Source organism: Dermochelys coriacea, chromosome 8, assembly GCF_009764565.3.
Source record: "Dermochelys coriacea isolate rDerCor1 chromosome 8, rDerCor1.pri.v4, whole genome shotgun sequence".
NCBI lineage: Eukaryota > Metazoa > Chordata > Testudines > Dermochelyidae > Dermochelys > Dermochelys coriacea.
Genome location: NC_050075.1, coordinates 77,557,057 through 77,701,235, shown reverse-complemented (window position 1 = coordinate 77,701,235; position 144,179 = coordinate 77,557,057). Strand labels below are relative to the sequence as shown.

The following is a 144,179-nucleotide window of genomic DNA, read 5'->3' as shown; positions in this document are numbered from 1 at the left end:
TTTTCTTAGTTTTCTTATCTCCTCCTTGTTTCATGTTCCTGTATTTTGGCTTCTTTTTGAATTCTGTGATAATAGCGCTGAATATGGATGAAAAAATAACTTCATCTAAACTTAGAGTCATTCTGGGGAGAAATGTTTGGATGCCAAACCATGCCATGTATTTTTTCAGGTGCCATTGTGAATTGAGTATTTCAATACATGCTACTTCTCTACAAGCCAGTTTGCAAACACCTGCTGTACACAGGACACCTGACAAATACAAACTCAAGGGTAAGTCTCAAGAGTAAGTCCTCAAATACCAGAGTGATAGGTAAGGTTTAAGAACATGAGTAGAATAGAATACTTGGGGAATACATGAGTCCCTCCTCTTACTAGTTTCACTAGTGGGGATTCTGTCTCTAGCAAAGCCATATCGTACTCTCTTTATGAAATGGCTGCGGCAGCCAATAACCCTGAAATATGGTTTATGTTTTTTATCTCAGTAATCTGAAACCCATTTTAAAATATTGTTTGTCAGAGTTTAATGTTTGAGATGTACAATGAGCAAAGGAATGGGAGGAATATGGGAACAGAGGACTGAAATATGTCTAAGCATACAAAAAAATCTTCATATTGAAAAACAAACCATCAGTGCAGTTCTAGAAAGACAATGTTCCCCAACACATATAAGAAAAGTTTGGATAGTCTGGGAGAACTCCCTGAAAAGTAGAAAATCAATCTAGTAGTAGAAAGTAGAGGCATAAGAATCACTGTCAGGAAGTCTACATTTTCTTAAAACAGGACATCCTCATGATCCTCTTATTAGCCATACAAATGATTGGATGAATGTAATGAAATCAAATGTCTAAATCTGCAATGTTACTAAATTGGAAGAAACGACAAATTATTAGGAACACTAATCAGAAATGGAAGTCCTTTGATCTTTTGAAAACCTCAGTTAATAGTTACTTTTAAAATGTATTGTACCCAAATGATCGACAATAAAGAAAGATGTAGGTTTATCAAGCAGCAGCCAGGTGCTCCCAAGTGAATTTAGCATTCTCCAACCTCATGGGTAGTTTAGTGATCTATGATTTGCATGTACCACCTGAATGCCACCTCAACGGAGAATGAACGGGGAGCTCTGTGATTCTAAGATGTCAGTCTCTCTCTCAGGTGAGCCATCTTGAATTCTTTTTCTGGAAAAATGGCAGCATTACAGAGAGCATTTAGACTTCTCTTTCAAGTACCAGCTGCTATCACACTCTAGAAAGAATAAAGTTGTTCAGAATCACAGACTTCAGCATCCTCCTTTCAGCTGTATCACAGAATTGGAGAGGGATTAGTCCACATTAGATTTCACTGGCCTACACAGATAATCCTGGTGACATAGATCAGTGCTGGTGGATTGGTGTTTTTAGTTTAAATTAATCAATTTGGCCCTCACTAGGAGGTGTCACTGGAATCCACAGCAATTACCACCAAAGCTTTTGAAGCTATGTGGATAACTCATTAATATCCTTAATGCAACAAGGCAACTTTCCAAATTACACATTTTTCTGTTTTTAATGTAGTGCAAGCTGTCTAATGCTGACACCAGCTCTTAGAGTCGGGAAGGGAAGATGAAGCAGGTTTATTCTAACAAGAGATGTAGTAGTATAAATCAAGTATACAATTATTAACTGATTAGATAAAATGAACCAAAACAGGCTCTTCACAGTGACAAGGATCAAGAGTGTTACAAAGAGAGTTGAAAACGCAGAAAAAGGCTAGAAAACAAAATAAAACAAAAACAAAGAAAAAAAGGGGGTGCAGGTGGCAGAGGAAGAAAAAGAGAGCAGATTTACATAAAGAGTTGAACATGTGATGTTACCAAAAATACACACTAACAAATTAGTTCTTCAAGTGTGCTAGAATAGTGTTTGGCACAACTGGGGAGGTGGGGATAAGTGGCTTTTTGACACCTTTCTGTCCCCTCCTCCCCATTCTGGGAGGCTGCCGGGGCTTCTTTAACTTGGGACAACAGATAACATCTCCCAAGGACCAGCTACATCAGCTGGGATTACTAAAGAACATTATATTTCAGCCCCACACCTTCCTTCTCTGGATTGTCCTAGAACACCCCCTACATTGGTTGGGCTGGGTGGGATTCCCCAAGGATACGGCTGGTTACGCCAGTTAAAGAAGGGAATACTTATGTTTTGGCCTTAGGCAGCTTTAAGTTTTCATCACTCCTTGAAGTGGCATAGTGGGGATTTAGAAAGGGCTGAGGATCTGCCCTAGCGTGGCGAAAAACTGATCAGTTTGAGATTTAGCAATGGAGAGGTAGAAAACATGTCAGGAAAAAAAATAAAACAAATGGAATTTAAGGAAAATATGCAGGATGGACATGATGGGCCTAGAGTCCTTTCCTAGCTCTTACACTGTGGGCATTTAATTTGACAGAATGAGTAACAGGATCTTTTACAAATATTGTATTTTTCAATTTAGCTGAATTTCTCAACTCAATTATTTAGACTTAATTTTTAAAAATCTCTTTCCCTCTCTTGTGCTTTCCCTGGCACAACAAAGAAAATGCAGTTAACAACAAAGGAAGGACTAGATTCTTTAAAATATTATCCATCCTCATTTGTAATTCAGCTATTAAATGGACTTATGTCATTTGAGGAATTGTTCCAATTATCCTTTTTCTGAAAGTGGGAACACATAATGTGAACTAAAAATATATATGATTTTATGTATCAGAATTGTGTGAGCTGTCCTATGGAATCTCCTGTTCCTTTTCCATTCCACCCTCTCTGGAGTACTTTCACTGATAGGGTGTCAGTATGTTGTTTAACTGAAACTCTTCCAGACACTAGAACTGTGAACACAAGACTCCCTTTAAAAAACTGTCTAGTTTATAATTGCCTTTTCTTCTCTGTTTGTTTTTATACAAGGTTTCTTTTCCTTCTGCTTTCTACCTACTGAAGAGACTCAAGTATATAACCTCTAACAAGAGGTGCTTTTGAAAATCCAACTAGGCACCTATCTGCATCATTAAGCGCCTAAATACCTTTGAAAATCTGGCCAGTAGGAACATTTTAAAATGTTATCCCTAGCTTTTTGGCAGGTTAACTCAGTACAGAAAATGCAGAATTCTGTACCTTCACCTGCCATTTTAGTAACTATATATAAGTAACTTCCCTTCCGTATTGTCTCAGCATCTGAGGTGCACCATATTATCATTGCCTCGATCTTTGAGATAAAGTAATTTTTGATGATTCCCTTATCTGGAGTGAAAATGTTCAACAACATAAGGCTGTAGACATTCAGCAAGTCAAAGGGGGGAAAAACCACACACTGAACACAATAAATACTACCATAATCAGGGTAAAGTTGGAAATATGTGGGCTGTGGTTGTTGGAAAAGATTATAATATGTTAATTATTTGTGGGGGGGGGGCGGAATGGGGGACAGAGAGAGAGAGTGCATGAGAAGAAGAACACCAGTGCAAAAGTGCTACTCATTACCATAGAGCAGTGGTTCCCAAACTTGTTCCGCCGCTTGTGCAGGAAAGCCCCTGCTGGGCCAGGCTGGTTTGGTTATTTGTTGTGGCCGCAGGTTCGGCTGATTGCAGCTCCCACTGTCCACGGTTCGCTGCTCCAGGCCAATGAGAGCCACTGGAAGTGGTGGCCACTACGTCCCTCGGCCCAGCAGCTCCCATTGGCTTGGAGCAGTGAACTGCAGCCACTGGGAGCCACGATCGGCCAAACCTGCAGACGCGGCAGGTAAATAAACCGGCCCGGCCCTGCAGGGGCTTTCCCTGCACAAGCAGTGGAACAAGTTTGGGAACCACTGCCATAGAGTATAAATAGCAGTAGCTAAGAAAACAAAATCTGTAGAGACAAAGGTATGATACACAGGTGTATTGAAATGAAACAGAATGAAAAAAGGACTTTATTGGTGTTAGCTAAACAGAAAGCAATGTATTTGTGGACTTGTTTAAATACAGCTTGAGATGTTTCTTACTTTATTTATGAGCCTGGAGAGAGAAATTCATAGAGTTAAGAAAAGACTTGAGACATTGAGCCACATCTTCAGCTGATGTAAATCAGACTAACTCCATTGACTTCAGCAGAGCTAGGCTGATTTACACAAGCTGAAAATCTGACCCAAGAGAAGGGGAGCTCAGAGAAGTTCATTATGGAAGAACAAAAGGAGGAAATGTTGTGAATGATTGACATCAGCTCTATTGAGCTCTCAAAGGAACCCAAGGAAAGCTGTCATGTTCAAAAAAGCAACCGAAAATGTGCAAAAAGCAGGCAAATATAGCATGTTATACAATACCTCAGCTATCACAAACCACCAGAGTACAGGGCAATGCCAACACTGAGACCTATCCAGAAGCCTCCACTATGTATTTAATAAGTAACATGGTACCTGGAGTTTCATGTGTGACAAATGCTGTTTTGCTACACAATTTTGAACCAACATAAGGAGGCTACTAAAAAGTGAAAATGGTGATTTCTAATGATTCGTATCTGTTGTTTTGTATGGTTAAAGTATTACCTCAGAACTGCTGTCAAGTCCTGCTAGACCATATCTGAAGAACCAAGCTCAAGTTGCAGGCTATCCCAGAGTAACAATTGTCCTGCTATTATGATCAATTCAGGGTACTGACTGCTCTGTCATTGCTATGCTCAGAATCCCCAAGTTTGAAACGGATTTACCGATCTGACATGACTGATGTCTCAGAAAGGTTTTCCATTTGGCCAGCAAAGAAAGAGACCCCCTACTTGCAGAATAACATAATTCCATCCTGGGGGAGGAGAAGCATGGCAGCAGACAAGCCACTTTAATTAGTAGAGCTCATTGAAAACCTGATGGTGAGGGCAGGGAATGTGAACAAGTTAGCAAAATTTCTTTTCCTTGTTTTGTTGAAATCTTATTTTTGGCTCTGTTTTCCAACCAACTCTGATATTTACAGAGACAGGGAGAGGGAGATGTTCATTTATTTTTCCTTGAAGTTTTCATCCTCAGTCAAGGGCTGGCACACATGATTTAGTTTTTCTTTTTAAAGGGAAGCTTTTGTCAGACATACATGGCCCAGCTATGCAAGGTGCTAAGTGCTCTCATCACTTTGTTGGATCAAGCCTTCATTTGGGAGTTTTATGGAAGAAATGGACTCAAATTTATCTACAGCACATGTGGGTTTTCCATCCCTCTTTTTATCTCCCTTCAGCATCCTTCTCTTTGCCCAGCCTGCCAACCACCCCTTCTTCTCTCATTTTCCCCTCCCCATCAGCTTTCCAGTCTCTGTTCCCTTTTCTCTTCTCAAGCCCATCCCCCTAAGTAGGATAATCCCCAGATCTCTTCCTAGCCAGGACTGCTTGGTGATAATAGGAACATGTATAGAGTATGCTTTATTTTATACATACAGCATACAGTTTTAATAATAAGTGGAGGTGAATGATTTCAAGAGACACACCAGTGGATATGTGGGAGTCACCTCTAGTGAGAGAGATATGGTTAACACCTCTACCCTGCCTGTAGCCCCTAGACACTTCTCCATGGTATTGTTGTCGGACCCTCATCATGAACAGCACTCACGTTAAAGGATGAGATGACATTTCAAACAAGGCTTCATTATTCTACATGAGGTATTTTCAGGAATGAAATTAATACAGAGCTATTCAGTCTTTCACGTATTCAATCAAGACCAAAACCTACCATCAGGCAGATGGTAATAGGAAGGGATTCTTGAAAGAGCATCAGGGTAGGAGCTTTGGTTGAAGACAGCATTTCAACAGCCATATTTCAAAGTGTAATTAGAATTAAGTCCAGTGTTTGGAGAATGTAAGTGTAAAAAGAAAACTTGTATCGTCTATTATAGAAGCTTATTTCAAACTTTCCTAGCTCTCTGATACTGTATATCTCTGTGTATTAATTATGTAATAGTAGGCAAAATGTAAGGGGATAATGGCAACTATAAATGTAAGTTTAGAGTGGTCTTTCAGTCAGTATGTACAATGCTATACATCAATTAATTCCACAATCAAAATAAGAAATACTATTACCATTTCTCTTTCGTCTATCTTCATTTTCTAAGCAGTTCAGTTTAAAAAAATAGCATCGCTTCTTATTCATTGCTCTGGATTTCATATGTTAAATAAAGACAGACCAACCTTAAACCTTTTGATAAATATGATGCTGTGGTAACTGCAGCATTCACTTCATATCCCATTTCTCCAAGTTCCTGTCAGCCAGATGTCACTTGCAATGCAAACACTAGAAAAATATGAAATAATAATTTCATACATCATCTATGTGAGCACGAGCCAGTCAAACATTCAATACAAATTCAAACTGCTACTACACATAAAACAAATATCTTCCAAATAATATTTAAAATGATTGAAAGGCTTTTGATTTGGAAGTGTATTCTCTTAAGCTAAGTGGTCCCTGAGACCATCTAGAAAATTCAATTGTTTCATTTTAAAATGTTTTCTGCCCAAAATTATATCAAATCCTAATGTCTCAGTAGAAACACATGGAATTGGATTGCTGACTGGGCGCCTAATGTCAAAGAAAAATCTAATTTTCCAGTGGCATTTCCTCATACTGTCTCACCAAAATACAAAATTGATAAAATTTTAATGGATAATTTTCAGAAGCAGGACGTTAGCATTGTGCTGGGAACATACGCAGGAGAACTTAACAATGTAGCATCAGAGAGATGGTATAACAGAAGTCAGGTAGAATAAATACAAATATAAAATACAAGGTATACATTTTCTCTCTTTCTATTGCCAAATGGAACTAGAATTTAAAAGATAAATCTTATAATAAATAATAATAATAATTAATAGGAACATTTTCCCCCTCTCCCCTCCAATACTTATTTTTCTAAGTGATCTCATTTTTAAAAAGAGAAGTGCAATAGGTTATTTAAAAGGGCACATAGTTTATCTTTTCCTTGAGTGGCAAAAGCTTAAACTCAACCCTCCTCTCATTGATGTTGATGGTAAAAGTCACATTGTCTTCAACAAGTACTCGTTAAGCACCTTATAATGCCAAATATTTTTTGTTAGGTAGCCCCACAGTGAAATTTACAGTGGTAGAATGAGTAAAGTACCATCCCTCTGGATCTCATGATCAGGCAAGGCATTGAAAACACCACCACATTATAACAAGATGAAAAGGACCAAATTCATCCCACTGACAACCAAAAAAAATCACACCAGGGATGAATTTGCTCATTAACCATATTGTGTAATTACCCACTAATCATACAAAATATATGTATGGCAATTGTGTTATTTTAAATGTGTCCTTATCTGACTGGTTTTCCAATTTATAAGGTTGGTTCATTTATCATGTAAGACTTGAGATGTATTTAGAAAATACAGATAGACAACTGAAAATGCTATTTTATTAATCTCTGTAATTCACTTTGAATATACAATGAAAATATGACACACTGGGTCTGTCAGGAGACCATGACTGGCATAGCATTCAGGTGGAACTTTGTGTCATTAGAATAGGTAGGCTATGTAACTGGCTAACTGCCTAGCTGATTGCCTCTAAGCTAGATTTAAAGAAGAAGAGCAATCTTTATGGCCATCAAAACTAAACTTTCCCTCACTTAGATAAAGTCATTTTAAAATAAGTTTTAACAAAAATAATATTTAAAGGATATCTGGAAGGCAACAGAAAAGGAGGCTGCAGTAAAGATAAGAGGTGATGAGCGCTTGGATGAGAGTTTTAGTCCTGTGGGAAGAGAGGAAAGGCCAGATCTTAGAGATGTTATAGAGAAAGAATGTGTGGGGCCAGAGAGGAGGAGGAAAGGGTGCTTGAGTGACAGGAAGGGTAGTATTGTTGTGAACAGTGACAGAGAACATTGGGAGTGAGGATGATGTTGAAGGGTTGATGTTTTCAATTTTGGCAATGTTAAATTCAAGCTGGCAGCAAGAAGATGTCAGAGGAAACAGGCTAAGATTGGATCAAGACTGCTAGGTCAGCAGTAGATTTGCAATTCATCTACATACAATTGATAACTGTAGTCATGTGAGCAATGAAAGGGTGTAAAGGGAAAAGAGAAGGGGGAAAGGACCCCCTTCCCTCATCTCCAGGGGTTAGGAGAGAGGAGGAGGAGGGGTAACTAGAAAGATAAGAAGAGAACCTGGAAAGGATGAATTCACAAAAGCCCAGAAAGGACAAGACTCCAAAAAAGAAGGACAAAGAAGATGAGAACTCATTAAAGGCCATGATATTTGACCATGCTGAGGTCACTGAAGACCTTGGTGGGAGTGGTTGCAGTGGAGTTGAGAGGGCAGAAGCCCAGTTGGAGGGGATCAGGGATAAAATTGGAGGAGAAGAAAACCACGCAACAATTGTAAGTGACAAACTTGGTAAGTTTCGTGAAGGAAATAAAAAGATGAAGAAATAGTTGGAGAGACAGGTGATGTTGAGGGATGGCTTTTTAAGAAATCAGGAAACTAGGTCACGCTTTTATTAGGAAGGAAGGCACCAGAAGAAGGTGAGAAGTTAGGGAGGGAAATGGGAGGGCTGGGGATGGTGCTGCTGGGGCAGTTTGAGGGGATAGAGGAAGAGAACAGTTAGGGAAGATCAATGACATTGATGGGGGGAAAAGGTGTTGAGGGGAGTAACGAAGATCATTTGTGGAGAGATGATGGAGGTCATGGTGGACTGTGTTAATCTACTCTTTGGATAAGTCAGCAGAACTTCCCTTGTGAGGGTAGAGGAGGAGATAAGGAGGGGGTCCAAAGATGTGAACAGGCACCTGGGATTTGGGGAAATGAAAGGGGAAAAGTAATGCTGTTTGGCAAGGAATAAGACTAAACTGACGGAAGAGAATAATCTGTAGTAAAGTAACACATGGTCATGGAACTTTCAGCAGAGTAGAGAGAGGGAGAAAAATATAGATGTTAAAGCCACAGCTACAGATTGATGTGATGGACTTTGCAACAGGAAATGTTGCAAGGAGTCAAAGTGGCAGATAGTGGACTGGAGAGGTTTAGCAATAGAGAGTGTCAGAGAAGTCAAGGAACTTAATGCTTTGTTGGTTATATCTAGACAGACTGCAGAACAAGCCTTCAGCCTGGTTGAAAGACTCAGGCTAGCAAGGCATGCACTAGTGCGCTAAAAATAGCTGTGTAGACAGCACTTGTAGTTGCACTTCACTGATTACAGAAGGCCTGGGTGGAGGGGAGGGGAAGAACTGTGGTGGGAAAGGAAGAACTCAATGAAAGTGAGATCAGAGGAGCAGCAGCAGCAAAGTGGAGGGAAAGAGGAATGTAGATGTGACCAAACCCGTCACAGGGAAACTCCCTCAAGACTGTCACTAGATGTGCTGGGATACCCTGCTAGAGAAGGCTTCCCTCCATTCCTGTCTTGCTGAGCTAGACACTCCAGTCGGCCACAGCACAGACCAAGAGATTGGGCCACATCCCCCTGCAGTTTACAGAAACTAAGATTCACTTTGCCCAGGGGCTTCTCAGTTAACAAGGTCTTTCCCAGCACCCAGTATTCAGTCTTTCTGGGAGCCTACACCTCAAATGAATCTGTTTTACTCTGTATAAAGCAACAATGATCTATGTGTTCACAGTTCATGTCAATAATGTCACACTAGAGTTGCTATGTAATTAGACTTCATCCCAGGGTTACATGATCTGAGCCATTGGATTCTCATATAAAACAGGCTCTGCAAAATGTCCACCTAGAACTATAAAATTAACCGACGTTAGTATGGGTTCATGTTTCACTGTGATATGCAAACTTCAGCTTAGATTTTTAAACAGATTACAGAGTCAGGCTGGTCATATAGCTCTAGGCACCCTCTTGCCCTCAGCAGCAGCTTTTTTTACCCTTGGAAATTCCAGCTGTACTTCAGTCATCTTCTGGGGTGAAAGAACTCTGTCCTCACCACCCACCTCCATTCCAGAGATCAAGTGGATCATTTCCATAGGACTTGAAAGAGACACTGGTGACTGTTTTCCAATCTTGCAATGTCAAGAAAGCCACCCAGCCAGGCCACTTTTCCCCCTGCAGCATTTTCAACCCCCAAAATTAAAAAATCATGAATCAGGCCTCCCAAAAGCCCAAATGGAGATATATTGGTTTTTTGGTTGCTCTCCCTCTGCTCATCCTCAGTGTGTGTGTGTGACAATTCATGTTGCCAGCTCCCCAACATTTATTGGAGTGAGAAGATTTTGGCCCCTGTTCTTGTGGGCTGCCACACATTTGCCTGCCCCCCAGCTGTGCAGAAAGTGCTTTGAAGTTGTGGCTCAGGTTGGAAGTTGGACTCTGAAGCCTAGGGAGGGGGATGGACTTCAGAGCCTGAGCTCCAGCCTCTGCTGCAAATTTAAAGTGCTGTCTACACAGCTATTTTTAAAGTGTTAATGCATGCCTCGCTAACTTGAGTCTTTCAAGCAGGCTGGGAGGCTTTCTTCCGCAGGCAGTGTAGACAAAGTTTCCAGGGCATTAAGGTCCTTGACTTCTCTCTACATTCTCTATTACTAGACCCCTCCAGTCTACTATCTAGCACTTGAACCTCTTTCTACCTTTTCCTTAGCGTTGCAGGGAAGGAGGGAGGAGGAGAAGAGAGTCAGCTGACCATTGTTCACAGGAGGGGAGGAGGAAGAAATGAACAGGGCCTTCCAGTCTCTTTCTGCTCCCTGCCCCCTCTCCCCTCCTGTGAGAATGATGTTCTCTCTCTCTCTCTCTCTCTCTCACACACACACACACACACACACACACACACTTTTCCGCTTCTGAGGGGTGAGGATGTTATGATATGGATGTTAGGTAGGCAGGCAGGCAAGTGAAATGGCTGATTCTCCCCAAAACCTCCAGCTACACATAGAGCAACAGCATATGTAAAAGCTTGCACTCACACTGCCAGCAATACTATAGTAAGAACATTTTAATATTATTTTCCGGTAGCTTCCACCATGAGTGAAATGCTTTCCAAACACAGAGGAAGACACTGTCCCAGCACTACACAATGTACTCATTATAAAACTTATAATACAAACAAGTTGTGTGCCTTATGCAGCTGCCAACTATCCACCCACATGTTCTAGGGAGCAGTGTGTTGGAAACTGTGATAATGATGCTTAAATGTCCAGGTCCAGCAATGGGGATAGAGGTCTGCATGCAGAAATACACTGTACTGGGTTTCACAAGCTGGACACTCTGAACCATTGCAAGGACAAATGGTACTAGAAATGCTGTGCTGTAACATTTAATCTTGAAACTGTGCAGTTGGGTGCAGATTGGTCTTAGATGTTTGTCTCCTCTTTGCCTAAAAATTATTTAGAAGCAGCTCCATTCCTGAGACAAAGTACCTGCATCTTAATTAGCTACCATCTATACAGCACTTTGAAGACGTAAAACACTATGTAAGAGCTCAGTAATATTATCATCCTTTTCTATTTTTCTTCTCCAGTTGTTTAAGTGAATACAGTGCTTGTAAAAGTTGTTGGATTGACAGTCTTGGAGATTGAAGTTCTCTATTTATCTAAAGTGCAGCACACCTGCTGAGCCCAAGAGAGCTAAAATATAGAAAAGCTCCTCACCAAATTTGAAATGCATACTTCCTTTGTTTATAGTTATAACGCTAGGGTGCTAATACCATTGGACATTTTGCTGCACCCAATCATTTGTTCTAAATATGGCTCAAACTCTTACTTCAGTTGCTCATTTAAAAAAAAGAATTCTGCATGCATCACATCCAAGACCTCTTTCCAAACTTCAAAATCTTACCTCACAATGGAATATTGCTGGGGCACAATTAGAATCCATTATACTGGGATGCAGAGCAAACAGCATCCTTGCATTTACTTTGGACAATCATAGGGAAGTGCACTAGTTAAACAACTTGTATAGTTTTAGTACATACTACCATAAATGCATAGCTGCAGAAACACCATCCTATGCTGTCGCCCTGGTTTTGCTTTGAGAGACTTTCAGTAAAACTCAGGTAGTTATTAAGTTTCTGGAGAAGAAGACCATGAGTCAGTATTGAAACCATCTTCTAGGGAAGTACTCTGCTGTTGGAGGTGTGCTCTTTTGGGTAAGTCCTTAAAAGAGGTCCTGACAATTTATAATCACCAAAGATTCCATATCACATTTGGCAAGGGTGTGTTAACCCTCAATCACTTTTTCTTTGGGCAAATACATTCTGCCTAGCCTATCAAAAATCCCCCTGTTATTTCAATTAGATATGATCATCTTCACTTCTCTTAGGGTCCTGCAACCTGTAAATAGTTCTTTTGATTCACATGAGTGTTTATATGCTTGTATCTCGACAGTAGTGTGCTGCCCACACAGTGTAGGAAGTGAATAATTCCTCTAATTATGTAAATTGCATTAGAATGAAAGGTGATATATAACAATGCCATTAACATTTATTGTCTTAAATGCTAGAAAGTTTCTTTACTCATTTTGAAACTACAAAAAAGGGACAACACACCCCAGGACCTTTTACACAAATTACCCATAATACCTTCAGGACTCCAAGACTAGGGAGTTAAGGGAACTTTTCCCTTAGCATTCTGGTTATTTTCCAGCTCAGGAACTTTCTCAGAATTTCCTGTCAGGTCAAGCTGGTAGTTTATGATTTTCAGCCTATGAGCCGCTCTCTTTCTATTTCATCTTGACTAATGTCATTAGTCTTCTTTCATAAAAACCTGAACATTCGTTTTCTAATTTATCTAGATGGTATCCTGATGGCAGCTCCCTTGATTGAGACTTTGCCATTTGTCTGTCCCTCAGTTAATCATTTTCTGAAATGACTTTTACAGTAAAAGAGGATTAAATAAATTCCAACTACCTTAATATTTCTATAATTTCTGGGATTCTAGATGTTCATTGAGGACAGGTTCCCTGCAGATACTCCACTAAGTAGATCTTTCTTAGCTATAATAGTCAGCCTGTCAAGGTCTACATTTCCTTATTCAAATGACTTTTTTGTTCCAGTTTTCACCAGAAAGGTTAGTAGCGATTGGATATCTAACATAGTGAATGCCAGTGAAAATGAGATGGGATCAGAGGCTAAAAGAGGGAAAGAACAAGTTAAAAATTACTTAAACAAATTAGATGTCTTCAGGTGACCAGAGCCTGATGAAATACATTCTAGACTACTCAAGCAGCTAACTGAGGAGATATCTGAATCATTAGAGATTATCTTCGAAAAGTCATGGAAGACTGGTGAGATTCCAGAGGACTGGAAAAGGGCAAATATAGTGCCCATCTATAAACAGGGAAATAAGGACAACCCAAGGAATTACAGACCAGTCATCTTAACTTCAGTATCCAGAAAGATAATGGAGCAAATAATTAAGCAAATTTCAAAGACCTAGAAGATAATAAATGATAAGTAACAGTCAGCATGGATTTGTCAAGAACAAATGGTGTCAAACCAACCTAATAACTTTCTTGGACAAGGTAACAAGGCTTGTGGATGGGGGAAAGTGGTAGATGTGGTATATCTTGACTTTAGTATAATGCTTTTGAAACTGTCTTGCATGACCTCATAAACAAAATAGAAAATACAACCTAGATGGAGCTACTATATGGTGGGTGCATAACTGGTTGGAAGTCAAGCTGGAAGGGCATATCAAGTTGGGTCCCACAGGGATCAGTTCTGGGTCTGGTTCTGTTTGCTATCGTCATCAGTTATTTAGATAATGACAGAGAGTACACTTATAAAGTTTGTGGACAATACCAAGCTCGGAGAGGTTGCAAGTGCTTTGGAAGACAGAATTAAAATTCAAAACGATCTGGAAAAACTAGAGAAATGGTCTGAAGTAAACACGATGAAATTCAATAAGGACACTTTCAAAGTTCTCTACTTAGGAAGGAACAATCAGTTGTACACATACAAAGTGGGAAATGTCTGCCTAGGAAAGAGTCCTGCAGAAAGGGATCTCAGGGATAGGCAGCAAGTTATATGGGCCCGTGATGCCCGTGCTCCACAAATATTTAGGAACGTGGGCCTGGCTCCACCAAAGTTTGGGTCTACCCTGCTTTGGGGGGCCCCATGCTTCAGGGGGACGTGGGGTCCAGGGCGGTCTGGAGGGTTAGTGTGGGGTCTGGTGCCGGCAGCAGTGAGCAACCTGGCCCCAGTCTGCCCTGCTCTTCTCCACCCCGCTGGCTCCTGGCGTTGCTCAGGGAAGGAGCCAGAAAGAGTCAGGGCAGAGGCTTGAGGGAAGGGGTGGAGTGGGCATGGGGAGGAGGAGATGGAGCAGGGGTGGGCTGGGGCCAGGTTTCTCACTGCTGCTGGCACCGGGTCCCCTGCTAATCCCCCAGGCCACCCTGGACCCCGCAAGCCCCTGAAGCGTGGGGCCCCCCTTAAGCACGGGGCCCGGGGCCATTGCCCCGGTCCATCCTATGGATGGAACAGCTCTGCTTGGACCCATTCTGGTCACCACCAAAAATTATACAAACCTGGCGCCCATGATCTGGAGGTCATAGTGGATCAGAAGCTAAATATGAGTCAATAGTGTAACACTGTTGCAAAAAAAGCAAACATCATTCTGGGATGTATTAGCAGGAGTATTGTAGGCAAGACACGAGAAGTAATTCTTCCACTCTACTCCTCACTGATTAGGCCTCACCTGGAGTATTTAGTCCAGTTCGGGGTGCCACATTTCATAAGAGATGTAGACAAATTGGAGAAAGTCCAGAGAAGAGCAACAAAAATGATTAAAGGTTTGGAAAACTTGACCTATGAGGGAAGATTGAAAAAATTGGATTTGGTTAGTTTGGAGAAAAGAAGACAGAGGGGACATGATAACCATTTTCAAGTACATAAAAGTTGTTACAAGGAGAAGGGAGAAAAATTGTTCTCCTTAACCTCTGAGGATAGGACAAGAAGCAATGGGCTTAAATTGCAGCAAGGGCAGTTTAGGTTGGACATTAGGAAAAACTTCCTGTCAGGGTAGTTAAAGACTGGAATAAATTGTCTGGGGAGGTTGTGGAATCTCCATCACTGGAGATTTTTAAGAGCAAGTTAGACAAACATCTGTCAAGGATGATCTAGATAATACTTAGTCCAGCCATGAGTGCAGGGGACTGGACTAGATGACCTCTTGAGGTCCCTTCCATTCCTATGATTCTATGAAAGGGTCATCCAAGCCATTTGGTCATTCTATCACCTTCACTCACTTTGGTAGGTCATCAGTAAGCATTTACAGAATGTAGCACTGGGCCCCACAACCCTGTGTATTTTGGTAGGTGTCCTCCAGAGAGTCTGCCTTTGTCCACCAGGTTATACATTCCCAAAATATGCATTCAGAAGCATATCAACAACTCACTAATCTTCCTTTTCCTCTCTCCTTCTCAAAAGAGGGGGTTCTCTATTGTGCAATTCGCCTATACTCCAAAAGTCCTCTTTAGCAACTGTCCCTCCAAATATTGGTTTACTATAGTTTGAGGCATGTGAGGAGGATGAAGGAAGACTTCAGTTCAGTCAGAGGTGTGCACAAATTTTTGATTTAAAAAAAAAGGACTAAAGAGAGAGAGAGAGAGAGAGAGAGAGAGAAACATTGCCTTGTTGTGGAGTTAATTATAAATGAACATCCCTGCTCAGACAGACAAATGTACAGGCCATTTACAGGTAAGGAAAGAGGCTCTAAAAGAGGCTGGTTAGAGAAAGAAGTGGAGGTGGAGGGATATCCATTATGGTTGCATTTGTAGCATAGCATCCTGGTCTCTGATTTAGTATGGTGTAATATAGTATAATACAACACATATTTTCCCTCACACATCTAATTTAGTGTTTCCATATTATAGTATCTGAGTCCCTTCCACATCAAATAAATAGCAATAGTGAAGTTCCTATTTGGACTCAAGGAGCCTGGCTTTTCTCCCTTTTTAGGGTAAAAACTCTGCATGCAGTTTTTGCTACCAGTATTTGAATGCTTAATGTGGCTCCTTACAAAAGCATGACCCAAAGACAGGCACGATGCAGTATGCAGAAGCCAGACTTACCAATAGCCAACTGAAAAGACTTCCTCTTATAAGCCTTTAAAGTAAATTCCTCTAGTGTGACTTGCTTTTTTGCTACCTATAGTTTTGTAATTTAATGCAACCCTAAAGCATTTTAATCCTCTTTCTTCTACTTAGGTTTTCCTTTGGCAGGATTGTTTTCTGCACTGGTATTTTTCAGGCATTTTGAAGATAGCCTCCCACAGCTACAAAGTCAAGAGTACAAATTAATGGTAAGGTTTTCTTGCATCAACTCTGGGCAGTTGGAGCTCTAGTGACATTTCATGTGGAAGCTGTGCACTTGTGGCTAAGCCAGGAATGATTACTCAGCTTTGTCAAACACCACTGATTTTTATGAGAAATAGGCTTACAGCCTGCTAAATTCAAGGTATACCGTTATCCAATTTCAGGTAGTACTGTGCTTAAAACATATCCCTACTATTAGGTATAAAGCACTATAAGACTAAAATGTTCTGTACCTCAAATTTTCAAACAATCCAATACTCGGGATATATTATATAGATAGATATATTCTTGCTGTTCAATCTCTTAAAAATCAATCAATATTAATGTGTCTGCCTTAAATTTTTAAGGTCATTGTCTCCCTTCTGACATCTTTAACTACATCAACATCACATTATATCATTATAGATCCATGAAGCAATGTACTTTTACATTTTTCCAAGATAATGTCTCTTTTGTGTTTCAGTTTTTATCATAATATAAATCTTGAAATGTCATTTGCATATCTTTTGTTTAGAAAAGGAGACCCCTATTTAAGACTTTGTCATTTTAATAAATGGACGACTTTTTAGAGAAAATGCACCAAAATATTCCAATTTATTCTTCAACTGAAGTGGCTGCTGCATCAGTAAGTTCCCTTAACAAATCATTTGTTAACAATTATAGTCTGCCTTGCCTGCCTTCCTTGGGCTTACTTGACAATAGAGTTGCCATCTGGTGGGAAGTCCATTCATGGATTCAGAGGGGGTATTTATATAATTTTTATTTTAAAAGTGGCAGATCAGCTTTCTTTTCACCCTTTTCTTTACTCATTCTCTCTCTTCTCCTTTGTTCACCTTTCCTTCTACTTTAAAGTCATTGCTATACCTAAAATATTTCCTCATCTTTCTGAATACCCTTGCTTCACTGCCACTGCAACAGAAGATAGTTGGGTGAATTCTATTCCAATGTTAATGGTTGAAACAACCAAGCAGGTAGGAATGAGGGCACCTGTGCTGAGGAATAGACATGGGTGAATCAGAAGAATGAAGAGAATCAAAGAAGCTATGAAAGAAACAGAGTCAAGACAGTGAATTGAGATGGAGGTGCTAACAGCCCCATTCCTGGATATATGTATATTTCATCAACTTTCTCTAGAAATAAGGATCCTCCAGGGAAATCCAACAGCTAGCAATCTTATTGGATAGTGGCCTTTCAGAGAACTGCAGTGCTCACCCCCTGGTAAATTCAAGCAATTAAGCTCTTTACAAAAAACCCTCTTAGGCTTACTGCCCAGTAAACTCACAATGAAAAGCAACCTTAATAAATGTTATAAATCTCACCTCAGAGCCAACAGGAAATTCAAACTTTTGCATGTGTAGGAGCCAAGGAATTGCTGGGGGAAAAAAAAGAAAGGTAAATGTGTATACAAGAAGAGCATTGTGCCATGGCCTTCATCTGAACAGATACTATTTAAAAGCACAGAGTCCCATAGACGGGGCAGTTATTTTAAAGGATCCTCACAGTTGTCTCTTCTGGCTCATTTCTATTCATGTGACAGCAGAAATCTGTTTTCCTTGATAGTAGACAAGTCTATCTAGTGATAAGTTTGCTGGCAGGAAATATCCATGGTTACATTTTATTAAGCAATATTGTTGGAAAGTAGTTTTGAGTTTCAGTGTTTTAGACATAAAACTAAATTAAGACATGGCAACACATATCCCAGGGCTTGTAAAATGAAAAGATCAAAGAAAAGAAACCGTGGAGTATTTTTGATCAACACCGTGACAAGGGGTGTTAGTTTTAATAAACAGTCAGAATTTTAGGCCATTATGAACTATGAGATGCAGTCTCGGTTGTGTTTCTAATTTCCTTTCTTGCCTTTCTTGCTATTATATAAAGCTCTGTAGTGACGAAAAACATTTATTGAAAAAGGCTGAGAGAGCACCATTCCAGATTACATTACTTCATCTGCATGGAGCGTTCCCGTACCAATCAGAAATATTTCTCATTTCACCCTCTGTGGTACTGAGACACCAGGCACATTCTGACTTTGGGAAAAAATGTTGGAGACATTTGTTCCTGTATAAATTAATATAGATTTGTTATAGAATTAGTAGCTAAGTGGCTTTGGAATCTATTTTTTTATCACACATAGTGGCAAATACATAACATCTGGAGCTTCTTGGAGATTTTCACAATGGACTTGAGTGGATAAAGAAGCTGTACAACAATAGATATCTAGCTGGATATTTTGTGAGAACAGGTTTTCCTGCAAAATTTCTGGTAATGTATTTCCTTCTTCCAGCCAACCAGAAATACTCTAAAGTGCAGCCTCTTCCATAGTATCTCACTCTTCAGACTTCTGAAAATGCAGAGGTATCTGGAAATGAATAATAGAAAAAACACAGTTAAGTGAATAATTTAGACTTCATTAGAGGAGTGGTGTGTTTGGATCAGTCAGGGGGATATGTTCCTTCTCCCATTCCTAATTTCTGAAGAGTTTAAGGTGGGCAGGGAAGGGACAAAGGTGCTAGAAGGGGGCAAGGTGTCTCTTGCTGCCTCTTCGTAACTCTCAAAGAAAATGATGGGGGTTTGTGATTTAAGCACAAAGCTGGGAACCAGGAACAATTGTGTTCTAATTCTCACTGTGTCACAACTGACACTTTCTATGGCTCTGGGCAAATGACTATCTCACTGTCTCGGGTTTTTCCTAAAATAAATAATTAGTAGTAATAAAACACTTACTAATAGTATAATTAGTATTAATAATAATTACAGTAGCATCTGAAGACCGCAGTCAAGATCAGGGCTTCATTGTAATGGACACTGTCCAAACACAGATGAAGAGACAGAGTCTTTGCACAGATATACACAGACAGTGAACAAAGACAAGGCACAATCTCTCAGCTAATTGGACGCAGGCATAGATCTGTGCCGACACATAGCTTCATCAGCATGCAGTCTATCCCCACACTAACAGCTGCAGGATCAGGGCCACAGTTTATGAAAAAATAGTTTAAAAATTGAGATAAGAATGCCTAAGTAATGTTTTTAGCTAAATGACTAAATTTGAGATGGGGCACAGCTAGCGGCTGACATGTTTTGAAAAAAGGAACAATAGGAAACCACTAAAAATTCTTTGATTTTTCTCTGAGTGGGAGAAGGAGGCATCATCCCATCCCCTCTCATCTCATCATGGTTATTTCCCTGCTCATGTCTAGTCACAACAAGATCCGGTTGTGCTACATCTCCAAGCATACTAAATATTGCACACATGAGCAGTTCAGTTCAACATATTGTTTTCTTCCCTGTTACACATAGTAGAGATTTTTCATTTCAGAACCTAGTGGAATGATATTGTCAAATAATTATTCAATTGTTAAATATGGCTGGTACACCTATTCTCCCCGTCCCCCCACCAATTTCTTACGTTAGCCTGAAAGGTTATATATTGAAAAAATGGACTTGACCTGTTCAGAATGGATTACTTGGTTACATTACACTAGTCTATTTTCTGGATAAAATATGTTTGTCTTTCTCTCTTTACCCTTTCATCTTAGCTCTGAAGTCCTGATCTATTTATGCTACCATCTTCAGACCCATAATGACATGCCACATTCCTTGGGGAACTCTGTTGCCAATGTCTATCGAATATATTCAAAAAACAATTCCTCTGATTCTCTACCAAAACAAGCATAAAGGTGTATTCAAGCAGGGGTTATAAAAGCCCATCTTAAAATATGATGTATTTTCCCTCATCTTGCTGTAAGTACAAAAGTCACAAATTTTCCATACAAGTAACATCACAGCTAAAGAGGACATCGTGACAAAGTGAGAAGGGAGTGTCCTTAATGCTATAACAAACTGTTTCTGCAACAGAACTGCAGAGCGCACAAAAGCAAGGTACAAAGGCATGGATGTTCATTTGCAGGGAAAAATAATTTTTTAATCTAGTACCTGTGATCCTGTTACGTGTTCTGCCTGACAGGCTGTCACTGTAAGGAACTCAACACTATCCAGGCATAGAGATGGCCAAAAAGAGTTTTAGTACAAAAGGATTTTCTCTCTCCTTTTTTACATTAAGTACAAGAACTGCAAGTCACACCCTCACATACGTGCCCAGAGAGGTGTAGGAAGTATGTTTGTAAAATTGTTCCTCAGACTTGACATCTTGTTTAAAAGTATTCCAAAAAACTACAGAGGCCCATTTACACAGTCTCCTTTCTATTGCAGCACTACATTACTTGATGCCCAATACGAGCGAGGTGTGGAAGAAGTTCAGTATACAAAGCTTCATTCTCTTTAGTCCTACAGTTTGTGTGGTCATTTTCACAAGTGCAACGTCACTACAAGGTGGGTGTAAATCAATCATTTTGATTTGGTTTAGCACTCACTTTACACTAGTGTAAATGGTTACACAAGGTGCAATACAATAGACAATCAGGCCCACTATCTCAGGTGCATGATCTTTTCCTCCGTCCTATTCACAAACATTCGGCATAACATTCACGTTCTGCCTAAGAAAGTCTATCATTTAAATCTTCCTTGTAGACTAACCCAGAAATCTTTAAGTAAGCCCTACTATATTTTCCTACTAAGGAAGGGAAAGTAAGGGGATAGGGTGAGACATGAAAATGTATATCCATTTGAACTTGATTTTGGTGCATGGTGTAGGTTTTTGTTTTGTTTTGTTTTTGTCGTTTCATTCAAGGACATTTCATGTTCCAGACATTTATTTTTTTAAACCATATTCCTGTGAAATGTACATGTCCACATTACAAAAATAAATGTTTTCAATACAATCTGATTTGTGTCTCAAAGAAATGTTGAACTTTAAAATTTTGAAAATTTCAGTTGTGACCCAAAAAATTATTATGACATGAACCGTCTCATTTCTTAGAGGAATGCCAAGGAATTTCACAGGGTTTTTCCACTAATTCAGCCCATCTTCAAAACCTGAAAGTGACATGCAGACAACCTGGGTTTTATATTTAAACAAAAAAGTCATTTTGAATCTTATACACTTCTAATAGACATTAATGAACGAATGCCTCTGAGCTGCACCAGTCATTAAAATAGATATGAAAATACTTCATATTCTGCAGTTGTGTAACTCCATCTACCTTAAAACCTTGTGCTGCATCCTGAAGAGTTAAGCCAGTCAGACAGAGCATGACAGACAACTTGGTATTTCAACCCTGAAGCAGCACTGGAGGGTCAGGGCCTTTCACAGTTTAATAGTGGACAGAGCCATGGTAGTAGTGATCAGGGTCATGTGGTGGGTGAGGCAGCCACTCATACTGAAACAGCGGATGTCACAATAACAGCTGCAATATCAAAGACTTACTTTACTTTAGCTACAAAAAACACGCAGTGTGCAGCAGATACAAGGCTGCAGCATGTGACTCCTCTTCCTTTATCTCATGCTATGACTGTGTTAACCCCACACAGTTACAGAGTCAGAGCTGGAGTAACCAATCAGACCAATTATGCATACACATGGTTTGGTGTTTACCTTCAGGAATTCAACAGAAATGTTGTATTTGCGTATTATTAAAATTCTACTGCCCTGAATAAACCCCATGTTGAAAAAATAACTCAGTTACTAAAGAGTCCAAAGAATGAGGAGCAAAACAGCACTCAATCCACAGCAAGTGTATGTCACAATACAGAAGTACACTATTGGTTTTAAAGTAACCTTAAACTAGTTAGTATACACAAAGCCAGCTTGGTCAAAACACCACAACAGAGGTTTGAAATCTCAAGAGAGACGCCAGTTTCAGTCTTCAGGAAGCCTTCTCCATTCATAAGGAGCATAACTTTACATAAGTCATCAGAACAGGATGCAGTGTGTCACAGCTCCTGAAATGTAGCAAAAGATGCATTTTCAGAAAAAAGAATGATGTAACTAAAAACAAATTTTAAGTCTTCCAACTTAAAAAAGAATGAGTAGCAACACTTTTTTTTAATGTGTTCTGCCTCTACCTCCAGCACCCATTCATGTTAATGAGTGATATTCAGAGAATTTTTATGCAAATCATAGAATATCAGCATTGGAAGGGACCTCAGGAGGTCATCTAGTCCAACCCCCTACTCAAAGCAGGACCAATCCCCAATTTTTGCCCCAGATCCCTAAATGGCCCCCTCAAGGATTGAACTCATAACCCTGGGTTTAGCAGGCCAATGCCCAAACCACTGAGCTATCCCTCACCCCATCAAATCAATAAGAGGAACACACTCCTAAAAATTGTGGACGACAACTCTCATGGTGCATCGTAAGGAGATGTAACAGCTAATATCAGGCACTTGCGTTTTGGTACAGCACTTACTTTAGGAACTGGCACATGTCTAGCTGAAATACAATGTCACTTTACTTTATAGCTGACCTAGAATTTCATAATAATGGCTCCAACACAACCATAGTTTAATGAACCACTCAGGATTTATTTCATAACAGGATGTGTGTCCTATAGCTGTATAAAAGTTCTGGGAAGAAGTTTAAGCAGGGCCCCCAAAAGAGCAAGATCTTTATCTGTTTTCTCCTCAAAGTGTTCTCAGACACACTGAGATCTCAGCGTAGACCTGCTAGTATTTTATACATCTTTTTTTTAATCTTCCAAAAAGCCTTTAAAAAACAACAACACCTGAATAAAGGAATGAAGTAGTGCCAAACATCACAAGAAAGACTTAATAAATAGAGCTTGGGGGTCATAATGTGGCTTATATTTGCACGGAAATATATCACTGAACTTCAGTATATTCCTATTTGTTTACATTATAAATGTACTAAATGAGCTAATTATAGTGATCATAATTTACAATTAAAAACAATTAGAAATTTCAGAGGCTTTCAATATCTTTTCTTTAATCATTCATCCAGGCTCAAAAATACGCATTTTTAGATTAAAGCATTAAAGTTGCTAATTATATTCTCAGAACTAACAATTATTTCTTTACCCTTTTACTACCTTCTTCTGGCAACAAAAAAATGTCAGCACTGATTTAATTTTTTGTTGTTATAGGATTAAAAGGAGTTTCTAAAATGCAATTAAATGTGCCCTATAGCTATAGTAACTTTCCTATCAGCGTCCAAAACCTCTTCGCTAAAATAACAGTATAAAAAAATTTCAGACTTTCTAGATGTACTTGTTTTCCTTTTATAACACATTCCTTTGGTGATTATCTCCAATGACAACTCAACCATCTTAATGAGACTCTGTGCACATCTAGATCTTGGTGAAGGTAGTAGATTAATAGGAGGAAATGATAGTTAAAGAGGCTGTTAAGAATGCAAAACCCTGCACATGTCAAACACTGGTTCTTCATCTCTGGGAGCCTGGTTCAAGTTCAGCGTGATGCCCTAAGTGAAAAGTTCAATAGTCTCAAGTACATTCCCACTTGATATATCACAAAATCAATTATTTTATGGTGGTACATTTGGTAACCTATACTCAGACAGAATCAAGTTTTGTTCCCATTGGGGATTCACCAATTATCTACTCAGTGAATTATTCTCAGATAAAATAGAAACACCTGCTGTCAGCTGAAGGAGTTTCTCATTACAGTGCATATTGCTTTAGTAGTTGATCCCTTTTGGAAGATGTTGCTGTTGCATTTAGCCCATGCACCATTAACCTCTGTCACACAACCTCTGTCACATCATACCATCACGACAGAACACCAAAGGATGATTCAGTACCCAAAATTAGAGTGCTTAGGAAAAAAAATACTCATTGTATGTAACCAAAATCATGTCACAGAAAAATTGCAACAGGGCATTCATTCCATTGTAAATTCAGCAGTTCGCTATAGTTAACTGATTTCAGGTAATTCAATACAATAAGGAAAACAGTTTAATTTGCTTAGCTATGAACACCATTTTCTGAAAGTCAGGCCATCAATAATATGCTTGGCATACACCAAGAGAGCAGATACATCCCCACTGAAAGAAATTCTCAGTCACACCCTCAAATCTTTCTCTCATGTTAGTTATTTTGATATGCTTGTTACTGAAGTTAATGTATTTATGTTAAATACTTCAAATTGCCTACAATTTACCAATACCGAGAATTCACAGAAGCCAGTATCAGGTTAAAAATGTAAAGTCAGGTCATCGGATGGCTCAGGTATGAAATATGCAACCTTTTCTCTGTTTTATATTGTTCAAACCCAGCCTAAGTCACTATTCTCTAAAAGTTGTTACCATCTAATCACTCTTTGCTGGTCAAAGTGAAAAGGGTTTGATGGTTGTAGTCCAATTCCCAGTGGTCAGGTACCCACTTCAGAAAACCACTACCACCACATTTAACATTAACTGGTATCCTTTTGACAGGCTCAGTGGAGGGGCCAAGACCTAAATGGGCATGGACACTGCTGCTTGAGGTACATAAGCAGGGCTGTTTAGGAACACTGGTACTGCTGCTGATGCTCATACTGAACCAGTTCTATGAGCTATGATTACTTAAACAAAATGATTGTTCAAATAAAATATATTCCAGAATTTTTCTGTATTGGAGAATTAAAATGGAATTTCCAACTCATTCTCCTTAAAGATGAAAATGAAAGCATCCAGAGATGGACAATGAAAGTGATTAGGGGCACAGAGAGAAATCCGTAAGAGGAGAAATTTAAAAGACAAACTGCCTGGGGGGGGGGAGGAGAAATTAGATGTGATATGTATACAGGATAATGAATGATGTGGAGAGGTAGGTCAGGTACTCCTATTTACCCTCTCATATAACACAAAAACAAAGACATAATCAACAAAATTGAAAGGCAACACATTTTAAAATACAAGGAAATGCTTCATTTATCCTGGCTTTACCACTGATGGTCGGTGTGGTCTCCTTTCTCATCTGTAAAATGGAGATAATAATGTCACATTGCACTCCATAAGTTTGTGAAAATATGCTTTGAGTATAAATATGATGTAACTGGAATATGCTTCATGCAAAAGATCTCTTGTAACGTATCATTACAAAGCTGCTGATCTACTGAGTGTGTTCATCCTATTTGTTTGCATGTATTATTTCTATGTCTGGAGTTAGGAGAATAAGATATAAACTTGTGTTACCAATATAAACAAGTTAAGTGGAAGCAATTAAGAGTGCTTCAGAATCAGTGAACTGTGAATGGGGTTTTGTTTTTGTTTTTTTTTTACCATCAAGCCTGCCTATGTACGTGTCGGCCAACTCCTGGGTAATGAAGAATGAGGTCTTACAGTGACATGTGATCATGTCACCTGAAGTGGAATCCATCTTAAACCTGGTGCTTTTCCATTTAGGAGGAGGGGTGGGAACCCAGAGAGACAAAAGATTCCCGCCTTGTGCCAAAGATATAAAAGGGTGTGGAACAGAACAAAAGGCGCTGCCAGTCATGAGAAATCCCCTAGTTACCACCTGAGCTGGAACTAACAAGGACTGTACCAGGGGAAAGGATTGGGCCTAGACTAGCAAGGAGTTTAGTCTGTGAAAGAAGCTATTGGAACATCTCTGAGGATGAGATTTACCTGTATTCAGTTTCTTAATATATTAGGCTTAGACTTGTACATTTTTGTTTTATTTTGCTTGGTAACTTGGTTCTGCCTGTTATTACTTGAAACCACTTGAATCCTACTTTTTATACTTCATAAAATCACTTTTGTTTATTAACAAACCCAGAGTAAGTGATTAATACCTGGGGGAGTGAACAGCCGTGCATATCTCTCTATCAGTGTTATAGAGGGTGGACAATTCATGAATTTACCCTGTATATGCTTTATAGAGTAAAATGGATTTATTTGGGGTTTGGATCCCATTGGGAACTGGGTGTCTGGGTGCTGGAGATAGGTAACCTTCTGAATGGTTTTCAGTTAAAGCGTGCTGCTTTGGGGGTGTGGTTCAGACCTGGGTCTGTGCTGCAGCAGGCTAGCATGTCTGGCTCAACAAGGCAGGATTCTGGAGTCCCAAGTTGACAGGGGAAATGGGCTCAGAGGTAATTTCAGCATATCAAGTGACAGTCCCATGGGGGTCTCTCTGACCGAACCTGTCACAAATAATATTCTCATGTCCCAGCAAACGTGTGAGGATTAATGAATTTATGTTTGTGAGGCACTCAGATAATGTACTACAATGAGGAATGCCATAAGAAAGATCATGAAGAAATAAACAGGTCTGTGGTCATTGCAAGTTTTGGATAATGTGCTATTAATAAAGTAGAGGTACATTGAATAATGAGGATAAAAAGTAGCATGAATAGCTACCTGACTGTGTGAGTACAATCCATCCTGTTCAGTGAAGAAAGCAGGTGTCCTGTAGAAAAAATACTGTGATCATGTACTTAAATACTGTAACATAATCTATGAACATAATGTGTATGCACAAACGAGCTGAATTAAGATTATATGGGCCATCTTAATTCTTGCATCACCTAACTTTTGAGTACTTAACCTTGCAACCTAAATAACTTTCTTTTTATATAGGGTTTTTTTATGTAATTATAATCAGTTATTATATATACTGAAGAATTGGTTTTATGATGTCCAAAATAAATGTGAAATGCTTTCATTGTTTCTCTAGACACATGCAATAAGGTTTAATTTGTAGCCTTGGGTATTGTGAACATTTAGCCAATTTCTCATGGTAAAAATATAACTTTAGGAGCATTTCAGTGCTTCCATAAATGCTTCATTCCTGAAGTGAACTCTGGCAACAAGCCCCTCAAAGCTCATGCTTAGTTTACTGCTGCTTGCCAGGCAGACTCTTTCTTCATCATGACCAGGAACATGCCATTAGACCTGCAATGAAGAATGATGGGACAATTCAACATTTCACAGGCGCAGGACCTAATGTACCTGCTATAATTTAAGAAGGCCTCTGGATGGCCATCAGGCCAAAATCTAGATAGAAGGAATTTGAAGACTGAATAAATCTTCTAAAATAAAACAAAGGAGTAAATGTGCCAAAGTTGTATTACAGATTTTATTTAATGTGCAGTACTGAACAAAAAGGACATACAGCTTGTTACAAAGGCTGATTTTAAGAGTATCACACACAATACACTTGCCTCATAACAATCCATTGGGCATATATACTGATATGTAGATGGGTTAAAACATAAAACTTCAAGATGAAGTTCTGGATAATATTGCTGCATCATGATCTTCCCTGTAACACAATTTATGTTAATAGGTGTGAGGTGAGCCCAGGGATGAACTGATGTGTATGTCAGAGAAACTGAACCAGTAACAACAGAGGTTGGGCACTGAACACCAGAACAGAGTTCTATTGTTTGTGTTCAGCTATATAGCCGCACACTGCACCATTCAATTCCCGGCCACTGGCAGTACTGTTAAATGAAAGCATCTTACAGAGGGTGACCAGGAATTTTCTTGCCTTGTGAGATGTTTGGGTAAGGCGACCAGATTATCATCATGAAAAAATATGGAACGCTTGTCACGTCCCACTCAATGGGGATCCTGTTCCCTGGGCTCACCTGTTTCTGTTATCTCTTGCTTTGGTGAAGCCATCAGTCAGTTTCTGCTCCTGCCAGTCTGCTTAGTGATGGTACAAGCCACCAGACAGTGGGGGTGGTGGTCAGATAGTGGGGCCTTGGTATAGCTACCAGTCTATGCCTGGAAGTGTTGCTGCAGCTGATCTCCCCAAACAGCTGAGGAAAATGGCTTTTAGAGCCCACAGTGGCATCACTGAAGTGAGGGGAGCTGCTGAAATAAATATAGAGTACTTGTCTCATTTTAAGGGTCTAAAATACAGGATAGACTGTGGACAAATGGGACTGTTGTGGAAAAAGCCATATATTTAATCACTTTAAGTTTGAATTAAGAGACTTCTGAACTTAAAAGTGAAACAGAATTTTTTGTTATTTTCACGTGCTTTCTTCTTGGAGACTTTTTAAAATTAAATTTAGAGAATGGTGTGAGATACAAAATTCAGCTCAAGATCTGAACTTCTCCATAGTTCAGGGGTATTATAATCCAAGGCTTTGGCTTGACTAAAACTCTGATTTCATATCTCAGATCAGTCAGATGAGAACAAAAAAGACAATGAGAAAAACTTTTATAAATCTTTCCTATTTTTAAAGTGAAAGTGCTTAATTCAAGTTGTTGTAGTGATATCCCTAGTCTTCAGAGCTAATTTTTTTCAGAAATAAAAATGAGAGTCTAAAGCCTGTATGTTGTATAATTTAGCACTTTTGAAAATCTGGCTACATATTTAAGTGACTAAAAAGATTTAGGAACCTAATTCCAGGTGTCTAGTTTTTGAAAATTCCAGCCTAGAATCCTTTAGCTTTCTACTTAACAGAAACATCCTGGAGTTCCACCATAAGAGCTTCTCCTCACGTCCCACTAATACTCCTCCCCCTGCTCTGAAGAGCCCACCTTTGTGAAGGACAAGGCAGTATAGCCTTCATAGCCTTTCAAAATTTGGCCTCTCCACTGAGACTACAAATGGCACCCTTGTTGGCACATGGAGTCACACTGAGACCAACACCAGATTGTAAATTAGTATTTATTGAAGCTGTTGCTTTGAGTATTCACCATTGGTATTTCACTCTTCAAGCTGAGTTTGGTCACCCAAATGACAAACAAAATTTTTTCTCCTTGACTGAATGATTCCCAAAAGAATAAACATGATGCCCATGCAAAAACTTCCTGTGCAATGCATATTCATATAAGTACTCACTTGAAGATGTATATTGGCAACTTTCTGCAAACAAATTTTGTTTTCCCCAAATGTTGGCCAAAAAAAATTAAATAAATCACAAATACAATCAAAGTGATCTTGGGATTTCTATTTGAATGAATGACGACAAATACTCTGCAGGAATTTCCCAGTTCTTCTGTTTAACACGCTGTAAGCCAGTTGCTTTATTCAGGGTAAAAAAAAAGGAGGGGAAATCATTACAGAGAAAGTCCACAGAATAATTAGGAAACAATCAACGCGTTTTTCTTGGTGTCCTAATTTTTCTTCACTTTAAACTGCTTCATTGACTTTAATTAAACATGCCCTAGGCTTTGAGCCTAGCAAACTGCAGAAACATTTTTTTAAATAAAACTAGTTTTCTTGTCAGAAGGATTTTCTCATGCTTTTGCAACTGAACTTTAGTTTTTGGGGATTTAAACATTACTATAATATTTCATGTAATAGTACAATATTTTATTTCTTAGTTTTGCTCCTAATTTAAAATGACCTTCTATTGTCAGATTAAGACTCACCAGTATAGGTGGTCAGATCTGCACTGATCCCAGAATCTTTGAGTTACTCAGGAGGTGCAAAGGGGCCAGATATTGGCCACATCTGGCCAGCTGAGAATTCCCTCAGTGGTGTGGAGGAAGTCCTCAGCTGGTATAAAGCTGGCATAGCCAGCTTTTATACCAGCCCCATCCTGGACTTGGCATAAGCCAAAAAATGAAACGGGAATACCCAGAACATTGCTGCATTCTGGCAATTTTCAACTGGGGCCAGAATCAGAGCTGTATAGGCAAAATGTCAAGGAACCATACTCGGTTTCCTGATGGACCATCTCCTTTTCTAAGCTAATTTTGGCACAGGAAAAAAATGTGGACCAAAGTTATTAAGAGGAGCTTGATGGAAGATTTCATGAGGCAGCATCAGAAAGAGAAATAATAGGAGACTAGAACAATCTGAAAGTACAAATGCCTTTGAAGGTGTAAAGCTGTTTGCCTATTTGGTGAAGGATATTCGTTTTGATTTATTTTAAGATTCCAAACCAAACTTGACTTGTGTCAATTGATTATATATTACCATTGGTAGTACATCAACTCATCTCTGTTTATTTGCTAACTCATTGTATGGAGACATACATAAGAGCTACTTGAAATCACTTTTCATGCAGCTGTATTGGAGAAAGCTACAGTATGTCTAGATTAGATCAGGTAGGGCAAAGATCATTTGGGAGAAGACAAAACAAACTGAATGGCAAATATTTAGCTCTTATTCTTTCAGTATACACTGTTTTCTCTTGTCTTCATACTTCATCCAATTTCACTTTGTAATAGCTTGTGTTTCTAGCTTTTCTCCAATCTCCCCCATCCACTTCAATCCACTTTAGTTTTGTCTTGCTTGTTCCCTGTCTGCATTTGTCTGAATGCTTAAAAGTAGGTTTGTGTGTGTCGGGTATAGGAAATAGCGGTACTACCAGAAATTCCAGCTGGACAGCAAAGATATGAATTTTCAGACTACAATGAACACCCTCCATTTTGGAGTCATCTAGCTTTGTTAGAAAGATAATGAGCAATTTTTCCTTGCTGTAATAAACAGTATGTTTATGTTACAGAGAGGCCTAAACCACTGGCTTGTGCTTGAAGACCCTGGTGTAGTGGAAAAGTTCAGATTCAGATCTGAGTTCTGCTGCTTGCCTCATCTGTTTTGCGTAGTTTAATGAGACACACATTCTCTTCACCCCATTACAGGGACTTCTAAGAGACAGAGGAAAGATCAAACTGTTCACTTCTTTAAATATCATGAAAGTAAAATATTTTTTGAGAAATTTGTTTATTGAGCATATAGCACCAAGTACTTGCTTCTATATGACATTTTTCCCTAGATAAAGCACCAACCGGAAGAATGCAGTAGTTAATGCACTAGACTGGGACTCAGGAGACCTGGATTCAACCCTTGGGCAAATCACAATCTCTATTGTTCAGCTCCCCATCCATAAAATGGGGACAACAATTTTTCCCCCACCTCATATATGCTTGATGAGGCTATATCCATTAAGGCGCAATCCAAAAAATTCCATTTAAATCAACAGAAAGACTGTCATTGAATTCAATCAGGTTTGGATAAGGCCCCTTATATTGATAAGGTCAGCAGGAACTACAGTAAAAAGTGACATCCAAAAAGATACAAATAAGACAAATATGTACTATGACAATTACTAATCCTTATTTATTGCATATACATAGTGTATTTAATCGGGATGTATCTTGAAGAGTTTTACAAATTTGAACTGATAAGCATACTATATGCAGTGATCAATTTATAATGTTTTCTTGTGTGACCTATCGTAGGTTTAACAACACAGAAATACTACATCATAGGGTATGGGCCTTATCGTGCATCACTGAAGTCTTTGGGAGTTTTGCCTTCAACAGACCTGAGAGCAGGAAGTAAATAGTACTGTATCCAGTTGAAACTCATAAGAGGAATTTAGGTAGGTAATTACCCAAGTTAGAATTTTACTAATACACAAAGAGTTAATATCCTATTTTGTGCAAAAGTGTCATAGGACTTTTAATGACCATTGGTAATCAGGAAATTCATTTCACATGTCACCTACAAGATAACATTTAAAGAAGAACAAACCCCCTAACTATCAATCTGAGCATTGATTTGCTTTGAGTAAAAGGAAAAAGTGCCACTTACTGAATCACCCATACCACTTTCCCAAGAAAAAGGTTTATTAATAAATAATCACCTTACTCATACCTAGGATGACAGTACAGCAGCCACTGCTTCCCTGCTGATTGTGAAAGAAAGGGAGATATTAACAATGAGAAGGTCAACTGTTCACTAAGAAAAGTATATTTTGCTATTTCAAAAAGCTGTGAACATTTCTGGTGAAATGAAAAAAAAATTCACCAATTAGAAATACACAAGTCCACACTGGCTGGGTTTATTCTTAGTCTTCAAAATTTGTGCACAGATCTAGGGAATGATCTCTATAAGTGTAAAAGCAAGTGCAAAGTATGTTATCATTGTATTGTATTAATACAGATGAGTAGGGCTAGAGAAGCATTGAAAAAATAATAATTTCATTTTACATTTTTATAGAACTTTTAATCTCAAAGTACTTAAAGAACTTTTCAAACTACGTATTGGAATCACTTCACCCTCCCCTGAAATGCATCCCTTTCTGGGGTGGAACATGAGAGCTTTTTAACAGCATACAGCAATGCTGCAACAGTTTATGACAGGAAGAATGCTATATCTAATTGATACCGCAGGGGGAATTTATGTCAACAAAATGCAATTATATAAATTGGATTTTGGAAAAGACACTGTTAATAATCTTATGAAAAATGCCATGGGATGTTTAATGACCCCAGGTGGTTAGGACTTGTTCTTCAAAATTATTATTATTTTAAGACTGATTGCATTTAAAGTATACACTACATTTTGTTCATTTTTCATTTATCTGTTTAGTTCAAAGCTGCTATGAAGTACAAGTATTTGAGGTGTAATTGGATACCCCAAAACAGATAAAATAAAGTCACCAACTCTCAACCAAAATTGCAGAACAACAGACTATTTAAGTAAGTATATGCCAAATGGCACCCTCTGAAGAGTCACAAGACCAACATCTGTCTCAGTCACTTACTTAAACCACTTCTAATATGTCTCACTGGAGTTCATAATGTTCTATTCATAAGAAAAAAAGAGAAGGAAAGCAGCAGATTGTGGAAACCACTCTGTTTCCTCCCCAAATTCCTCTCCCATGTTCACTTTATAATCTATTTCCCATGCATGATCATTCCAATTTTTTACAGTTAATGTTATCTTTGTTTCCCCCTGCCCTAGACTTTACACATTAAACTGTGAATGGTAATTTGGAGTGGGGAGAGGAAAGGTGGTGTGTATGATTTCAGGATTTGTTACATAGTTTATGGAAATTAGCAAAAAAGATTCTGTTTGATTTCCACAGGCTTTGGATCAGACCCTTAGTTTACAGAGTAGAACACATTTTCTCAAAGTTTACATGAGTATTTTGAAGGAAGTCTTTCAACTGCATGTATCTGAAGTCTTGGTCTAATGTGCAGATACATAAAAAAGAGAAATATAACCCCATTCATTATACCCAACATGTTTTGGAACCCTACAGTCATCCAGTTCAACCAGCTTATGTAAGGTTTCTTAATAATGACCTACTGTGTTTTCATTCTATATTTTTCCTTCCATCATCTTTATAACTTAAAATCCATGTAACTGTTGTTTTCAGCACTGGATGTAGATCAAAAAAAACCATATTCAGTTCACCATTATTAAGGAGAATACATGAAAGAATAAAGTTTGTGCTTTCTCTATGGCTATCCAACTGGGCTCAGATCCATTTATACAGTATCCATTCCATTCCTTGGCTTCACAAAAAACTAGTATTTTTGTAGCTCTGGAAAAGTTGCTCCACCTAAAGGTTTTGCTAAAACTAGTATTTTCATCCCAGATTTTGGGTTTCCCATAATGCCATAAAAATGTTTGTTAACAAACTAATGAATTCTTTTAAGAATATTTCCTCAGAAGGTAAAGAGTAACATATTTAATATGTACAGTAAGTCAATTTTGGTCCTAATGTCATTCTTATGGCTGTCAGCCTTCTCTGCCACATAATGCAGTATGGCAGAGACTATCCTGGAATTAAATTTTTCACTTATTTCACATAACCTTTGTGTTATGTTTAGTTGTCACCTTCAACTCCATAAGGTAAAATACTCCCAGATACTTAATATCTTGTGGATTTAAATCTATATTTCAACTTTATCTTATCCACTGATCATACACTATGTTCAGAGACAAACTACAACCTACCCCATCTTATTCTGCATTCAGATATACTTGCAAAACTCTCAGCTAGCTTTCACAGATTTTTTTTTTAATAATTCCAGGGTCTGAAATAAAAAGACCATTGACATAGCATGACAATTTATTAGAGCTAACTAAATAATTCATAACAAATCACTTGAGTAACTTTTTCTGTTCGCAGAATATCCACGAGCAGTTCATGATTTCTTCAGATTTATTTAACATTCGTTGTTGTTTTTAATTCTGTGGTTTGATTGTGAACATTGGTTTTCAAGTGTTCAATATTTATCATCTAACCTACGTGGCTTAGTTTTGATTGGGCAGATAAATCATATGGTATTATTTCTGTTGTGACTGGAGAAGTATGCAAGTATGTGATGGAAATGATGTGTTTGTTTGTTTGTTTGTTTAAATATGCTTCCTGTGATTTTGAAACTTATTTTTGTTCCCATGAAACTTGATCACTTGATTGTTGTTGAAACTGAGGGCTGACACAAAACTCATTATATATTTTGGGGATACAAACAGCCAAAAAGGCCAGCTTTGAGCTTAGTCCTTTGGAGACCAGTAGGTGTGGAATTAATGAGTATCCATTATTGCAAATGAGGCATCCAGAAATTGGACAATATAATGGACTTCATTTTCTGGCATCTCCTATGACTTTCAGGAAGCAGACAGAGGCAATAAATCAAAAGGCAGAAAATAGTTTGGTTATGCCATAGGTACAGGAACTTTACTCTTCTTGGCTGTAACTGCAAGAAGTTAATGATGTCCTAAACTGTTTGTTCTTTCATTAGAGATTTGGAGATACAATACTCATCAGTCAGTCCTTGAAATGGATTACAGGAAAGTTCCATGTGTTTTTCAGGAGTCTGTTTCCTCTTATGTAAACCTGCAAGATATAATGAACTCTTCTTGTGATAGGAGTACACACGGTTTAACAAAATGAACACTTAATAAAATTCATCTAAACAAGCTACATACTGTATATCTCAACTCTTGGCTTCCTTTTTATATCTGCATTAGCACTGGGCACTCTTTGCATAGAGAAGGCCATTAGTTGATTTGTTAATGCACGTATGTGTCAACAGGTGTGATCAAGTGCAAAAAGACAAGTGTTGCCAATGCATTTGTGCTGTAACAGAAGACAGACTTCCTACAGAAGCCTTAAAAGTAAAGTTAAAATTGAAAAGTTGCTGAAACTCTCAATCAGCTGCCACCTTACAAGTATTCAATGTCTGATTTAAGGCTGGCGATCTGCCAGAAACATTTAAAAAAAAAAAAGCTAAAAGTGAATGGGTACTGAAATACCTGCACTTAATTCTGAAACATAGAATCATAGAAATGTAGGAATGGAAGGAAAATCGATAGGTCATCTAGTCCAGTCCCCTGCACTGAGGCAGGACTAAGTATTCTCTGGACTATCCCTGACAGATGTTTGTCTAACCTGTACTTAAAATCCTCCAATGACAGAGATTCCACAACCTCCCTTGGTAATTTGTTCCAGTGCTTAACTATAGTCACAGTTAAAGAGTTTTTCCTAAAGTCTAACCTAAATCTCCTTTGCTGTAATTTAAGCCCATTGCTTCTTGTCCTGTCCTCAATGGATAAGGAGAACAATTTATCACCCTCCTCTTCATAAAGTACTTGAAGACTGCTATCAAGTGCCCACTCAATAAAGACTAAACAAACAGTTTTTTCAATCCTTCCTTGTTTTCTAGACCTTTAATCATTTTTGTTGCTCTCCTTTGGACTTTCTCCAATTTGTCCACATCTTTCCCAGAACTGGACATAGTACTACAGCTGAATTCTTCTGATGTCTTGCTTGCAATGCTCCTGCTAATACATCCAAGAATGATCACTTTTTTTTTGCAACAGTGTTGACTCATATTTAGGTTGTGATTCTCTATAATCCCAAGATCTTTCTCTGCATTACTCCCTCCTACGCAGTCATTTCCCATTTTATGTATTAGTGTAATTGATTATTCCTTCCTAAGTGTAGTACCGTGCATTTCTCTTTATTGAATTTCATTCTATTTATTTCAGACCATTTTTAATCCTATCCTCCAAAGCATTTGCAACCCCTCCCATCTTGGTATCATCCACAAACTTTATAAGTGTCCATTTTATGCCATTATCCAAATCATTTATGAAGATAGTGAAGATCCAGGACAGATCCCTGTAGGACCCCATTCTATATACCCTTCCACCTTGACTTTGAACCATTGATAACTACTTTGATCACTCTCATTACAGTGGGTATGGCAACACCCATTTTTCATGTTCTCTGTGTATATATCTATATATCTTCCTACTGTATTTTCCACTCCATGCATCCGACGAAGTGGGTCTTAGCCCAGGAAAGCTTATGCTCAAATAAATTTGTTAGTCTGTAAGTTGCACAAGTACTTCTCGTTATTTTTACTTTGAGTATAGTTTTGCTGACTAGGTGTGTACCCAACTTATAGTAGAAAAGAATAGGAGTACTTGTGGCACCTTAGAGACTAACAAATTTATTTGAGCATAAGCTATTGTGAGCTACAGCTCACTTCATCGGATGCATTCGGTGGAAAATACAGTGGGGAGATTTATATATACACAGAGAGAACATGAAACAATGGGGTTTATCATACACACTGTAAGGAGAGTGATCACTTAAGATGAGCTATTACCAGCAGAAAGGACGGGGGAGAAGGAGGAAAACCTTTTGTGGTGATAATCAAGGTGGGCCATTTCCAGCAGTTAACAAGAACGTCTGAGGAACAGTGGGGGGTGGGGTGGGATGAGGGAAGAAATAACATGGGGAAATATGTTTTTTACATAATTTACTTTATGTAATGACTCATCCACTCCCAGTCTCTATTCAAGCCTAAGTTAATTGTATCCAGTTTGCAAATTAATTCCAATTCAGCAGTCTCTCATTGGAATCTGTTTTTGAAGTTTTTTTTGTTGAAGGATAGCCACTCTCAGGTCTGTAATCGTGTGACCAGAGAGATTGAAGTGTTCTCCGACTGGTTTTTGAATGTTACAATTCTTGACGTCTGATTTGTGTCCATTTATTCTTTTACGTAGAGACTGTCCAGTTTGACCAATGTACATGGCAGAGGGGCATTGCTGGCACATGATGGCATATATCACATTGGTAGATGCGCAGGTGAACGAGCCTCTGATAGTGTGGCTGATGTGATTAGGCCCTCGGATGGTGTCCCCTGAATAGATATGTGGACAGAGTTGGCAACGGGCTTTGTTGCAAGGATAGGTTCCTGGGTTAGTGGTTCTGTTGTGTGGTGTGTGGTTGCTGGTGAGTATCTGCTTCAGGTTGGGGGGCTGTCTGTAAACAAGGACTGGCCTGTCTCCCAAGATCTGTGAGAGTGATGGGTCGTCCTTCAGGATAGGTTGTAGATCCTTGAGGATGCGTTGGAGAGGTTTTAGTTGGGGGCTGAAGGTGATGGCTAGTGGCATTCTATTATTTTCTTTGTTAGGCCTGTCCTGTAGTAGGTGACTTCTGGGTACTCTTCTGGCTCTGTCAATCTGTTTCTTCACTTCAGCAGGTGGATATTGTAGTTGTAAGAATGCATGATAGAGATCTTGTAGGTGTTTGTCTCTGTCTGAGGGGTTGGAGCAAATGCGGTTATATCGTAGAGCTTGGCTGTAGACAATGGATCATGTGGTGTGATCTGGATGAAAGCTAGAGGCATGTAGGTAGGAATAGCGGTCAGTAGGTTTCTGATACAGGGTGGTGTTTATGTGACCATCGCTTATTAGCACCGTAGTGTCCAGGAACTGGATCTCTTGTGTGGACTGGTCCAGACTGAGGTTGATGGTGGGATGGAAATTGTTGAAATTCTGGTGGAATTCCTCAAGGGCTTCTTTTCCATGGGTCCAGATGATGAAGATGTTGTCATCAATGTAGCGCAAGTAGAGTACGGGCATTAGGGGACGAGAGCTGAGGAAGCGTTGTTCTAAGTCAGCCATAAAAATTTGGCATACTGTGGTTCTGTGGTGACCTAGAATCCTATTTTCAATGTCTTCGACTCAAGGAATATTTCCAACACACCTCTAACCAACGTATTAACCCACAGGGACCTTCCTACCAACACTACAAAAAGAAGGATTCTGGGTGGACTCCTCCTGAAGGTCGAAATAACAGACTGGACTTCTACATAGAGTGCTTCCGCCGATGTGCATGGGCTGAAATTGTGGAAAAGCAGCATCACTTGCCCCATAACCTCAGCTGTGCAGAACACAATGCCATCCACAGCCTCAGAAACAACTCAAAAAGGCTGACAAAGGAGGTGCTGTCGTCATCATGAATAAGTCAGAATATGAACAAGAGGCTAGTAGGCAGCTCTCCAACACCACTTTCTACAAGCCATTATCCTCTGATCCCACTGAGTGTTACCAAAAGAAACTATAGCATTTGCTCAAGAAACTCCCTGAAATAGCACAAGAACAAATCCGCACAGACACACCCCTGGAACCCCGACCTGGGGTATTCTATCTGCTACGGAAGATCCATAAACCTGGAAATCCTGGCTGCCCCATCATCTCAGGCATTGGCACCCTGACAGCAGGATTGTCTGGCTATGTAGACTCCCTCCTCAGGCCCTACGCTACCAGCACTCCCAGCTATCTTCGAGACACCACTGAGTTCCTGAGGAAACTACAATCCATTGGTGATCTTCCTAAAAACACCATCCTGGCCACTATGGATGTAGAAGCACTCTACACCAACATTCCATACAAAGATGGACTACAAGCCATCAGGAACAGTATCCCCGATAATGTCACGGCTAATCTGGTGGCTGAACTTTGTGACTTTGTCCTCACCCATAACTATTTCACATTTGGTGACAAAGTATACCTTCAAATCAGCGGCACTGCGATGGGTACCCGCATGGCCCCACAGTATGCCAAATTTTTATGGCTGACTTAGAACAACGCTTCCTCAGCTCTCGTCCCCTAATGCCCCTACTCTACTTGCGCTACATTGATGACAACATCTTCATCATCTGGACCCATGGAAAAGAAGCCCTTGAGGAATTCCACCAGAATTTCAACAATTTCCATCCCACCATCAACCTCAGCCTGGACCAGTCCACAGAAGAGATCCACTTCCTAGACACTACGGTGCTAATAAGCGATGATCACATAAACACCACCCTGTATCGGAAACCTACTGACCGCTATTCCTACCTACATGCCTCTAGCTTTCATCCAGATCACACCACATGATCCATTGTCTACAGCCAAGCTCTACGATATAACCGCATTTGCTCCAACCCCTCAGACAGAGACAAACACCTACAAGATCTCTATCATGCATTCTTACAACTACAATACCCACTTGCTGAAGTGAAGAAACAGATTGACAGAGCCAGAAGAGTACCCAGAAGTCACCTACTACAGGACAGGCCCAACAAAGAAAATAACAGAACGCCACTAGCCATCACCTTCAGCCCCCAACTAAAACCTCTCCAACGCATCATCAAGGATCTACAACCTATCCTGAAGGAGGACCCATCACTCTCACAGATCTTGGGAGACAGGCCAGTCCTTGTTTACAGACAGCCCCCCAACCTGAAGCAGATACTCACCAGCAACCACACACCACACAACAGAACCACTAGCCCAGGAACCTATCCTTGCAACAAAGCCCGTTGCCAACTCTGTCCACATATCTATTCAGGGGACACCATCCGAGGGCCTAATCACATCAGCCACACTATCAGAGACTCGTTCACCTGTGCATCTATCAATGTGATATATGCCATCATGTGCCAGCAATGCTCCTCTGCCATGAACTTTGGTCAAACTAGAGACAGTCTCTACGTAAAAGAATAAATGGACACAAACCAGACGTCAAGAAGTATAACATTCAAAAACCAGTTGGAGAACACTTCAATCTCTCCGGTCACTCGATCACAGACCTGAGAGTGGCTATCCTTCAACAAAAAACCTTCAAAAACAGATTCCAATGAGAGACTGCTGAATTGGAATTAATTTGCAAACTGGATACAATTAACTTAGGCTTGAATAGAGACTGGGAGTGGATGAATCATTACATAAAGTAAAACTATTTCCCCATGTTATTTCTTCCCCCACCCCACCCCCCACTGTTCCTCAGACGTTCTTGTTAACTGCTGGAAATGGCCCACCTTGATTATCACCACAAAAGGTTTTCCTCCTCCCCCCCCCCCGTCCTTTCTGCTGGTAATAGCTCATCTTAAGTGATCACTCTCCTTACAGTGTGTATGATAAACCTCATTGTTTCATGTTCTCTGTGTGTATATATAAATCTCCCCACTGTATTTTCCACCGAATGCATCCGATGAAGCGAGCTGTAGCTCACAAAAGCTTATGCTCAAATAAATTTGCTAGTCTCCAAGGTGCCACAAGTACTCCTTTTCTTTTTTGCGAATACAGACTAACACGGCTGCTACTCTGAAACAACGCATAGTAGGTTTGTCTAGGCTATATTTCCCTAATTTGCTTATAGGGAGGCCATGTGTGACAGTATCAAAATCCTTACTAAAGTCAAGATATTTCACATATGCTGCTTCCCACCCCATCTGAAGACCTGTTGCCCTGTCGAAGAAGGATATTAAGTTGGTATGACAAGATTTATTTTTGACAAATCCACGTTGACTCTTACTTACCGCCTTATCTTCTAGGTGCTTTCAAACTGACTTTTTAATATTTGCTTCATTATCTTTTTGGGTACCTGTATTAAGGTGACTGGCATCTAATTCCCTAGATCGCCCTCTTTTTTTTTTTTTTTTTTTTTTTTTTTTTTGCAGATTGGTACTATATTTGCCCTATTTGAGTCCTTTGAGATCTCTCCTATCCTCCTCGAGTTCTCAAAGATAAGCACTAATGGCCCAGCGAACATGAACATTTAGACTTGTGTATTCCATGAAAATTTCCTTTTTGGAGAGGCTAGTAATATTGGCAACGGAGGTAATGGAGACAGCGCAAACAGGACAACCTGTTTTCCTGATCTCCCTGAACTCCCTCACTGCTCTGATTTATGTTCATAGCTTGCTCTTTGCTGAGTTGGTTTGTGCTCCACCATAGAGATCTTGCGGAGTCACTAATTCTCCTTGAAATAAATGGGACTACTCATTGAATAAGAGCCTATACATGACTGAGGGCATCAGAATCCAGCCCTGGCTACCATATGATAATGATCAGCATCTTCTCAATCAAACTAGGTCATTCAGTCTTTATGAGAAAATGAATTACTGGCAATATTTAAACATTGTTTTATTAAAAACTAAAAACAAACATGACTTAAAACACACCACTTAATATACATACTACAGATAGTACACAACACAATCATCTCACTTTTACCTTGTACTTTCCCTGTCTGTTGACTCATCTTCTACTTAGATTTAAGCTTTTTGGAGAAGGACCATCTTTTTGTTATGAGTTTGTACAGTGTGAAGCACAGTGGGGCTGGGCCCTTTAGGCACTACTGCAATAAAACAAAATATATAGCTAAAATAGTTGCAATTCACATCCTTCTTTTTCCACTTTGCATTGCAGAATTAACCTTTTAATCTTTTCTTGCCACATGTAAAAGACCAAACCTAGAAGTAGTTTAGATGCATTTATTAGCCTTAATAGGTGAATATGAAAATTAATAGGTAGCAGATGTAAAACAAACAAAAGGAAGTATTTCTTCACACAATGCACAGTCAACCTGTGGAACTCTTTGCCAGAGGATATTGTGAAGGCCAAGACTATAACAAGGTTAAAAAAAGAACTAGATACATGCATGGAGGATAGGTCCATCAAAGGCTATTAGCCAGGATGGGCAAGGATGGCGTTGCTAACCTCTGTCTGCCAGAAGCTAGGATTGGGCAACAGGGGATGGATCACTTGGTGATTACCTGTTCCGTTCATTCCCTCTGGGGCACCTGGCATTGGCCAGTGTCAGAAGACAGGATACTGGGCTAGATGGACCTTTGATCTGCTCAGTGTGGTTGTTCTTATGTTCTTAATAGAGAGAAAAAGTAACAAAGTGCAGATCAGACTTGTTTTAAATAAATCATTTCACTCTTGGAAATGGGAAGATACTATTTAATTTTCAATATTTTGGGGCAGGGACCTTGTTCTCTTATTTTTCTTTCAAGTGCCTCATTACTCAGTCTAGGCACTGTACCAGTGGTGGGCAACCTGTGGTCCATGGGCCGCATGCTGCCATTCAGGGTAATCCGCTGGTGGGCTGCGAGACAGTTTGTTTACATTGACCATCCGCAGGCACAGCCACCCACAGCTCCCAGTGGCCATGGCTCACCATTCCCAGACAATGGGAGTTGTGGTAAGCGACCGTCAGCATGTCCCTGCGGCCTGTGCCACTTCCTGCAGCTCCCATTGGCTGGGAATGACGAGCTGCGTCCACTCGAAGCTGCAGGCAGCTTTGCTTGGTCAATGTAAACGCTGTCTCATGGCCCTCCAGTGGATTACCCTGATGGGTCGCATGCGGCACAGCCACCCACAGCTCCCAGTGGCCATGGCTCACCATTCCCAGACAATGGGAGCTGCGGTAAGCGACCGTCAGCATGTCCCTGCGGCCTGTGCCACTTCCTGCAGCTCCCATTGGCTGGGAATGACGAGCTGCGTCCACTCGAAGCTGCAGGCAGCTTTGCTTGGTCAATGTAAACGCTGTCTCATGGCCCTCCAGTGGATTACCCTGATGGGTCGCATGCGGCCCAGAGACCGCAGGTTGCCCACCATTGCACTATATATTTTTAACACTATTCATGACTACAAATTACTTTGGAAATGCCCCGGTTCCTGTCACATGTGGGTCATGCCATTAAGAGTGGAAATAAACTGAATTATGTGCCACAGTTTAGTAGCTTGTGTCATACATAACTTAAGAGCTAATGCTTCATTGTGATAGACTTTTGGTGGAGGGGTTAACAAAGTATCACCACCAGAAATATTCAGTGACAGCACATCACTGGGTTTGCCCCCTTCTTAATATTTATTTAATTCTCAACAATTTGGGCACCAAATTCAAGATCATACTTGTGTAACTGAAAGATGACCCCAGGTCTGGTTGCCATGCAGACATCAGCACTGCAGCAAAAATGTACAGTAGAAATGAATATTTTGTGCTTGAGAACAGATAAGTGACATGGATTGGAATTATGGTAAATTTAAATTGATGGCCTAATTAGTATTATCTCTTTTTTGTATTCATTGTAAGAAATATTATCCAGGAGGAACTCGTTTTGCATTAATGTTGATATAAAGTGTAAATCTGTAGGATTTTCATTGTAATTTGGCATTAATTAATGCATCATTATTTTAAAGTGTTAATTAAATTGTTACAGAAAGGGACATCTGCATCAGCTCAGAAAAAAACACATTGCATGAACAATTAGGCTTGCAAAGGTCTGTGGCACAGTAGATGGGTTCCCAGATCATTGGCAAAGACACAAAGAAGAGTGGGAGATAGTTATGATGAGCTTCGTCTCTGACAAGCCAGAATACAACATCGCCTCTTTGCTGCTTATTGATGATGCAACTTGATATCATTACTGGAGTCTCAAAGCTAAATAATGGGGACATTGAAAATCTAAAGAGGTAAATATTAATTATTTCCATATTTAAACACTGTGCATCATACTATCATTAATCAGTCATGATGAACTCAAGGGAAGAAATTATGGATAAAATATATTCACAGGTTGTGCAGACTCTCACAAATATTACATTTAAATAAGCAAGGACGCCAGCTATGTTATGGCAATCATGAAATATTAGGGCATTATCAGGGTTAATTATAAGCAAATCTAAAATGCTGTTCCTCAGGCATCTATTCCATTCAGCTTCTGATTATGGGCTGAAATCATGACTCCAATGGTGTCACTGGCAAAACTCCCATTATAACTTCAGTGGGGCCAGGATTTCACCCATAGTTGTTGTTATTTGTTGAGTGCAGACTCTGATAAAAACCACAAAGGCATACGTGCAATCTTTTTACCAAGGAAGTTAGTGAGAGGCTTTCTACTGCCTTCAATGAGAATTGGAGCCCCTAAGAACCTCTAAGCCTCAAGCTCTGAGCCTGCAAAGAGTGTTGCGCTGGATGACCTCTGAATCCTCTTGAAGCACCACTGAACCCAATGGGGCTATGCAGAGTGGTCGACCTCTGCAGTTCTCTTTGGAGAATGGAGATCTATATGAAATATTAAACAAGAATAATGGAAGAAAGCATTAGTCCAAAGAACCAACTCTGTGATGGGATGCACCTACAAGAAACATGCTAGAACCCAAAGCTAAAGTTTCAGAGTAGAAGCTGTGTTAGTCTGTATTCGCAAAAAGAAAAGGAGTACTTGTGGCACCTTAGAGACTAACAAATGTATTAGAGCATAAGCTTTCGTGAGCTACAGCTCACTTCATCGAATGCTTAATTTGTGTAGGATACTTCCAAGATGTGGCTTCCAGGATATTCAACATTGTCCAGCCTTGCCTTCTCCAACAATTACCACTTTCTTTTGTTATGGTTGGGTCTGTATTTAAGGATCTTTAAAATGTAAAAAATGGAGGCTCTTACTAACAAGTGGTTTGGGTGCCATATATTAAAAGAAAATGTCAAAGAAGCTCAATAAAACTTTCAGGCTAAGTATCATGGACTGAGATATAGGCAGTCACCTAGCAGTCAGAGTAGAGCATGCTGGGAACAGGAACAAAGGCAGGGGTGAGGTAGGAGCCAGGAGCAGGAATAGGGTTGGGTGTAGGCGGCAGGCACAAGCAGGGACCAAGGCAGCCACAGCAGGAAATCACCTTGTTGCTCAGACAAACTTCCTATGCCTCCTTCTGACTTAAATAGCATCGTTGGACCAATCGGTGGAGCCGGGTGATCCTCCAGTCAGGGCTCCTGTGGGTGGTGCATTGGCTGAAGCTATAGTCGTACTAGCTTTTTGGCCCACAAGGTTTCAACTGACCTCAGGTGGAGGTCAGAATGCAGCAGCTATCTCGGGACTTACAGGCCTACATTTAGAACTTGGGACATACACTAAGAATACAAAAATTTAGATAAGAACAAGACTGTTGCATTTTTATGCATTAATTGTTCCACTCTGGATGTAAAGTTAAAGCAGTAGCTTTCAATTAAAAGCATATGATATCTAGTAACGTAATTCATGAAATATTCTAAGGTCCTATGGAATAATAATTTTATCTTAGATGTCATGGTAAGGGTGAATGTATTCTGTAGCATGTTTACAATAATTGTGGTAACTGAATCCATCCCATGAACATAAAATGATTGAAGCGATTTATTGGAACAAATCAATGTTCATAACATTTAATAAACTTTCTGTTAACAATGTTTGAAATATCTATAAATGAACTAGCCTTAAGGAGTTTTACATACTGCTTTTTATAGTATATATTGAGTAGATCAGTAGTGCTTTGGGCCAGGTTAGATACTCAGAACTGTTATTTACTATCTGTAAGCAGAACCAAAATTTTATGGGGTCTGGAGGTATTTCCCTGGAAATTCCAAGCACTGGAACTTTGATTATGCTTTTATATCCTGTATAAAATTATTTTAACAGGTGCCATATTTGTGGCAAAATGTATGGCCAAAGTATAGAACAAATCTTCTTACTACTACTAATTTTTTTTTTACAAGAAGGCACACAACTTACCTCTGATCTATCTGACATTGTACACATATCAAATATGTTACTAAATGATATCTATACCAAATCAATCATAATACTTTGCAGTTATATTGTATCTTTTATATGAAGATTTAAAAGCATTTTATACAAAGATGAACAAGTATAATGTTAGCTACTGTAATCAATGGGATGGGTCTAACCTTCCTTAATTCTGACCCAGGTCAAGTGACCAGCCAGAAAATAAAAAGCCATTTCTTACCTGCACTGCCATGTGTTGAACACTTAGAATAAGTACTGTTATCACCGTTTTATACAGTAGTTAGAGCGAGTGAGGCACAGAGAGATTAACCCACATATTTTTCAAACCAGCCTGATTTGGATTTCTTCAATTTCAGGCTTGGAATAACATTGGCCTGATTTAAGACATGCTGAGCATCTTTCATTGGTTTTGGTTTGAGTGGTGCATAGACTCATAGACATAAAGGGCTGGAAAAGACCTTGGGAGGTCATGTAGTCCATCCTGCCCACTCTGAGGCAGGATGAAGTATATCCTACACCATCCCTGACAGATATTTGTCCAACTTGTTCTTAAAATCCTCCCTTAGAAGCCAATTCCAGAGCTTAACTATTGTTAGAAAGTTTTCCTAATATCTAACTTAAATCTCCCTTGCTGCAGATTAAGCCCATTACTTCTTGTCTTACCTTCAGATGACATGGAAAACAATTGATCACCATCCTCCTTATAATGGCCCTTAACATATTTGAAGACTGTTCTCAGGTTCCTCCCTCAGTCATCTTTTCTCAAGACTAAACAAGCCCAGTTTTTTAACCTTTCCTCAGAGGTCAGGTTTTCTAAACCTATTATGGTTTTTGTTGCTCTCCTCTGAATTTACCGCAATTTCCATACGTATCTTAAAGTGTGATGCCCAGAACTGGACATAGTACTCTAACTGAGGCCTCACCAGTTCTGAGCAGAGCAAGACATCTATCTCCTGTGTCTTACATACAACACTCCTGTTAACATACTCCAGAATAATAATAGCCTTTTTTGCAACTGCATCACATTGCTGTCTCATATTCAATTTGTGATCCACTATTACCTCCAGCCCTTTTACCACAGTACCTACCACCCAGTCAGGTATTTCCTTTTTGTATTTGTACATTTGATTTTTCCTTCTTAAGTGTAGTATTTTGCACTTGTCTTTATTGAATTTAATCTTGCTGATTTTGGACCAGTTCTCCAGTTTATCAAGGTCATTTTGAATTCTAAACCTGTCTTTAAAGTGCTTGCAATCCCACGCACTTTAATGTCAAGAGCAAATTTTATAAGCATACTCTTCCCTCCATTAACCAAGTCATTAATGAAAGTAGTGAATAATACCATGTTACTCAGCATTTCTGATAATCAGGCCCACTCCCTTTTTTGGATGGCTGTCCCAGGAAATCTCCAAGTCATCCTGAGACATTCAAATTCCCAGGTTTTGTCAGTCAAACCCCACTTGCTCCCCCAGCCCCTAGCAGCTGCAGCAGAAGGAGCCATGGGGCAATGGCACATGCAGAAGAAGGAGCGCTAGCTCTGGAGTGTATCAGACCCATAGGGACAGGGGCAGTCAGGAGCAGTAAGTGGGGATGGGAGACTTTGGGGATGATAGTGCGTAGTCACTGCCACACAGATACTGGCTGTAGGAGTCGCTGGTGGGTGAGAGTGGGGTGGATCTGACCAGTGCTGTGTCCTGCTTGGTGAGCTTGGTGCCTGGGGCAGTTCTGGGAGCAAGATCCCATAGGGGCTGCTGCCCTGTTTCAGGAGTGGAATGGAATGACAGTGCCCTGGGGGAGGGGGGGCAAAGGCAGAACCTAGGTGTTTATGTGGTGAGGTGTGGAGGATGCCCCAGTTTTTTGTACCTCAGAGGGCAGGTGTCCTGTTTTTTTTTTTCAGAGATGGCAAACTTATAATTGGCCAACGCACATACAAGGAGCCTGTGGCAGACATGAAAACCCTGGGCTCATTGAAAGGGTGAAATCCTGGCTTCACTGAAGTCTAAAAATCAAACTTTCATTGACTTCACTGGGGGCAGCATCTCACATCTCATCTCTCCTTAATCTCATGCTCTAAACACCAGACCAAGGCTACACAAAATGATACCCCAGTGATGCATAGTCTCCTCTCATCCCCCTTTACTACCAATCAACATTCTTCCCTCAGAACTTGTAATTAACAGGAAAAGATATTAAATCTATATTATTAAAATGTGTGTGTACATATAAAATACATTATGCGACATACAGAGTGGCAGGTAAGAGAATTTTTGTGCGTTGGACAAATTAGAATATACCATTAACCAAGATAATGGAAAACAATGTGTCTGTCACCAAAAGTTTACTGCTATCTTAAAGGAAGCTAACTTGCAGCAGCATCATGAAGTCCCCCAGATTTTAGTACATTTTTACAGTGAACAGTGATAAAAATGCATGTTTTATTATATATATTAATTATTGTGCAACTCAGCTTTCTTGCCAGATGTTAACGTGGCCCACAAAAACTTAGAGTTGAATAACTTTGAACTACATGTATGCAAAAAATTAATTAAAAAGTAACATATTATGTTTATCCTTTAAGAGGTTAGATTTTTTTCATTATTTGCTGAGTATTTATAACAAATTAAGTGTTGATCAATCAATATAATGATCCATTTGACCCAAAAATACTACTAATAAAATGTATGCAGAATTTCTAATAAAACTACAATCCCAACAGAATTTGGGCTCATTACTTTTGAAATATTAGGCAGACAATTTCCTTCACTAATATGCATTTGAATTTACAGGCAGTAAATTATTGAAGGGGCCCATATAGAGTGCGCTCACAAATGCTTGCACAGACACACATACAGCAAAAGAAATGTATTAAGAATTACCAGAAAAAAAAATTAAGGGGTCCAGAGTTCAGAGTCCTTAGGGAGGCAGCATGGTCTAGATCTTGGCATGAACTTGGGAACATATTTGTCTGAAATGTATATCCTTTACTTTATTATTAATACTTCAGCCAAGCTTAAAAGCTCAGCAAGTGTCACACTGCCAGCTTGTGAAATGCCTCAGATTCTGCAGCTGGACATTCTCATAGTGGTGGTTTCAATACCATCAGCTATTCGGAGTATGCACGTAGCCAGTAAGTGGTGATTACACCCCCTCTCTGTGCATGCTGAATGCCAGTCAATAAGCTACTGGTACTGCACATTTAAGTCTTGCACCCTGGTGTTAACATGGTAACTTAATTTGATTACTGGGGAGGACGTAGCTGCTGCCATGTTGTCCCTGTTTGGTAAACCACATAGCCCATAATCAATAATCAGACAACCTAGCCCTAACAATAAAAATAGTCAATGCAGATCAAACCCACTTAGTTCTTGTCCTATCAATCTACTTTCGTGCTGAATGCTCACTGTTATAGTTATGGGGTTATACCTTTGCCCTCTCTTGGTCTCTTTCTGTAGGCACTCATTCCCAGTGCCAGACACACCACCTCACTTCTCACATTGGAGTCTTGTGATTCACCCCACTTTAGACTAGATTGATCAGGCTGCTGCATCCCTGTTACCAACTGTGTTGCCTCCAACAAGTCCATTTGGGTTTGACCCCTGCTACAGACTTCTCTCTGGGAGCTTTTGAGTAATATGAAATTGCAGTGACCCAGAAGTGGTCACCTGGTTGAAAACACAAATTTCAAATCTACAAATATGATATATAGGTATATAAAATTAATACATATAATTCCTACATTCTTTACACTTACCTCAAAGATGAACTTTGCAGTGTTAAATTCAGACTCTAATGGATCAAGTCTGAAGACCACTTGTGGAGAACATTCTGCAAGAAGCCTCCTTCTCTCTCTAACCAAAGTGACTCAAGCATGAGTATTTTTGCCAAATGTAACCACCACAGTGTTTCATACAGAGATGCTGTTTCTCAGATAATCAGGTCCCAAGCCATTCTCGGCTCTGTGGTATCTTTATTCTGCTGTATTGAAAGCAGACCTGGGTTTTTTTTCCCACACTGGTAGGTCTATTTTATTTTATTGCTCACCATCCTAAGGAACCAAGAATGCCCTGGAATCTAAAACCTGTCCTTTCTGCTCTCCTGTAGGGTCCCTGTTCCGGTGTGAAAGATGAGAGAAGTCCTCTTTCTCTTTGAACATCCCAAGGATTGCCCCACCATTCAAAGAGTTAAATCCCCAAGTGAAAGGGATGGGGCCAAATGTAAATATCCCCATGAAGATTAATAGCCTGGTTGTGGGTACAGGAGCTAGCGGAGCTATTGCAGCTGGGCAGCTGCCAGATGTAAGCATTCAAAATGTGGCTTCTGTACCAGAGAATGAGATTTTCGGAAAACCTGGTTTTGTTGCTGTTAAAAGAATTTATTTCTGCTGAAACCTATAACTCCTAGGTTAATAAAGTGAACTTTGATGGGAGTAGTGGGAAATATGGGCTTCCCAGGAAAATTAGGGCAAACTTAGATGCATTTCGAGAATGCTGATTTATAGAAGAGATTGAAACTGATAATATCAAAGCCTGAATTAACACTTTCTTTTGCTTCCCTATCAGATGCTAAATCGAGCTGTAGTGAAGCTGGCCTGCTACCAATATAACTAATGCCATCTGAAAACAAAACATTCCATAAAATCATCTAACTCACTCAGTTTAGTACTTCTTTGGGTAATTTTTCTTTAAACTTTGAGGGCTTTCATGGAACCAATTACTATAACAGGATTGACTGACCACAGGAATAGCCAATGGTTTGCCAGGATCTGCTACTACTTCACAAGGCTCTTGTGAAACAGCCATGAAGAATCTGAACATCTCTGACTAAGGCTATACATCAGAGGCCAATATACTGAAAAGAGCTGGTCCACAGTCAGCAGGCGGTGGGCCCTGGCAAGATTAACTGTGCTTGAGCCCTAAAAAATATGCAAATAGGTACTATTAGAAAGGCATTGTAGTAGCTAAGGATTTAAGTACAGCCAACCAACCTTCCCCCATATTTGGAAAGATTAGATTTTTCTGAGTGGTATCCAAGGTGAGGAAGGAAAAGTCAAACACTATTCAGTATAGGGTATTTGTACAGTACTCTACAACATTCACATGGAGAAATGTATTCTTGATTCTATTCTATCCAGGTTCTTATACCACCTTCAATACTATAGATGAAGAAATGCACTAAGTGCAATAAGAAATGTAACTAGCATTTGCCAAGAATGGTTCTCATGTGTAGCGATTGCTAGAGGAATGTAGGACCACCAGAAGCTCTGAACATGTTTAGCACAGTTTATGGCTATTTTAGAAAATTGTTAGCTATTTACATGCTCAAGCTAAACAAGACACAATTAAGACTAACTTACTCTCCTGGTTCTCCCGCAATTCAGAGCCCTGCCAGGGTTATGAAACCTAGGAGGGAAGCCAAGCTATGGCTTTTATAATTTAACTATTAAAATTGCTAAACTCTTTTCTGACTTGGCTGATTTTGATTAGGACCTACCCCTTACATAGCTGACTTTTATACTTGTCTATTTTACATATGAAAATTTTTGAATCAGATCTCATTACTAGTTCATAACCAAGTAGGGAATATTTGTTTCTACTGTTCTTTTAATGCTTGGTCCATTTTGACAACATTCTTTCAGATGTTTGAAAGATACACCATGTCACTTTATATACCGAAACCATTTTAACAAATGAGAAAATAGCTTCACTGGTGCAAATAAATTTAAACTTTGCAAGAATTTTTCTTCTGGCTCATCCCACAGACCAATTTGCTGCACTCATACTGCCAAAGTATTCATTGTAAAGACTTCTGCTGCCTTCTCTGGTTTGTTCATCCTATTCTCAATACAACCCACATATAAGTTATGTATGTTCCAATCTCAGGGGAGACATGTTTTAAACTTCTCAGTTGACTATTACTCCTTTAAGTGAATTTTAAATCCAAACATTGCACTACCGTGTGTTTCTTTAAGTATTATTTTCTGAGAGTTTTGCCAGAAATTTCAACTATCTTGTGGACCGAGAATAGTATTTCATATAGATATGGCATTACTCTATTACAGTTTGCCTCTGAAATCCTTGTTTATGTCAACTTGCAAAAATTTCTCAATAATAGTTGCACAGTTATCTTCAGTTATCCATTAACTTAAGTAAAAAATTTCAAAAAAAATTAGACATGCTTATGTTACAATGGCTTTTCATAAGCAAAAATCTTTTGGCACCTTCTCTTTATTTACCCAATTGCCACTTCAGTGTAGTACCAAATCATTTCAGCATATGGAAATGTTATTAATAAATTTCCAGAACAAAATATATTGAAAAGCTCATGTAGCCATTAGCTCAGCCAACTAGCTTCATAGTGGCCATAACATCATTTGAATATTTTGCACTGACTCCTATTCCAGTTCAGGCAGAAAACAAGGGATAATATAGTTGTTTGTCAGCCTATGAGGATTCTCTTAATTTTAAAAGTGCAGAAAACCATTCACTTTGTCTATCATGGACTGAGCACCATCCTTTGCTATTGATAACTTTTTTAATCAATGCCACCTTCACGAAGGCACTTAATGGATTCAGCATGTTTCTGCAGTAGCAGGGGTAACACACGTGGAATGGCCTTTATGCACTTGTGCCAATCAAAATATATAGTAGTAACCAAAAAAGATGTTTATTGGGCAGCATCAGTGGTGTTAGCTGATTCACTAATAGTCAGTACATAAAAGTCTACAAGTTTCACTTACCTGATAAGCCTGTCTGCTACAACTAATGTCAACAACTCACTCCAGTAAATGGATGACAGGCCAAACAAAGGAATCCTTCCAGGTTCTCAGTGCACTGCAGTTTTCATTTCTCCAACATGGATCCTTTCTACCATTCCATAGTCAGCAATGGGACTTTGGTGTCAAGTCTATATCCTTGAGATGCACACAAAGGCTACAAACTGCAGACTTCATATAAGCATCTGATTTGATCAGGTATAATAGGAATTCACCAGAACAACTTTCTCTGTTCATTCTTGAGGTGGATTGTATACAGTCTATTTTGCAGAAAAACTGGTATGCACTATTTGCTAATAGTAATACTCCTAGTAAGAGCAAGCGTTTGTTTGTTATTAATCTATTTGGTGAATGCAGCAAAACAGAGTGTGAAAAGGAAAGGCTGTGGGACAATGGCAATTTTAGAATGCTGAATTCACTAAATTTTATGTAGTGAATTAAAGTTTTTCCTGACTTCTCCAGAATTTATTATAACCTGCTAATAAATAATTTACAAATCATTGCACAGCTTATGATATTAAATACTTATATGGACCTGTCAACATTTGAAAAACTATCAGTAATCTTGTATTTCAGGTGCAAAGTATGGTCTTAAAATATTTTCTCCATCAACAGTTTGGACCTATGGCTGAAATTCTCTCATTCCCAATACTGCCACTTTTACCCATAGGCCAGATCTGACCTATTACTGTAGAGCTCTCGCTTATTGATTGACAGCAGAGAAATCTGCCAAAAGCCAACCAATAGTATCCGACATGAAAGTTGATGTCATCCTGTGCCTATCATGGAGTGAGATAGTCAATTATCTTTACAGAGAGAGGCGTTGAGAAGCTGATTTTTTTTTTAAATGTATGCATCTTCAGTTCAGAACTGAAACAGGCCATGCTTGTTTGGTTCAGAGGTTTTTGGGGGGTGGTGGTTTGTTTTGTTTTTTTGGTTAAAGGTTGGCTCGGCTAGGGATCCATCCGGTTTGGAGTTTTACTGAAACCTAGCTTTAAAATATGGTAAATCAGAGAGATGCAATCTATTATACTTAAACCTAACACTTCCACTATCCCACCCCCTCCAGTATATGCTATGCCAAAAAGTGGGCATACAATTGCCTTCAAAAAAGCCTCCACATGCCCAAATATACATAATTCCATTTTCAATTCTCAGCCCTTTATTTAAAGGTTTTCTTCTTTGGCTCAGACATTTTTGCATATCAAGTCAAAAGAATCCACAAAAACCATGAAAAATATAGGTATACATTTTATTAGTATTAACCAGCAAAATAAAAAAGCCAAACAATTTCTTTTTTAATTAAATGTAAATAAATTCCCTCAGAGGTAGATTTAAAAAATTTACACAAAACCATTATGATATTTGAAAATATTACTATTTCAATAGTGCTATTAGTGTGCACGACTCTTTGCAGAAATTCAAGATATAGAAAACAAAGACGCAAAACCAAAGTTTTATACTAAAAAAAAAATCTATATCTTACAGATTAATATTTTTACCCAAAACAGATTTTATTAACTGTATTGGAAATTTAAATGATTGACTATACTGTACTTAAGGTCAACAACCCACAGCATTCTGTTTTGTAAACAATCCTGTATAAGCAAACATCCGATCTGAGTAAGAACTTACATATTTAGAACTACAATATGCTACCATACAGTAGGATCTTGTTTACTGAGATATACAGTAGAACCTGAGGAACTGATATTACAGTGGAAAGAAATCTAAATTACCTTCACAGATTTTCTACTACTTTCAAGTAATAAAAATGTTACATTCTGTACTCTAAATAAAATCTTAGTTGCTATTGACAGTATGAGATCCAGTCAGAAATACCAAGCTGTGAAAATAAGACCCAACTTTTGTTGTTGTTGTTGTTGATACATCTGGCATCCAATCATGAAAAACAATGTCCATGTCACTAAAGTGGCCTCCAGGCATTCAGTATATCTACATTGGGGTTAAACATCTATGTGAAGATGTGACAGCACACCTTATAAAAGATATTATTGAGTAATATAGACTTTCTGTAATAACCAAACAGTAAAGAATATAGCTTTTTAAAGGTCTCCCCATGGCTGATCTCATGACTCAAAGATGAGACACTGTGCTGCAAGCTAAGTAATAAAATCTGGTGGATACTGTGGGCTAGCTTGTGACAAATCATATCAAAGTATTATTAAAGAAGGAACTTGAGACCCAACACTATTATTGATTCTTGACAGAATTTCTTATAAATAAATGTTGCAATCTGATCCTGGACTTTCCAAGGTCCTGATAGAATTCTACCTAGTATAGGGCAGGTTGCAAAACTGTAACATTATATTAGTGAAAGTTGAAAGAAGCACATTCAATGTAAAACAGGTAGTATGGTAAAGGAGGCCAGCAAGAAACTGAATTTTGAAGGCTTAATATGCTAGAGCTGCAGATTACTATTTAAAATGTGCAAAGCAATTTCTAAGTTTATAACTGTGCTGTGAACGTGTTAGTGGAATGAATCTGTGACCCTTTAAAGCACGAAGGACACACCTCCATTAGTGTCCATATTCCTGCACTGAAGAGGCTGATACAGTCAACTGAAACGACAGGGTGATAAATATAAAACCACTATCATCAATAAGACTGGAATGTAAAAGCACTTAGTTTCAGCCTAAGTAACTCACAGAAAGTTTGGTTTCAAGAACCAATGCATCATCCATCAGTACTCTACCTTCTGTTGACAAAGTAATTGTACGATACCTAGAATGGAGGTTCAATATGAACTGACATTTTTGAAAGGAGGAATTGTGTGCTGCACTTACTCATTAAATGTATTTTCTTCCACTAAAGATGTTTCCTTTTTTAGTTTATGTATGAATAACTTTAGTTAAAGTTCCCTTGACACACTGACTTTGCTTTGAATAGCACCTATGTTCATTAACATAAAACCTGAAAGAAAATAATTTTAATGTAGCTTTTTTAACACTTCAAAAGCCTTTAACAAATTGATAGAGCACAATTATGTATTCTAAAGGGAATTATAAAGAGATCACACAAGGTTGAAAAGTTCTGGTTAATAAAAAAACCTAAGTAAAAACAGGCACTCTGTGTGGAACTTTAATGCATACTAGATTAAAGTAATAAAATTATTTTAAAAATCTCAGTTTAATGTGGAAGTGTAATTATTTTGCACATACCACATTAGACTGATAATAACATAAAGGGTGAAGAGCAAGACAGTCAGAGATTAACTAGCAGTTAAATTGCAAGACCACTTTTAAATCAGACTATTGAGTCATGGCAAAACTGGACAAGTGTTCAGTAAAGAACACATGTTTGAGAGCCAACAGCAATACATAACTACAATAATTTGGGTGTGAGTAGATGTACTAATTATTAATATCCTTGTATTAACTGAAGATATATTTATGGTGCTTCTTTAAAGGACTATGTGATAGCATGCCCCTCTAAGAGGTTCCTTCCCCACTCTGAACTCTAGGGTACAGATGTGGGGACCTGCATGAAAAACCCCCTAAGCTTATTTTTAACAGCTTAGGTAAAAACTTCCCAAGGTACAAACTATTTTGCCCTTTGACTTTATTGCTGCCACCACCAAGCGTCTAATAAATATATAACAGGGAAAGAGCCCACTTGGAAACGTCTTTCCCCCAAATATCTTCCCAAACCCTACACCCCCTTTGCTGGGGAAGGCTTGATAAAAATCCTCACCAATTTGCATAGGCGAACACAGACCCAAACCCTTGGATCTTAAGAACAATGAAAAAGCAATCAGGTTCTTAAAAGAAGAATTTTAATTGAAGAAAAAGTAAAAGAATCACCTCTGTAAAATCAGGATGGTAAATACCTTACAGGGTAATCAGATTCAAAACATAGAGACTCCCTCTAGGCAAAACCTTAAGTTACAAAAAGACACAAAAACAGGAATATACATTCCATTCAGCACAGCTTATTTTATCAGCCATTTAAACAAAACAGGATCTAACACATATCTAACTAGATTACTTACTAAGTTCTAAGACTCCATTCCTTTTCTGTTCCTGGCAAAAACAACACACAGACAGACAGAACCCTTTGTTTTCCTCCGCCCTCCAGCTTTGAAAGTATCTTGTCTCCTCATTGGTCATCTTGGTCAGGTGCCAGTGAAGTTATCTTTAGCTTCTTAACCCTTTACAGGTGAAAGGGTTTTTTCCTCTGGCCAGGAGGGATTTAAAAGTGGTTAGCCTTCCCTTTATATTTATGACAAACCTTATAAAGCAGTAATGGAAAAACCCAACACTGCTGATAGGATCAGGCAATAGTGAAATAGTTGTTACTAAATAGGAAACAGGTTAAAACACAGATCTGCATGTAATATAGGGTTGGACTTCTTTCTGTGAATATGGGCCTGAATTTACATCTCAAAAGATAGCTTAGACTGTATGATAAAAGTCTCCTCTACTGTTCTGTTTTTGTTTGTTTTTGTTTTTTGTTTTTTCATTTCTGGCAAAGTGTCATTTGTATTTTAAGCCTACATTTGAGATTGTACTAACTCCAACTACTTAGGGTAAACATTCCTCTCAAATTCACTGCTGTTCATCCACTCAGGATATGAAGATTGTGCCTAAAACCATCAAAAGCTGGTGGCAGGTATAAGCCCTGTGACCAGGAGCTCAAGAAGAAGAGCTCTCTGCTCCACCTGTTGATAAACAGTGGGAAGAACATCCACGGACTTGCTCATCCATATAATTTATTTTTTGTACTAATGTAGCACCTGGAAATCCTAGTCATGAACCAGGATCCAATTGTGCTAGGTGCTAGACAAAAACAAACAAAAAAGACAGTCCCTGCTCCCAAAAGCTCACCCAAAATCTAAGTATTAAGACAAGGGAGAACAGATACAGACACACAGGGTAGTACAAGAAAATTCAGAAGCAATATTGGTAAGTATGCTGCTATCTTATGCTGATTCCACAGTCTATTTACCCAGAAGGACAGAAGCTCCAGAGGGGAGGCACAACTACAGAGATCTTCATTTGCATAAATTTTCTACTCAGAATTCCTGAAGTCACACTTTGAAAGCCACCATAACTGTACCCAAACTCATTTGGTTGGGTAGTAGAACTGAACTGAGAGAAGAGAGGGGACAAGGGTTACTACCTTAGTGCATGGACTCTGCTCAATGGTCAATATGCTATTAGCTCCCCTCCAGTGAGGACGAGGAGAAGAGTTGACAAAGACTGAGGATGTCAAGATGGGAGATGATATACAGGTGGTTCCTTGATGAGGTGCAATACAGAAAGGGGTCTTAATGGAACCTGCAGAGGACAGCAACAGAGCTAAGTGAAGTCTGGTGATGGTCTCTCCTTCTCAGCCACCAACTAAAGCTGAAATCACTATATGTGGGTGAGGTGGAAGAGCCTCAGAGCAGGAGCAGACAGCACTTCCCAAGGGACTGGAGACAGCCCTGCCTGAGTGCACCTCAGGACTCTGGGACTATACTACCCCCTAAAACAAACCACAAGTAGGGTTTAGCAGATGGGAAGGAGGAAATGATGTGGTAAAGGGACATTTGCTTATTGGATGTTCATGTTAGGGGGGGTGGGGAACTGAATTGACAGACTACTATGAAAGTTACTGTAGAGGAGTATATTATTTATCATTCATATAGCTATATAGTTGCTGTTTTCCCAAGTGGATGCTGTATCCCCTTTCCCCTAGGAAAGTTCTTTCATATACAGACTCATTGCTTGAGAGTGGGGAAGTATTGTCTATTAAGAACCTCCAGGGAAGGTATTTAGTGATCCCAGAAATTCGGGGTGAAGGCTCACTCCAGCAGTGCTTGTTAGTTTTAAGATGGACCCCATGGCTATTTGAACTCAACCTTTGTTGCTACTGACCACATCTGGCAGAAGGGTTATATAAGAAAGATCCTTTGGAAAAACATAGTTTTTATATGGATTGAGCTCAGTGTTATCATTCTGAGTAAGATTCGCATTTTGCTCAGGTAAGGAAAGTCTGGGAGCCGACAAGTGAGTATATCAACAGCAGGAGAGCAGGAGGGAAGGGTGAAAGCATGACACGGGGCCCTAAGTGCTGCTGAGTGCAATCTTTAGAGCAGCAATGAAAGGCTCAGGCAGCAGGAAAATGGAAATTGCAGTCCCATAACACATTTAAGTGCTACTTCTGGTTTCAAACAGCTTGTCCAAAAGGAACAGAACAAAGAGAAATTCGGACCTACACCATCACTTAAGTGCTGTTTCACCCTTTCTAGAGCATCAGGTAGATTGAGAAGGGAGCTTGGATAGATTGATGCAATGCACACCAAGAAAAACAAAAAATAGATTGATAAGCAATTGAATATTTCATAATTTCACATTATCACTAAAAAGTCCTTATAATATTTCGTGTGAATTGCAACAGAATCCATTGCCTCATGTTGATGGAAAAAAGCCTGAAAATGTGACAAATGTGCAAAAAGTCTCCTGAGTCAGCAGACAGCCTCAAATCATAGCTCTGAGAAGCATGAACTGCCATATGCATCCCACTCTAAATGAGTGTTGGGAGTGAAGCCATAGCATCAGGACAGGGTCACAGGTTCCTTATGTCATGCTGTCCCTAGAGACCTGCTCTCATTTTTTCTATTTTGCATTGATTTCATTGGATTTATACCAGTGCAGATAAGAAGGAAATCTTGTTTTTCATTTAGAGAGATGAGAATCCAGAAAGTACTGATCTCTGATGAAACATGGCTTTTGATTATTCTGGAGAAAAATCAGGACATTTGCCAACATAACATGAAAAGTATCAATACAGTCTCTCTTTCATATTTTTTAATGATAAATGAATTATATCTTTATAACCTCTGTTGTGTTGCTGGTTCATTTATGTGTGTCTTTCTGCTTTCTCTCTCTTTTGCCCCGATTTTGCACATCTGGTACTTTCTTTCTTTGTGCAGGTCTCAGTTCTCCATCTCTGGCTTTTCTCCATGCATTCCAAAGTATTCAGATCTTTTCCTTTTGTTCTGTGCTCACCTTTCCTCCTTTACCATTTCTTCCTTATCTTCTCTCGTTTCCTTTCTTTATGCCTAGATCATGTCCACTAGATCCACACATGGAGGGTGCACTCCAAATGCAGATCTCAGCCCACGCTACAAGATGGTGCTCCCAAAACACTCCTATGCTGCAGTTCCCTCTTCCACCATGACTCTGCAGACACACACAGCTCCAACAGAGAAAAGGGTTTGCAGTGGGGACTGGGATGGAGACTGGGCCAATCAGGGAGCTGTCCATTTGCCTCCGGGCCCACAGACATTAGACATGCACCTAGGATTGTATAATCTCTTCCATGGATTCCGTCTCCCTTCCCCTCAAGGTCACCAGATAAAGTAAGAATCATGGATGATCTTAGTATCCTGGTTCCTATGAAGTTCCCTTCCCAGGGAGGTGAATGTGAAGAGGATGACCTTTGATGGCCTTAACTGGTATGGAGGCATAGGACCTCCAGACAGATAGCCTTGGTTTTCCAAGGGTCACTGGGGATCTGCCAATTTAGAGGCAGGTCCTGCAGCCTTTGTCCCATCGCTTGAAGAGATGGGGGGGGGCGGGGAGATGAGAGAGAGAGAGAATTTGCCCCATAGAAATGTGGGGAAGGTGGGATTCTCCACTCTGAAATCCATGCAGAGATTTCCTCCCTTGAGAGCCACAGGAGAGTGTGATCTAGGCCTTGAGATAATTTTCTACCTCTTTCACCATTCCCTGGTATTTTGTTGCTTCTGTTGCATACCTTTGTGCCCATTCTAGGTTTCTCTTTTCCTGTTCCTTCCTAACCCAACTAATTTTTTTCCTTCTTGCATTTCTCACTTCCTTTGCTTCCTTTCTTCTCATCTAGGAAATGCTTTGTCAGCAACTGGGGATGTGTTAGGGACGTGAGCAGTGGTGCCTAGCAGTCAGAGCAGGAGTCAGGCCTAGGGTTAAAACAGGAGTCAATAGCCAGGAATTGGAGCCCAGGATCAGAGCTGGAGTCAGGGGCCAGATGCCATAGCCAAGGGTCAGGGTCAGTCAGGGGTCAGAAATTGGAGCCAAGGGTCAGAATCGGGTTACCGGAGTGAGGCAATGCAGGGCGAAGGCTGGAACAGGGCAGGAGCAAGGCAGGAACAAATAAGCGCAGAAACTATCAAAGCCACAGGCAAATGCTTTGAGCAGCCAGTGCCCTGCTGCTGTAGATCTTAAGAGCGGGTCCATTAATCCCATCAGTCAGTCAGACATTTGGCCAATCAGGCAGCTCAAATGGGGCCCAGCTGTGCTCCTCAGATTGCCTAGGAGTTAAGGTAGCGGATGAGTAGGCTGAAGGTCCTTACTCCTGATAGGATGTTATAAAAAACTCACTCCCATGTTATTCCAATAAAAGTACAACCATTCAGGTAATATTTTTCCAGATAACTCTAAGACATTATATTGATGTTGGAATGCCTTCCTCTTTCAGAGGATCTAGGGGGATATAAGAAAAGAGTTCTGACTTGGAAAAGGACCAGTTCACCAAATCACTAATACTTAGTTTTGATTTAAAAATCCTAGCAGAATAGGCAGGTTTCTAGAAGCAGGTTACAGAAGGGTTCAGGAAACTGGTATTGGTCTAGAAAGCCTTTTACCTCTGTATTGTTGGTGTTCATGTAGCTCAGTTTTGCAGTAAGCAGACATCTTTGTTGTTTAGTGACAGGAGACTGTTAGTGGCCTCAGTCCGGTTTTGAGACTGTACATCTCTCTCTCTCTCACACACACACACACACACAGAGGCTAATTAGCATACTTTCACCTGTATAAAACCTTAAATATTTTATCTTTGCATTTCTTGCGTCATCCATGCTTGTTCCTTCCAGAGATCATCAGCCAAGATACCGAGAGCTGAATAAACCTGGAAAATGAACTCTCCCACCTGTAAAAGTGGTCTCTCCAAGGCAGATGGGGAGGATGCAGAATAGGGTGTATGGGTAAGCCTCCCTACCTCAAGACATGCTGTATCCTTCCTTGGTTCATTAGAAAACTTTAGTCTCTTGTTGCATGAAGCTGACATCCATCATGTCACCACTTACTAATTAGAGCATACTACAATATTTAGCTGATATCCAGAGCTCTGGAGATGCACCACTCTCTCACGACACAACTGTCTCATTTAACTTTCCCTCTGAAAGTCACCTCCCTATCATCACATAATTTATAGGAGCACTGAAACCTGTTGTGATTTATTTTGATAAAAATAAGTCTCCCCATATTTTCAGGCAGTAAAACAGCTGTATTGTCAGTACCTAAATCACATGCAGTATTGAAAATGTAGTCTGAACACATTCTCGTTAGTGGAAAGCTCAAGTAATAGAAGGTTATCCTTGCTAGTGGTAGTCACATCTTTAACTTCCAATGTGAGATAGTGTTGTCATCTTTCATCAGCTGATGGCTCAGGAAAACACTATATTTGGGATTTCCAAAAGGGTTAGTAGCCCAAACCCAGTGAAACTGAATATGTTTTACGAGCCAAACTCCATTAGGGTCCTTTGAAAATTCCAGCCCATAGCAACAGATAAAGATTTGCATGAGTGTCTACTGGTTGCACTGCCTAGGGGGTTCAGGAGCAGGTAAAAGAATCTATACGTGGGTTTCATTTGAAGAAGAAGCATGTTGTAGTTCTTCTGACGCCTCAAATCTGACACTATGAAGTGGAGGCAGAAGAAGAATAATGTGAAGTGGGGTAGGAAATACCAAAAGAATCAGCATTACCTCTAGCTTGAATACATCCTACTTGATTTTGATCCTTGTTAGGCCGATTGGTAGTTGAAAAGCCTTGTGGGAGGGCAACAATGGTGTGACTGCACCTCTCTGATAAATTTCTTATCTTTCTGGGAACTTATTCCAGAGTTTGCCATAAGAGAAAATAAAATAGTTGTCTTTATCATGTTTTAAGATCAGTCTCTTAGCAGGTGTGGAAGGTGCTCTCATGTGGCATTACAGCTCCTTAAGGCAAATTCCCTGCAGTAGGACTTCTGAAAAAAAATTGTGTATCCCTCCCCTTACCCTTTTTGTTTCTTGGCTCTTTGGTATAAGTGGGTGAGTAAGAAATTCAGCAAATAGCGAGTTAAAAATCTCTTGAATTAAACTGCTTAATTATCTAATGTCAAGATTTATGCCTCATTTTGGTATGTTGACTGTGATAAAACTTGATGGTAGACAGTTGTAGGATAGAATGTAATTAAAGGAACACGCCACAGATTTTTAAGTGGCCAATTGGTTTCAAGTGTATGGTGCATAAATAGATACATATTTAATATTTTTAAATAAGGAATGTTTAATTTAAATTCCCAAATATTTTTGAGAAATATGATATTTGCAGCAATGTCGAGATCTGTGTAGCAGCCAATGGGTCAGACTCCACTCCTGAATTAGTGGGACAAAGGGGATATAGTAAGTCTAAGGAGATACACTATTGTGGGAGGGGAAGGCTGACATAACCAAGACATTTCTGAAAAGAGCAATTTCCCTGTAGTGACTTATAGGGCCTGCAAACAGAAGAGGATGAGTCTGTAAAGGCCTGTAGGGGATTTTCATGACAATGTATGGTCTGCTGCAGGTCCTGCCTTATAGGATCCAGGGAAAATCCACTTCTATGGACTTTGCTCTCTTCAAATTAGACAGGAAAATCCAAAAATGAAACTAAAGCAGCACGGAAGCAGAGGGGTAATGTATTGTGTCCTTCCCGGTACCTTTCTGTACTTCAGTGTTTCCTCTCTCATATTCAGCCCACTCCAAACAGTCATTATTTACTTATGGGAACACATCACTACCTCTCGCCATCTAACATTATTCTCCTGTAATAGGCATCCCATTACAGCAACAGTCTGTATACATGCAGCCCTATGACTCCGTGTCCAATTTTTCCCCTCCTCGCTGCCATTGTCTGTTCAGTCAGACCAGTCAATTTGCATGTACGGCTTTCAGTAGCTCCTAACGGGCTCAGTCTTGCCCCCTCTGATATACGATGCCCCAAATCTTGCTGAAGGTCATTACTGAATGTATTTCCTTTTCTCCCTTCTAGGCCCTTTGTCAGTCTTTTCTCCAACCCCTTGGGTCATATTACTGCAAACGTCATATCACCTTACACTTATAAAATCTCAGTTACAAAAACTGGACAACCATGACTATGTAATGCAATACTGTATTTTTTTAAATACTCCAACTATATAGATAGATAGATAGATAGATAGATAGATATGTAAGCAAGATCTGAATGAGCTTTCCCGATTGAGGGGGGTTACCCGAAACTGACTCTCACTTGCTAAGCAGAAGTTAGGGGGGCCAAATCCCAGTGAAGATGAGAGTATGTGGGAACAGCTGTTCCTATCTGGTAGTGGTGTGGACTCTGCCTAAAGAGTCATAAATGCCATTTGACCTGCCCCTCTCCAGCCAGACTCAATGGAAAACTCTCTTTTCCAGTTGGTGATTCCTAGAGCTGACATCACTGCTGAGCAGGTTTAGGAGCCAAGCCTTAGACCTTGTATAGGGAAAGTGAAAGACCATATGGAGACTGCACTGGCTGCAAGGTCCCCACTGCCTGCTAACATCACTAAGAGCTGGGTTAAGTGGCAGAACATCTGAAGGTGATGTCACAGGAGCAGGAGCAGTGAGTGGCAGAGAAGCAGCAGCAAGCCAGTTGCCAAGGTAGCAGAAGAGGCACTGCTCAATGCCCCCTTCCCTCTGCACTGTGGCTCCTCACTAACCAAGGCCAGCCAACTGTGAGTGGGGTGCAGTGGAGGGAGCGGGGAGTTTGTTGGACTTTCACACCGCAGGGTGGGAAACTGAGGCAAAGGACACTGCCCCACGTACTGTGAGGTCAGGTTTGCTTATGGTCACATGCTTTTGAATGTGGTTGTGGTGTTTTCCCAAATTAAGGCTGGGTTTCATAAAAGTTCTCTTTTGTTATATACATACTCCATGCTTGCGCGTCAGGAAGTATTGCCTCTTTGAGGTACATAGAAGTGGTAAGTTTTCCCACATTACCAAGGGGGGCTCAATCCAGTTCAATTTTGTATTGTTAAGACCTACTCCTAGTTACTGAACCCGACTCCTGTTGCTGCTGACTTCACCTGGCAGAAGAGTTACATACACAAATATCCCCCCCCCCCACACACACACACACTCTTTAATGGTGCTTCTCTGACCAGTTTTATTGGTATTTTCCCCGTTTCCATGATCAAAATTAACAACTGTAAAAGGGCTACACTTTTCCTTTTAAAGTGCTGCTTTCCTTCTTGACTCATACATGGAATATGCCTTCTGACTATCTTGTATAAATAACATGTAAAATAATCAGTGCACTATTATGACCTGACAGCTGAAGCCTTTTGAGAAATAGGGCCTTATGTTGGATTATCATAGGACATTTCCAAGCTCAATTATAGTTACAAGTCATATACTATTGCATTAAATTCTTCTATCACATTGATAGCCTGCTAAGTGTACAAATCCCGTGTTATCCCTCATGGTCAGGTATATACAACAATTTCAAATCAAGGCAAAAAAGCAAAGCAAGGGGAAGCTACAAATGAAACATCTGCCTCTGTCCTTGTTATTTTACTTATTCATCTGTTTAGCACTGATGATGTACTTGGGTTTGTTCAGTGCACAAAAACAAATACAGTCCCTGCATATTTTATAATCTAGAGCACAGACACAGCATGTGGGATATGCTGAGAAACAGTGGTGGAGATGACACAAGTAACTATACATCACATCAGCCTTTCTGAAAAAAGTTTTTGCTTTTTTTTTTCTTCCAATAAATAAGCGATTTTCCCCCTTATTAATGAAAGCCAAGGCCTCTTCATCCTCCATGGCATGTGTTCACCGGGGAAAAGTGTATTCTTAACTCAAGTTAGCTACCTCAGGTTAAGAGCACACCTTTTCGCCAGTGAAAACAAGGACTGTCTGTGCAGTCTTAAAGATTTTAGTGGAGGTTTGGGAGGTTTATATATATATATATATATATATATATATAGCGCGCCCTGGGATATCTATATAGCCAGTAGACATATTTTCTGGGGCCTAACCTGTAGTCCCACTATTTTCATCTTAAAGAGCAGGCAGTTTAGCAAGAAGGCAGCAGGTCTCACACAAAGGTAGCCTGAGAATGCTCCTTTGTACTGCAGCATTCTCCAGACACAAGAGGAAGCTCTTCAGGCCTGCTCAGTAGTGGCAGGGGAGAAGAGGAGTTAGCACCAGTGGGGAAGGAAATCTGAAGGGGCGGGGGGAGGCTGGGGAAGGGAAATAGAAATGAAGAAAGAAAGGAGGGCAGAGGAAAGGGAAGAGATAAAGCGGTGGAACCATTATAGGCTGCCTTTCAAAGCCATTTCAAGCCAGGCCAGGCTAGCACTAAGTGGGAAGGAGACAGAAAGGATTGAGCAAGTGAGACATAGAAATGAGAATCCCTTACAGAGAGGAGGGGAGCAGCAAGAAGAATGGCAGGATGTAGAGGGAGAAAATTCACTAAATGGCAATACAGAGATATCTGACTAAAGGCAGAGGGCAGGAGAGAAGAGGAAAGAGCTGGCGGTAGAGTTGGGAGGAGAAACACTTATATCGAAGTAGAATTATGTCTCTTATAAACTCCATTTCCCCCCTCTGGACTCTGCTGAACTATCCTTCCTCACAGCTGACTTTTACCCTTCCTCACAAAGATGCTTTTGAAAAGCAAATTCTTTGCCATTGGAACGCACCAGATTGCACCAAATGGCAGGTATTTAGAAACAAATTTCCTTGGGGAAGAAACAAACTATTCCAGGACTTTAATCTCTTCTGGAAAAATTAATCAGTTTAAACACTGGAGTGGAAGAGAAGCAGAAAGGATGGAGAGAGGAGTGACAGCGCATCCCACATGACAGTGACTAATGCAGGCCCCAACAGTGCCCCCAAGGCCAGAATTTGATCCCCAGCCAAAAGTTAGCAATTGCCACTGTTATCACCAAAAGTACATTATGCATCATGAATCACCAATAAAGCACATTAACACTCTTCAGCTAACTCACTACCCATGCAAATAACCCCCTCAGCAATTTAAAATCCTTGAGAATATTACCCTCTCCACGTGATTTGGCTCCTCCATCCAAAATATCACATACTGCTTCCTACGTAAAGCAATAGGCGTTACCTTTTGTACACTGAAGTGATAGTGTATGCTACTGATGTAGAGAGAAAAAAAGATTTTTTTTTTAAAAATCAATAGCTTTATTACTTAACTGTATTCCTTTACCCTTTCTCTATCAGAGAACAAAGTCAACAGAGACTAATGGCCACTGATGGAGCCTCATTTCCCACCATAGTCTACTCTCCAATGAAAATAATAGGGTTTGTAAAATGGTATGGTCTTATCAATATCAGTGAGGGCTAAGGCATGTAAGAGGTTAAAACACTTTGTTCAGCTACTGAAATAACATAATACTCTAAATTACATCCAGTCTCTTTACACAGTAATAACTGGTAATTTATGAAGTGCTAAATTTCATTTGAATTAATCCAGATTATTGCAGTTCATTTTGGAACACACTGTTCTAATATTCATCTCTCCAAACCAGGATTTTTGGAGGGAAGAAGAAGGTTTCTGTGCTGCAATAGGCTTTTGGAAGGCAATGTAACAAAATACACTTTATACAATGTGCAACTGAAGCAAAGAGATTCTCCCATCTGTAATTGTGAACGGATGCAAATATTTCAGGTTCAAATGAGTATAATTGTGCTTTGGTTTTGTATAATTCAGTGTTGCAAGTGGTAAGGACGATGTTTAGATGAACAGAGTAATGAAGAGGTTAAATCTGATTGTAATTAGATTGCAGTATGCATGGTCATGTGGTTAATAGTAAGTTTTCCTTGATTAACTAGTCCTGTTTGTTAAGAGCTCCTATTAACATTAGCACTCTCTGTGTTGGCTGTGGAGACACACCATGGACCAGTGCAAGATTAATGAAAGCAGGTACACATGCTGATTAGAATGTGGCAGTTTAATAAACTCCTCTAACATTAAATTATTTAATGCATTCATGCTCATGTAGGCTATTCAATGGTCAGCTTGACCACCTATGTGTTAATATTGGGAATTGAAATGCAGAGGATGGAAGAAATATTGCCGTGTACGAGGTAATTAGCTCTCATGTCTGATAAATGGGGCAATACCTATGTGTATACATGTTTTAGCACACCACATGGTTCTTTCATTAACTGGAATCTTTTGCTGAAAATTTTGTAAATGTTTAGACTGAATTTGATTTCTTAAACAATTCAGCTAACTACCATGAGCTATTGTCTGTTTAATATTTGAAGCAAATGTAACATCAGCTCGAGAGATAAGACACCTGGTTAAAGTTAATGCAACACAAAAATTATGTTTGAAGCTATAAAATAATTTGGACACATTTTCAATGGATACATTGCTTTCAAATAGGGATGTGTTTAGAAAATAGTATTTGAAAAGCTAGATATTATAAACTCATGGTTGCTAGTATTTGAGTGCTCACCTTCCCTTCTATCCTGGGAACACTGGCAAATGTTTCACATTTCAGGAAAGTTCCTGAACGTCAGGCAGAAAAGTTGCTCTTCAAATCAAAACTGACATAATCTGAACACGCACTTGAAATGTGCAGTGAATCACATTCCACCTTGTCATGGGGCAACACGAGTCCTATGTCAAATACCATGTCAATTCATATTAAAAGCAACACAGCACACAAATGTCATGTGCTGATAAAACACAATGTGCACATTATCTGATGCATTTCATCTCATCTTAAATGACATCCAAAACTCCAAAGTCTGTGTACTGCTAACTAAACTGCTGCCTGCCTACTCTTTGTGTTGGTGTTTGAATTTTTTTCAGATCACTTAGCAAATCTAAATAAATGATACAAATAGCTGATGGGCTTCAATTCAATTCTATGTCCAGCACAGAAATCTTTCACAAAATATAATCTTCCTAAAGTACTTCAGTGAATGAGTACTTCAGTCATTGATTGTGGTCTTTGTCCATTTATTTACAGTAAGATACTAATTTTAAATAGCTTTTATATCATTTTAAAGTAGGGCTGTTGATTAATCGCAGTTAACTCAAGCTATTAACACAAAAAAATTAATCACGCTGTTAAAAATAGAATACCAATTGAAATTTATTAAATATTTTTGGATGTTTTTCTACATTTTCTAATATATTGATTTCTGTTACAACACAGAATACAAAGTGTACAGTGCTCACTTTATATTATTTTTATTACAAATATTTGCACTGTAAAAAATGATAAACAAAAAGCAATAATATTTTTCAATTCACCTCATACAAGTACTGTAGTGCAATCTCTTTATCATGAAAGTGAACTTACAAATGTAGGGTTTTTTGTTACATAACTACACTCAAAAACAAAACAATGTAAAACTTTAGAGCATACAAGTCCACTCAGTCCTACTTCTTGTTCAGCCAATCACTAACACAAACAAGCTTGTTACATTTACAGGAGTGTAAGGGGGTTGGGACTCACCCCTGCGGCACCTCTTGCTGTTGTCCTGGGAATTAGCTCTTTTTCCAGCCTTGGAGCGCCCTCTGCAGGCCGGTGTCCAGCTTACACTGGGCCCCCGTGTCCCTCCTGGACCCAGTGCCCCTTGTACACCAGGGTGCTGCCCTCTGGCAGTAACCCCTCACTTGCAGGGTCTCCCTTCCCCAGGGAACCCCCTACCCCATATCCCTATCTCGCCTCAGTCTTTGGCTACTGCCCAGTCATTATCTAGCCCCTGTTCACTGGGGCTGGCTGCAGTATATAAGCCATTCATCACAGGCAAGGGGGGTTTGGACCTGCAGCTGCTGCCTCTGCCTACCCATGGGCTGCCCCTGCAACCCCAATACCTAATTGGCCTTCAACTAGGCCACAGCCTGGGGGGTTTCCAGCTTCCTTGGCCTTCGCCCAGCCCAGCCCAGCCCAGCCCAGCCCTACTCTACTCTACTCTACTCTACTCTACTCACTTGGTTAGGCTCCCCAACAGCCAAGCCCTTCTCTCTCTCTACAGGCAAAGAGAGACTGTTTGGACTCCTGGCTCATAGCTTCTTATAGGGGCCAGCTGGGCCTGATTGGGGCGTGGCCCCAGCTGTTGCTGCCTTCCCCAATCAGCCCAGGCTTCTTGTCCTCAGCCACAGCCCTCTCCGGGGCTGTTCTAAGCCCCTCTGGGCAGGAGCAGGTGTCTACCCCGCTACAGGGAGATAATGCTGCCCGCTTTTTATTTACAATGTCACCTGAAAGTGAGAACAAGTGTTCGCATGGAACTTTTGTAGCTGGTGCTGGAAGGTATTTATGTGCCAGATATGCTAAACTTTCGTATGCCCCTTCATGTTTTGGCCACCATTCCAGAGGACATGTTTCCATGCTGATGATGCTCGTTAAAAAAATAATGCATTAATTATATTTGTGACTGAACTCCCTGAGGGAGAATTGTATGTCTCCTGTTCTGTTTTACCCGCATTCTGCCATATATTATTTCATGTTATAGCAGTCTTGGATGATGACACAGCACGTTCGTTTTAAGAATACTTTCACAGCAGATATGACAAAATGCAAAGAAGGTACCAATGTGAGATTTCTAAAAATAGCTACAGCACTCAACCCAAGGTTTAAGAATCTGAAGTGCCTTCCAAAATCTGAGAGGGATGAGCGTGGAGCATGCTTTCAGAAGTCTTAAAAGAGCAACACTCTGATGTGGAAACTACAGAACCAAAACCACCAAAAAAGAAAATCAAGCTTCTGCTGGTGGCATCTGACTCGGATGATGAAAATGAACATGTGTCGGTCCGCACTGCTTTGGATCGTTATCGAGCAGAACCCGTCATCAACATGGACGCATGACCTCTGGAATGGTGACTGAAGCATAAGGGGACACATGAATCTTTAGCACATCTGGCACATAAATACCTTGCAACACCAACTACAACAGTGCCATGTGAACACCTGTTTTCACTTTCGGTGACATGGTAAACAAGAAGCAGGAAGCATTATCTTTTGCAAATGTAAACAAACTTGTTTGTCTGAGCGATTGGCTGAACAAGAAATAGGACTGAGTGGACTCTGAAGTTTCACATTGTTTTGTTTTTGAGTGCAGTTATGTAACAAAAAACTCTCATCTGTAAGTTACACTTTCATGATAAAGAGATTGCACTACGGTACTTGTATTAGGTGAATTGAAAAATACTATTTCTTTTGTTTTTTACAGTGCAAATATTTGTAATCAAAAATAAATATAAAGTGAGCACTGTACACTTTGTATTCTGTGTTGTAATTGAAATGTAGAAAACATCCAAAAATATTTAAATAAATGGTATTCTATTATTGTTTAAAAGGACGATTAATCATGATTAATTTGTTTAATCGTGCAATTAATTGTGATTAATTTTTTTAATTGCTTGACAGCCCTATTTTAAAGATTAAAAAGATGTGAAATTCATAGCTTGTACTGCCAGGTAAATGTACAGAACTAGAACTTAATCAGCTTTAACTATTGCATCATTGCCAGCAATGCTATTATATATCTTTATGAAAACATCCACAGTGGGAGAGAGAATACTTCCAAGGTAGGAACTAAATTACAGGAATTACATTACCCTAAATTACAGCTCATAACCAATAAAGAGAAAAACAAATGTTCTTCAACGAAGGGCAAGAACAACAATGAGGGTAATTTTTCTTGCTAGAGTGATTTCAACTTTGTCAAAGATAATGTCCACACAACCAGGGTGAGATGAGACCACATGCTTCAAACCATAAGAATCAACAATGAAAAAAACATTTAGGAGCAGAATTGTAAATAATATTGCACCTTATTTTTTTTTCTTCTTTAGGAAAAAGTTTTTGGATTCATTCTGCAAGTGGAAAAGTATTTCTAGAATTATTTTCTATTAGGTTCTTAACACAATTAGGAAAGAGCGTCCAAACTGTCAGGAACTTTCAACATGTATTTTTTCAGAACCAATTCCTTCTGGTGTCAGCAGGATCAACAGTTACATAGGGAGGAAGGATGTTACTCGAGTTAAAACACTGCACTGTTACTCAGGAGATGGTGGTTCAAAATCTGGGTCCCCACAGACTTGCTGTGTCAGTTTGGGTAAATCTTAATCTCTCTGCGCATCAATTCCCCATCTATAAAATGAGAATAACACCACTTTCCTACCTCATAGGGGTGTTGAGAGGATAAATTCTTTCAGTAATACACAAGGCACTGAGACGGTATAAAGATGGGGCCCGTACAAATGCTTAGATACTGATACATAGATCCAATCGTAATAGTAAGATCACAAAAAGAAAAGGTTACTCACCTTGTGCAGTAACTGTTGTTCTTCAAGAGGTGTGTCTCTAAGGATGCTCCACTCCAAGTCATGCGTCTCTCAAGCCCTCGATTAGAGATTTTCTGTTAGCGTTCATTCGGCCCACACATGTGCTCTATACAACCTCATGCCACTCAGCAAGAGTATATAGGGCTGCATGGGTGAACTGCCCTCAGTTCCTTCTCTATCCAAATGTCCTACAAAGAACAATCCAAAGCAGAGGGGAAGGAGGACAGATAGTGGAGCATGCATAGGGGGACCCATCTCGAAGAACCCCAGTTACTGAACAGGTGAATAACCACTCCTTCTTTGAATAGTGTCCCTAAGGGTACTCCACTTGAGGGGACTCCTTAGTAGTATTCCGACCGGAAGGAGGGAACTTTGGAATCAACACCAAGATTGAAGACAGTGCAGCAAAACCAACTGTTGCATTGGATCTGATGCCGCGGACCAAGGCATAGTGTTTAGAAAATGTACTTACTGAGGCCCATGTAGTCACTCTGCTCATCTCAAATAGTGGAATGTTTTTCAGTAAAGCTGTGGAAATTGCCTGTGATATGGTAGAGTGTGTTATTATACCTGGGGAGATGAAACACCAGCTCTGTTGTAGCAAACAATAAAACACCAAGAGATCCACTTCAAAAGTCTCTAAATCATGCACCCCTTGGATCTTTCTGTGTTGGAGACTGTCTAGGTGATTTCTGAAATTGCTTGGTCCTATCCAGGTAAAAGGCCAATGCCCATTTCACATCTAATGTGTAAAAGGAGGTCTCACAGTGAGACTTATGTGGTTTAGGGAAGAATACCAGTAGATGAATAGGCTGGTTAAGATGAAAATCCAAAAGCAATTTGTGTAAAATTTTGCGTGTGGCCATCAGGAGACCTTAAAAATACCATAAATGGGGGATCTACCATCAGGGCCCCAATCTCTCTAACCCTGTGTGTTGACATGCTAGTTACTAGAAAGGCCATGTTTCTAGATAAGTGAAGCAAGAAGCAGTTTGCAATAGATTCAAATGGGGGCCCCACAAGGTATCTAAGTACCAGATTGAGATTCTAAGTCAGAGTAGAGTCCTTAGCCCAGGGGTAAAGGTCCCCCAAATGGTTAATAAAACTAGAGGGCATAGGATGAGCAAAACCAGGGTGAACAGATATAGAAAAGCTCTCTAGTGAGGGAATGAAATGCTGATATTGTGCCCAGTTGAATCTTATTAGAGCTAATTGATTACCCTGATTTCTTCAAGTCCCTATCTAATCGAAGATGACAGAGTGGAGACGATTCAGGCACAATGCAGTTATGGTGACACTGGTGATTGAACCTTTTCCATTTCTGAAGATGAGTACTTTGAGTCTACTGTTTAGTAATACCTGCTGTGCTCCTGTTGAGCAGGTGGATTCTAATCCTGTGAACCATCCAACAGCTATGCTTGGAGGCAGAGAACCCCTAGGGCTGGGATGAAGCACCTGACTTGTATCCTGGGAGAGGAGATGATGGATGGTTGGAAGCTTGAATGCCAGTTGGTCACACAGATGAAGCATGTAAGGATACCAAACTTGGCTTGGCCAAGTTACTATAAGGGTAACCCTGGCCTTGTCCTGTCTGATCTTAGTTATCACTCTTAGAATTACTGGTGTTGGAGGCAATGCCATAGAACACACCCTTTATCTAGGAAAGGAGAAAGGCATCTCCCAAAGAGTGGAATCCTAGGCCTCCCTTTGAGCCCAATAAGGGGTATACCTTGTTGCTGAATATTGTGCATCGGTCCACTTTTACAAGGCCCCATCTTGGAATATCCCATGAAGAATTAGTGTCCTCTCAGCTGATGATTGGACAGGAATCTCTTTGGAAGCCATCAATGTTCCTTTTTAATCAATCAGAGGGATCAGTGTTGTGCTTCATGAGACAACTCCTCCTCTCCTTGGGGCTGAATGGTAGTCTCCGCTTTTGGCCACGTTGTGATTAAATTCCTCACATTATCTTCAGTTTCTGGCTAGTTTCACTGGGTACTATGGTTATAAGTTATTATTGTTCTCCTGGTTGCTAACTTCTGCAGGTTCTGTTTTGTGACCTTGGTGACTGTCTGCTTTTGATAATGTGTCTGATTTTTGCATGCATGCAAGATGTTTGATCCATTTTCATGCTAGTTAATTCTGAAAGAGATGATGGGAAAGTCACCTCTTTGATACTTACACCTTATTGATGGATACCCAACTATCAATATCAAAATCCATACACATATGACACTTGTATTTGCTACCTATAGTTGATATATTATTCAACAGGCACAGAGAAGAAACAAAATTATGAAAGTGAAAACCATGACATGCTGAGTCTATAGGTGAATGAGTTCTGCAACCTCCTTCAAGCTGGGGTGTGCCTGGAATAGAGTTGTGACTATAAAGCCCATCACCACCAGTGTTGTCAGTTAACCCCATTTAAGATGCAGTCTCATTAAATTATTACTGTTATTAATTTTGATTACTTTAGCACCAATCGGAATCCCAGCCTACACACACACACTCACACAATATAAATGGGCAGTTCTTGCCTTGAAGAGCTTACGCTCATAATTAAGACAAGATACAACAGTGGGTGTCATAGAAAGTAGGAAGGAGCGGAGAAGGGAAAAGGTTCTATAAAGAGGAGAGACTCCCAAACTATTCTCCATTTTGTCAAACAACATAGCTCTCATCCTGTAGGGTACCAAAGACAACATAGGGCAACATTCTGCTTTAGATCCAAACCCATCAGTTTTCATAAAAAGAGTACAAGGGTGAACTCTTCATTTACTCTCACTAATTTAAAAAAATATTTAAAAAAATCAAAAAACAATGGCACTTAGAAAAGCATACATAACCCATTGGTAAAGGTGTGGTGCACATACATTAGGAGCTTTCTCCACTCTCAATGACAGCATTTAATTTGAATCATTCCCCTCAACTAACCTGGATCTCATGGGACTGTATTGAATTTTATCTGGTTTCACTGATAGAGCCGAGGAGTTCAGGGGTATGGGGAAATCCTCCTAAATTACCGGCAGGGAAACCCCAAGAGAATGAGCAGGTTGGGGCAAAAGTAGAAGGCAGTGGACAAATGAGAAAAACAGATATAAGGAGAGAAGAATGAAAGGAAAGGGAGAAAGCATTGGGAAGGCAAAGGAGGAAACTATAGAAGTAAGGAGGAAGTGAAGGAAATAGGAGATAAAGGGGAGGTACAGAAGGCAAAGATGATAAAACCAGGAAAGAAACTATACTGTAGTATTTGCAATTCATATTTTTCTTAAGTAAAGTCCGGTAAACAAAAAGTGCTGTTGTATACAAGGTTCACAAACCTACAATTAAATTAAAATCCAGCATGGTTCACAGCTCGAGTAACTGGGATTGAACTCATTGCACACATACGTTGGCAAAGCAGCATTCACTGGCTGCAGAAGTCTTTTCAAACTAGGTGTCTTAAAGGGGACCTGCCTCAGAACAGTCTATGGATCCTGAGATTGTGTCACACTTAGGTAAGGATGTTCCGGAGTTTCGTCCATTGTCTCACTCTGACAGATCTGAAGGGAGAGAGAGAGAGAGAACTTAATGTACAGCAGCATTAAGAAGACACTCTCAGGTAAACCGTTTACATCTTCCTAGCCTGCTTCCTTCAGCCTATTCGGGTTCCGTCAGTGACAGATCACCCTTTCATATGCAGATCTGTATATCAGACCAGGAAGGTGTGCAGTGCTGTACTACTCTGACAAGCCTAGGATACTGGTTACTGTCAGAAAGTGAGAACTGCAGCACACAGGTAATGTTCTGAAGTTGTGGTATTCAGTCCTGTGCTTGCTTAATCCTCTCTTCTTTCTCTCCTTTAATCTCTCTGAGTACCCCTACAATGCTCCTCCAATTACAGCTCAGTGCTGCCCATCATGTCCTCAGGTGGGCTTGGATTATCACTAAATTCCTTTAAATCTTTCAAAGGCTCCACCTAGATATAAAGTGAGCCTGTAGCTTTAATTATACAGGCCAGCTGATTCCAATTTTTCTCTCCATCTAAATAGTTTGTTTCCAAGACAGCCTACTGGCAAGTTTGTATCAGTGGGTTGGGAGGAGGCAAAAGAACTACATTTAAAGGAGTTTAAAAAGCCCCCTGAAAAGAGTGCCCCTTTTAAAGGGATTAAAATATTTGTTCAAAATTCACACTTTTTGATAGACTATTTTTCTATTATATGGAGGGACATTTATTTGCCAACTGGAAAAAAATCAATCAGCACAGAAATAACATGTATTTCAAAGCATCTAAAATGTATTACAGTAGAGAGAGTTTACTTTAAAATATACTCCAGAGAAGTACTTACAACAAGTATCCCTTTAAGGTTGCCTCAGGACTTTTAATATCAACCTCTGGTTTCAGAGGTATCAAACGCAAGAAGAAACATGTGGCGGTGTTTTCTCAGTGCATTTGCATTGTTTTTCAGCATTAATGGAGTTACAGAAGAGATTATATCACTTTAGAAACAGGCTCAGAGGCATGGATGGATTTCCCACAACCCATACACACCCCTTAATAAAAACTGGTCAAAGTGGTGTGTTTTGTTAGAAGAGAGCAATAGAAGTGGTTACATATGAGGTTCTGGAGTCTTTTCTGTTCACCTCTAACAAAAGCACAGCTGAGTTTTAAAGCACAAAAATTAGCAAGCACTTAGGGGTACATTTTCAGCATAATGTTTTGAGGATTAAGCTGTGCAGCTGCCTTTAAATGCTAATGGAGGTCATGTGACTAAATCCCACGCATTACACTGAAAGTGTACCCCTTAGTCTTTAATCTGGGCTAATGCAGTATGGTATTTTTAGTCTTAATTTTTTTTAAAAACAGACAAGTATGTTTAACAAGTAGCTACTGCACATACAAACTAACTGCTCTCTTATAACATTTGAATTAAACATGACTTCATCTCAGTTGAAATCAGTGGTGAAATTCAAACATATCTGGTTTGCCATGGAGTTGCATTCGGAAGATCCAATCCATTTGCAAGTAGAAAACATCCAGATTAATTTGTACCTAATGGTATGACTCCAGTGCGACTCTGGTAGAAAACTGCATCTGAAGGTTACCTCATACATCTAATATACAATCTTCCTTACCATATTGGAAGGATTCTATTGCCAAATCCAGTCACGATACCAATACAACTATAAACACATCATTTGTATAAAGACTGTAACTTGAGTTGCTTTTGAGACCTTGAGGCTGTCAACTAGAATTTAGTCATGCCAAAGCACTTAACAGGGAGGACCGCATGAAGGTCACTTTCCTCCATGGACTCTAATTCTTCAACACTATATGCTATCATAATGAAAATCACTGAGTTTAAAATCACCAATGTCTATAAGCCACCAAAATATCTCCTGGTCCACCAAATCACAGCTACTTTACAATACGGTCAGAGATTTCAATAGCGAACATATATCCTGAAATTAAGATGACAATCATGCCTTCAGTGAACAACTGAAGTAGTGTAACTTTGGTCGACTTACAGCTTTATTGTAGACCAGCCTTAGGATCCCACTCCCAAGATCTCTTTTACCCTGTTATGACACCTGAGAGGGAGCTCCCTGGAATTCCCTAACGTCAACAGGCCGGTCACTTGGGCTTCTCAAATAAACAGATGAATAAAACTAGGGGGGAAATCCTTCTGCTTAAATAGCAATGTGCATCTTCCATGGTTTTTGCTTTTTTAGTTTAAGCAGAAAGAGTATTTGTTAAAACTTTAAATACACAATGGACACATTCAACCCAGGGCACCATACCACCTTCAGGGTTGAGCATTATAAATTGCCTGATTTCTACATAATTAGGAGGGAATTAGGACAACTACCTCAGTTGGTCTTTTTGCAGTAACTTTGACAGACAATAATTGCATATCATCCTAGATCGCACAGTCCACATTCATCTAACATAGTTGTCTCAGGCACAGGTAGCAATATATTTATTCTTGCCTGGCTTAATTTTGATGTCAGACAAGCAAATGGGCATTTATTTCACTGTAGATTCCTTTTAGTCAGCATTTCCAGTTATTGGCTCTTTGCAATCTTACTAGAACTAAGCATTAGTTCAGATTTCACGAACACCAGCAGCTGGTTCACATACCAGCCAGTTTCCTAGGTTTCATTATATTGATCCATATCATGGCCACATACTGTAGGGATGCACGTGTATTTCCATTTCACCAGGAGATCTTTTATAAAGTACATAGTGAGAAAATGTGACAAATCACGATAGATCAGCTTGTGAAACCATCTTAAGAGAAGTTATGTGGAAAATTGGACTGATACTGCAGCTACAGCTAAAATCCACTAAAGCACAAAGAAAAAAAATGACATTCCAGCTGCACATGCATCCCTGTCTAATTATAATTAATCCAGACTGAAGGAACATCAGTCATTACCCAATGCAACAAGGCACTATTCTCAAATTTTGGACTCTTCCTGCATTAATGTTAGTTTAACATTCAGAATAAAATAAGACCTCTAATGTTTAAACAAAATGGTTACTATTTACATAGGAAAGTTATGTTTCTGATATTAAATCAGTATTAATGTATGGTGAAAATTGGTTTTCAGTATCTGACATTGGGTTCTGATACTGCTGATGTCACAAAACATGTCACTTTTTAGACCACCTGGGGTAGCCTCTACAATGACAGCTGTATAAAGTTGGTTTTCTTAGGTGGACTCTACATTTAACCATGACCAGTCAATATGATTTTAAACATGACAGTCTTTGCCTCCACTAAGGGTGAAATCATGGCCCCACTGACTTCATTGGGAGTATTGCTGTAGTGTTTAACAATGTGTTAGTTAACAAAGGTGATAAAACAATGCATTTTCCCAGCATAGACATTTTCTATGTGTGAATTACCAGCATAGAGCAGAATCTCTTGGGGTCACTCACCAACAAGCCAGTCCCAAGCCTATTATCTCCAGCTGTTGAGTTCCTGCCAGTCAGCTTCTTCTTCTGGAAGGGTGTCTGCCTTCCTGCTCTGTTGGGTGCAATGGGTGCCTTTGTCTTGCAAATCCATTGACTGTCACAACAACAGTTTCTGTTATGAATGTAAAAATATCTATGGCATGTTTGGGAAACAAAAGTACCTACTACAGGGGAAATCAGATACCAGGACACATTCAAAGAGGAAAAAATGACATACGAACCAATGGGATAAAGTGTCGGACTGCTGTGCTGCAGGCATTGGTGGAATGGAATGGGGTCATGAGCAGCAGGGGTGTCCCATGCTGCTCTTGTTTAGTGCACCAGTACACCTCAGAGTGGCATTAGCAGGACACTTTTTAGTGTCATAATAATTGTACATAATATTGTTGTGGACCAGTATAAACAGCTGATTTTTAAGCATATCACTCAAAAGTCAGGTATGGGGCAGCACTCATTTATTTAAATAGCAGTCTGGGAAAATTAGTTAGTGATTGTAGAGTTTGTGAATCATTTACTATAGCAAGCTTTAGAGGAGTTACATTTTCATTGACTTGAGGTGGTGGCTGCATTCAGCTGTATACTGGAAGAGTACGAGGTGGAGTGAAAAGATGAGCTCCGCTGAGCCAGTCTGAGCCACATCCTATTCTCTATCAGCACTAGATCTCATAACTGTTCCAGATTTCTGTTTATCTCCATCCCCTACAGACCAGCTGACAGCCATTGGAATTGCTGACAGCCATTGGAACGGGGAATGCAATGATGTTGCATGACAACGTGTAAAAGCACAAGTCACAAGTGAAAGCAGAGAGCATTCTGGGCTTGATCTCAAGTCAACAGATTTTTGCCCACCAACTTCAGTGGAGTCAGGCCTTTTGATAGAGGTTATAATCCCCTACCATTCTCTCCCTGAACACACCAGCAATTGGGACAGATTAGGGTTAGGGCACCCTGAAATTCCTACTTTCTGAAACACTAAATTGGCCCTTTTATAGGCAGCACTTCCTTTTTGAGCCATTCAGGGAGAAGTTATGCTTAAGGAAGAGGAGGGTTTACAAAATAAATCAACAAGAAAAGAAATTAATAAAAACACACCCACATCCCATAGAGGAAAGAAGAGGAAAAAGAAGAACTTAGTGTGCAGGGATTGAAAGGAATGGAATTAAAGGAAAGAGAATGATGATGGAAAAAAACCTGGAGAAGAGTTGGTACAAAGAAAAGAGGAGAAGAATTGTGGTTTGGATTTTATTCATCCTGCTACCTCTGGAGTTTTTGACATTGACTACAACAGGAGGAGGGGTCATGCCACTAGTCCTTGGGAAAACTTAAAAGAATCAGATTTTTTTTTTTATGTTCCCTCCACACAAAAAATGAATCCCTCTTTCTGCTGGAACTGGGATATTTAGGGGTTAGAAGGGTTTCACTGGAAAGGAAGAGCTGCATAATACCAGCAAAGCAGAGCAGATGTGGGATGCAGGCTGCTGTCCCCCCACATGCCTAGATCTCCCTGATGAAAGGAGCAACTCATTCATATACTCTGTGTACAGCATTTAAAAAAAAAGTTGAAAGTTGACCCTGTATTATATCAACTTCTATCACACAAGAAAAGCCTATTTTAAAGTGACATTTTTGTTTGTTTGTTTTCAATTAAACAATTTCTTGGTAAGAAGTGTGTTTATTTACTAAACTGAATCTGAAAGCAATCCCATATCATAATTTAACACCTCACATAAAAAGCTCACTACTCTGTCTTACTTACTGTAGACACGTACATTAAAATCAATTTAAAAGTATAGGCAAAGCACTATAGATGAACAAATATCATACACTGGCATTAGAAATAAATTCTATACTAAAAAAAAGAGACTTTCACCATAAAATTACATTTTTAATTTTTTTCTCTCAAATAAATTAATGAAACTTTTGCACTGCGAAAGCTCTCAGGCAAAATTAACGGTTTTGTTTTGCAAATTAATTTAGATATTAAAAAATTATATTTTCAACCAAGATCTCAGTTACTCAGATTAAATATTAACCAAAAGCTGTCTTCTGCTTAAATAGAATTTAGCCTTTGAAGTGTTTTTATTAATCTCTTCTGATGTAGGTGCTTGAAATTCTATGAAAGTGCTGCTGCTACCAGTTCTGTGCATCACTTACTGTAATTTATTTTCAGAACATAATTCTATTTATAAATGAAAATCCTATTAAAAGAAGACAAGAAAAATTAGTCCTAGACTTTGCATTGGTAGAGTAGAAACAAAATGAGCGGCCTAACCTGAAGTGACATTTACAAATTACCTGTTAATTTAAACTGGGTTGAAGGATGACAGAGTTTAGTCAGACTGACAGGAAGTACCGAAGGAATGACAGTTGGGCCTGTAGTGGTCAAAGCACTGTAGCAAGCATACTTATCTGTGTTCTCAGGGAAAAGCTTCCTATGTAGTAAATAATATATTTGTAAAAATATTTACTTTTTGCCAGCCCAGTGAATGAAGGTTTTATGAAAGCTGAAAACTCCCCACCCATTTTTTGTTTTTGTGTAAGGAAAAAAATATTTGCTTAAAAATGGCCTCCTGACTTTAGTCATGTGACTATTCATAAGCCCCTAAAGCTAAGCCACATGAGTTTTTTCTTAATGTTACTGTGACAAAAAGTGACAAGGCTTGTATCCTTTAGTTGCTTCAGCATACAACTCATGCTCCACGACCAGTTCCTTTGTTCACTAGACATTCTTTGAACAGACATGATTTCATGCCAAGGCCATGCAGTGCCAAACATTACAAATAGAGTAATAGCCCCTCTCACTCTATTGCTTATAAATAGTTCTGAGTAGAATCCTAATCAAGTGCTAATATTCTTGTCACTTTATTTTTTCTATAAATTTTAAGGCAAAATACTGTTTGAAAGAAGGTGCTAAATAAATCTTAAATGTCAAGCTTTTTCTGGGGCTTGAATTTTACATCTTATTTAAAACACTGTTGCAAATATTCAATTTATAATTTTAAAGTCTTAAAATAATCTAAATATATGTAATCAATATACAGTATACCTCAGTGGACTAATTTTCCAGGATCTAAAATTAGGCATAAACAGTTGCGTTTGCCTTTCAATGACACTTAGGCTCTTAAGTCATTTTTGACACAATGACTTAAGTGCTTGTGAAAATTTTACTCTGCACAGGTAATTTCAGTATGTGTGACTTAAAAATCTGTCCCCCCCACTTCAACCAGGAAAGGGGTATATTATGCTGACTATCACTTATGAATGCTAATGGGTGCTACACATGTAAAGAGAGAAAAGTACACATTGTAATTTTCATATCTATTCCCATATACAAGATGGTCTTGTGCCTACTTACTCAAAAATGGCTTTAATATTTAACATTTACCTGTATTAAGTATAAAAAATTTACATTTTCTTATAGTTTAAACATTGGTTCACAGACCAAAGAAAGCATTACATTAGCTTATTTATTAGGAATTAATAGATTTGGGACACTCATGCCCAATCCACACTTCCTTATGGCTGCCTGTGGGAAATACCATAACAAATGTACTAGCATGCATTATGCACACTTTCTTGGATAAATCTGAACTTCCCCTCAACATAACTATCATGTACAGACATAATGCAGCTGGGTATAATTAAGAATGTATTTATTATTTTTTTTTAGAAATGTATGAGTATGAATCTGCATGCCACCTTGAAAGTGTATTTCTAGGAATGGGACAAGTAGACTTGAAAAGTATGTCTATGCCAAGCACAAAGGCCCAGATTTTTAAAGGTAGTGCATTGCAACACTTAATTGATTTAGGAGCCTAAGTCTCATTTTCAAAGGGATTTATGTTTCCAAGTGCCTAAATCTCTTTTGAAAATGAGACTCTGTGCAGCAGCACCTCAATACCTTTAAAAATCTGGGCCAAAGGCAATAACATTTCCATAATGCATCTCAATAAAATTCAGCAGCCACGATGCTTTTAGTGCCACTGCCAAAATACTGCCCTTGAAAGTGTTGCTAGACACTAAAGCATCAAACACAGCTGGCCCTGTGAAGCCAAGCTTACATTTTGCCATTTTGAAGATGCGTGGGGAAGACTTGCATGTGTGCACCATCATGTTGCAGTATGTACTTTAAATCTGACTCATCTCCAGTTTTTAATCTCAGCAGAAGATATTTGATTTTGTCCTTTTTAAATAATGACTTGAAAATAATGTAATTTTACACCTACAGTACAAAAGATTTTCCCTATTTAATGGCAGAGTATAAATTTTGGAAGAAAAAGAAGTTCATATTATGGAGGAATAGTAAAATAAGATCTAGTATAGCATTATTTTTTAAATTAGATACCGTGCTTCAGCCAAAAGATCCAAATATAGACTATGTTCTGGTCTGTAGTATGTCACTGATGAAAAAATTATAAATTCTACTCATAGTGTTCAGGATGGCACAATTATTACTTCGATTTGCTTTTAGGAACATGGCTTAAAAGAGACTACAGCAATAGATAAAAAGAAGAGGCTGTAAAATTCAGAATGTCCTATAGGAGGAGGCTTTAATGAAAAGATGGAAACTGAGTTGCTACATTCCAATCAATATGTGTATCCCCCCCAACAACATGGTAAGGAGTTACCATAGGTTCTGAATAGGGATATGACTATTTGTTCACTTAGTAGTTCCACTATAGGGGGAGGAATACCTCAGTGGTTTGAGCATTGGCCTGCTAAACCCAGGATTGCGAGTTCAATCCTTGAGGGGGCCATTTAGGGATCTGGGACAAAAACTAGGGATTGGTCCTGTTTTGAGCAGGGGGTTGGACTAGATGATCTCCTGAGGTCCCTTCCAAACCTGATATTCTATGATTCTATAGTGTTCAGCTGCAGAGAGAAGAATCAGCTCTTTTCTTTGATGCTATTCAGCACAAATGAAAGAGAGAACAGAATGCCCTGTCTTCCTTGAGAGAGTGAGAAAGTGCTTTTTTGTACTCCAGGAAGGTTTTCTTCCATTAGGATTCTGAGGCAGAATTACAAAATGTTTGTGCATTAGTTAGCTCTCAGATCTCTTTGCCAAGAAGAGCACGGTATATTTCTTTGGACAATCAGTTATTTCTACTTACATATTAAATGTTCCTTTACTGTAAGATTGATATTCATGCCCTTATACGGCGTATCAAGGGCATATGATAATGATAACGATCACTGTTATTTTAACACTGCACAAAGGCCATCATGTCAAGGCCATTTCTTCATTAGACAACAGGACTATTGATTATTAACTAGAGACAGACCAGAATTGAAATACTTGCTTGTGTCAATAAATTAATAGGCAGATTACCCAACCATCAATTACCTACAAAAGTGTAAGTTGGGTATTTGGGTTCTAAATTAATTACTCAATTATAGTGGTTGAGGTGGACCTGTTCATCATTCAGCACTGCTGTTTTGTAGTTAAGGGGAAACCTTTTTGCCACCCCTCAGAACATGCACACAAGAAAGAGAGGAAGTCCAACGAAATGATCTTTGAAAATCAGAATATTTCTCTGCTGTAGTCTGGACACTAATGGAACTCCAAAAATCATCTTTAGTGACACAGTGGTCTGAAACACATTCTGTACTATGCAAATCCATCCACTTATCTTTAGCACTATATTTGTATCCCAGAGAAACAGATATATTTTATTTCAGTAGTTTCACGAAGAGAAAGAGGTCAACTAATTCTCCACTCTAAACAACTATGCTTTCCTCTGAACTCTGCATAACCATGACCTCGCTGACAATTAGCTGAGAGATCAGATGGCCATGGGTACCATCACTTTCATGTCTTAAGCTTATTACCCACCATTTATGTTGGTATAACACTTATTTACACAAATCAGACGTCAAGAATTATAACATTCAAAAACCAGTTGGAGAACATTTCAATCTCTTTGGTCACTCAATTACAGACCTGAGAGTGGCTATCCTTCAACAAAAAAATTCAAAACCAGACTCCAACGAGAGACTGCTGAATTGGAATTAATTTGCAAACTGAATACAATTAACTTAGGCTTGAATAAAGACTGGGAGTGGATGTGTCATTACACAAAGTAAAACTCTGTCCCTATGTTTATTCCCCCCATACTGTTCCTCAGATGTTCTTGTCAACTGCTGGAAATGGCCCACCTTGATTATCACTACAAAAGGTTCTCCTCTCCCTGACCCCGCTGGTAATAGCTCACCTTACCTGATCACTCTTATTACAGTGTGTATGGTAAACACCTATTGGTTCATGTTCTCTGTGTATATAAAATCTCCCCACTGTATTTTTCACTGTATGCATCCGATGAAGTGAGCTATAGCTCATGAAAGCTTATGCTCAAATAAATTTGTTAGTCTCTAAGGTGCAACAACTACTCCTTTTCTCTTTGCCTATCTTTTAAATGAGGAGACAGAAATTTGAGGTCCCTTTTGTTCCAAGTGGATCTATGCCACAAGAAACAAGTGAAGCCAAAGAGATTATCCGGATTCAGGAAAGATTAGATATTTGTATATATTATGAGAACATCCAGAGTTATATTAGAAAAGATTTTTTTTAGAGGATATAAATTGTCATGCTTGGGGCCTAAATCAACCACAAATTGACAGTGATTAAGAGCCAACTTTTCCCACAGGCCAACTCTTCCATAAATCTCTACTCTGAGGTTCCTTCCACCTTTCTCTGAAGAATCAGGTAATGGCCATTCTTACAAACAGACCTAGGTGGACGACAGGTCTGCTCCAATATGATTGTTCCTGTTTTCCTTTAATACTTTTACTGTTTTCCAGGGGTTGGCAACTATCATGACCCCATTAACCGATTGGTCTGCTAAATAGTATGCCAGTGACAGAGAACATGATGTCCTACTCAATCAGCAATGATTATAAGAAAACTTCCAAGGCTACGGGACTTGAAACCTCAATACCAGCTGTGAAGTTCACAGCTCTTTCACCATTTTTCCCTTAAAAAAAAGATTTATCTTTGCTCCAGACTAGTAATCAATAGCAGTGGGACAGGAAGATGAGGCTTCAGTAAGATGTAGAACACAAAATAAAATATGACAAATTGCAATGACAAGGTTTTGATGGTAGCTTTTGATGTAGTGAAATTAAATCCCTGACCAGACAATGCAAAAAGTGCTATGCTAATGTGCTAGAGGCACTCTTGTTGAGCTGAGAGCGTGTTATAATCAGGAAAGCCCACCAATAGTGGCTCCACACCTGAACTCCCATACAAAGCTTTTTATTGAAAAATAATACAAATTGAAAGCTGTGTCTGTGTAAGATAAAGAAATATGAATTTAGAATCATGATAGATATTTAACAGTTAGTAAAATATAAGGCAATTGCCCTGCCCAGAGAATATATAACTATGCTATGTCCTACAGCCATCTACCATAGCTGCCAACTCTAGTATCTTAAGACCGGTAATATTTTTTTAAAGCTACACCTCATGAATTTTTTTTAAAACAGTATTCAATATGGTTGCTATCTTTTCTCAATAGCTTTGAAGCCAAGCTTCTTTCATGGACACACATTTTTCTATGTGCAGCCCAGGAAGGAGCTAGAGAAGGGACTAGAAGCTGGCAGCGAGACTAAGGGAGAGAGAAGATAAACTTGAGGGGAAAGGGCAGGGCAGGAAAAACAGGGACATATGGATAGACTAGAAGGGAAGGAGGGAGACTGAGATTCAAGGGAAACTGAAGGGACGGGAAGGCAGACTGGTGGCAAGAGGATGTGGGGAGGGAAGGAAAAGGATGGAATAATGTTGAGGACAAGGAAAGGGAGGAAGAAAACTGTGGAGGGACTGTTAAAGAGAGGGGATGGAGAGGTAAGATGGGATGCAGGCCTAATATGGTAGGTGTTACAGCTACAACTGGGCAGAGATTTTTCTGACAAAACAGAGGAAATTTGCTTGGTTCCCTCCCACTCACTTGTGGGCTGCTGGGGATCTCAGACTTCCAGCTGCCTGGGACAGCCCTGCCATGTAGACTGCCCTGGGGCACAGGTATGTGCATTTGCTCAGCTCTGGAACAGGAGTGAGGAAAGGAGAGGCCAGGCCCCAGGAGCATCAGCCTGTATCTGCAGAACTTTCTCAGCTATTCGTGGGTTTGGGTAAATTCGTCCTGATTTGGGGTGTGTTAAGTTTCTATCATCTATTAATGCAAATGTAGCACTTAAGGAGTGCACAAGACTCAACATGCTTTACTGTAGCCTCTTTCACACTGGGTGTTAGGTCAGCTACACACAATTCATTGTGCCAGGAGATAGTAATCTGGACAAGAACTTTTCATCTATAGACTATCAGTTCAAATCCAAGATAGGTCATTAGTGACTGAATGCCATTAAGGGGCTGTAACAGGGTGGCTTGAACTCCCAGTGTCCAGTACACTGTCTTGAGGACTGTAACAGACCCTCAGAGCCACACAGGTCTTGCTAACTGAGTGGCTTGCCCCATGGGCTGGAGAGTCTGGGGCTAAACCAATCCTGATTACAGGATGAGCCCATCTGAGAAGGGTCAAGTGATTCCTCTATAAAGACCATCTGGAAGCTAAAAAGGAAGGCGGGGTAAGGATGGTCGGGGAAATGTGAGATTGCTCGGGTGAGCAGGCTTCAGGAGATTCCTGGGATTAGACACTAAGACTCCAGCAAGGAAGGGCTGGAAGTAGCCTGCTAAGACAGGAGAGACCCTGATCAAGCAGGAGAAAGAATACAAAAGCTCCCCAGGCAGGGAAACCTGGGAGTAGGAAGAGAAATGTTTGTTTGTTGGACTTTGAGTTATTTTTTTTTTGAATAAACCCAGATCACAAGGTGGGGGGGGCTGTGTATTTTCACCACAGAAAAAGCGTGCAACACCTGTGTAAGGGCCCTGAAGAGGGGGGAAATAGAGGCAGGACACTGCAGAGTGACCTCTGGCCATGGATGGGGGGGCAGGGGGTTCTCAGTAAGCAGCCACCCTGTTTTACAGTCACCTTTAGGAAATGAGTTGGTGATCTCAGTGTAGGCCAGAGAAAGCCACCATTGCAACTGTCACCTTTGTTGGCAATCTCAGAAAGCTCAAAGACTGAATGGACATGAAGATTAGCTTGAGGATTTCATCCCATAGGACTGTCAATGCAGAACCTTTCAAAAGCACTACATTCATATTTTTTTTAAAAGAGAAAAAACACTCCTTATCTATACCCTGTGATCCCCCAGACAAGAAGCAGATTCACCAAAAGTAAGTTGTCATAGCCCTACTCCCTGGCTACTCGTATCAAACTTTTTAAGTAGGTATATTAGGGAGTGGGGAATTCTGGAGTGTACATACATCTGATGGAATGAAAACAGATTACTTTTTTATTTTAATAATGTAATTCTGTTTATTTTAGAGAAATAATTACATTTTTTATCCCTCACACCAAAAAGCTTTTTATCCCTCACCCAGAGCCTGAGCCAAAAGCCTTTCCATTGCCTCCAGTAGGCTTGGGGTCAGGCCCCTTGTGCATAAACACATGGTTTATTTTCAGTACGTGATTCTGAACTGGAAATAATGACACTAAAGCCTAACGCATTTGTGAAAACATAAACAGAACTTCAATATCACCCAACTGGGGAAGAAGACTGTTTTAGAAACATAGTGAAAAGCATAAATAGGCTTAACACCAATATAAATATAAACAGTTCTGAAAAAAGTCATATACATAATTATGTCACAGTAGAATTCTTTGTAGTTAAATAAAATATAAGGAGAATATTTTCCAAAAATGGATGCCTAAAAGTCAGGCTAATAGGCCCCTAAATAAGGAAAAAAACAGGGCACTTAGTTAATAAGTGCTGATTACCCATGAGTTCCTAGTGAAGTTAGTTTGGGTTGAAAATCAGCCCACTTATTTACAGCTGCAAATATGGACTAAAGAACCTATATTTTAAGCAGCTATTTCTGAACTTCTTGACCTCTGTGACAGATATGGCAATTTTCTGTAATATCCTGGACAAGCCCTATTGAATGAAGTTAAATCTCATTGTATTAAGTTTATACATCACTGTGGGCCTGGGATTGGATATAATTCTTTTGAGGTAGGAGGGAAGAGGAACTACAGCCCTCCAGGAACTAAGAAGAGTGGGGGGTGATTAGGCAAGTTCATTCAAATTGTATCCGCTCTTGACAGGCACTACCATCTGGACAGATTTATCTATACTGGTTCAAACTGGATTTACTAGAGATTAGCAAACAAAGAAAGGACTTTTGAATAACCTGAGCTTAAACTGACTCAGGGCTTTCATTCTGATGCAGCACATGGGCAGGACCTTCTGTCCAGGGTGAGGGCCCCTATCTTTAGGGAAAAGTTGGAAAGACTGACACTGACTGGAGAGGGTGGGGGGAACTAAAGCGATCTCTAGTAACCTTATTAGCCTGTGCATAGGTTCTTTTATTGTTTACAGTGTTTTCTCTGTAACGCTTCTACTTAGGAATAAATGTGCTTGCTTAGAGAGAACTGTGTGGTAACCTAACTGTGGGTAATTACGCTGTGTTTAGCTTCTCAGCAGGCCTGCTCTGCTTTTCTCCTCTGGCAGTTTAATTTTACTGGGGAATTCATAGTGTAGGCAGGGACCTGTGCAGCCTGGAAATACCCCATCCGAAATGAGAGAGAGGCCTGTCTCTGCCCAAGAGAAGTGATGGCTACAGAAGCCTAAGAATGGATTGCCCTTGCTGGACCACAGAGGGGGAATACAGGCACAGTTGCCTTACACTGTGACATCTATTTCACCCTGAAACCAGAAATCAAGGTACAGTATAAGAAACAAAACACATTGGCTTTGATAGAATGTAAATAAAGATTGAATCCAATGACATATAAAACTGGAGGCAATGAGAGCAGAATCATGCCCATATTGCTCATTAGAAAATATATATTTGTGTGTGGTATGAAAAAGAAAGATCTTTATCCTTATTTCAGTTTGTGAATGAAACCTGGGTTTCCTAATATTCTTTTCTTACTATGTTACATTCTTACTAAAAAATGTAGACTCTTATCTTCCGCTGAACAAAGTAAAAGGATTAGGGTAGAAAAGGTAAAATAATAAGCTTTACATATTTGCATGTTCTCCTTAAGAAGTTATGCACAATTATTCCCTTCAAAAATAGCTGTCCTTAAAATGAGAGAACACAGCCACATTAGGTTTCAACCTGTGAACTACATTTACCATCTGAAATAAGTTTGTATGATCCAAGATGTAACTATGTGATCTACAGCATTTACAGAAATGGCGGGGGATGGGGGGGTGGTGCGGGGAAAGTCATTGATTTCAAGTTGACTTTAAGCAGTAGCTGAGGATTCCCCCAGAACAGGGATTCCTCATCTGGTGTGTGGGCATTTGGGGCAAAACAGGGTCAGAGCATGATGTACTTCAGTAGTCCTTTTTGATGGAGCATGCCCTGTAGGGCCATTATCTTTTGACACAACTTGGAGCAGCTCTAAGCATTGGAGGGGAGGGATCAAAAAGGTGGTATAAAGCCACATATATCCCCCCCTCTTCCCAAGTAAGAGTTGTGCTCTGGCACACCAAAGGATCCAAAACATGAACCCATCTGCTTTTCTGCCCATAGATCTTTCTGTTTTCATCATCTAGTGTCTATTGAGTTTTAAAAGAATTAGTTTATATACCCTGGCAGAAAACCAGGATAGGAGCTACGAGACATGCCAATTTTACAGCTGAGATTACCGTTTCAGAAGGTTGTGTCAATATAGGCATGAAATAATTTATTTAGGAAGAATTCTCTGGCCAACCTTCTGAATTTCCTGATTCCAGTTACTCCAAGGAAAACAGACCAGTAAAAAGGCATTTGGCTTGATAGTAGCTGTAGACTTAAATCTTTCCCTCTTTGATTGCAGTCAATTATTGGAGATTTAGCCCTGAAATATGTACCCAAATGCTTCTATATTTTATGTCTACTAAAAATATCACTATAAACCAAAGATAAACCAAATATTTAACTATATTTTCCCCAAAGTCCTGTATTTTCAGACAGCAGACATCATCAGAGTCCTTCACTGCAGACATGTCTCTGTCCCATCTCTGTTTTGCTTAACTCCTCCAGGACTATGGAGAAATGTGTCAGGAATTGTACAATAAAAGACTGTGAAATCACTCTGTGGATGGCAAGTGGGGAAGAAATCAAGAGGCACCATTTTGGCACATCTATCACCTTTGCTAGGACTTTCTGGAGCACTGGACAATCTTACCAAAGGTTATGGTGCTCCTCTATTACTGTAAATTTTAAAATCAAGATTGGATGTTTTCTAAAAGTTCAACCATAACTACTGTACTTGAAGCAGGAATTAATTCAGAGAAGTTCTATGTTATATAGGAGATGTTAAGGTTCCTTCCCCACTCTGAACTCTAGGGTACAGATGTGGGGACCTGCATGAAAGACCCCTAAGCTTATTCTTACCAGCTTAGGTTAAAAGCTACCACCACCAAAGTGTTACACAAAGAACAGGGGAAGTGTCCACTTGGAAATGTCTCCCCCACAAAATATCCCCCCCAAGCACTACACCCCCTTTCCTGGGGAAGGCTTGATAAAAATCCTCATCAATTTGCATAGGTGAACGCAGACCCAAACCCTTGGATCTTAAGAACAATGAAAAAACAATCAGGTTCTTAAAAGAGAATTTTAATTAAAGTAAAAGAATCACTTCTGTAAAATCAGGATGGTAAATACCTTACAGGGTAATCAGATTCAAAACACAGAGAATCCCTCTAGGCAAAACCTTAAGTTACAAAAAGACACAAAAACAAGAATATACATCCCATTCAGCACAACTTATTTTATCAGCCATTTAAACGAAACAGAATCTAACAATATCTAACTAGATTGCTTATTAAGCCTTTACAGGAGTTCTGACCTGCATTCCTGCTCTGGTCCTGGCAAAAGCATCACACAGACTGAGAGAACCCTTCATTTCCCCCCCTCCCACCCCAGTTTTGAAAGTATCTTGTCTCCTCATTGGTCATTTTGGTCAGGTGCCAGCGAGGTTATCTTAGCTTCTTAACCCTTTACAGCTGAAAGTTTTTCCTCTGGCCAGGAGGGATTTAAAGGTGTTTACCCTTCCCTTTATATTTATGACAGGAGGTCAAGCTAGATAATCACAATGATCCATTTTGGCCTTAAAAACTATGGGGGGGGATAGGTAGGGAAACTGTAATCCTGTACAATTAAGTCTGCATCTCTCCCTGCTTCAGCTATGCATGGGATTCTCAGGAAACATTTCAGAGTTTTCTGATTGTGAGGCCTGGCAAACAGAGCCAGCACTTGAATTTCCTATTGGGAACAGTTTGAGGAATAACACCCTATTCAGGAATGCTATTTCCCTCTGGTCTTAGTTCTGGATGAGATGTTGGCTACATGTTCTTCATCACTGGAACATATGGAGCATTTAGAGACTGTTTTCAGTTCTGACAATACTTCCATATGCTTCTGATTGTTCCAGAGTGTTAACTTATTGCCACTCTTATTTGGTTCCTTCTCGTTTGGAGAGAGAGGGCACTGTAGAACAGTTATCTGACAAAACTGGGACTTGATGCCCTAAGTTTTTTGTAACCAGTTAGGTCTTTCTAGACAGTCATTCAAGTTTATGCTCAGAAGGCCCTTTAACACATCTTAATATGAACCAACCCAGCCAGACTGAGACACTTACTTATCTCTAGGATCGTTGAAGCAAGCAGGTCTAAAAAAGGAATGGGGTTCTAACAGTATTAAGTTTTAGTTCCTCCATATTAACTCTAACAAGGTCGCCACCTGTGATATGTAACTATTTGCTCCTAAATTACTTTCCCTTTTCTTTTCCTCATCAATCACATTAGGATGCTTCTATAACAGAGAACAAGCACACAAAGAAGGAAGCAGTGTTACTAGAGACCCCAACAACTTTACATTGTAAGAAAGATGAAGCAAACATCTATTATTGACACTTTGTTTTAAATATGGATCTCTTTTTTAAACCAGTGAAAGTTTAAGACCAAAGCCTCAGCACCTACCATAAATCCCACGAAGTTTAAACTGGGAAAAGTGGTTAACATATAGATTTCTCTGTATTTACTAGAAACCGTATGGCTAGGGCCTTTACCAGATGGATTCTAGCCAAGATATGCTGGGTTACCTTTGCTGTGATTACGGTACTGTCTAAGTAAATACGCATTTTCACTGCCATGGGCGTTCGGGTATAAGATGAGTTGTTCATCGCCTTAGTAAAATCCTTTGGGACCACATATGGACTGAACACCATTACTCTACGATTTCCTGCAGTTTAAATGAAAATGCTGAGGAAGTCTTTGCTCATAAATTACATTTATATTTTAAAAGATTCTAGAAAATGCCCTTTTAAAAATAGTGATATCTTCAGGCAGCCACAAAGAGATTTAACTTTGGCTTAAAAGTGGATGGAGTCCCCTCATGGACTGGGGATTCTGAAGAAGGAACCTTCTGAGAATTTCTCTGATTGGCACTATCTAGAACATACCTTCTTACCTCCTTTAGGGCTAGCATAATTTGCTTATTTCATATGTTAATGTGTATGTTTGGTTACTTGCTTTGGATGGGAACTGAAATATAATTGTAGCCCCTCTTGACACCTAAGTGGGCACATTAATAAATGAAACAACATGTGTAATAATTTCCCTAAAACTCCCACTTTTAGACTATTTCCCAATGTATTTTTAAATGAAAAGTTATATTAGAGTAAATATGAGAAAAATCACTTTGGGGGACACTTCCAATCCATTCATTCACATTTATCCTCTCGACAGAATTGAGATATTGGCATATATGGCATATTTGGTTGCTATTCAAAACATCTTTTTATTGAATAGCAAAATTATTAGATGAATAGAATCCTGTATGCATTATAAGAGCACAATTTAAAGCTGTCCCTAGGCTAATTTATGAAGCACTAAATCAATTGGAAAAGTTTTTCTTCTTTCTTAATCAGGCACAGGGCTGCTTTTTCAGTGGTTTTGTCTGTTTTCATGGCTTGCACATTGATCATTGCCTGGTACCAGTAACCCAAATGCATATGGGAAAAGAACTATCCAAAAGAGGAAACTAATGATGTATATGCACACACACGCACGCAGTGATTCACATTTGCCCCCTAAATTAATTCTCTAAGAATTCCTTATAAGTAGTGCATAAGTCACTACTGAATGGGGTTCATAGACACTATTCAACTGGTAAGGGAATAATTAATGCAACTGTTAATGCATAGCAGCTTTGTGAAACAGACATTTGTGCCTGCCCTAGGTCATTGCTAGTAAATCAACCAGTAAAATGTTTTGTAGGCGATATAGAAAAGTACAGAACACCGGCATTTCCAATACAATGCCAACCTTGGCAAGGCCATATGACAGTATTGTTACAATCTGTAAGTCAATATGTGAAAATAATAATACCTAGTTCATGTAGCACTTTTCCATGTACATCTCAAAGGGGTTTACAAAGGCAGAGAAACTGGGCACAGAAGTGAAGTGACTTGCCCAAGGTCACCCAGAAGCAAGTGACAGAGCCTGGAATAGAACATAGGCCTCCTGACTTAGTTCAGTGCTCTGCCCGCAGGATCATGCTGCCTTCCCATTTTGCTGATACTGCAATTATTCTTTATGATAAAAGATTCTGATTTACTTATAGAGAAATATCTTAAAGTGATATTTTAGTTAGGGAAGATTACTGCTACTTTTGACAAGGGGGCTGGATCCTATTCAGGTTTGCAGCTGGTGCACCAGTCTAGTGATATCTTTATGATATCTAACAAGGTTATTTTGCCCTAATTCCAGGCAGAGGCCTTACCATGCTACTAGGATCTACCAGATGATTCGGGCTGGAAAATTAGATACAGACAAGTGTAAAGACTGGCCAAACCCAATCCAGGACAAGGGGGAAGTCAGTGGTTTGTTTATCTTTCAGGGACAGTGTAATGTGCATCTCTTCTCAGACCTTTGCTGACACAGTGACATTTGGTTTGGGAGTGGATGGCAATGTTTTGTTGCTGGTCTTTTTGTTTTCATTTGAAATCAAAAATGTAATTTGTTGTGTTAGATGATACATTCACTCCTGGGACCTTTTGTAAGCAGTGGTGAATTAAAAATAAATAAATGCCTTGTTAATGTTTAAAAAGAAAAAACACCAGACACTATTATAAAGTTGAATTATAAAATGAATAAATGGGCCTGGATCTGCCCATCAGAGCTGCACGGTGGATTGCTGGAAGTAGCCTGACAATTCCTGTCCTTACTGCTTAGCTAAGGGTCTGTTGGTATGTTAGGGTCCTTCAAAAGGGCATGCAATATCTCCATATCCATGTGCTTTTGACACATAAGGGCTGAGGTCCCAAAAGAAGCCTGGTTTACCGGAGGAGAGGGGGGCTATAAGTGTTTGTATGCCATCATCTGATGTCAGAAGATCCAGGGGTGAGGTGGATATTTTATTCTTAAATTAATGTTGACAGTAAGTGGAATAAATTGAGCTCCATTGTCAATACATAGTTGCCTGACTACATGTGATTTTTCACTTCTGTCAGCTAAATCAGGGATCCAAATGCAAAATCCAGTTCTCAGGGATATCATCTGGATATTTAACACTCCAGAGGATTGTAGATCCATAAAGCAATGAGATATCAATATAGTATTTTCACTTGTGACAGATATAATCTTGCTCCAATATTGTTAGTTAGAAAACAAAACCCATTTCCCCTAGAACAACCCTGTGGCCCTACCCCATTGGGCTAATCCATTTTAGGCACAATATATTTCCCCTGCAATTCTATAGTGCATCCACCTAACAAGACTGTATTCTGTTAAAACTATAACAGAATACAAAACACACACCCCAAGCATTGCTTCAGCAGTGCATTGAAGCACCTCTCCCAGAGCTTCCTGCACAAACCCCCTTCCCTCTCAGAGTAGGTGCATTCACATATAGCATTAGCAGCACTATGTGCTAAATTGTTATATCAATAGTACGGTATTGTTTTTAATATATAGGAATGCAGCAGTTTACTTGGCCTAGGTGAATGGTCAGGGTCAGAGGAATGTTTTAGAACCTATTAGAGTATTTGGTTTTGTCTACCAGAGTTGCAATTGGGATAGTCAGGAAAGGACCACAGGACCCCATGGCACCAACATTCTATTCAGGTGATACTGAGGGGCTGAGACATCTACACCATAGGTTGTAATAGTAACTGGCAGGGGAAAATGCTGTCATAGGCCTAGGTTGAAAAAATTAATTTCACCTTTACAGAGCACAATTACTCCCAAGTGGTGAAAGTCAGTCCTGTGCAGGGGTCAGCACATGCCCTATGCACCACTTAAGTCTCAATTTAAGCCCTACTTTGGGGACATAAGTGGTGAATAAGCCTCATGCTGGTGGGGTCCTACTCACAGGGGTTAATGTCACTCAAAGTAGGCTACACAAAACTCAGACAGAAGTTCTGTGCTTCTAACAGACAAATGAGAATTACAAATGTTTTATTAAAGTTTCATAATTGTGATCTAGCATGGAACAATTTTATAAGAATTGGCCATACCCTCATGAATACCCGTGACAAGTGCCATTAACATAGAACACAAAATGGGATTTGGCATGATGATTTAAAATTTACAAGTGCAGTTGCCCCATTTAAAATGTTCTACATAGAATGTATTTTTAAACCATAATTTTCAACCCACCTATTCAATGCCTTATATTTTGAGTTTTAATTCTAATCAAGCTAATTTTAAGTCATCACAAACACATACCTGCCAGTAATGAAGGTTGTTTAATTAGGTCCAGACAAAATAGCTCCAATTCTGTTTCTGATCCACCTGTCAAAGCAAATCAGTCTTTTACATGACTTTAAAAAAAAAAAAAAAAAACACAAATTAGCTGATGATTTTTTGAATATTCAAGTAGACACAGTGAAGATAAATCCAAACAGAACTTGTGACTGAACAAAAGCCTGGAACGTGACCTCAAAGATGAAGAGATCTTGTTCTGCCAGAAGGAGATTTCCAAGCTGGGTCCTTCAGGATTATGTCAAGGACGGGATGCTAAAAAGAAGTAACTTCCACAGCTTAGGGCAAAGTAACAGCTCAATGTTATGTAAAACTAAATACAAACAGCAATGTTAAAGGTTCAGTTTAAAGCCCCAAAGCCAGGTAATTCAAAACAAGGCTTCCAGCTCACAACTGTGGCTAGATATGGAGAAAAATCACAAGCTGTTTGCACTACTTACAATAAAAACAAACAAGTATAGAGACTCACTCCATCAGAGTTAATAGTGACTGAAAGTTATACATCCCAGATCTGTTCACTAGTTTATGTAATGATTTGGTAGTCTAAGCCCAGTTACCAGTGAGCAAGTATCCACATGAAAAAGATGATCACAACTGGCACTTTTTGGGCATCTCAGAAGGTAGACAATCAGAATGATTCATCTCACCTCCCAGGTAACTATCCAACAAGGATCTGATCCAACATGATTGGACTCAATGGGAGTTCTGCCACTGACTTCAGTTGTTGCAGGAGTAATTTACAACACCAGACACACTGCTGATAGAAGGAAAAACAGGTTTCAGAGTAGCAGCCGTGTTAGTCTGTATTCGCAAAAAGAAAAGGAGTACTTGTGGCACCTTAGAATGATCACTCTCCTTACAGTGTGTATGATAAACCCATTGTTTCATGTTCTCTGTGTGTGTGCGTGCGTGTGTGTGTGTGTGTGTGTGTGTATATAAATCTCTCCTCTGTTTTTTCAATCAAATGCATCTGATGAAGTGAGCTGTAGCTCACGAAAGCTTATGCTCCAATAAATTTATTAGTCTCTAAGGTGCCAGAAGGAAAAACAGTGTTTCTAAAACCTGCTTCAGGTAAAACTTTGAGCTAGACACTTTCTGATATTGCTTTCTCAGCTTAGAGACCATGGAGCAGTAGTTCAGCATCGTATTCAATCCTCTCTCCCTGTGTAGGGGCTCCTCCAGAACAGGGCCGTGATAGCAGTGAGGTGCAGCTGTCAATGCTACTGCCTGTTTGGGACTACCTCCATCTGTGAGTGAAATCCTGCCCTCACTGATCTCAATGACAAAACTCTCATTGACTTCAGTGTGGCCAGGATTTCACCCAAAGTATTTTTATTGTGTCAATCTGTGTAATATCTAGGCATCATATACAGCAACGTTTGAGTTTCAGCATGATCCCGGTTGGGACTGTGCTTTCTACTGCACACTGGGGGCTTGTGCATTTATGGGTGACAGGGTTTGCAATTTGTGAGTCTTGTATCGGGTCCTGAAAAAAGCAAGATGTGATCATCTTCATCTACTGTGGCAAACAACTGGTTGCTCTTTGCTGTAAATGACTTGTGTCCCACTCACACTTTGTTCTGGGTAACATTAGCTGCATTATACCTGTGATGTAGAGGATGAGATGGCCTCTCCTGTAATTGGGCCCCAGTATTGAACTGGATGCACTAATGAATAGGAGAGCCACTTAAAGTAGAATGTGTTCATGCCTACCTGTTCCACCTAGGAGATGGGGCATTGTTAGTCCAAAGCATATAGCACTGTAGCTGTTCATGCCTGAAGTAGCAGAACTGGTTTTGTTGGAACTTTGTGAGGTGTAGGCATAGCTTTTGGCCAATTAGAGGTAGAAAAAAGAATTTCTGGCCACTGTTTTGGCTTGGGTGTCCAACTGTAATGTGAAGTCAAGTAAGATTCCATGATTGCATCTGTTTGACAATCAAATTTTGACAGAGTTGCTGGTCATGATTTCTAGAAAATCTTCAAAATCCTGCCCACTGTGCACCAACATAACCTCCACCTTGCTTGGACTGATTAGAAGCCAGCTGTTGCATCTGACACTTTCAGTATATCTCCTAGCCCCAGGAAAGTTGGGTGATGGTCTAGGAAATGTGAACACTATAGCTATCTATATCATAGCGATACATATATATAGGCCCCTATCAATTTCCCTGCCATGAAAAATGCGTCACCGATTGTGAAATAAGACCTTCCCTGTGAAATATGGTTTCCCCCTTGTTGCTGGGAGCGCCCCAGTCAGGGGACTCCTAGCTGCAAGTGCCAGCTGGCCTGGGGAGGGAGGAACTTGTCCTTCCCCTTCATGGTCACTCTTGCTCTCAGGGGGAGATCAGACCGCGGAGTGCCTCCCCCTGCTGCAGGAAGCTCCAACCCCAGACATTCCTGCAGCTGGAGGAGACTTGTGGAGGTGAGTGCAATATCCCCCTGCTCCTGGAAGCACCCCAGCCAGGGAGCTCCTAGCTGTGAGTCCCTGCTGGGCTGGGGAGAGACAGGACTTGTCCTTCCCTTGCATAGCAGTTGGGGATGGGGGGAAGGGAGGGGGAGATCAGATCCACTTCTGGGTACCTTTTGGGTGTGACCCCCATGGTTACCACACTGTGAAATTTCAGATGTAAATAGCTGAAAAAGTGAAACTGACCAATTAAAAAACCCTCTGGCTGTTAAATTGATCAAAATGGACCATGAATTTGGTAGGGCCCTACATATATATCAGCAGCATATTTCTGGTATTTGAGCCTATAGCATCTTAAAGTCTTTAGTAATGCAATGTAAATATTGAATAGGAGCAGAGAAATCACCCTGCCTTGTACAGCTCCATCTCCACCAGTGGTTGTTTTCTTTGACGAGTGGAAGCTGTCACTCATGGCCCTCCTGAGCAAAAGGAGCACTTTTCTCTTGACTCCTGCTTACCATATTCTATGGATGAGCTAGCAGTTCCTTGTGGCTAGCTGGTTCCTTGTGGCCACCATTGCTTTTGGCTACAAAAGGGATCACACACTGTCTCCTTGCTGGGTCTGAAACCTGGCTTAGAGTGGTTGAGGATATTGGCAGAAGTCGGATGCTGTTAGAGGCAAGTTGCAACTCTCTTCTCAGTAACACGGACTTAGATTTGTGAACAAAGTGGGAAGTAAGATTTATATATATATTTATATTTTAATATCAACTGTATTGTTGCCTGCCTCAGGGCCTTTTTTGGGCTCCCTCCATGATGGGTATACTGATGTCATCATTGAGCAGAGGCCCACGTGCTCTGCAAGTGCTTTCACCAGACAGGATGAGCAAGTGGTTGGCTGCCATGTATTGGCACAGATTTCCTTTGTCAACTTTAATGCCTCCCAATGAATGGTTGGTTTAGACAGATAGGTGCTGGTGGCATGCTCCAACTCTTTTTGTTACTGATCTGTTGCCCTAGTGAGGGTGTTCTGGATTTTGTTTACTTTTTTCAGTGAGGTATGAGGGTCTTTGCAGCAGGCATTATTACTCAGGTTTTCATGGTTCATGTAGACAGTTCAGTTTGGTTAGATGTTTTACACCATTTCATGCTATTATGGTGAGGTAGCAATGTGTGAAGAATCAGGCCTAATATGAGTAAAAACAATAAGGAAATTAAATAATTCATACTGCTATCAAGCAAGGTCGTATTTTACCTTTTTCACCAGCTGTGCAAAGACAGGAAGGTGAAGCTCTTTATGTAAAATGGCCCACAGATTTTGTGAATCTTGGATTCTGCTATAAACTCAAAAGATTGAATTAAATAGAGAAAGGTTAATGAAAGGTTTCAGTCTTGATTGTAATGACCACAGTGAAGCCAAGGGGCAAGAGAAATGGCAGCTTTAACAATTAAACTACCTCAACACATTCTTATTTATCCCTATCGCCATAATGAACTGAAATGCCACAATTAATCATATCACACTCATTACTAAGAAGGTTTCACATCTCCCTTTTGGAATGTTCTACAAGATAGTCATGTTTTTATTCATCTTTATTAAGTCAGTATTTTAGATGTTATGCAAATTAATTTTTTTTAATAAAATGTAGGAACTATTTATAAATTCTTGGTAAATTTTGATATTGAAAGATGGCTTTTTAACTACACAAAATATAAACCATTTCCCCCTGCCACCTCCATTTTACTGTCATGATAGCAAACTTAGTTCAAGTGGACCCATTGTCCTATTGGTACTTTTGATGCAAGCTGGAAGCACTCTGCTTACCTCATTATATGCCAAAGGCATGTCTGGCACTACGTCAGAGTCAGTCATGTCTTCTTCCTTCAATAAGACACAAGTGTTTATTTCTATGGTTCTGTTAAAATGTAAGCAAGCTTCTTAGGCCAAACCCTGGGAAGTCTGAGCACTTGAATCTCCCACTGAACGTTGCAGGAACTCAGCATCTTTTAGGATTTGGCCCCTTCAACATGTTTATAAAATTCAATTACAAAATATTTATAATGCTAGCACTTGTGTGATGGAACCAAATGACAAAAAAATTAACGTACAAACAGTCTGCTCTTTTCTTGGAATATTCTGATGTCCTGCTTTAGGATATTAGGAGATGGAAGGAGATTGGGCTTGCCATTGAGTGGAAGAATGGTCCAGTGGTTAGCGCATTCATCTAGGCACCCAAGCTCAAGTCTCTACCCTACCACAAACTTACAACAATAGAGCCATAGACATACCATTCATAGATATTTAGATTGACATAGGAACCTGCATGCTTAAAAACCAGAGAAATACATAGGTCATGCCTCCAAAGCATACAGAGACAAAAACAGATGAAGAATGGGTGAAAGGAATGTACCAAAAAAACCAAATTCATCAATCTTTGTTAACATTAGATGTGCAAGCATCAAGTAACAAAATACCCAGATTTTTTGTGTGTTTTGAAAGAATGTGCAATTTCTGGGTTGCCTTTACCCACCAAAGCATGACCAATTCACAACAGGTATCTGCAGTACAAACACATTCTTTTAATATATATCCACAGTACTGTTGCACTGCATGTTGGGCTATCTAAGACAACATTGTTTTACATCATATATGATTAAACCAGTATTACATAGCATGACATGTCAGAAAAAGGAATAGTTTTCTGATTGATTCTACATGGGTCATTCCAGACAGTATGTATCTCCGCCCTAAATTAAACAAGTAAAAGTGGTAATAGCATAAAATGATATTGAAAACCACAAACCCTTATTTTCCATTTATTCAGAAATGAATGTCTGGTAACTTAGGTATTTCTCTACTTAATAGAGCATATTTTTGAGGCTTTTATACTTTTACTGATATTAAAATAAGAGTAAATTAGAGAAAGATTAATGAAAGGTTATCATGATTACGATGGCCACAACCAAACAAATGACCAAAGGAAATATGAGCTTTCATTTGAAAACAAAAAACAAAACACACCAAACTTTTATTTATAACTATTGCTACAACACAAGGCAATGCCACCATTGATTATATCTCATTGATTACTAAATTGTCGTCATGTACCCCTTGATGATGCAAGATGCAACGAGATGCTACGAAAAATTCTTTGAGACTTAATTAGTTGTTTATTCAATCTGCTAGCTTCTTTTCATTTCTTTGTGTTTGTTTGTTTGCTTTTGTAAAAGTTAGTAGGCAGATTTTTAAAAGCATTGGTCAATTTTTGTTATTTATAAAACACTAGATATTTTCCCTACCTTTGATGTTTTCAAATATTGAATGCTAAGATTTTTGGGGTTAACAAAGCACAAAACACTATGTCTGTATCAGAAATAAGTTTTATGTTGTTGCATACTATGGACTAAAATTTTGATCAGATACTGAACAGCAGTGTAAAGCAGGTAAAACACCATTGAAACCAATGAATGAACTGACTCCTAATTTCCATCCTCATAACCAAGAACAGAGGCTGCATGCTCAGGTTCCCCTCCAAAAGAGATGCAGTGAGTCACCATTCAGGCATGCAACGACCCAGCTGCACTGACTTAGCTCTGGTCTGCACTACAGAATTACTTTGCAATAACTACGTCATGACCTAAGGGCTGGTGTGTAGACAGTTCAATGTTGGTGGGAGACCTCCCACCAACATAGCTTTTGCCTCTCACAGAAGTGGATTAACTACCCCAATGTGAGAAGCTCTCTCCTGTCAGCTTAGATCATCTTCATAAAAGTGCTGTGGCAGTGCAGCTGTTCCAATGCAGCATCTGATGAAGTGAGCTGTAGCTCACGAAAGCTTATGCTCTAATAAATTTGTTAGTCTCTAAGGTGCCACAAGTACTCCTTTTCTTTTTGCAAATACAGACTAACACGGCTGCTACTCTGAAACCAGTATTTTAAGTATAGATCTGCCCATACTCTTCCCATATAGCCTTCTGTGACTCAGCCTTCAGGCATGCGGCAGCAGCCTACCCCAGAACAGAGTCTGGGTCTGATGACACCCAGACCCAGGTATTTCCCCACCCTCTCCAGAGATGCAGATCAGTGTGTGCAACAGCACTACCCAGAAAGGAATCCTCCTGCAGCCTTACAGTGTATGAGACTCTCAAGACTCCCAGCTGCTCTTGATCCTGATCCTGTTCCTGCCCTAGCCTAGCCTGAGCACTGTTCCAGCCATACTCTGACCTTGCTCCAGCCTCAGATTCTGACTACCTGACTTCAGCCTTCTATCTAGACCTGGACCCTGTTTATGGTAGTGACTTGGCCTGCACCTGGACTCTGGCTACATTATTGATTTCAGCTTGTCTACAGACTCTGATCTCTGTTCTGACCCTGGGCTGTTCCCAGATCTTGAGTCCAATGCCACCATTGGCCCAATCCCGACCCTATGTCTGGTGTCAACCTCTGCTCCAACCACTAGGCCTTACTGCCAGAGGGGCAGTGCCTGACACACTATATGTTCACAGAGATGTGCACCGATAAAATAATGTATGTATCATCTGCTGAATATTCTGTACTATTCATGGAGTTAAATTTAACTTCTTGCTTTAATTGCTTATCAGTTTCATAAGCATAATTCCCATGACTTAAGCTGCTTTTCTTAGGATCTGCTACCGTTCCATATAGAACTTTATATTTTTCACCAATTTTTTCTGTTTAAAATGTATATGTATGTAAATTATTATTCATCTGAGTCTCACATCAGAGGTTCAGTATAAATACTGAATCAATGTGGAAAACATCGCGTCTGCTTTAACTTGACTTGATTATACCTAAATATAAATTAGCATTTTAATCTATTTTTAGTTGTCTTCATTGTATTATATTGTGCATTTGTTAATGTATAGAATATAAACCAACTATCTTTACATGTCTGTATGCTAATAAAATGAAACTTATCTTAACTGGTCACCCAAGGGAACAGGGGGGAAAAGTTGACTGCCTATTAGAGCGCATCTTTAACCAAAGGTCAAATAAAATTGTATAGGAAACCTTGGGATGCATTAAAATGTTTTATCTTTTTAAAACAATGCTACCTATTGCAGGTAACCAAATTAGTGCAGCTTTTACTGAATAAGACAGCTATTATAAAGGATCAATTTAATTTATATACTATTTTGCCCCGTATTTTCAATATATTACTGTTAGTTTATTAGCTATATTTTAACCAACAACTTGGTGTTCAAGAGGTTTTTAAAATAAACACAGTTGCAAAACACTGCAATCTGTGATGGTGCCAAGTACCATTTTTCGAGTCTACGGATGTGAGTGACATATGGATATAACTGAAAAAAAGTTATGACTTTTGAATGATGATGACTTTCTTTGTAAACAATTCCCCAGTTATATCTGCAGTGCATATTTTGATAATGACACACAATTGTTCACTTCTTACAGGTTTAAGTTCCTTTAATAATTTTGTTAAATGTAGAAGAGGGGGAAATGAAGACATTAACAAACACACAATTAAACAGGTTAGGCCAACAATGCAGTGCTGGTCATTCAGGAGCCCTGTGATAATTTTAATTAGCTGCTTTCCCTTGCTTTCAAATGTAATTAAAGCAGCTTAGTTGTGCTCAGTGATGCAAACCACCTTATTTAATCACTAACATTATTTCCCTGAACTATTAATGATTTTCAAAACGCATGTTTATGCGGAATTAGAACAGTAATTATCTTACCAGTTAATTTTGTACCTTCACATTTCACACCTAGCTCCAACGTCATTCATTTACCACAGCCTTTCTGTCAAAACAAAGAAATGCTTGTTCTAAATGTTCTTCTGACTGCCAAATTGAAAGCCAAGTTTTGTAACACTAATAAAGTAGCTCCCAAGTGGAACAGGTGTAGTAATTTAGGCCCTTCCTGTCTCAAACTTGCACGTACATGCCATGTCTTTTCTTTATTAGTTTTAAAATGAGAGCTTGGTGTGCAAAATAAGCTCTTTAATTCAGACTTGTGGAGCAGAATATAATCTTTAATTTAAACTAGAGCAGTAAAAAAAGGCCTTTAATTTGAACTGGCATGTGCGTGTGAATTTGAATTAATAATCCAGAAAATTGAAACTGTTTTGCTGCTGTTTTGCTGTTGCTGGATACTGACTGTTCTTCACATGCCCTTAGTTTCTCTCTATTTCTCTCTCCCAAATTTTGGCTGGTGCTTTATTAATTATTATTATTATGCAGCTTTTTTATGCAAACTAAAGTGTTCTGAAAAAGGAAGTCTCAGTTGACTGAACTTCCCACAAAAAAGTACTACATTAAAAAAATACTTAAACCTGTAGCTAGTTTACAAAAAAAAAAAAATTGGTGTATTTGTTATATCTACTTAAGACATAATACAAATGCACTATGAATGTACACTTGATAGCCTTAAAATCCGATGAAACCTACTGCATTATCCACCTATCTATTCATATGGTTACCACCAGAATATCAGATAGCCTTATAATCATTGAATAATTCGCCCTTCCAATACTCTTATGACGTAGGGAGGTATTCTTATTCCCATTTTACAGAGGAGGAACTCAGCCAATGAGAGATTAAGTGACCCAAGGTCACACATGAGATCTATGGCCAAGAGGGAAACTGAACTCAGAACTACCCTTCTAACTAGAGCCCTGTGGCTGGAAGGGGTTATGAACAATCTCTCAGGTGTCTGATTATCCTGAATTGTAGCGTGTGCTAGCTGTGAGGTGCATATTGCTTCTTTGAAAATGGATGGCTCATGAGCAAAGCAGGATGAGCAGCCCATATAGAAATATCCTGCTCCCTGCTTATTTTTGCCTACAAGAAGTCAGGTAGGTGAATGTTTCACTACTATTTGTCCCTGCAATTCAACTCAAAATTTCACCAACAAAATGAGAGACCAGACAGAGACTCAGCTGTTGATCAGGCCCACTATTTACACAAACACAAGTACATTAACTTATTGTAGGAATGGTTTTAGCAAAAAAAAAATTAAAACAATTTGTAGGGCTTCTAACTCTGATATACATTTGATAACTATTTTAGAAGTGATGTAATCTCAGAAAGGATATTAGGCCCTTATGTTGCAGCCACTCATGCATGTGATTAGCTTTAACATGCGAGTAGAGCCTGTGAAGTCAATGGGACTACTAACAAGCATACTGTTACTCTTGTGAGTAAATGACTGCAGGATGGAGACTTAAGTGTGCAACATTTTGTGCAAATAGTCAAGTGATACTAAAACATTACAGTGTATTAAATATATGTATAGTAATTTTTAAATATAGTAAAAATATACAGAAGAAGACACTGACCACTGTACAATACAAGCTGATTCAGTATTACAACTTTATACGCAGTCTACCAAACTAGCTCTATTTTAATGTATTTAAATATATTAGATTTTTAAAAGAGGTCAGTAAACTTGAAACTGCTAAAATTCTTTCAATATTTTTAGAATGCCCAAGATTCATGGTGTCCTGGCAACTAGCAATCACATGGCTGCATAGGTTTTGGCCTACTGTTCTAGTGCGGTTATGTGTTTGGTTGATGATTTATTCAAACCCAGTTTTCAAATCTGCTGTTAGCTCTCTCACTGCTTTAATGCAGCTAGTCCACCATTCATAACTGTCAAGAACCAATTCATCGGGACTTGGACTTATTAGGCCTCCAAACTGTGTATTGTACATACTTAGTTTTGTCACTATGCATGTGACTATACACACTATTTTCCACTCCTTTAAATTGCTTTCTCAGGTTAACATTATGGAATATTTTTTACCCAATGATCAAGCTAACCCACCCAAAACAGATGCCCAAACCTCCTGAATTCTGAAGAATACATTTCTGTACAACATTTTGTTAGTAGGTGGCAATGACCCTGAATGCAACTAATCTAAAGAGGGAGGCAGAGAAATGGAAGCAAAGTATGGTTTTCACATGCTGTAGGTACATTCAGTTATCATATTTATATAGCACAAGGCTTAAGTTTACAGAGATATACAGGATAAAGAGAAGCATCTTCCACAAACATCACAGCACTTAGAAGAGAAGCTATAAGGGTCTTCTTCCCTTAAACACTGACATTACTTTCATCTATAAAAAGAAAAAGATGGCTATGGAAATTTGAGAAGCAACCACAGTAGATATTTACCCTGCTAAGGATAATGTAACACTTCTCTTGATCAAACACTGCATCTGTATAAGTAACAGGAAGAGAAAATGGTGTTTGAAAATAAAAGTTATTTGTCTTTACAAGTCTTTGTTTGAATCCAACTAACACTGTCAATTCAATACTTTAGAAAAGGCATATTTGAATACGAGTTCTTTAATAGTTTTACATTTTGAATTATGTGCATGATAGGTGTACTGAATGGAGCAAAGCATAAGTAATATTCTAAGATGTATTGCCACAAGTGTACAGTAGCAGCGTGATAAAAAGGATACATAATATGAGTCTGGGAATAAAGTCGATTTAAGCTTTAAACAATCATACATATACATTTTAAATAGCCATTTTAAGCCCTATACATATTGCTTTAAATTCTAAGATTCTACTGGAGAAAAATGCAACATTCTGGAACGAAATTTCATTTAAATCAGAAATATTGTAAATTCCAGGCTTTGACCACCTGACAATTAAACAAAGCATTTTCATAGCATGAAAGACTGTTAATAGTCCCACAAAAAGGAAATTATTGTAAAAAAATAATACCTTATCTATCTAAAGATGCCAACAAGAATAATTGGAAGGTTAAGGAGGTCTTCTCTTGAGTGTTTCCTGATGTTTTGCCCATCTCATCAGGAATTTCGACAGAGGAATAAAATGGCACTCTGTCTTCTGGACAGCTTGGTGTTTGTCTTTGGCTGTCAAGCAAAAAGGGATACAATTCCACTCATCTGGAGAAGATTAGAATAGGAAATAAGAAAATAGAGCAATACAATGATGTCCCATGTTTAGGGATATAGTTCCCCCTCACGACAGGGGACTAACACAGCACTCCCATCAGACCTAATACATTATATGTCATTCTGCTCATCACAAACAGACTATACCTCCTTATCAGCTATATCATCAACTTTCACAAATAAGGTTTTAACACAAGAAAATCCCATCAACCTATCAAAATGATCCATACATCAATTATTTCTATTAAACAAAGGGCCCGATGCCACTTCTTGTAGTGCTTACTACCACAAGTAACTACAGCAGGACTACTCATGGGATTAAGCATTATAACCCAATAGTGCTTCCTAGATAAGACCCTAAGAAAAAAAATCTATGGGAGCTTCACAAGACTTAAGGTTACAGTCATAGGGTTTTCAAAAGGATGGGTGCCCAGGAACATGAAAATTAATACATTTTAATATACAGTATTTCATATTAGAGCGAGGTCTTCCCTTAAAACAAATAAACTGAGCCTGATTTTCCAGTCTGTTACATTTGTATTATGCTAGAGTAATTTCACTAGAGCTACACCAATATAGACTGGCATAAGAGAGTGGGCCCATAGCCAAAGTGCATTTAGTACTCTGTCACTATGTTATACTAAATAAAAGCTTACTGCTGCTGGAGATATAATTCCCAAGGATTCTGAATTGTCATATTTCTCCAAGAATTAAAGGTTGTTTCACCTTGTTTAAAAAATCCCCCCATTCAAATTGCATTTCTCAGCATAATCCGTTGTGTAATATCTTGTGCTCTGTGTATGACGTCACAGTATCATGTCCAGCATTCTCCATAGAACTGGCTCAGTTAATTGCCATAACATAGCAGGGTTTCCTTTCCCCTTTGTCTTGGTTTCTGATTAGGTCCAGCCAAAGGAAATGGCTCCCTGCCAAGAGCACAGTGAAGGAAAAGGACACAGGGAAAGTGCTGGTCCAACAACTGTTCCTTTAAGCCTGATTGAAGTATTTCTGAGGAGAAACTAGAAAGAAAAAGATTCTTTTAAACAGTGTAACAGAGTGTGCATTCAAACACATGAATGCACACACAAAACACATTCCCCCAGCCTAGACTAACTATTCCTGTGGGGCTGCTGCATGTGATCAGTGGAATTAGGATCCAGGAGTAGTTTTGCAACAGAACATCTGGGTCATGGCAGAAAAACAAGAATCTGGATGGCGAGGGGCCTGCCTCATAGATGCTGTAAGAGAGAAAATAATAAAAACTTATGTACTCACTGAAGTCTATTTCTGAAGTGGGGAAACTCTGTCTTTAAATTATTCTGATTTGGAGCTTAGATCTGTATGAATTTCCATATTTGAGGAATTTGTACATCAGGCGCTACGAATGCGGCCTCTTGGAACAAACACACAGTGGATATGGTTTAATTTTTAGAAACAAAGCAATTTGGAATTGCCTTACTCTCCCTGAAAGCCTACTGACTAGGGTAGGACTTCATGGAGTGCAAGTTTAGTTTAGGTTTTTCTATAATGATCACTCCCACAGCATCTAAGGGTGTGGTACAAAGCCCATTGCTGTCAATGGGGCTTTGGATCAAGCTCTTGGTGCTTTTTGGCCATGTAAGACAAACCCATGGGTACACCAGGCCCTAATTTATTCTCCATCAAGCTATTTTTCAAGTTTCTTTTATTGCTTGCTCCATTCTCCCAGATCACCAGTTCCATGGAACCTAACCACAATAAGAGATCCACATGATTGCAGAAAAGCATATGGAATGGTGGTTGAGCAATTGATTCAGCATCCTGATGAAGGGCAATCTAAACAAACGACAGCTGGAGACAGACACAATAGAGCAAGAGGACGTGCCATGGGTAGAGGCAGATGACAAAATTTGAAATTTGGAGGGAAAAAAGGTGGGGGTAGAGAGGAAGAAACATTTCACACTTTTTTGGGTGTGAAAAATATCTGCATGTTTGAACCAGGTCTCTCCCTGCGTCAATCAGAAAGCAGCTATGAGGAGCAGCCTATTCAGAGTGGAAGTTTAAAGAAATAACTGGAGGCAGCACACTTTAGTTTAGTAGATAAACACTCCTTCAGATTACAAGTCTGATTTAGAAATGGAAGGAAAGATACACAGGCATGCGTAAAATGGAACTGAGCAGATAACCAATAGACGGAATGAAAAGAAATATCATGAACGAATTAGCTTTAGATTGAAAAAAAGAATTACGACGAGTGACCACTAAAGGATTAACATCAATAGTATCATTAAACTGCTTTAAAGAAGATCAGGACAATTGGAGAGGGAAAGAGGAAGTAATAAATAAAAACTAGTGGGAATACAAGAAAATAAAAGATTCAAGGACAATAGAGAACACCAAGTTGTGGTCAAGTCTTGATGTGGTGATGGCAAGAGCAAGAAGAACAGAGGTAAGTGCATCATTAATAAAATAATAATAATTCAGAAATGACACAGATAGTCATCATTACTTCCAGACAAAGTGATACCTGTAGCCACATAAGTGCCTTCCAGCATAGTCTCATCATAAATGCAGGCTGCAGATGGAAGCCCAGCCACCAGGGATGCAAAAGCAGAGCAAAAGGACACTAGGGCAATCCTATCACTCTGAAACAGCAGAGACAATGGTTACTGGTAGTAAATAGCTACGGAGAACAAAATCTTTAAGAACATTTTCTTAATTTTTGCCAAAAACTGAATATTACCAAGCCTGAAAAATCATCTTTAAGGGTACACTTTAAAAAAACCTCAAGATATGAGAAAGTACGAAAAAGCAGTTACCCAAACAACCTCCCACTCCCATCTGCCACTATACACACTTATTGCCTCTTGTATGTATAATGGAGACATTCTGATGAGATTTTGCCTCAAGTTAAATTTTGTACGTGTCTATTAAATGCAATTCCCCCACCACTTTAAATCTCTGGCGAGTGAAACAACCTCATTTTTGATGCATCCCTTAAGAGGTTGGTGGCCCCACTTACAAAGTGAGTATGGCTGAGATTTTTGAAGCAGTTGCAAAGGATTTAGTCTCGCCTTTCATTAAAAGTAATGGAAGGTGTATAGCTAAATCGCCTGCTCCATTTGGAAAATTTCAACTTGTGTTTCCATGCTAAGTCACACAGCATGACCATGATTTCAGGTTTGTGATCTGCATTCTCTTGGGTAACAATTGCACAGAATGTATGTGCTTTTTGGTGAAGAGATGTCTTTTTCCAGTGACTGCACTTAAAGAAGCCAGAAGTAATCTACTGGCTTGTTGTCAAGACTTCAATATAAATCAGAGGTGGGCAAACTATGGCCTGCAGGCCACATCCGGCCCACAGGACCCTCCTGCCCAGCCCCTAAGCTTCTGGCCTGCGAAGCTAGCCCCCGGCCCCTCCTGTGCTGTTCCTTCTCCCCCACAGCCTCAGTTCGGCACAAAGTTCTGTGCACCTGGGAAGTGCAGTTGCAGAGCCATGGCCTGACCTGGTGCTCTAGGCAGTGTGGTAAAGGGGCAGGGAGAAGGGGGTGTTGGATAGAGGGCAGAGGAGTTGTGGGGGGTGGTCTGAGGGTGGGGAACAGGGGGGTTGGATGGGGCAGGGGTCCCGAGAGGGAAGTCAGGAAGGAGAAGGTGTTGGGGGGCAGTGAGGGGAGAGGGAGAAGAGGTGGTTGGATGGGGCAAGAGTCCCAAGGGGCAAGTCAGGAACGAGAGGGGGTGTTGGATGGGATAGCAGGGGGCAGTGGATAGGGTAGGAGTCCTGGGGGGTCATCAGGGGGTGAGAAGCAGCAGGAGGGTCAGATAGGAGGCAGGGGCCAGGCCACACTTGGCTGTTTGGGGAGACACAGCCTCCCCTAACCGGACATCCATACAATTTTGAAAAACCGATATGGCCCTCAGGCCAAAAAGTTTGCCCACCCCGATTCAAAAATACTAGACATACAATCTCTCCATCAACAAGAGTAACGTAATAGTAATAACCTATGGCTCTCACAGAGTGCTTTTCATCAGCTCAGTAGATCTGTATGTGTTTTACAAGGGAGGTCAGCATCATTATCCCCATTTTACACATGAGAAAACAGACACAGAAGTGAGGTGACTTGCTGAAGGTTACCTAGCAGGCCAGTGGCAAACATGAGACTAGAACCCAGTTCTACAGTGTGCTAAAGGGCAGCAGGAGAGCCAGGTTCTGGCTGCCCGGCCCATGCCTGGGGCTCCGCTTCTTGCCCCACTCTGTAGAGGGGTCTCTGGGCGGGCAGCGCTGGGCATAGGGATCTGTGGAAGGGTTGGGATGCGGAGGCGTGGTTCTCAACCTGAGACCCACAATGAAAAATAGGTTGAGAACCACTGTCATAAAGCTTCCAAGCTGTCTAGGGATGAAGACTGCTCCTTCTTAGGCTGTCTGCCACTAAGCATGTGTGTCTTCCTTTGCAGTCCTCAAACTGGACCCCTGCTTCCTCACTGTGGCTCTTGGTCCTGGCCTCTTGTTCTCCCCATGCAGTTTCCTGTGTACTGTTCATCCCCTTTAGCCATCCACACTGGGGCCATGCACACTTTATTTTGTGAGCTCTGGAGATTATGATCAGATCTGCTTTTAATAAATGTTTCCACCAACATCCTGACCTCCCTCTTAAACAATCAAAAGCAGCAGTCCTTACTAAGGCCAACAGATTAACGTTCATTTTGTGTTTCTTAATAACTCTATCATGATATGAAAAAAAGCAACAAGCTAGGAAATTGTTCAGGAAGCAAGATCATTTCCTTATTCATTCCTCTGTTGCATCTTCTCAACATTTCGTCCAATTTACCTCAACATTTCCAGGGGGGAGGGAAAATGAAACAAACACATCCTAGCATAAAATTATGGTTCTGAAATTTCAGGTGGATTGATTTAGCATAGGTGAAAACTGAATATATAATAAAAGGCTAACTCCAATCTTAATTAGGGACATCTATCTTCTCTCCACAATAATAAAGAGGGAGAAATACATTCAGTAAGCTTAACTCTTGCATGACAAAAAATTTTTACTTAAAAAGAAATTGAGAAGCAATACTAATGTATGCAAAGTACACTCAACTTGTGTATTCAAATCCCAATGGGATTTAATTAGTCACTGGGGATGCAGATACATTTTATTCATTGTACAGATGTATTAAAACAGCAAAGAGCTGGACTCGTATCTAGTCATGAAAACAATCATTTTATGTACTGGTTCCCTGAGTCTTTTTTATTAGTTTCAGAATAGCAGCCGTGTTAGTCTGTATTCGCAAAAAGAAAAGGAGTACTTGTGGCACCTTAGAGACTAACAAATTTATTAGAGCATAAGCTTTCGTGAGCCGATGAAGTGAGCTGTAGCTCACGAAAGCTTATGCTCTAATAAATTTGTTAGTCTCTACGGTGCCACAAGTACTCCTTTTCTTTTTTATAAGTGTAACTGAACAAAGAAACTAGAACCAATGCAGGCACTCAGAGATGAAGCATGACTTGAATGGCTACTTTGTTCTTTTCACACTTAAGAGTGAAATTCATCCCTAAGCAGTGAGCCAGCACATGACCCCTATTTTGAGTGCTTAAGTGAGACTTTCTTGGTGCACAGGCCTTGTGCTGATCCCCTTCACAGGGGTCAATTTCACTCATAATGAACCAATTTGTACTTAGTGCCTTAAGAAAACATTGCTGAATTAATTTCCTTTAAAATTGTGTGATAAGCAAAGATCTAAACCTTTAAAACAAATAGTCTCTTTTAGCCAGTCTAGATAATCAAACTCTTTCCAACAGCGTTCAGAATCTTTAACTTGGATACAGAGTCTAATATTTTGCAACTATTGTATTTTGAAAGTGTCAGCTCTGACTGACATAATAAGCCGTAAGCACAGAGCCTAAAAGATTCCATTAAAAGTTAAAGTTTCAGTCCAATAAACAAAGGTGCATGAGGTAATGTATCTACAATTCTCAATCACAATCTCTTTTATTATGGCCTATTTCAACTAGTGTGATCTATAATGAATGTATTAGTTTTTGTGTTCATTCTGTAGGTGCAGCCAGTGTATCTCTGCCCTTCCTCCTGGTTTGCTTGGTAGTTGTGGAGCCTAAGGGAGGGGTGGATTAAATTGGAAAATATAAATAAATTGATTGGATAAACAATTTCCCTTAGTCTGTTTCTTAATAAGTGATCGATTTTTTGATCAATATTCATTATTTCCCAGAACATACCAAACTATTTATTGAACAAATGAAGGGGTAGAACTACAATGACATGAAATCAAAAAGGTGAACCAATTTCTTTAATAACATGGGTTGAACAGTCCATCTCATCTTACTTGGTTGTTCCACACTGCATCACTTGACAGTGTAGCCCTTTTATTTAAAAAAAAAAACAAAACAAAACAAAAACCCCCAAATTAAACTACAAATTAAAAATTCAGGAACATTGAGGATGAGATTTATTAAATATTGGCAGTAATTTTCATAAGGAAGCGTGTGGATACGCATGTAGGCATATACCAATGTGCTGATTTACACTATATTTTTATGTGCAATTTAAGAGTTTCTTCTTTTTGGAATATTTTTGTAATCTCTCACTAGTCTTCGTTACCCTGCAAACACTTCAGACTCTGAAATGATATTCAGAGAGTGGCAAAGTGACTTGCCCAAGGACACCCAGAAAGTCAGTGCCTCCCAGTGGTTTTACTAGACTCTAAATGTGTGCACCAAATAATTAAATAAGAGCAACTCAGTGAAAAGCAACAATTGAGGAAAAGCTTATTAAAGGATCACCAAGTCCTCCAAGCTACATCTCTGCGGAGTCCCACCAAAAGCAGTGGTGCTCTGCATGGGCATAACGATTTTCCCATGCTTGTAGGATCAGGGCTTTACATATCATTAACTCAATGTGTATGTACATATATATGTATATTGAAAACAATTTTTTTTTCCTGCAGAGAGACAGGTAATATTGTGCAGATTGTCTAACTCAGTCACTATAATGCATTTGATTAATTTTGTATAACATATTTCAGCAATATCTGGCAATGAACAACCATGTCAGAATAAAACATTTCCAGTACAGTCATTCTAAAATGTGTTAGTTCATTAAAAGAGCTTTCAGCTTCCATAGTCTCACAGATTTTAAATGTTGAATAGTCACTTAGATACACAACTGCAGTGTAATGTGTTTATTAAAAGTCCAGTTCCCCCTCACTAACTTGAATAAAACATTTGTCATTTTTCACTAGTAGAATGCTGAATTTCTTTAAGTGGCTGTTAGTACCATCATCTTCCTTCTGGTATAGGCAAGAGGCAGCTATCCTGTCTTGGAACCAAAAGTGAGGATGTTTACTTTCCATGAACTGGCCAGAAGATGGTGCTGGAGAGCAATCAGCAAGTGTTGGCCTTCCTCTTTTCTGTTTTGATGACAATAATCTTATCAATAACAGACCCCATGGTCCTCAAGGCACCTAGTTAAATTGTCAAGTAAGGGTCTCCTGCCTAATGCCACCAACATGTTATGCTATATTTTTAAAATAGCATAGCAAGTTCAAAGCATTGTTTTACATCCCATTCATTAGATTAGTCCCAGGTTGCCTGTGTAAACACATTACATGCAGAGCATTTTAACTTCTGGAGAATTATCCACTCTCACATGTCTTCTACAGAAGCAAGTAGCATGACATCAGTTTTGGTAGTGATAAAAATCAAACATTTTCTGGAGCCATTATTGTCTAAAATGTTAATGCAGTTTACTTTTTTAAATGTGATCGATAGCTGGGGGGAAAGTGCCCATAAATTACTAAAGGCAAATACCATTCTATTAGCACTCAGGAGATTTTGCAACATTTGCCAGTCTGTTTTGCTGGAAAAAAAAAATTAATTTACTGAAAGCCTAGGGTTTTATTTATTTATTTAGTTACCTGCCTTTGTCTCTCAGTAAAAGAGATCATCATGAGTCATTTAGGAGATGTAATTCTAATGTATTATAGCTATAGGTTTCAATTAATGTTCTACCTCTCTGACAGTCTTTATGTTATATGTTTTATGAAATCATTAGCTATTGTCATGTTCCTATTATGATACCATTAGGAAATAAAGAGACTTATGTAAATGGAGATGTAAAAGAAATGTATGACAGTTACTAGGAGCAACATCTGTGCACTATCATACATGCTTACACTAATTTTCTAAAGATTGTTCCATTCATTACAAAGCATTGTTCCTTGCTATGGCACAACCCTTATTTCCATGCAGTTAGGGATTGAAGCAAAGAGAGGGTAAATGAGAGCCTAATCAATACCACTTTTCATTTAGCTTCTAATGTGCTGCCTTTCCCTTTCTTTTGCTCATGCACAAATCCAAAAAAGATCCTGATGTTACAGTCATAAAATGTAATTCTTCTGCAGAAACACAGACAATAATGCTTTCTGTATTCAGGCGAATTGCATATTCTAATGGCATTTGGCTAAATTGAGTATGGATTTAACATCAAAGGCTCCATGAATTTTTCAAATGAGATATTAAAGTCAATATTTCAAATGAAAGATATTTCAATTTAGTTGCATACACAACAATAAAAAACTTCTACAAGGCAGAGGTACTAGTGGTTTTGGCAGTATTAGTTCATTCAGGAAATTATTAGTTTATAAAGAAAATCAAACACAAGGTTGCGATATGGCAATGACACTGAATAAGTTAGACTAACCAATACACATTAGCGTACTTTCTCTCTTGCAGTCTGAAGCAGAACTTGCCACTAGCATGTTCAGTAATTCAAGCAGGGGTTGGTTTGGGGGGCAGTATTTGTTTGTTTTTTTAACACTACCCAGTCCTACTAATCCATTACTGTAATATAAAGCACATCAGAGTTTAAGATCTGCATGTACTTCTGCTGTTGGATTGTTGGGCTTTATTTCTATTTGTTTCTTTCTTTGCTTTTTTTTTTTTTTTTTGGGCTATTGACTGAGGAACATGTCCATACACAGACATGCAAAAAAAAAAAAAAAAAAAAAACCTTTAGCACATCTTAGGTGAGTCATTATTCCAACATGCTTTATATTAACTCCCACTGCTGTGGACATGTGAACATGAGCAATAGCACATACCATATGTGAAGAATGTGTTACTATTAGACATTACAAAGAATGATTAGAACCAAGCAAACACAATGCCAAATTATTTATATGGATTTGTGTGAATTCCAATCTGCTAGGGAACATATTTCAGAGTACAAACTTAATGATAATCTTATGTTTGCCTCTGGCTGGGATGATTTAGTTGGTGTTGATGCTGCTTTGAGCAGGGGGTTGAACTAGATGACCTCCTGAGGTTTCTTCCAACCCTAATCTTCTATGATTCTTTAACATAACCTGAGATGTTTCCATTTTACAAGACATTTCATATTTCCTACAGTTCTGTGTAGCATATGTTAAGAGTTCAGGAGAGATTTATTCCTATTCCAAGGTACTGTGGCAAGAGGGAAAGGTACCAGCATCATCTTGACTGATCAAGGATGCCAGCTGACCTTTACAATGCCCCTGATCAATAATTTCGCAAATTTCAAATCACATCAAACTTGCACAAAGTAGAAACTGTCAGTTGTATGTTCAGGAACAAACTCTGTATGTTCAGTGAAATGCCCTTCTGCAATTCAATATCCCAGGAAAATTGTGGTTTCTCCTTTTCTTTTCATCTCATAGTAGCTTGAGACCACATAGCATGCACTGTATTATTATTCCTCCATCTAATGGAGGAAAACATAGGGCCAAATTTAGTCCCCAAAGACTTATTACCATGGATATGAGGACACATGAATTATGAGGTCTTAAATGGTGCATAGCACCTGTGTTGGCTGTCAGGACTTGGTGCATTTGACCCTATATGTCCATATAGTGTGATAAGTAAGGAAAAGGAAAAGAGGTAAATCTAAGGTAATCACTATAAAAGAATCCCACCATATATCCACTGACAAGCCTGAGACACACTTGGAACTAAGTGTTTTACAAAGCCTACTGAGTAATTATATAATAAATACAACTATCTATGTCTCGCTCTAGATATAGATCACATACACACCTCCGCCCTCACCATAGGATACTAGGGACCCAAACCTGCTCCCAAAGAAGACGACAATACCCAAAGTCCAGTAACAAAATTTTTTAAAATAGTAGCAATGCTAATGTTCTGGTAATTGAAATACTAATGTCAAAAGGTTACAACTACACAAAGGAAAACATTTACAGACACAAACCTAGACTTCTTAACTCTCATACGCCCTTGGGAACCTGACATTGCTCAGTTTTGGGGCCAAGGCGTAGACTCATCAATATCTATTTGCCACCATAACAGACTATCATCTTCAGTGTTTCATGAATAATGTCAGTAATTAATATGACAAAAAAACCTAAAACAAAAAGCAAGGACCAACCACATCGTTAAGAAATAGGGGAGGGGTGGTTATAAAGGTAAAACCATTTCTTAAAATAGGTCATGAAAAAAATGCTTTCTATACCATATGACATGACCATGAGACAACAAAATCTAGAATCTCAGATCCATCGCACTGGTTAATGCATAAATGCTGTAGTGCACGAAGTCCCATAGAATAAGCTTAATTCAGATGCTCAGCCAGTGACTGAATGACAGAAATGAATTGAAGCCTCCCTGTGAAAGAAAAATCAACTAGCTCCTGTCCATAATGGAAGGCCCAAGGACGCAACAAGAAACCAACTGTACAAGGGCAGAAGTTATTTAATCAAATGCAGATTTGTACCAGAAATCTAAGAAGTGCATATTGGAACATATACCTAAAATCATAAAGTACTCTATGACAAGGTTTCAGAGTAGCAGCCGTGTTAGTCTGTATTTGCAAAAAGAAAAGGAGTACTTGTGACACCTTAGAGACTAACAAATTTATTTGAGCATAAGCCAAATGCATCTGATGAAGTGAGCTGTAGCTTACGAAAGCTTATGCTCAAATAAATTTGTTAGTCTCTAAGGTGCCACAAGTACTCCTTTTCTTTTTGAAAGTACTCTATGTAATTCCAAGGAAAAATTATTCGAAGCATAATCATTCGAAGTTATGAGTGTACACAATTCATTACATGCTTATTCCTGGCTAATGTTAGTGCTGAGTTCCTCGCTTATATGAGCACTCAATTCATGTACAAATTAAAAAACAAACAAATAAAAAAGATACATATACAACATCAGTTACCGGCAGCCAATCAAACAGCAATTTGTCCCTAGAATTCTGGAACTACTTCTTATGCTCAACAATCCACTGATTTGTATACAGCATGCATCTTTTGCTGGTCAGAGCAGTCGGTAGCTCCTATCAAAACACTTTGGGTTTTATTCAAATGATAATTTTGGTCAACCCCAAACTGTTAACAAATTCACAACAAATTTGCTAAATAGTTTTAATTAAAAAAAGTTTTTTCAGGCTAATTTCTCAAGAGACCTTAAGTGGCATTCAGAAAAACAAGGAGGAGAAGGTGGTGGTGCTCCCTTACACTCAATAGCCCAGTGGCTCGGGCACTTGTCTGGAATATAGGAGATCCAGATTCAAAACAGGAGCAAAGATTTCAGTCTTCCACATTTCAGGTAGGATGCTCTCAATAGTAAGTATTGGGTATTCTGGGGTGGGTCTCTCTCTGTCTTGCCTTTGAAGCGGCTCAACTTTGTATAAATAACTAAACAGTAATCAAAGCAAAGACTAGAACACAGGTCTGTCCCCCATCCCAGCTGAATGCCCTAACCACCTGTAATGAGTCCATCTTAGAGTCTCATGAGTCATCCCTGAGTCTAATCACCTGAGGGCTCCACATCTCAACCAGGAAAGGTAACTAGGTATGGTGCTTCATACCCCACATTACGCAGATGTCATGGATGCATACCCATATTTGTTCTGATACCCCAAACATCAGAGGAATAATGTCTGCCCCTATTCCAGCTGTGGCATTCTGAGTGTACATAATTAACCCTAATCATTATTATTATTATTATTATTATTATTAACCATTTATATCAATCCTTTTTCAATTATTTCCTAACAATTCCTATGTGTCAACACAAGCTACTACTGCATAGTGGCCTAACTGCCAAAACTCCTTTTTCACAAGACGTGTGTAGCGTATTATCCCTTTCGTGGTCTCCTGTTTATCCTCTCTGAATGAAGATGCAAAAATATGACCTCGGGTTATATTCCTTTAGGCCTGTACTGTTATAACTAAAACCCAGCCCTTAGCAATAACTACTTCTTATAAAATTCCTGCTAATACAGCAAATCCTTAATGCAGCAAGCCTGATAACCCAATTACGTATGTTCACCTATTTGTGCCCAGGTATGTTTCAAACTAATAAGCAACACAGCAAGATCAGTCTGATAATATCAAGATACATCTCTGATAATATCATTACTCTTATTGAAACAGCAAATGCAGGGGAAGCAGAGAAAGGTCACAGGTCAACAATAGTGATTCTCACTCTCTCTCTCTGACCCAATAAATAACCTAGGTGAGTGCCCTAACCACTGGGCTATTGAATATTGGGGGTGGGAGAGGTAAGAGTGAAGGACATGATATAGGATTGCCAACTTTCTAATTGCACAAAACTGAACATCCCATCCCCTTCCCTGAAGGCCTGTCCCACTCTTCTCAGAGGCTCTGCCCCAGCTCACTCCATCCCCACACCCTCTGTCACTCGCTCTCCCCCACCCTCACTCACTCGCTCATTTTCACTGGGCTGGGACAGGAGATTGGGGAGCAGGAGGGGTTGAACACATTGGTTGGGGGTGCAAGCTCTGGGGTGGGGGATCCCAAGTTCAAGGAAGTCAATAGGAGTCTCTTCATTGACTTTGATGGCCTCTGACTCAGAACTTATCTTCCTGCATCACTTCCCACCCTGTGGTACAAGAGACCATGTAAACTAAACAGCAAAGCGAATAAGCAACAGTAGTGTGTAAGCTGGTAAAATTTTGTATTCATAGAAACTAGCATTCCATACTGTAAAAATAAAATTGTGCTATTATCTACATATGTGATGTTTTTCAATGAAAATAGAAATCTGGTATTTATCATCTATCAGCTTTCCAGTTTTAACAAATAGGAATGCCATTTATTCATTATAATTTGAAAGACAAAATACAGTATCTACCCACTATCTCTTTGATAAACTCAGTCCAATGAATCAAATGCACAATACATATCACAAATACATAAAAGATCCAATAAAAGATCAGAGACACTGCATGCATAATTTGGTCTATAGATGCAGCCCTACTAGTTGTAAGTAAATACAAGAGACTATGTTTATTGCTAGGAAGACCTACATAGTATACATTCTTTTATAAGATGGATCATTATTTATACACCACGTTAAGTGTTCAGGACTCCTTACATATAGCATTAATTATTACCTCTCCAATACTCATTGTCTACTAGTAACTACTTACTGGACACAATAAGGTACAGGTTAATATTTATCATTTATGTACATATTTACAATGGTTTGCTCTGGAAATGTCACTCTGCTGTGAATTGAATACTGAACTGGGAACCAGAAACTTCTCAGTTCTAATCTTGGCTCCGATACTTGATTCCTCTGTAGCCTTGAGCAAACCATTTGATCTCTGCTTCCACGTTTCATCTGTAAAATGGCAATATGACTGCTTACCTACAGAGCGGTGTTGTGATGCACCTGACTCTTCTCTCGGTCTAGAGAAGTTTTGCAAGTTTGTAAAATATTTTGCAGTTGAATGTTGGTTTTATTACATTGTGGTCCCAACTGAGAGGTGGAAAGTAAAATAGTTTCTAAAATTCCAGTAGTTGTTCATTGTTTTCTATTAACATCGGGTCTGATTCTGCAAACACTATCCAACATAGTGATTTTTACTGAGTATTGTCCCATGGACTACTGGAGTTTGTAGGATCATTCCCAAACACATTTTTAGCAGTAAGGGTAATTAACAATTGGAACAATTCACCAAGGGCTATCTGTGGTGGACTCCCCATCACTGGCAGTTTTAAAATTAAGATTGGATTTTTTTTCTAAGAGACACACTCTACTTCAAACAAGAATTAGTTCAGGGAAGTTCTGTGGCCTGTGTTATGCAGGAGGATCAAACTAGAGATGATCACAATAGTCCATTCTAGCCTTACAGTCTGTGAAACAAGGAACACTGGCCCCAATGACACCAGCTTCAGTACCTCTCATCTCCTTCTCTCACAAACCTCTCTCACCTTCTTCCAGGGTGTCCCTGTTGCTTAGAACATCCTTCACAAACAGTTCCCCTAAGTCATCTCCTAGGCCCCATCCACTTAAAAAAAAAAAAACACCTCATTTCTGCATCTTGGCTGTAAGGAGTGAAAATGGAGGAAATGTATTTTAAAATAAAAAGTACGAATGGAGTCAAAGTGCCTATGTACCTCAGTGAGCTACCAGTGATCTTTGTATTGTCATCTTTGTTTTTGCTTTCTCCTTCCTCACCCCTTTATTGTGGTTTGGTCTGGCCCTTATCTGTGTCCTGTAACACTTAGATTCTAAGCTCTCAGGACAGGGACCATGTCTTTATTTGGGCCCCAAACCAGCCAAAAAAAAAAAAAAAAAAAAAAAAAAGTATGCTTAGCTTTAATCATGACAATAGTCAACTCACTTCAGTGAAAATACTCACGTTTAAAATTAAGCAAGTGAATAAGTGTTTGGTGAAGGGCCTAGCACATAACTGGGCAGCTGAAAATAAAAACATGATTAGTTTGCTTCCATTTTTATTGCTTTCCACACTATATAATAATTGGAGCCACATTACACATTTTATTTTAAATTATGTTCTTAAAAGAATGTTGTTTTCTGCTAGAGTAAAAATCAAAACTCATTTGTCTTCTAATTTAGTGTAGTTGTAACATATGAAAGCTGAGCATCATTTTAAAAAATATTTTGCTTATTATTTACAGAAGTGAAGGAAACATTTGCTTTTGCGTTATCCAACTGAAAAAACATTGGTTTATAGAACAAAAATCTTCTGTAAGGTATTAGAATCCTGTGCAATTTCATATTTGACTTTAAAACAAAGAGAGTTTCCCTATCCTGTTTTCACAAAACTAAGCCAATGAAGGAGGGAGGGAAAAATCACTTGCATTCATCATGAAAAGTACAGGAAAATGACTGGTACCACTGAGTGTGTTAATAAAACATATACTTAGCATCAGCCCTTTTGGTACTGTCATTGTATTCTTCAATACACAGCACGTTGACTTTTCATTCTTTCCACGTAGAGTTTAAGTTTCACTGTGGCTCTAATTCTATGCACTGGAAAGGAAGTCAAAAGATTTCAGACACTGTTTAAATATCCAACCCTGCAGACCTGACTCAGTCAAAACTCAAAACGGTAATCCTATAATGACTGAAGTCAGAATTATGTGGTCCAAATTTGGGCAATAAGGGTCATGTTATCATCTGGCATAAACATAGCCATGAAACTATAGTGTTTTACACCAGCAGAGGATGTGTCCTCTGCATTGGGTGAAACCCTACCATGGCCTCTCAGCCCAGAGAGAGAGTAGATTTAATTTAGAATCATTCTCTGGATCTCTTTTTCACTTAGGTATTGCAGATCTGCTTGTCATATATTCATACTTACTTTACACACAGTCTCTTTTTAATAAGCTACTTCCAGATCTGGGGTGCGCTTATAATATGTCTGTCATCCCAAATGTCTTATTCTAGTTGCCAAAATCAGAAAAGGACCTTTATGTCTATTTCTCTTCATCACTGAATACTCCGACATCATCATCCTAGGATGAACGCATGCTGAAGCCCAGGTATAATCTGTGAAGTGGCACCAATATAATTCTGCCCTCCACCTCTCTCCACACAACCCCCTCCAAAATAATAGTCTCCTGAAAGAGGAGTTGGAGTCAAGGGCCCCAGTTAGCTATCCCCTGGGAAGGCTCTTTCCCTACTGCAGGTGGTGCATCATCACTTTGACTTTAGAAGAATATAGGAAACGTGAACAGACTTGTCATGTACCAATTAATCAACAAAACCCAAACATAACCTGCCCATCAAAATCTAGAAATTGTTCACAAACTGCTCTTTCACTGCACAGATCATAAAGTGACAAAACAAAGGAGGTGGAATGAGGTGAGTCATTTACTTCTCCCACCTGTGGACAGAAGGAAACAAGTTGTTGCACTCCGCTCCATTCAACTATGTTCTTAAAAGAATGTTGTTGATTCTCATGTGCCTATTCTATCTGATTCTGGCTTGATTCTCATGTGCCTATTCTATCTGAGCATAATTTCTAATGGCAAGAATGTGATACACGCTTAATCTTTCCTCACTTAGGCCCAGATCCACCACTCCTCTGATACTTGAGAAAGGGAGCTGTGGAGAAGGATCTCTTCAAGGATCCCCTTGTGTCCCCTCTAGAATATGGCATTGACCTTCCCCCTCCAACCCCCCCCCCCCCGGTAATCCCCAGGAGGCCCTTCCTGGGGACCTGGGGATTACAGTGGACGAGAAGCTGGATATTATTCAACAGTGTGTCCTTAATGCCAAGAAGGCTAATGGCATATTTAGCTGCATTAGTAGGAGCATTGCCAGCGGATTGAGGCAAGTGATTATTCCCTTCTATTCAGCACTGGTGAGGCCACATCTGGAATAGTGCATCCAGTTTTGGGCCCCCCACTACAGAAAGGATATGGACAAATTGGAGAAAGTCCAGCAGAGGGCAACAAAAATTATTAGGGGGCTGGGGCACATGACTTATGAGGAGAGGCTGAGAGAACTGGGCTTATTTAGTCTGCAGAAGAGAAGAGCGAGGGGGCATTTGATAGCAGCCTTCAACTACTTGAATGTGGGTTCCAAAGAGGCTGGAGCTAGCGTGTTCTCAGTGGTGGCAGATGACAGAACAAGGAGCAATGGTCTCAAGTTGCTATGGGGGACATCTAGGTTGGATATTGGGAAAAACTATTTCACTAGGAGGGTGATGAAGCACTGGAATGGGTTACCTAGGGAGGTGGTGGAATCTCCATCCTTAGAGGTTTTTCAGGCCCAGCTTGACAAAGCCCTGGCTGGGATGATTTAGTGGGGTTGGTCCTGCTTTGAGCAGAGGGTTGGACTAGATGGCCTCCTGAGATCTCTTCTGACCCTAATCTTCTATGATTCCCAAACCTGGCAGATCCCTAGAATCTGCAGGAGGCCAGGGCCATCCAAAATGTCGTATCTGCTGCCGCACCAGCTATGAGCTGTGTAGAGTCTTCATGGGCCCCCACCTCATCAGCACCTGAGGGTCCAGGAATGGACTCTGCCATAAAATAAAATACACTGCCTATTGTATTATCTGCTCTCCCTAGTAATCTTCCTCAGGCTTAGGGCTGGTCTTCGCTACTGGAGAGATCAACGCTGCTGCACTCAATGCAGCGAGTGTCCATTTAGCGGGTCTAATGAAGACCCACTAAATCAATGGCAGAGTGCTCTCCGGTTGACCCCAGTACTCCCGCTCTCCTAGAAGAGTAAGGGAAGTCGACCGAAGAGCATCTCCCATTGATGCAGAGCGGTGAAGACACTGGGGTAAGTTGATCTAAGCTATGTCGACTCCAGCTATGTTATTCACATAGCTGGAGTAGCATAACTTAGGTTAACTAGCCTCAGTAGTGAAAACAAGCTCTTAGTCTCAGCCAGTTGCTTTTCTCAGAGAAAATGAAATCACATAAGCAATGGGACAGCTGGTAGAAAATTAGAGGGAGCTGTGCTCCCTCTCCTCTGCAAGCAGTAGAAGAGTGCCCTTCTCCATGGCTTAGGAAAGTCCTGGGTCTCCAGCGCTCCCTATTCTACCTGACTGGTGAAATGGTCTCTCTCTTGGCCACACAACTCATTTTTCAGGAATTCTACACAGGACCTGATGTGTGATTTGTTCCATTTGGAGCACGGAAGCCTCTAGATAAGCCCTGAAGTACTGAAATTGGGATCTGTTGCCATTTCTTCAAGAGATACAAGAGGAGCTTTTCACCTAAAGATTAAAGCATGAACATGCCTTTCCCCGACACACCCAAAAATGTCCAGAGGTCTGCAAGGAGGAGTAACAAATGGGAGCTTTTCTTGTAAATGGAAAATGCAAGAGTTTTAAAAGTACAGTTAGACACTTAAACCTCTCACTTTAGCACTTTACAATTCATTGATCTTACAAAGCTTTGCCTTTTATAATCTATACCTGGTCTGAGTACCAAGGCCTGTTTATTCCATTTAGTAACATGAACTTTTACATTACAAATACAGATTATGAATAGTTATTTGAGCATAGTTCAGATGCCTCTGTAAAGCTAGCAAGAGAAAATTACATTTCCTTCTTTTATAAAATGCAGTTTTCATAACTTCAAACAGCATATAGCTCCTCAATCCAGGCCTACCAGGAAGCTTCAAATCCACAGGCTGTGACCTCTCAGGCTATTTTTCAATGACTCATTTTTAATTTTAAAGCAGCATTGTCTCTTGATAGTAAATTAAGAGCAGCCTACAGTGCATACACACAGTCATCCATCTGCTCAAGGCTCTTGTCATATGATACCAGTCTTGTATCTATAGACTTCATCTAGTATTCAAAAGCTATCAACCCTGCCTCCAAGATAGCCCATCTTCTGGCTCCAGGCTAGAAAAGTGACTCTCCGTTTCCAATTCTAATGAATGCATAGCTAACAGTGGTTTTTCCATTAAGGATCTGATGTCTTTAAAGAAAAAAAAAAAAAAAAAAAAACACAGATAATGCTGGAATTACTAGGATCCAGAATTATAAGGGAGGTATGGGATGGAGCTAACTGAATTTCACCTGCAAGACAGTGATCCTAAGGCAGCCTAACCACTTCCACTCACTCCACCCATCAGCACAAACAACATGAAACACACTTACCTTCTGCTTGTAATGTTTAGACATTACTATTGATACAACTGTGCTCTATTGGATAAAATAGGTCAGGCTCCTTTAAGTTTTTATTATCAAGGAACACTGATTAAGCGCCATTCTTAGTGAAGGATCCTAGTAGTGGTTTAATAAAATATACACAGTCTACAAAAATAATTTCACCCAGCACTGAAAGTCAGCCACCTCTGGGATGCAATGTAGCTGCTGTTTCATAGCTGCTATGTATTCTATTTAATGCAAATTATTTAATGAGCTAATTTGTATATTTGCAAATTATTACTATATAACTACACATTTCAACTTTAAACTAATTGTGAGGTTTTAATGCTAATGTGGTGAATGAAGTTGTCTTGCTTATACAGGGCAGTAGCAGAGAAAGCTTCACACATTCATTGTCCTGCCAGAAGCCTCATCTGGGGGGGTTGGGAACTTTCTCTAGGGATAGTAGAATAGTTAAGTCTTTGTGGTCCATGGAGGTCTTGGCATCTCTGCTGAATGTGCCAGTAAGTGCAAAGCATGGTGGAAGGTTTCTGATGTGGGAGCTGGAGCTCAGACCCACTAAACTCATGTCACATATGAGCTACCAAACATTCATTACATGATTACAGCCCTCAGTTCCCTGCTGAGCTGGCCTGGATGCAAACTAGTGGCCTACAGTTTCCCAGTAAATGCTTACCCTCCACCCAATACACACACACACACACACACACACACACACAACCTTAAGACTGCAAAGTCAAGCACCTATAAAATGGGAAATGTCAGGATTAGTTATTTGTGCAACCTGAATTCAGCCCCCTTGTATCTATGCGTTGTGATCTCTCATTGCGTTGTGATCTCTCATTACACAATCACATACTGTTCCCCCCCATTTGGGTAGTCATCAAGATTTGAACCCAGGTATGACATTCTGTACTCCAGAGCACCCCATATTTACCATGGTGATGTAATTATGATATGTTTTGTACAAAGTATGCCTTGTGAGGTATCATTCTAAAAGTTCTGATCTGCTAAACACTAATATCTTGTTGGATTGTATGTGCTGTCATTGTATGTGAAGTTATGAAGTTTTGCTATGTGTTACTGAAAGATGTTGTAGTTGGAAACACCCACAACTAGCCTTTCAAGTACAACAACAATGAAGTTAAACAGTGCTAATAGCCCATCAACAAAGACAATGGACCATGGAAAAGGCTTGTCCTCACCTGGGAATGCTTCAGCCAGTCTATGAATAACGGCTGCTTTGACTCAGCAAGGAATGAAAGGTCATGTGACCAGCCCACATGATACTGAACTCCATTTTGGTACCTGTACTTTTCCACAACTGGGATGGGAACCTGGTTTGGAAGAAAGGGGTTCCCGTCCTAAGGAAAAACTATATAAGGGGGAAGTGACATAATGACTAGGACTCACTTCCCTGCAAGACAACACCTGGAAACACCAGAGGAACAAAGACTGAACTTGGGAAGGGGGGTCCCAAGTGGGAAAGAAGAAAGCCCTGCCTGTGTAAGGAAGCTAAAATCTGCTTGTATCATCAGTTCAGGTGAGATATTGCTGATTCAAATCCTATCCAGTGTGTATGAGACTTATATTATGATTGTTTAATTTTCTTGGTAACCTGCTTTGATCTGTTTGCTATCACTTATAATCACAAATCTATCTTTCTGTAGTTAATAAACCTGTTTTATATTAACCAGTGTGTGAAGTGTTAGGGAATCTTAGCTCTGTTAACAAAGGCTTGTGCATATCTTCCCCACATCGAGGGGGGAGCGGACTATTTAATGAGCCCTGTGCAGGTCAAGACAGTATAATTTTGGGTTTATACTCCAGCAGGGGTGCAAGACTGGGGAGCTGGGAAATTGGCTGGTGACTTTATTGTTGGTCCATGAGTGGCTTAGGTAAAGCACTTAGGTACTCAGTTGGGTGTGTGACACTACCTGCTGTCATGTTGGGCGATAACAGGGCCTGGAGAGGCTGGCTGGGTATCAGCAGTATCATCACAGCAATGCAACAGTTTAGGACAGAAAGCCTGGGGGCATCATCATGGGATTCTCCCAACTTTCTCCTGGGAGCAGGATTCAACAGTCTTTGCCTTCCATGCCCCAACTTTGGGTACCCAACTCTAGGATACATATGTATTAAAAATCTTCTTTGAAGTGGTGCTGGAACTAAGGGGTGTTGCCACACCACTGGCTTGAAGTAGTAACAAACAAATACCAAATACATGGTTTCCATCATCAGCATCTCCACTATAAAAATTGTTCCAGAACCCTTGCTTATTTGGCTTCCCACTTCTACAGGTTATTTGGTATAGATTCCTATACCATCTTCATCACTATAGTATCTGGAGAGCCTAGGCTGTTGTCCACTTGATGTGGAAACAGCAACAACAACACTTAAGCACTTCTACAGCACTTTCCAATCACAGGTTTACCAAGATTAGTATTAAAGATAATTATCCCTAATTAGAAGATAAGGAACAGATGAGTTAAATTACTTGCCAGTTTCACACAGTTCATGGCAGAACCAGAACCCAGGTCTCTCGTCTTCTGTGATGCTGAACGACCAGGTGCCAGCTCATGCCAAGGCCCCGGCCTCACTGAACACTTACAAATGCACAGCTGGAAACCAGTCTTCCTTACCTCTGTGTTAGCATGATCGAAATTGATATTAGATGTTAAGCTGATGAATGTATTTAGTGCTTAGGCTTTATAAAATGGTCATAGGATGCTGCATGTATTGATATCACTTATAACTTCAATGCTCCATGGTATAAAGGTATACTGAGTGTTTGCATTGTAAACCACCACACAGGAAAAGTAGCATTAATTAAGGTAAGGTGCTTGTCCTACATAATGGGTGGCCCACTGAAGGCAAATGAGAGACTGTGTAGCATCAAAGGACAGAAGCCCTGTTGACAGCATTCCTCACTCCCTCCAGGAAGGAGAAACCTATGCATAAACCCATCCCATCAATTTGGACTCTGGAGTGGAAGGGATAAAAATGCCTGACAAGAAGAAACTGAATCTCTTTTATGCTGTATTGATTCTGAGGGGCAAAGATTCCAAAACATAAGCAAAGAGATCCCCATGCTGCTTGGCATGGGTTAGCCCTGAAAAACATTTTGAGTTGACAGATTACTACAACTTTGTCACCTTTTGAATCACAGGACTGAAATTCGTTTGTCTAGATATGCTTGCTTGAACCTGAAAATAACTCACTTCTTTTTCCTAGTTGATAAACCTTTAGTTAGTTTATTACAGGCTTAGCTACAGGCATTGTCTTTAGTGTGAGATCTAAGGTACAGATTGACCTGGGGTAAATGACTAGTCTCTTGGATCAGGAGCAACCTGGATATTTTGTGATTGCTGGTGTAAGTGATCATTTATCACTAAGTCCATCTTGCCTGGGTTGCAAGATGGACTGGAGTATCAAAGGGAACTGTCTGTGACTCCATTATAAGACTATTATAGTACTTTGGGAATTCACATTTGTTACTGGGTTGGTGAAATCTAATTATAGAACATACAAACAAACAAGTTTGAGATGTCTGCCCTGCTTTTTGATAGTCTGTCATAAGGCTGGCACTCTGGAATGTGAGCCACTCCAGACAACATGACAACTCCCATATCTATGCCCCTGCAACTGGACCATGATGCTCACAGTAGTTCTGAAAGCTACAAAAAGTGAATTGAAACGGGAAGCCTGCTACTCAAGTCGCACCAATTTTACACTGGTGCAACACCACTGACATCTGGAGTATTACTGCTAATTTACACTTATGTAAATAAGAGATTCAAGTATGATATATTTAAAGAGATTTTTAAAAAGTCAAGAAAAAAAAAGGGCACAAGGTATACATACAACAAAACTAACCCACCCGTATAATATACTGTATTTGAGATCATTTACCAGTCCTGTATGTACAATTTATTGCAGTACTCTGTGGCTCTCAGACCCCACAATGGGTGAAGCTCATGACGGTGCCTCCAGGAAGATGTACATTATGTGTGTGTTTAACTATTAAATATAAGGCTTAACAATTCTAAGACAAAGGTATCACCCCGATGAAGACTTCAATCACAAACATACCTTGATACTTAAACACAGCAGCAGTATGTGCAAGCACTTTTAGTTTCTAATTGAATGGGAAAGGCTGACATTACAAAAAGTGTGTTTGGAGGCTGTTTTTTTTTCTTTAAGGTTCTGTACACCACCACCTGTCTCATCAGCAGGACCACTCTAAGGAATGGGCCTCTAGGCACCTCAGTCCCAAGATTCTCTATGCCTCATTCTTCATCCACGCTACTAGTAATGTACCATCACTGGCACAGTTACACCTGAACACTCTGGTGCTGCCAAACACCTGGCTTGATTTTCCACTGTCCAAATGAAAAATAAGCATAATCTGCTTTTTGAGGATACAGCAAATGAGGGAGTTCATGACAAATTGTGTTGGTTTATGCAGAATAGTGATAATAAGATACAAATGAGAATTTTTTTGCTTAATGAATAATACCAATCACGTTTCAACAAATGCTGTGCCCTTCTAATTAAAGAGAATGCATAAAATCAGCTTAATTTATTTGTGACGAGTTATACATAGTTTAAATATTTACTACAGATTTACTCTAACATTTGAGAAGATTTTAAACATTTCTTGGTGTAAAAGCAGACCTATTCATGTAGATCAGGTTGCAATTCTAACTTTTGCACTCCCGTTCGTTATGCAGCATGTGATGCATACCCTTGGTTTTCAAGATACAAGAGAAAGGATATTGTTGATTTACATGCTAATTCTCCAACTGTTACTAATTTTCTTGATTCCTGCTTCCAAAGTTGCACTTCCAACATTCGTCACTATAGTACACTAGAGGGGCTGAGCATCTCAATAAATTACAGGAACTATGACTAATTATAGTGATATTAACTATGCAAAGTAATGTATAACTTAAAATGGATACGTTTATCATTTCAAATTATGCTTTTGAGTCTTGATGGCCTAATCCATAGCTGATTTGCTTCCCACCCCAAAGACAGACTATAAGCTGTGCTATATTTTCTAAAATATTGTTTTAGAGCTTTAGGCATTCCTCATAAACTCGATAAATGGAAATAACCCATTTATCTCCCATAAAATGCACAGTGCAATAGAGGACCAGTCTACTAAAAGGGCATGCAGCACCAAATCCTGATTGCTTTAGTAAAGCAGAGGGGATTTGGCTTCAATGGGGCTACTTGCATGAGTTTGGCCTATATACTGCATGTCCTTCTGATGTTATGTGGGAAATAATGGTTCTGCCTATAAGTTACGTAGTTCATATTGTCCACAGTGCAGAGTATTCAAAGCAAAGCTTCCAATTATGTCCATTTCTCCCTTTACAAAGTATCTATTCAAAAGAGCTCCTTACTGGAGTGCAAAGAGGCCAGTGCCAGACCTCAGGGAACTTACATTAGCATAGGAGTTGTTCTGAACCTCTGCATGGAAGCAAATGCCATCCTGTGAAATAACCATTATGTCAATCTTGCACACCATGGATGCTGTGGAGTTTATTCTGTATTCACCAGAACAAAACCTGAGAATTAGAGAGAGGTTGGTCTTAAGGTGAGGGCATTGGACGGGAGAGCTGGGTTGAATTCTTGGTTCTGCCCCAGACAAGTCAATCTCTCGGGGCCTCGCTTCTCCATCTGTAAAAAGAGGGTAACAATGCTTCTTTTCTCCCTCTTGTCTATTTAGCATGTAAGCTCTTTGGGGGCAGAGACTAAATCAACCTGTGTGTCTCTGCAGTGCCTAGTACAATGGAGCAATGATCTTGACCAGGAGCTCAAGGCACTACTGAACAATATTTCCTTTAAGAATTCTTCACACAAAAAATGCTCTTAATTCAGTATACAGGCCTGAGAATAAATTTTATTTCTGCAGTAAGAAAACAAAGTATGTCAAATGTTTAAAGTCTTCAGAGTTGCTTTCATCCTAGAAGAAACTTGCAACTGTTTTACCAGTATTTCCTATTTATAACAAGGGGAAATCTATCAAACCAGTTAAACTTTCCAACCAGTAGGACCATTTCTAGTGGGACCAGCGATTGTGAACAAACAAATTAGAACCATCGTCCATTTTTTTAAGTGTTAGTCATGTCAATTCTTCTGTACTGTAGTGGCACATGCCATCCAGGTTGCTGCATGCATGTAATAGTAATTGTGCCATGCCACTTGTGTCAGCAGACACCAACTTTACAATATTGTCGCAGCACAGAATTTTATTTTTAATTGTTTGGGGTTTTTTGGTATACAGGGAAATTATTTTTTTGAAGGTAAACAACTGTTTCAAGGACACGATTCTTCTGGTTATGGAATTCTCTGCATGATCTGCAGGAACTAACTACCAGAGGGGAAGCACAAAAAAGGATTTGATTGACCCCTCTCTGAATATGCACTGTGTGCTTATAAAGCTCTCAGGGATGCTCAGCCAATCACAATGAATATTCCACACTTACAGAATCATATGCAAGATGACTCACTCAAAGAAAGTAAAACTCTATTAGAGTTGCTACAAGGGGAGAGCAAGTATTAAATCAAAACATCTGCATTTAAAAAAACAGAATGCCAAAATTATTATTTCAATTAAGCCATTTTACAATGTGGCACTCTAGCCTTTGCATGTATTTATAATTGACTTTTAGGGTAACTTGTTCACATTTTGACAAGCAAGGGAACATTGCTGCTTCAGACTTACACCCACCGGGCAGCAGGTAAATGAGGTACTTATGATTCAATTAGATGTTCAAGAACTTAAATAAATAAATCAATAAAACCCACCCAGTATTGTAAGTCATGCTGCCTCACAATTCAGACAGTACCAAGGAATCTGGAGAGAATCACAAATATTTGCAGAATACAGACAAAGCTAACACAGGTTTCTGGAGCAGTGAAAAGGTTTATGCGTTGTCAGCACATCAGGAAACCTGGATCTTTCCTGATCAAAAAGAATGGTGTAATATTCCAAGGTTGTGTTTAGGCTTAGAATTACTGCACTATTTCCAGTCATTTTTTGCTGCATTTAGCAGCACTGGACCCCATGCTATGTTGTGACACTTGCTGCTACTCTGCAGTCCTGGTCCTCTAGACAACTAGCAGCCATCTTGGACTTTGAAGACTGCAGTTTTTAGGGTGAAGCTGGACTTGAGAAGGTGACTTCATCTTGGCCAACACCAGCTGAGCATAAGCCAGCCCCCCTTGAAATGTTTCCCCTTCCTGGGGCTGGGCTGCTTGTCAGTTGGGTGGGCTAGTTATATGCTGTAAATGGTTATTAGAGCAGATTTTGGCTCTTAGACGGTATCTTGGTAACAAGTGAGGGGAATCAGGAATTTTATAGCTACACTCTCCCACCCCCCAAAAAAAGCCCACACACAACCATCCCCTCTTCCTTAGGTGGTTCTGCCTCCTAAATAGCTAGCCCTGAGGCCTTACAGCCACATTATGTCACCACACAGAGTAAAGACATTCCTCATTCTACCAATACTTCTCAGCGGTTGCTAGTCCAAGCATCATCAATGATGTACTTCCTTTCTGTAAGAGCTATTTCCACCATCACTGCTCCCCATCTTAGCATATTTTAAAATGGAGCCAGTGGGGTGAGTGTGCTGTAAATGATCTAGAGGGACAGACACACTTCACCATATCTGAATTCCCCAGTTAATCACTTGGGGATGACACATGTGCTTAGAACAAGGAAAACCATTGGTTAAGGGAAGAGGAAGGGAAAATTGAGCCCTGACAGGTTTCCCAGCTCCAATTACAGTACACAATAGGGTATTTTGATATAGTGTCTCCGATTACCAAGCAAGATATACTGCAAAGTTGTTTTGATGAAAGAACAAGAGGAATCATTTAAAATTTTAAAAACATCTCACAGCTGTTTTTATCAATCTCTTCTGGACAAGTATTCTGAAGTCCTTTATCCCTTCTAATATTTTCTAACTTTCATTGCAAGCAAATTTTTCTCTCAGTAAGTCATTAAGAGATCACAATCTAATTAAATGAAACTGCTGTATGGTAAAGTTCACCACAGATGCGTCATCAAACATCCTCTGTAAACAGCTTCTCAAATTTGGAATTTCTCTAATGAAAAAAAACTAATCTACTCTTAACAATTCTCCAACCAGCATGTTCCAAACAGGGATTCATAATTTCTTGTCTTCCTAAGTAGTATCTGGTATCTAATAGCTTAACATGGTTGATCTCTGGCGTTATATGTAACAAAAGTAAAATGATAATCCAAAAAAAATGGAGGTGAGAAGTCTGAAAGTGGACAAACCTTTCCACAACTCAAAAACATTTAATATGTCTGAAATATGTATGTACTCTGTACATAAATTGAGTTCATTCCTGTGCTTTTCAAGAGACCATGAATTTTAAATCTATAACAAAACTGAACTACTGCCAAAATAAGTGTCCTTAGCTTTAATCCTATACGCCTGATTTTAAAGTCATTGTTAAAAAAAAAAAAAAAAATCTTGTTGCCATGGTCAGCCAAAGCACCATCACCCTATAGAGATGCATCATTCCTTGCTCCCAGGAAGTGAGTCACACTTACATGATTATTAGACAATTTGGGTCAACCCAACTAAGCAGGGATGGACAGTTTGAAAGATGCTTTGGCCCAATTGCAGTAGTTTAACTATCCACACACCACAAGATAAGGATAAGGATGAGTGAAAATTCCATAATCTGTCCCACTTGCTAATATACAGCGAGTTACAGGAAAAAAAAAGATAATTTGCTTTCAAAATCCAGGCAAAAGTTGAGAGAGGCAAAAAGAATTCCATCATTGCATACTGGTATGGAAGAGTATGTATGTGTAGTGTTAAAATATTTGCCTGAGAATGAGCAGGAACATGGGCTCAGTTGGACTGTCATTTGAGGGACTTTGGGGTCAAGCTAGAGGTTATTTGTTCCACCAATGAGTTCCTGAGGTATCTAAAGGAGATTAGTCATTTGTGGAAGCCAGAGTAGGTAGTAGCTTTGACATGACTTATTGTTCCTACATTCACCACTACTAAACAAAAGTGTGGTTTGTTGCCTTTCCATGTACTGCACAAACTTCATCCTTCATTTACAACATCCTCCTGTTGTCATCTAATCTTGGAACTTTTTGGAAATACGAACAATTACAGACATTTCCTTTTTGAGATCGTGTTTCTCCTTTCCACACTTAATTCTTGTGGACTGGCCATCCCATGTAACTGTGTTGTCTGAAAAGCAGTGAATGACTTCAAATTTAGTCATCCACAGCACTTCCCAATGCTTTTTAAAAACAAAAACAAAAAAATACACAACCGGATTTTTCAAAAATCCTTTCTAGAGGATTTTTAGAGCCCAAACCTCCCATGTTGAGAATATCAAGTTTCCATCAAAAGGGCTGCCTAACCCTTGCTATTTTAGCTGCTGAAAACTAAATCAGAACACCTGTTAACTCTAGCTATTCCTAGGAAGGGAAACTTCTACCAGTTGGGCCCATTAGCACAGCTTCCTCACTCTGCATATCAGCTCCTCATAAGGAAGATTTTAAATAAGACTCGGGTGCAATTATGGCAATGATCAGTTCTGAGATATGCTCATGTTTCTTTAGCTCCTCTAGACAAGATTCCTTTATGAGTGTTTCGAAGTACGGAAAGTCTAATGACTTGCACACAACCTGGTCTCTTCTAGAGAACTACAGCAAACTTTCTGCTCTATGTTTTTGCTATAACTGTGTGTTTGGTCTGGCATTAAAATAGACAGCACAGGTTCCTTGCAAAGACTAATGATCTTCATCAGTTTACACAATTTTTTCCATTAGCCATCAACGGCTACAACTTCAGAGGTATTGAGCACTCACAGCTCCTACTAACTTGAGTAGGAGGTAGGAGTGCTCAACACTTTTTGAAAAATCAGACCATGTCTGTATATAGTCCAACTTCTTTACCAATGGCATGATATGCTGAGAAGTGCTAATGGCCCACCATCCGGAGTCTTGCATATAAGACAGTCAGAGATTTCATTAAAATAAATGGCTGTGCTGGAGCATTCTGTGCCCAACAGCCTGAGCAACTGAGACTCTTTGTGCAAAGCAGCTGGACAAAGAATGGGGTTGATGCCAGGAGCCAGACTGCAGACCCATGAAGTGAGACAAAGTACAGTGCTAACAGGTATTACGAGATTCCAAAGCATGGGAAAGCACTTGGTTCCATGCTTAGGGAGTCAACAGCATCAGCAGGTGCAGTGTGACCCTCTAAGGAGGAAGACAGAGATACAGCTGTTTCCTGGGCACAGAGATGAACTGTCTGGTTTAGGATTTCTGCAAGTGCTTGTGTGCTGTACATTCCTATTGCTGTTCAGTGGAAAGGCTGTCTCTCTTTCTGAGAATAAACTGATTATGCCAAGGATTACCCTGACTCTGTCTCCAATTTCTCATCCAGATGGAACCATCCCACAAGACTCCAAAATTCAGCTCTGTTCGGCTGACGGATCTGGTCAAATTTCCTCATCTTTGAATCTCTCCAAGTATGATGTTTCTATCCAGTTAATAAAAGGAGATTGGGGCTTATATATAAAGGGAAGGTTAACCACCTTTAAATCCCTCCTGGCCAGAGGAAAAACCCTTTCACCTGTAAAGGGTTAAGAAGCTAAGATAACCTCGCTGGCACCTGACCAAAATGACCAATGAGGAGACAAGATACTTTCAAAGCTGGAAGGTGGGGGGAACAAAGGGTTCTCTCTGTGTGTTGCTTTTGCCAGGACCAGAGCAGGAATGCAGGTCAGAACTGCTGTAAAGGCTTAATAAGCAATCTAGTTAGATTGTGTTAGATTCTGTTTTGTTTAAATGGCAGATAAAATAAGCTGTGCTGAATGGAATGTATATTCCTGTTTGTGTCTTTTTGTAATGTAAGGTTTAGCCTAGAGGGATTCTCTAAAGTTTTTATTCTGATTACCCTGTAAAGGTATTTACCATCCTCATTTTACAGAAGTGATTCTTTTATTTTCTCTTTAATTAAAATTCTTCTTTTAAGAAATTGAATGTTTTTTCATTGTTCTTAAGATCCAAGGGTTTGGGTCTGTGTTCACCTATGCAAATTGGTGAGGATTTTTATCAAGCCTTCCCCAGGAAAGGGGCTGTAGGGCTTGGGGGGGGGGGGAAAGACATTTCCAAGTGGGCTCTTTCCCGGTTATATCTGTTAGACGCTTGGTGGTGGCAGCAATAAAGTCCAGGGACAAAAGGTAAAATAGTTTGTACCTTGGGGAAGATTTAACCTAAGCTGGTAAAAATAAGCTTAGGGGCTTTCATGCAGGTCCCTACATCTGTACCCCTAGAGTTCAGAGTGGGGAAGGAACCTTGACAGGGGCTATCCAGGCAAACCAAGTTTGGCATGCCTTGCTCTCTCCTCAACACCTAACACTGGATTTCTGAAGAGCATGGATACAGACTTGTATTAATTTATTTTGCACTCCTTCACATTTTACTGGTGTCCATCACACAGGTCTCCATCAGTACAAATAGTTTGATCTGATCGCAATTTCAAGGCATGGGTCCTTAAGCTCCAGTTGATCAGAGGAAAACAGACCATCTGATCATCAGCCTTAATTTTTTTGTATGCTGTTCAGTTTGTCCCTTTGAGGCCCTTTTCCCTTTGATCAGGGACCTGAACCATTTCTCCAATTTGCAACACTGTCATGTAACCTTGATGAAAGTAAAAGCTCCAATTCTAACAATTGAAATGTTAGGCAGAACAATCCTAATGATCCCCCAGTATGCACTTTTCTGCTCATGGCTTGATTTTCCAAATTAATTTTCCCTATCGAAGGACATGGAAATGAATAAGTCAAGTGGGGTAAAGATGTTTCTCTCTTCCCTGCAACGTTCTTCAAAAGACGTTTCTTACCACTGTATTGTCAGAAAAATCCAGAAGTTGCTTTCTTTCCATTCAGATTAAAAATCTTTTGCATTATCCATGCCCTATGTAACTAAACTCTGTAAGAGTTCCCAGATGGCCATCAACGCTCATAAATTTCCTCTGCTATCAATATCCCTCTTCTTGCCACTTGTAGGGGGACCCCACATTTGTTTCAAAGAGTGTTTCTGAGAGCAACAGACCAGATCCTCAGCAGGATCTTCATAGCCCCACTCACATCAATGGGGCTTCCCCGGTGCACACTAGCTGACCAGAGTTCCATTCCATCATACTACCGGGGCCTAATGCAAGTTAAAACTTATTGCTAAATACCTAAAAGTAAACAGGGAATCAGAATTATGAGATAAAGCAAGATGCAAATGTGCAATTATACCATGTTCTCCAGTGCACTCAGATTACTTATTACTAATGTTATTTAACATGTCATTCAAACTTTCTTCTAAAATTGCAGGAAGAAAAGACCCTAACTTGTTACCATTCAATTCTGTCCTGCTCAAGGCATTACAGTTCACTGAATGATCATCTCAGACACAGAGATGTTTATATCACTCTGCTTAATTTGGCAGCTCATGCCTCTGAATTCTCTGTTTCCTGAGCCATTTAAAACCACACACACACCAGGTTGTTCATATTTTTGGATAAAATCTCTGATCCCACCACTGGAAAAAGCTGCCTCTCCCATTGCTCTGACTGACAGCGAAAGAATTTCCTGACGAAAGCGGCTTGTATTCCAGATTTTTCTGAAGTCGGGATACCTGTGTTAATTTTGGATCGGTGTTCTTTAATACAAAAGTGCAGCAGTAAATACCAGAAATAAGAATTTCATGTTTAAGATACAATATATCAGAAAAATGTAACAGTATATCAGTGTTTCTTACTGCTTTATAGTTGCCTGATAAATTTGGGACTTTTACATTCCCCTCCATGTACTGAGCATCCATTACATTTACACATTTTACGTCTCTAATATTTTGGCAATACATTTTCCTCAATCAGCTGATGACATTTAATAGAAAGTTTAAGACGCAATATAAAACCTTAAATGCTTTTGCTTATTCTGGAAAAAATGTGCACATAGATTGGTTTTCAAATTAAAAATTACGTTGGTAGAAGCATTTTTTTTACTCCTGCTATACATATTAAAATATAACTAAATGCCTCTCCTTATGCAATACTGCAGCATAAGTACAAATAGCAGGCGTTTGTACTTTACAAGCAAGCTATATGATTAAGGAGCTATTAATGAAGTGAAACAAAACCACAGTGCTAGAATCTAATAGTCCATGAAATTCTTATTGGGAGAAAAGGAATCTGCAATGAATAAATATTAACCTAAATGCGATAGAAAACATAACAGAAAAAATGTATTTTTAAAGCCAAAATTTAGGTAAAAACTGCTGACTACTTACGGAAAGTTGATTTGCATACTGCAGGGCTCCATCTGCTGTGGAAAATATAAGCTGCAAGAATGATTTAATATTTAATAGAAGTAGTGGCCATTGTTAATTATAATTTGCACATTTACAAATCAGCACTGATAGCAATACAAATTATGAAATATAAGGGTGTTATGCTGGATACTGGAGAAAATATGATGACAGACAAAGTTAATGGAGTATCCCTAACAACAGCTCTGTCAGAACACATCAGAGAACTAATCCAGTTACAAAGAGCCTGCAATGGAAAAATCTATTTAAAATATTAAAATGCTGTTTGGTAAAAGCTTTTTCATAGTGCATTTTACTTAAACAGTTGCTTATTGCTCATGAGTCATTAGCTGTACACTGAGATGCATTCTGCAAACTGCTATTTTAAAGAGTAGTAGAAATTAAATAAGAAATTTATTTCTGCAGCATTTTTACTGAAGGATAGGAAGAGTTTACTGCAGACTTTGAGATAGAAACCAATATTGGCTAGCTCAAAGATGCACACTGTATCAAAAAGTAGAAGATTTGTCTACAGGCAACCATTACAAATACAGAACTTTTCTATTTAGATCAAGGCCCCAGCCCTGCAAGGAGCTCTAGATATAAGAGTCCACATGTATGGAGCTCCTTTCCAATATCAAGGGTCCCAAAACCATACTTAGATTCCAACACAAACTATAAATTGACACTTATTTAGGAGAGAGACAGAAATTACCATTGAGTGTTTTCATTAATCTTCTATTTCACCTCACTTCTCATCATCTAATATGGATCAGATGGTTGTGCATTAGCTGTATCTATTTCAACAGCAATTTTTGTTCACTGAGTCACTCATGCTGCTTCTGATCTTTGTTTTAATATCAATAAGATGGCATGCATTAGCAATAAAAAACCTCTTGTATCATTTAATTCAACAAATAGTTTAGTGCCTACATGAAAACATAGCTTATAATATACAAGAGGAACACGTAAATTTAGCATAGTATATTTAAGCCAATTATGCCCTTTTCCAACATACCCAAATGATATTCAACTCAGTGTAAACCCTGAAGCCACAACTGGCACCTCCATAACAACAAACATACTAGTAACTACCTTATAAACTAGAAGTACCTATTTACTTCTACAGGGGCTTGATCCTGCAAGATGCCCAACACCCTAACCTAATCCCACAAAACTACTCACATGGTTAGATGCTTTGCTGGATGAGGTCAAAGCACTCAGCATTGAGCCCCAAGTTATTTTGTATTTGTGTGCAGGATAATTTTCTACTTACACTCTTATCTGCTTCTAATTAAAATTCAGTTCACACTACCCCTATCCCAGTGCACAAGGTCCTAGAAAAAGAACTGTATGGAAAGTTGTAATGGGAGACACTCACCTCTTGAGCACCTCCTGCTGCTGTGTGGTATACTGCAGGCCTTTTCCCACTCCTGGCGCTGCCTGCAGGTTGTCAACCTCCCTTGTCCTGTCTTCAGTGGTTCATCCCTCCAGCCGGGTCACACAGTCAAAGTGACCACCTTCCAAGATAAAGGATCAAACAAAATTGTCTGTCTGCTCTCACCAGGGTCTTCAGACCCAGCTCCAGGGCCTTTAAATTCAGTTCTTTGCTTGGGCTTCTAAACAAGCCTTGTCCCCTTCTCAGAGCTGGGGAATCCAGGCCAACCAACTCCTCTAGGTTCCAACCCAGGGAACCTGTATACAGCAGACATATACCATTCCCTTCAATAATTTGCTGCTTCTTCCATGCACCTCTTCCTACCTGGCTCCTTTATCTTCACCCCTTACCTCAGGGTTAAAGTTCTCAGGTCCTCTCTCCTCTAGTTTGAGCAAATGCAGCCAATCAAGCTCCTGTTTCCAACAGGAAGCACCCTTCCTTGCACCTCTCATCCCAGCCAGGAACTGACCTGCTAAGGTCCTGCAACTCCTTTTATCTAAGCCTGCTTCACTCTGATTGGCTGCTTCTGTGCAGCCTCTCTAAGCAGGCTTGGAGGACCCATCTTTGCTGCTCCTTTCCTGGGGCAGAGTATGGAAGGACCGTGGAGCATCGAAGGCCTGGTATACTCTGTCACAAAAGTATTATGCAGACGCCGGGTAATGGAATATATCCCCAAATCTCAGGCCTGCAGTAGTAGGGTAACTCTGCATCATCTAATCAACAGCTGGGCTGAAATAGGTTTGTACATTCCTTATGTGTAGATTGTTATAGCGGGGTCTGCATAATCTGAATTGTCCGGTGGCGAAGGCACAGAGCAGGGACCCATAAAGACTAAAGCTATTATTATGGTGCCCCTCAACAGACCTTGACAATGCAGTTTTAAATGCCACAGCCACATGCCTGTTGCTATAGCAGACAGAAATCCAATTGTTTCTACAGTATTGGCATATATAATTTGTTACCTAACCAGAAGAACCTGTAATGCCTCCTTCTCTAAGGGGTAATTGCTACCTACTAATTGCAGTTATTGATCCAATAATCTGTGTAAGTAAATTTATTAATTATTATTTTATTAATAATAATAATTTGTATTATGGTAGCCCCAGTCTTGAACCAGACCGTATTGTGCAAGATGCTGTACAAACACACAAGAAAAAATTAACCTTGGTGTACATGCAATTTTGAGGAAATGTCATGAGGGAACTGATCCTGCTACATTTGAAATCAATGACTTTACTTCCATTAATGTCAGTGGCACAGCACCAGGGCCAAAATGAACCATCATGTCCTCAAGCAAAGAATGAATAACTGTATTTCCAGGTTAAACAGTTCCTTCTGTTGAACTCCCATCGCTTCCTTCTCTTAGTACTTGGTTTGTGAAAAAAGCCTCTCTCTCTCTCACACACACACACACGCACACACACACAAAGGAAAAATAGATTTTGCTATTTTTGGCTCTGAGTCTTTATTTATTATGGTGCAATCAGAAAGGTGATTATAATACTATGAAAATTAACACCAACAATTGTATAATTTACTCAAAGCTGTTTTTACCATCCTACTTACTTATGCTTTGTGGGGCATGGGGGTGGGGGGAATTGCAAGCACTTTCCATGACACATATGCAACTGGGTCACTGCTTTAGGGCAAAAGCTACAGCTGTTAAGACCTTTTTTGACCATCTATATCCTGGTAAATATACAGCAGCTGAGGGTAATCTCCGCTTTTTGTTAGGCGACAATTCCACTTCACAAAAAAAGATATTGCAAGGCATAACACTGATTGCTGCAAGTTTCTCTCTTTCGCAGAATACAAAAAATGTCTGATTAGCAAAAGAAATGAAAGGAAGACAAAAAATAAAAATAAATGGTTCAAGCAGAGCAAAGCAATTCTGTTAAAATAATTATGAAAACCCTATAAAAATAACTAAATTGCTTTAAAATATTATGAAGTCCCCTTTGTGCTAGTCTAGCAGTGCAAAGAGGATTTAAAGCTATCTTAATGCACAGCTGGGAGAGGAAATTCCCCTGGTGTAACAATTTTCAGCTGGCGTAGCTATCCCTACACCATCTCCTCCACCACCCACCTCATCATCAGGAAAATTCTGGAAAGACCAGGGCCAGGAAGGAGGTATGGCCAAAGAGTAATCATGGTTGACGGAGCAGCTGTATGGCAGCTGCTACCCACTAGTGCAGTTTGAAAAGCCTAAGGCTGCCTCAATTTGTCTTGGGTGCTGTTTTGTCCCCTGTAAGTCCCTAGGTTCAGAAGGCCAGAAAACCACCTCCCACTCTCTCCTCAGTTCTACCAAGTGCTGGTCTTATTCACCTGGTGATCGGTCCTTTCAATCCTCAAACAATGTAAATGGTTAAATTAATGGTTGGGCAAACCCTCATCCCCTTATAAAGCCCAAATAATAGGCTGTGTGTAGGGGCATTCCATGCAGTGAGGGAGGGAGGGAGAAAGGGAAGCCTCCCTCTCAGATTGCAAAGCAGTAACAAGGTCTGTCTACTGGCTCTACAGCAGACCCTCCTCCCCCATTTCCTTAGTTGCTCCTGCATGTGTTGCACTCCCCTTCTACGGGGGGCAATGGGCAATATAGCTGGTTAGCTAGAATCCACAAAAAGAAAAGGAGTACTTGTGGCACCTTAGAGACTAACAAATTTATATGAGCATAAGCTTTTGTGAGCTAGAGCTCGATGAAATGAGCTGTAGCTTACGAAAGCTTATGCTCAAATAAATTTGTTAGTCTCTAAGGTGCCACAAGTACTCCTTTTCTTTTTGCGG

The 144,179-nt window shown here is 39.5% G+C and overlaps 1 long non-coding RNA gene across 4 annotated transcripts; it reads right to left on the bottom strand.

The window, feature by feature from the left end:
• Nucleotides 1-73,987: 73,987 nt before the first annotated feature.
• Nucleotides 73,988-141,949, bottom strand: LOC119859665. Of its 4 annotated transcripts, XR_006273805.1 has the most exons (10): nt 141,746-141,949; nt 141,339-141,477; nt 139,940-139,990; nt 110,181-110,298; nt 107,481-108,693; nt 100,584-100,640; nt 96,999-97,108; nt 96,316-96,381; nt 78,499-78,646; nt 73,988-75,115 (listed from the first exon to the last, which is right to left on the bottom strand). It is a non-coding gene; the product is annotated as an uncharacterized LOC119859665 (long non-coding RNA). The 4 variants fall into 4 exon arrangements; XR_005294296.2 differs by lacking the exon at nt 78,499-78,646 and having other exon boundaries at nt 73,989-75,115; XR_005294295.2 differs by lacking the exons at nt 73,988-75,115; nt 78,499-78,646; nt 96,316-96,381; nt 96,999-97,108; nt 100,584-100,640 and having other exon boundaries at nt 106,716-108,693; nt 141,720-141,948.
• Between the last annotated feature and the right edge of the window lie 2,230 nt (nt 141,950-144,179).